The following is a 129,829-nucleotide window of genomic DNA, read 5'->3' on the forward strand; positions in this document are numbered from 1 at the left end:
GGGATGGGGTGACAGAGGGATGGGGTGACAGAGAGATGGGGTGAGAGAGAGATGGGGTGACAATGAGATGGGGTGATAGTGAGATGGGGTGACAGTGAGATGGGGTGACAGTGGGATGGGGTGACAGTGGGATGGGGTGACAGCGATATGGGGTGACAGCGATATGGGGTGACAGTGAGATGGGGTGACAGTGGGATGAGGTGACAGTGGGGGTGACAGTGAGATGGGGTGATAGTGAGATCGGGTGACAGTGAGATGGAGTGACAGTGGGATGGGGTAGCACTGAGATGGGGTGACAGTGAGATGGGGTGACAGAGAGATGGGGTGACAGTGAGATGGGGTGATAGTGAGATGCGGTGACAGAGGGATGGGGTGACAGAGAGATGGGGTGACAATGAGATGGGGTGACAATGAGATGGGGTGACAGTGAGATGGGGTGACAGTGAGATGGGGTGACAGTGGGATGGGGTGACAGTGGGGGTGACAGTGAGATGGGGTGACAGTGGGATGAGGTGACAGTGGGGGTGACAGTGAGATGGGGTGACAGTGGGATGGGGTGACAGTGGGATGGGGTGACAGCGATATGGGGTGACAGCGATATGGGGTGACACTGAGATGGGGTGACAGTGAGATGGGGTGGCACTGAGATGGGGTGACAGTGAGATGGGGTGACAGTGAGATGGGGTGACAGAGAGATGGGGTGACAGTGAGATGGGGTGACAGAGAGATGGGGTGACAATGAGATGGGGTGACAGTGAGATGGGGTGACAGTGGGGGTGACAGAGAGATGGGGTGACAGTGAGATGGGGTGACAGTGGGATGGGGTGACAGTGGGATGGGGTGACAGTGAGATGGGGTGACAGTGGGATGGGGTGACAGTGGGATGGGGTGACAGTGGGATGGGGTGACAGTGAGATGGGGTGACAGCGATATGGGGTGACAGCGAGATGGGGTGGCACTGAGATGGGGTGGCAGTGAGATGGGGTGACAGTGGGATGGGGTGACAGTGAGATGGGGTGACAGTGGGATGGGGTAGCACTGAGATGGGGTGACAGTGAGATGGGGTGACAGTGAGATGGGGTGACAGTGAGATGGGGTGATAGTGAGATGGGGTGACAGAGGGATAGGGTGACAGCGATATGGGGTGACAGAGAGATGGGGTGACAGAGAGATGGGGTGACAGAGAGATGGGGTGACAGTGAGATGGGGTGACAGTGAGATGGGGTGACAGTGGGATGGGGTGACAGTGGGGGTGACAGTGAGATGGGGTGACAGTGGGATGAGGTGACAGTGGGGGTGACAGTGAGATGGGGTGACAGTGGGATGGGGTGACAGTGGGATGGGGTGACAGCGATATGGGGTGACAGCGATATGGGGTGACACTGAGATGGGGTGACAGTGAGATGGGGTGGCACTGAGATGGGGTGACAGTGAGATGGGGTGACAGTGAGATGGGGTGACAGAGAGATGGGGTGACAGTGAGATGGGGTGACAGAGAGATGGGGTGACAATGAGATGGGGTGACAGTGAGATGGGGTGACAGTGGGGGTGACAGAGAGATGGGGTGACAGTGAGATGGGGTGACAGTGGGATGGGGTGACAGCGATATGGGGTGACAGCGATATGGGGTGACACTGAGATGGGGTGACAGTGAGATGGGGTGGCACTGAGATGGGGTGACAGTGAGATGGGGTGACAGAGAGATGGGGTGACAGTGAGATGGGGTGACAGAGAGATGGGGTGACAATGAGATGGGGTGACAGTGAGATGGGGTGACAGTGGGGGTGACAGAGAGATGGGGTGACAGTGGGATGGGGTGACAGTGGGATGGGGTGACAGCGATATGGGGTGACAGCGATATGGGGTGACACTGAGATGGGGTGACAGTGAGATGGGGTGGCACTGAGATGGGGTGACAGTGAGATGGGGTGACAGTGAGATGGGGTGACAGTGAGATGGGGTGACAGTGGGGGTGACAGAGAGATGGGGTGACAGTGAGATGGGGTGACAGTGGGATGGGGTGACAGCGATATGGGGTGACAGCGATATGGGGTGACACTGAGATGGGGTGACAGTGAGATGGGGTGGCACTGAGATGGGGTGACAGTGAGATGGGGTGACAGTGAGATGGGGTGACAGAGAGATGGGGTGACAGTGAGATGGGGTGACAGAGAGATGGGGTGACAATGAGATGGGGTGACAGTGGGATGAGGTGACAGTGGGGGTGACAGTGAGATGGGGTGACAGTGGGATGGGGTGACAGTGGGATGGGGTGACAGCGATATGGGGTGACAGCGATATGGGGTGACACTGAGATGGGGTGACAGTGAGATGGGGTGGCACTGAGATGGGGTGACAGTGAGATGGGGTGACAGTGAGATGGGGTGACAGAGAGATGGGGTGACAGTGAGATGGGGTGACAGAGAGATGGGGTGACAATGAGATGGGGTGACAGTGAGATGGGGTGACAGTGGGGGTGACAGAGAGATGGGGTGACAGTGAGATGGGGTGACAGTGGGATGGGGTGACAGTGGGGGTGACAGTGAGATGGGGTGACAGTGGGATGGGGTGACAGTGGGATGGGGTGACAGTGGGATGGGGTGACAGTGAGATGGGGTGACAGCGATATGGGGTGACAGCGAGATGGGGTGGCACTGAGATGGGGTGGCAGTGAGATGGGGTGACAGTGAGATGGGGTGACAGTGAGATGGGGTGACAGTGGGATGGGGTAGCACTGAGATGGGGTGACAGTGAGATGGGGTGACAGTGAGATGGGGTGACAGTGAGATGGGGTGATAGTGAGATGGGGTGACAGAGGGATAGGGTGACACTGAGATGGGGTGACAGAGAGATGGGGTGACAGAGAGATGGGGTGACAGTGAGATGGGGTGACAGTGGGATGGGGTGACAGTGGGATGGGGTGACAGTGGGGGTGACAGTGAGATGGGGTGACAGTGGGATGGGGTGACAGTGGGATGGGTGACAGTGAGATGGGGTGACAGTGAGATGGGGTGACAGCGATATGGGGTGACAGCGAGATGGGGTGACACTGAGATGGGGTGACAGAGGGATGGGGTGACAGAGAGATGGGTGACAGAGAGATGGGGTGACAGTGAGATGGGGTGACAGAGAGATGGGGTGACAGTGAGATGGGGTGACAGAGAGATGGGGTGGCACTGAGATGGGGTGACAGTGGGATGGGGTGGCACTGAGATGGGGTGACAGAGAGATGGGGTGACAGAGAGAAGGGGTGACAGAGAGATGGGGTGACAGAGAGATGGGGTGGCACTGAGATGGGGTGACCGTGAGATGGGGTGACAGTGAGATGGGGTGACAGTGGGATGGGGTGACAGTGGGATGGCGTGACAGAGAGATGGGGTGACAGTGAGATGGGTGACAGTGAGATGGGGTGACAGCTGAGAGAGATTCAGGAGACCATGCCAGAGTCTAGGGAGATAGCTCAGTGGGCGAAGCTCTTACTGCAAAAACATGAGAGGTAGAATTCAGATTCTAGAACCCATATAAAGGCCAGGTGGTACTGGCAGTACAATCCTAGAGTGTGGGAGATGGAGACAGGGAATCCCATGATAAGCCAGAAGAGCCAAAACAGAGAGTTCCAGGTTCAGCAAGAGGCTCGGATACATACATTGTCAGGAGCAATTTTTGCCTGCTTCTGTGAAAGCCCCCCTGTCAGGCAGAGTCAAGGCAGGCCAGGGTCTGCTGGCAGATGTCCTGGCCTGCTGACGCATGGGACAATAAGGGGAAGCTTGAAGCTTAAGGCAAGGGGATACAAAGTTTTATTAATCTTGGGGGGAAGGAACAGGGAGGAATAGGGAGACCTCCAGATGGGAAAAGATATCCCATGTAAGTCAGCCAGGGCCTCTACTAGCTTGTGACCCTGCTTCCCACGATACTGTAAAGTATATAAAGGCTATGAGAAATTCATTTCAGGCTGGTGTGGTCTAGACCTGCAGGCCTCCCAATTTCTAACTTTTGATCTGAGTCTTCTGTCTTTCTTAAAATCATCCTCACTTCCCCCTCACAGTTCCCCTTGACTGGGGCAATCTATCAGGTACAGGTCCATGAAGAGAGATACTTGACGTCAACCTTGGACCTCAGCAGGCATTTTTACACTTCTGCATGCACACCTGCTCACACACTAGAACCACACATGCAAACATACACACACACACACATGCACACATGCCTAGGCAAAAAAGCACTGTCATATTAGGAAGGCAGGACTTATCGCTTGGTGTACAAGTTCAAGAGAAAGTTCAAGAGAACGATACCGAAAAGCTTTTTAAAAGACCCCCTCATTTCCTCATATAATGGATCCTAGTAGCGGGCAGACCGAGAGCGGTGTCCACTAAGGAGACTTACAACCTTACTTCCAGGTACTCAGGGCAGTCTATCTTTGAGATATTGGTAAGCTTAGAACTCAACCCCAGACCTGAGGGCAGTGATCATGTGTTTGTGGCTGAAGCTATCAACTCTCTTGCACACTTGGAACCCATAAGACTCTTTGAGCTGAACACCAATCAGTACTTTAATAATAACATTGTTGCCAACATTGCCGAGTGCCTACTATCTTCACACCATCAAAAGCCTTGTGGGAATGTCGGGATTTAAAACTCCTGTTACTCGAGGAGGATCTGACCATCATTTTCATAAGATAATAGAGGCTTACAGAATATCTTAGTTGGGGTTTTATTGCTGTGTAGAGACATTATGAGCAAGGCAACTTATAAAGAAAAGCGTTTAACAGAGGCTAGCTTACAGTTTCAGAGGTTCATCCACAATCACTGTGGTGGGAAGCATGGCAATAGCCGGTCTGACGTGGTGCTGGAGAAGGAGCTAAGAGTTCTACATCTTGATCTTCCGGGAGCAGATTACGTACCATACTGAGCTTAATTAGAGCGTAAGAGACTGTGCCCGCCCCCACAGTGACGCACTTCCTCTAACAAGGCCACACCTCCTCCAATAAGGCCGTAGCGCCTGGTAGGGCCACTTCTGGCTCAGTCACTCTAACACTTGAGTCTATGGCGGGAGGTGGGGTAGGTGGCAGGGCACTCCTATTCAAACCACCACAGGGAATGTTGCAGTTTGAATGTGACTTCTCTCGCACTGGCCTAGGTACTGGTTCCCAGATGGTGGCACCATTTGGGAAGACCATAGAACACTTTGGAGGCGGGTCCTTTCTGGAGGAAATACAACGCTAGAGGTGAGCCTTGAAGATTTATATCCCAGCCCCTTTTCCCGTGCTCTCTGGGCTTCCTGACTGTCCAGACAACGTGAACAGCTGACTTCTCACTCCCAAGGCCGTGCCCTTGAGTTGACCTATATCCCCTGAACCTGTGAGCCAGAGGAGACTCTCCCTTTCTTAAGTTGCTTGTGCTTCTCTGTCACAACAATGAGAAGATACAGCGAGATAGTGACTCACAGGAAGTTATATAGCCAGGGAGTAGCTGGAGGAAGTTCTTCCCCAATCTGGAGCCCCATCTCTTCCCTAGGAGCTTCTCTGTGAGTCGTTGCGTGTTGGCCCCAAAGGCTGATGCTCTTTCTCTGGGCCGCTATTTTTAACCCTTCAGAAAGTTTATGATTCGTCACAGCATTCAGCAGAGTGTATCCAAGCTCTGTGCCAACTTGCAGGCATCACGGCCCCTTCTGGGCATCGCCCTTTATACGTTTTCTTGTTCCTTCAAAGAGATTCGATATTTGAATTCAGCACACACTGTCTTGCATGAGTGATTTATGTCATCTCTAAAATACTGTTATGCTCAACAACATCACAATATATTGTGTGACAGCAGGAGTCAAGACAGGGGAAAAAAAAAAGAGTCCATTCATTGCGGTGCCAGCCGAAACATAGATAAAAGAATAAATATTTGCCAACTACGGAGGAGCTCGACTCAATAGGGAGAACGCCATTGTGCTTCTGATCCTGCGGGAATGCTAAACAATGCGAGAATGGGGGAGAAAATAAAACCTAATTGAGTGTTTGACTTCATTACATTAATACATCTCCATGGTGTTCATTTAATCAGACAATTACAAGTGACAAGATAAAGTAGCACTGAATTCCCTCCACATGAATAAAAAGCAAATTTGGATTATCTTGCTGCATTGAAGTCTCATCACACAGAGTTCAGATTCTCTTTCTCCCATTTAGCTGGGGAAAACTGTAATTGCTCTAACTGGTTTTGATTGACTAACTGCCTTCTGAGCACCATAAATACAGACGTCAGCGTGGCGAGCAACGAACGTTTATTTCTATGACCCTTCACTGGATATCGACAATCTGACCCATGAACCCGCCAGCAGGTAATCTCATAGATCATTTTCTCTCTAGGAGATTCCTGTGGCCGGGCGGGTTTGTCAATATTGCTCGCAGAGAGTTTTGATCAAGGGACGCTTTGTAATTGTCTGGAAGACACATTAAACACCCCACTTTCCCTGGGGTTTCAAAGACAGAGCCATCACTTCAAGTACGAATTGCGCACACCAAGATTTTTTTTCCTCCCCTTATCTGGCTATTTTAAAAAGTGTGTCTCATGTTCTTGCCACCTAGAAAATTCACTGTCATATAAATATGATTCTATCACACACTTCTCCTAAGCCTTTCGCTAGCTCATCAAATCAGTATTTGAAAAAGTCCCTACTTGGCAAGTCCTTTTAAATGGGAAGAATACAGCTGCTATGTGATCTACTCAAGTAGCCCTTGCTTTGGAAATGTCTCTCTAAGTTTTCACATTGGTGTGGCTGCACATTAACGACGCTATACTGAGAATGTACACGAGATAATCTACAAAACCATCCTGGCATTTTATACCCAATTTAGTTCATTTTGTGTTGCTTTAAATGTTGCTATAATCTAATTAATAAAGAAAAGGAATTTATTCACAGAATGCGGTAGCATGTGCCTGTAATTAGAGCGTTTGGGATAATGAGGCAGGAGAGACTGAATTTGAGGCCAACCTCTGCTACATTAATGAGTTCCAGACGAGCCTTGACTATAGACCTTGACTAACAATAACAACAAAAAAGGCAGAAAGATGAAGAAACAAATGAAACCCATTCCTAGAGACCATGATTAGACGAAGGCCTCTGGTGATGTCATGCCAAAGCAGAGCGTACCACAAAGTGAGATACATTACCCACCGCCATCTTGGAGCTCTCTTTCTATAAATCAACCTGGGTCCAACTTGGAGTCTTTATCTAATTTTAATTACCCATCTTTAAATGGACCATGAATACATGAGTTCCTATCCAACGCATGGAAACTGAGGCGCTCACCTGAATTATTGATACACATTTTTGATTCTCTGGTTTTATTGTTGTTTTGTTTTTTCTTTTGTCATGTTGTATGTGAGAGGGTGGGTGCATCCCCGTTGAATTGGCCTGAGTGTGACTTGTAGATTCTTTCTGGATCACTCTGCCTTATTCACTGAGACAGAGTCTTGCTGAACCCAGAGCTTGCAATTCAGTTGGTCCAGCAAACCAGCTGGCCCTAGACACCCACTGTCATTGTTCAGTTCCCACGGGCTGGACTGTAGGCCACTATGTCTACCTGGATTCTATGTGGATTTATTTTCTTTCGTGTGTGTGTGTGTGTGTGTGTGTGTGTGTGTGTGTGTGTGCGCGCGCGTGTGTGCGCACGTGCACGTGCCCGTTTGTCCACAGAGGTCAGGGAGAATGTGTCAGGTTCTTTGGAGACCAAGTTACAGATGATTGTGAGTCTGATAGAGGCGTTTGGGACCAAAAACATGTCCTCTGCAAAGAGCAGTTGGTCTTCCTAAGCCTTGGCTCATCTCTCCAGTCCCAAATTCTAGCCTTCATGTTTGTTTTTAGAGCTCATCAAGTGTTTAACCTTATCCTCCTCTCCAGCTTCTGTTCTTTTCTTTTAAAAAAAAAATCAGCAGAAGATGGGAATTTTTGACAGATCAAATACATGGAACCTCAAACGACAGTGTGAGGTTGCTATAAGTATGGGCTAGGTGATACACTGGGGGAATGAATCCTCTGGGGAGTTACAAAGAGGAAGATGAAGGGTATTCCTTGGACCACGCCATCTTGCCTACATCGTTTGCACAAGATATCAAGGCCTAACTGAAACACTTGCTCAGTCTCCTCTATTGCTGAGAAGTTTCTCCTCCTGTACTCTTTGTCAATGCCACAGTTGCCAAGACTGCTCTTCATCAGGTAGATTGGAACACCAAGTGTAGATCATCTGTTTTGGTCCATTTTCCCTGGAATGTGAGTTAGCCCAAGTGGCCTAGTAGGATACTTTCCAGGGAACACGTTGTAAAGATGTGAACCCATTCTTAGAGTCTCCAGCTGGCTAGGAGTGGGGTGAACGTCACGCCACTTGTGCAAGGAGAAGTCTATCCATTGCTCTCTGGGCCTGAGACACTAATAGACCTGGGCTGACCAGCTGTGGGTCTGTCTCGGTTAGGGTTTCTATTTCTGTGAAGCTACACCATGACCCTGGCACCCCTAATGAAATACTTTACTATGGTTAGTTTATATTTCAGAGGTTTAGTCCTCTGTCATTACGATGAGAAGCACCGGGCAAGTAGTCAAATAGTGTGCTAGAAAGTTGGCTGAGATTTCTACATTTGGATTAGAAGTCAGCAGAGAAGGACACACAGGGCCTGGCTCAAGTGCTGGAAACCTCAAAGCCTAACCCCAGTAACACACACTTCCTCCAACAAAGGCCACACCCATTCTAACAAGGCCACACCTCCTAATTGTGCCACTTCCTGTGAGTGACCCTATGGGATCCATTTTTATTCAAACCACCAAGGGTCATAAGGGGAAAAAAAAAACTGGACTAGCACCTGAAGAGTTGAGCAGAGCAGAGCAGGAATCAGAAGATTAATTTACACATGGATGTTACCACCTGGCGACACTAGGATCGAAGGACAGAGCTGTGAATCCTTCCGTCTCCCTCATTGAGTTTTTCTGTGTAGAACATCAGTAGGTCACAGTAGCATTAAGTAGCACAGTGGCCTGTATCAGCATTAAGGTAGAATCATTCACATTACAATGGCCTTGAAATAAGGTCTTGGGTGGAATTCATTGACCAGGAAACGTCAAGAGAATGTAAAGAGGAATAAGATTCTAACAATGCTGGGTGTGCGCGCGCGCGCGTGTGTGTGTGTGTGTGTGTGTGTGTGTGTGTGTGTGTGTGTTTTCGATTCTCGTAAGGTGAATATGGAGCAGACCACACACATGACTGCAGAGAAGAGTAAAGATTTAGTAGGAGGGAGCTGAAGGGCACAGGCTGCTGACCACCCTCCTTAGCTTCCTCCACTGGCATTTACAAATCACCAGCTAGAGAAAAAGGCACGACCCAGATTCTTCATGTATTTTATCCTCTTGCTCCGGGAACTGATAAAACAGCCCCCACACAGGTGTGAGTGTGAATCTGTGGGCTAATGAATCCTGCAAACGTCCTCCCAAATTCACAGCTTGAGAACAAGTTGTCATGAATTAATTTTTTTGTCTGTGTGCCCTGCTCAAATGGATTTTAAAATAGACCCCAAACTCCAAGCTTCCAAAAGGCAATCTTTTCCTTGTCTTCAAGGTCTGGTCTATAATAGGCACTGTAGCATTTGCTAGGGTTAAGGGCAGATGTTTCAGTTCCTGTTAATCTGTAATCAGTCCCTCCTCAGTCTACCTATCCCTGTGTGAATGGTGATGTGAACCACAACAAAATCCTTAGTTGTATCTGCCTGGTGACTGCAAATGTTCCCTGCATCTGCTCTCCCTCCAGAAGGGCAGTGCTACATGTTAGTTAGAAAGTCAGTTTTACAGAAACAGACCTGGGTGGGACTCTCAACGTTTGAACTTTGTGACTGTGACTGAGTGCTACTTCTGACTTATTTTTAAATCTGTTTCCATTTCTCTTCGACTCATGAACAGAGGCTGGGAGATGGTCTAGTAACTGCTTGCTGTGCAAGCATGAGGACCTGAGTTCTGATCCCCAAGACCCATAGGCAGTGTTTCTATGTACCTCTGCTGTGCAGTGTGTCTGTGACCTCAGTGTGCAGTGTGTGTAACCTCAGTGTGCAGTGTGTGTGACCCCAGTGTGCAGTGTGTGTGACCCCAGTGTGCAGTGTGTGTAACCCCAGTGTGCAGTGTGTGTAACCTCAGTGTGCAGTGTGTGTAACCTCAGTGTACAGTGACTGTAACCTCAGTGTGCAGTGTGTGTCTGTAACCCCAGTGTACCCTGTGTATCTGTAATTCCAATGCACAGTGTATATTTAACCTTAGTATACAGTGTGTCTGTACTCCAGTGAGCAGTGTGTTCCTGTAAACCCAGAACTAGAGGAATGGAAACAAATGGACTCATTAGAGCTTGCTGCCTAGCCAGTCTAGTAGAAATGTCACCAAGAGGCCCTGCCTCAAAGACTAAGGTGGGGGATGATTGGGAAGAATGAGGGTGTAGAGCCGTGTGTACACCTACAATCCCCCACACATACACTGCCCTCATCCATTCACATGCAGTAAAAAGAAATACGGAGATCGAAATACATTTTATGCTTGTATGAAAACCTTTGAGGAAACACCTTGTTTAGTGCAGTTAATGCACACTAATAAAAGAATTTCCAAAAGGCATGTCAGCGGTTTTGAATTGGGACAATAGTTCCTTGAGGAGTCTCGAGGACAAAATGCAGCAACAGAGAGTTGTTCCCAGTGTCTGGCACAGAATAAATACTGTGGAAAGTAACGGATGTCATTTTGACCCAGGTTTCACCGCTACCTGTTGGGCTCAAGTGATATGCTGCATGTTTTCTGCTCCCTACTAACTAACCCAACACCGTTACACAACCGCCCATTAGCACATGTCTCCAGTTTGCTAATATTTTACACATGATTAGGCATCTCCAGGGCCCTTAAACATGTTGCCTTCCTTGATCTTCATTAGATATAGACTGTGTGTCAGGTAGGAAAAGGACTTGGCTTCTCATGCTTTCTGCCCTAGCCCCGGGTTAACTTCTGAGGTCTTTGTGCTTCTGTGGACAACAAACAAAGGGAATTTAATAATGTGTTCGACTTTGTAAAAGCAGAGCTGGGCATCCTGGTCAAATGCCTTTGTTTTGCTCAGGTCCTTGTCAGTTTTTATCCTGGACTCAGGTGGCCTTTTGTCTGGAGCCCACGTATACCCTAGAACACAAGCCTTCCTGGGCCTCAGAGGGCCAGTTGAGCCACAGTGTAATGGACGTTCATCTGGAACAAAAAGTAACCCTGCACTTGTCTGTGATCTCACTTATTTAATGAAGAGATGTGATAAAAGATAGAGTGTTATACAGATGTGCCTTTTCCCACACCTAGAATTGATGTCGCCGAACAGCCTTCCAGTCATCAGTATCCTGTTATTTAACTGATTTGTGTTAAAAGCAGAAGTAGTCTTGGGAACTCATGTAAACATGGCAATGTGATAACATGGTCTAGAGAGCTCGTTTCAATGTTCGTTGTTTGAGGCTAGGGGCTGGCTAGGTCCTGAGGAAGAATTAGCAAGCAAAGTTCAACAACTCTCCTCTAACAGGGAAACAGGGCAGACCAGGTTGTATAGGCGACCTCGGATATGACAGAAAGCAAAAACACATAAAGTGCTACCCAAATTTGGGAGTCCCCAGAGTTAGTGTCATTTCTGATCCTAGTTGCATTTAGGGGCTTCCAAATTACCTTGTGCTCAATAATTAGCTCACAAAACCCACTGCAGTGTGTTGTGATCATAATTATGGTTTGTTACAGACAAAGAATAAAGATAAAAGCTGCCAAGGAAAGCAGTCCATGGGATAGAGCCCAGGGGAGATCTACACTCAGGCCATTTGCTCTCCTCTTCTAGGGGAATGGCGGATGGCACACATTTCTTCCAGCAGCCCAAGTGATCAGAAAAACCCACCCAAGCCTTAATATCCAGGGTTTTTAATAGGGTTCGGTAACAAAGTTGACACCCACAGTGAACCTTCCTTCCTAGCATCTGTCAATATCAAGGAGACATCCCAGGGTTCAAAGCCACCCTCACACATCTCCTTGTTGACTTTCACTACTGAGATTGCTCTCAAAAACAAAACAAAACAAAACAAACAAAAAACAAACCAGAAGCACTCTTATCAGGTAGGTCTTCCCAAGGGCTTTAGATTGCTAACAATAGTCAAGGGCAAAGGTCAGATTCTCGAAAACCTAATTCTTCATTATAGGACAAAGGTGATAGACCAGGAGAAGACTTTCTGGAGAGAGAAATGTGTAAGGGGAGGTTTGCCGTATGGGGGGAGTTGTTGTGGAGGTCTTGAGGTCAAAGAGAACCATCCAAAAGTCCGATAGGAAAACAAGTTTAGATTATTCGTTAAGACTTCAGAATGTTGGAGCAGAAGGTGGGAGGCAGCAAGTAGCCAGAGATGAGCCCAGAGAAGACAGCTGGGGACAGAGCTTGTCATACTTCAGAAGTCTCAGGGTTTCAGAACCAACCCGTAGTGGGCTCTGCATGAGCCAACTGGTAAATATTCGGGCATTTGCCAGCGACTGCTCCACACAGTAATTAAGAACTAGATTATGCAAGCTTATGACTAAACAAAGTACATTAAAACATTAGTACTCAGAACTCATCCGTCCCTAATTCTTTTTTTTTTTTCTCTTTTAAATGTGCTTGAGGTTATCCGTTTCTGTTGTGTCTGTATGCTGGACAGTCTTCCTCATACATCTTCAGTGACGTCTTGTTGGTGGCTTGGACCTAGCCACAGTAGGAGTATTTATACCACAGTAACTAACAAAAGTTACCAATCAAGGTCTTGCTTCCTTCTAAGGACTGAGTGCCAAATACTTTACTAGCACAGTTCTTGGAAGCAATACTACCCAGAAGGCACACATGTACCTAGAGATGACAAGCCGAGAATAACATAACATTTGTCCGTTGGGACGTCATTTTGGCTTTGAAGCAGAAGATGGGCTTACCAAGACCCGTTGTAGAATGTCTCTTGGGATGACCGTGACATTGTTTCTTGACAAAGACTCAGGGGAGAAGCCATCTACAGTCACAATGGCAACAACAGCTGTGTCTCACCCAGCATTTGGCTTCTCGTCTAATGCCACGCTATACATTTCACAACCAGTCATTTTTCTGCCTTTCTGCTTGAGGGCATGAAATCACATTTGTGGTCCCTTTCCTACAATTTTTTACTATACGCTTTTATGCCCACACTCTCTCTTCCTTTTGTTTTCTTGACTATGTTTCTCATTTTTATAATGTACCCAACTGCATTTTATGTCTTTATAACCCATGATAGGCGACAATTCGATGGAGTTAAAAGGCGTCATATGTCCTTGCAGAGTTTCCTTCATGAAAAAACAAAGAAAAAGACCAGTCAATCAAACAACAACAACAACAACAACAAGAGTTGTTGAGTGATGTTCATAGATTTTAGCTTTGGATGGAGGTTTACTTTGTATTATCAGGGAAACTGGAGGGTATTTCAGCCTTTCATTTAGTTTGAAATGGCATTGTTGAAAAAGAGAACCATACGCGGGCATCTAGAAGGAAGAGGGGAAAACAGTGTGAGGTAAAGACATTAAGAGGCTTGTTCCTTCACTCTCTGCGGATGCTAAATCTGTCCTGAGTAGTCTGTAATGAGGGCAGATGTCGCTAATCTATACACGTCACTGTACCCTGTAAGGAGCCTTCATCCAAATCAACAGTCACAATCCTCACCTAGGCAGATATCCTCATCGAGGTTATGGAGAGGAAGAAGTTTGTGTAGTCCTTAAAAAGATTGTTTCCAAGCAGCAGATAGGAATCCAGCTTCCCGTCTCACCCATTTTTCTTCCTTGGTAAATCTCCTACCCAAAAGTCAAGCTCAGCTTTCGCCACTTATAACAGGGAGTTGGAAGGAAGACTGTGGCCATCAGCAAAGAACTGAATATTCCAAAGAAGTATATGGGGGACACCCACTTATCTAGTCAGGGAAAAGAAAAAAAGATTTAAAAAGAGATTTATTCTAGTTTTACTCCTGGGTATGCGAGTGGTTGTGAATTTGCCCTAAGGAGTTAGGCTTCAGATCTCCTGGAGGTGAGTTGCTGGCAGCTCCAGTGTAGGTGCTGGGAATCAAACTCTGGTCCTCGGCAAGAGCAGCAAACATCACAATCACTGTGCCATCTCTCCAGCCTCATACCTTGGATTTGCTATAGTCAGAAAACTGAAATTTTGTCTGCACTCTTCCCTGTGCATTGATAGAAAAGATGCCAGGCAAACAAGGTCCCTGAGAATGTCATTATAGTCCCCCATGACTTAAAGGTGAAAGGCAAGCGCCCAGATCTCTACCAATGCATGTATTGGCTGGTCTGAGGAGTTCAGTCAAATTAATAGGTCTGTGCCTCCCATGCTGGAAAGAAACTTTTGATGTCTTTGGTCTATCGTGAGGACTGTTCCTCTTCCTATAGATTTAAATATAGACCTTAATCTTTTATTGACAGACACAAAGAGTCAGATCAGCAACACACCTATACAGTGTGTTTGGAGCAAAAGAAATGACATCAGATGGGTAGATAGAAGATCTGGGTCCTTGTACTGTGTATTAACTGTGAGGCCTGGTTGCTTAATTCCCTATGTTTTGTTTTGTAAATCTGGAGGCAAACACCCATTGTCTTAGTTAGGGTTTTCATTGTTGTGAAAGGATGCCGTGACCAAGGCAACTCTTAAAAAGAAAACATTAACTGAGGTGGCTTACACTTTTAGAGGTTTAGTGTGTTATTGCCGCTGTGGGAAGCACAGTGGTGTGCAGGCAGGGATGGTGTTGGAGGAGCCGAGGGTTCTTCATCCAAAGGCAGCAGGAGACTGTGTTCCACACTGGGCAGAGCTTGAGCATAGGAGACCTCAAAGCTCACCTCACAGTGACACACTTCCTCCAATAAGGCCACACCCACTCCAACAAGGCCACACCTCCTAATAGTACCATTCCCCGTGGGGGCAAACATTTAAATTCAGGAGTCTTTTGGAGCCGTACCTATTCAAACCACCACACCCATATTCCTGGCCGAACTGGGTGATCTGGAGGACATTATGAATCAGGATATTAAGTAATAAGAGTTAAACCACGCTCATTCAAAGCACTTGGAATGAAAAGCAGTTAAAAGACTCATCCTTGGAGAGAAAATTGGCTTTGGGATTTTTCTCAGAACTCTACTGCAGATAGGCTGCCAAACTCACAAAACCAGTGTCTTTCCAAGCACTGCTTCTAAACTTCACATATAGGTATTGACTCTGTGGCTGTGCCTTTGACCCTCTTACAGATGTCATGTGCTCAACATCACCCATGGCTCAGATCATAACTTAACGTTTATCCTCCCATGGAGCTGTGATGCCGTTGTACTCTACTTCTCCTTGGCTACCTGACCTGGGCAGTCACCCCAGTGCCTCTAATTGTTTCTTCTCCACTAATTTCTCTTCTCTTCACCCCACTCCCTGGATACAGGTGTTCTCTAAGTCTTCACCCTTGTTCCCCCATCTCTGTTGCCTGGCGACTTCATTCACATCCTTTTCAGAGGGTCCCAGGAATACACCAAAAAACCCTTATGCCCCTTAGACCTTATTGCTGTCATTTCTCCCCATCTACAAATGGGGAGATGAGCTGTCTCATAGTGTGGAGGTGAAGTACCTCAGGCATTTGGCTTTCTGCTGTGGCCCACAAGTGACCTACCTTGGAGGTGGTGGGACGTACCAAGGTTGGGGAGGTGGAGAAGCTCAGATCCCTGTAGCTCCTGGGGCAGCCATCTTGTCCTACTTGGAGAATCCTAGGCCAATTAGAGATCATGTCTTATAAAACAGAATTAACAATGCCCAGGAAAGCGGGAGAGAGAGAGAGAGAAAGAGAGAGAGAGAGAGAGAGAGAGAGAGAGAGAGAGAGAGAGAGAGAGAGAGAGAGAGAGAGGGCAGAGAGAGATTTAGAGAGTTCTACTGATTTTTGGTGTCTGTACCTCACAGAGATCCTGAAGTCCTCCCATGTGTGGAATCACAGGCATGTTATCCATTCACAGATCTCTGCACCTACCTGTTCAGAGGTGCCTCCCCAGCCCATCCCATCCACACGTGAAGGATTCTAGCCAAATGTCATAATTTTCTCCTCCTAGGTACCCGCCGTTTATCATGGAGATGTACAAAGGAAAGCATGCTAGACTCCTTTCCTTTCTTGTCTCCAGGTCTCTGTCTTCGGTCATGTCACCTCCAGTGACATGACACCACCTTTCCTCTACAGATCCTTCAAGGCTCACTATAAATTTTCTCTCCCGTGTCCACCACCCACATCACATCTCCTCCCAGATTGAAAGGTTATTTGAATACCACATGGTACTTACAATATCACACGATCCCTCGTCTTTCTGAGTGGTCTTCCTTTCCCTCCTCTGCGGCAAGAGGCTCGTTGAAAAGCGAAACCACATCTTCTACATCCTGGTACTATGAGAGAAGACATACCATTGTCTACATAGTTAGACTGCATGCAATACGGAATGCCACCTCTCAAGAAGCTCCAACTGTGGTCAGTTATAAGCTGCATTCTAAAATATTGGTTTCGAAAACACACACCTATAATTGGTACTTCCCCTTGGGCCTGGGTCAGACATTATTGGCCAGGGTTCAACCATCTTTCTCATACGCGTATTAACTTCTTGAGAATTACTGTACCCACCCACCATGACAAATATTTATTAGCAATAGTATTTAACTCTTCTGGAGATTTTTAAAAGGTGCTATACATCTACCTTTGCTTTCCATTATGAGTTATGAAACTCAGTAAGATTAAGCAGAACACAGAAAACACCACTAATCAACGTCCAAGGACAGACTTAAAGTGCTACAGACTTTGCTCTTACCCTTGATTATATAATAAACAATGAGGTCAGGGCTTTTTTCTTCTGCCCTATTTGAATTTTCCTTCTAACTGGCATTGACTTGTTTATCCGTGGATCTTAATTTAGCCTCCCGCAAATGTGTGTCTATTTTTAACAGGTGCTGTCTCTTGTGTTCCTGAGTTGAGTCTTGTTCCAATCTCCTTCAGCTTGGATGTAGCTCCTGGGAAGAGCTGCTATGTCTTAATGTTCTCAGCTGCTCACTGAAGAGGACAAAGCCATCAATGCTTCCAGTAGCAGCTGTCTTCAAGCCCTTGCCATGTTTCAAAACAAACTCAGAAAAATAGGCTCCTGGGACCAGAGAACAGTGCCATTTACTGAACAATGGAAATATCTTAGGAAGCCCAAGAAGAGAAAGAAATCCCCCATCTTCCTTTAGCATCTACAAACAGCCAGTCTTGTATTTTTCCAGTTTCCCCACCCACCTCTAAAACTCATAAGGGCTTTGGTGGCACTGAAGAAATGATACAAAAGCATCCTGATGAACTTAAGGCAGTGCGTGCTGCTTTCTGTATGTTTGATGATAGATGACATTCTACTATGAAATAAGGCCATGGGACAATCAATGACAGCAAACACTCAGTGAGCTGCTACCATGATTCTATTGAGGGTTATGACTGGGGCAAACTTTGTGATTCCTAGAGTCTGTTAAACAGTGGCAAGTGCTCAGGAAACGTGTGCTGAATTGGACTCAGGATGGTGTTTTCTCTGCAATAGCCCATATTTTTTGACACAGTGTGTGCATATGTATCTGTGTGTGTGTGAGAGAGAGAGAGAGAGAGAGAGAGAGAGAGAGAGAGAGAGAGAGAGAGGAGAGAGGGGAGAGAGGACACAGAGAGAGGACAGAGAGAGAGAGGAGAGAGAGGGGAGAGAGAGGGGAGAGAGAGAGGAGAGAGAGAGGAGAGAGAGAGGAGAGAGAGGAGAAAGAGGAGAGAGGAGAGAGAGGAGAAAGAGGAGAGAGGAGAGAGAGAGGAGAGAGAGGAGAAAGAGGAGAGAGAGGAGAGAGGAGAGAGAGGAGAGATGAGAGAGAGAGGAGAAAGAGAGAGGAGAGAGGAGAGAGAGGAGAGAGGGGAGAGAGAGGAGAAAGAGGAGAGAGAGAGGAGAGAGAGGGGAGAGAGAGAGAGAGGAGAGAGAGGGGAGAGAGAGGAGAAAGAGAGAGGAGAGAGAGAAGAGAGAGGAGAGAGAGGAGAAAGAGAGAGAGGAGAAAGAGAGAGAGGAGAGAGAGAGGAGAGAGGAGAAAGAGGAGAGAGAGAGGAGAGAGGAGAGAGAGAGAAGAGAGAGAGGAGAGAGAGAGAAGAGAGAGAGGAGAGAGAGAGGAGAAAGAGAGAGAAGAGAGAGAGGAGAGAGGAGAAAGAGGAGAGAGAGAGGAGAGAGAGAGAGAAAGAGAGAGAGAGGAGAGAGAGTGAGAGGAGGGAGGGAGGAAGAGAGAGAGAGAGAGAGAGAGAGAGAGAGAGAGAGAGAGAGAGAGAGAGACTGACTATAGAGGCCAGAAGAGGGCTTTGAATCCTCTGGAGCTAGAGTTATGTGCAGTTGAATGCCGCCATGTAGGTGTTGGGAACTGAACTTGGTTCTTCTGCAAGAGCAGCCTCTCCAGTCCCCTAAACGTATCTGTGTGCAGCTGAAATATTTAACGCACAGGGCCTTGGTGATTGCAGGGCAAAGGAACTAACAGGGATCAGACCTCCTCTATTAAATGCCTTCCCTGGGAGTGACATGCTGAGAGAGCCCAGGCCCTTCCTCAGTGACAGGAGAATTGAGAGACGGATAGAGTCAGGGGTACTCATTGAGGAGTAAATACCTTCGTTCCCTTGTAGAGTGTAGAAATCATTGTTTTCAAAGGTGCCGTGTGGACAGATTGGTTGATTATCCTGATTCACTGAATAACATTTTCATATAAATGTCAGCGGTAGCCTGCTGTCCGTAACATTATGAGTCCTTACCGGAGCCTGTCAGCAGAGGGTAATTCAGTCCCACTGACTAAATAAGAAATGGAAATTCATGAACAAAAACATCCACCTCTCCTAATTTCTCTGAAAGACGACCGCGCCGAAGTGGTTGCATGTCTATGAGTTGCATGGTGTTTATTATAAGCAGACCTGACAAATTACGGAACGTGTTGTCATTCTTCTGAAACAAAAAGAGGGACAGCTAAATGACGGGGCAGAAATTACAAATCTGTTTGATTTGTCAAGAGCATCGGGTAAATTAGCCACAGGAAGATTCTGAGATGGGAGAGACGTGGGGAAAATGGAGACCGAATAACAGGACTCAGCTCTGTCATGAGCTACGTCAAGTGTTGATGCTAAATGAAAGAGGGAAATATGGCCAAATTGGACGGAAAGCACAAAATCTGAACCATGCGCTATTGGCGTGAGAGGCTAGAGACCGAGACACAGGAGATCTACGCAGGAAGGATGGAACCAGGCACATTAGCCAAGACGTCAACGAGGGCCGTCATCAGAGATGAAGGAAGGCGTCTAACGTCATCGATAGTCTGATTAACTCACGTGAGAGGCTTCATCCTCCAGGTTTATACACCTAGAGGTGTGAACCGGTGAAGTCACACCGGCACAGCTTGTGTGAGGTACGTGCCAGCTTGGGGAAGGTACATGGTTTGGGAATTGGAACCCCCTCTCTCTGGTTGTAGCCCGGTTAAAAAAAATAAATAAGGAAAATGACAATGTGCGTGTGAGCCTTCAAGGATGGCAGAGGAAGCAGGCTTGTTAAGCATATATGGAGTGCTAATAGGGTAGACCATATGCTAGAAATAAAATAAATCACAATGAATTAAAAAATGGGGATAATGCGCTGGAGAGATGGCTCAGCGGTTAAGAGCACTGACTGCTCTTCCAGAGGTCCTGAGTTCAATTCCCAGCAACCACATGGTGGCTCACAACCATCTGTAAAGGGATGCTCTCTTCTGAAGTGTCTGAAGAGAACTACAGTGTACTAATATATAAATAAAATAAATCTTGGTTGGGGATTTAGCTCAGTGGTAGAGCACTTGCCTAGCGAGCGCAAGGCCCTGGGTTCGGTCCCCAGCTCCGAAAAAAAGAAAAAAGAAAAAAAAAATGGGGATAATGCAAGCTATGTCCGCTCATATCAAAATTCAGGAAAACGAGAGTAAAATCAACTAAAAGTAATAACGGTGAAGTAAAAAGCCTTAAATGTTTGCATATTAAACCTCACATTTCTGAATTACCCACAGGGCAAGACAGAAATCATAAGGAAGATAAGAAAATATTTACAAGATTTTTGTCAACTTTGGATAAAATGTATTAATGTGTGTGTGTGTGTGTGTGTGTGTGCGCGCGCGCGCGCGCGTGTGTGTCAGATTCTGGCAACTTGAGTTAACAGACCATTCATAAACTTGATCTTGTGTGTGCTGGGATCTGCACTCCAGACCTCTGACAAAGCACTAAGATTTCTTTATCTCAAAGCCATCTTTCTGGCCCCAAAGCTAAAACATATTGGAATGTGAAATACTCAACATGTCTGCAAGAAGTAGAATGTCTTTGCATTTCTGTATTTAAAAACTTTAAATTTGCCATAAAAAAATCAAAGTATGCCTCTGGCCTACATAGGGTCAGCAGTGAATCCTATGAAATATTTCAAGGGGTGAGCCAAGTAGAGGTAGCACAGGCCTTTAATCCCAGTAGTGGGAGACACAGGCAGGCAGAACTCTGAGTTTGAAGCCAACCTGGTCCACAGAGCAAGGTCCAGGACAGTTAGAACTATGAAGAGAAACACTGTTTCGAAAAATCCTAAATAAGTAAATAAACAAATAAGTGGACAAATTAATGAGTAAATAAAATATTCTAAGAGACGATAATAGTATTCTTATAAAACTTTATTGATTTACAACCCAAATACTGCTCCCCCTCTTAGTCCATCCCTCCCTCATCCCCATTCCCTTGTCCTCTGAGAGTGTGGGTCCCCCCATGGATATGCCCCAACCCTAGCATATCAAGTCTGTCAGATGAGGCAAATCCTCACCCACTCAGGCCAGACAAGGCAGCCATGAAGACTTAGCTGCACGTCTGTGGTCCATGTATGTTCTTTGGTTGGTGCTTCAGTCTCTGAGAGCTCCCAGGGGCCTAGCTTAGTTGACTCTGTTGATCTTCCTGTGGGATTCCTATCCCTGTCAGAGTCTTCAATTCTTCAGCCAACTCTTCCATGAGACTCCTGAGCTCTGTCTGATGTTTGTGGATCTCTGCCTCTGTTTCAGTCAGCTCCTGGGTAGAGCCTCTCAGAGGACAGCCATGGTTTGCAAGCATTACATAGCATCAGTAATACCTTCAGCCCATGGGATGGGTTTCCAGTTGGACTGGTTCTTGGTTGGCCATTCCTTCAGTCTCCGTTCCATTCCCTGTCCCTGGACAAATTTGGGGTTGAAAGTTGGTGTGTGTCCTTATTCCCTCCACTGGGGGTCCTGCCTGCCTATAGGAAGTGGTTTATTCAGGTTCAATGCCCCCACTGTTGGGCATTTTGGCTAAGGCCACCCCCATTGACTCCTGGGAGTCTCCCCTATCCTAAGCCTCTGGGACTTCCTAAAGACACTCCCCAACCCTGCCCCAGCAGCTGCAGATTTCTATTCATTTACCTGGCCCTTTAGGACTCTTTCCTATCCCTCCCTGCACCACACCTGATCCTGCCTCCCCATTCCCCTCCCTCCTCCTCCCACCCATTCCTCCCATCTGTTTCCTACGACTACTTTGTTTCCCCTTCTAAGTGTGATTCAAGCATCTTTGCTTGGGCCTTCCTTCTTGTTTAACCTTTGGGCAGAGAGGAAAAGTAGCATGTCTATGTTTGTTTTTAGAGGCAAGAGGGACTCCCACAGATGAATCTGATGAAGATGAAGGCTTGGGATGAAAGTGCAAGGAAAGACAGTCTTACCGGAGCAGAAAGGAAAATCCCAAACAAAACAGGAACGGATAGAAGATACGAAACTATCTTCAGATTGCAAGACTAGGCTGCCACACAACGAACAAGCAAGCAAGCAAGCAAACAAACAAACAAAACCAAAACAACTATCCAAAAAGCAAACAAAAAATCAACAACTAAAAAGTCTTTCAAACCAAAAAAACAACAAAACAAAAAAATCAAAAACAAAATAACAACAAAACCCTACAAATCAATGTAACTCAATATCTACTGGAAAAGCAGACAGCTGTGGGATAAGTCATTCCATATTCAGATGTCAAAGTTCAACATTCATTTGCATATAAAAATTCTTAATCTAGGAATAGAAGAAAATTAAGTTTGACAAAGAGACTTCAACCAACAAAGCAGTGCTACCTTTAGAGCATTAACAAACCAGGAATCCGAGAAGGACATATACCTGCACTGTCTCCCTTCTAGGTAGAGTTGACCCAGCCTGTACAATGTCTGAGAGCATAAAACAGTTAAATTCTCTAAAACTGGATAGGGAGAATTAGAAAAACATCCTCCTCCTCTTCTTCCTCCTCTTCCTCCTCTCCCTCCTCCCCTCCTCTTCCTCCTCCTCCTCCTCCTCCTCCTCCTGTTCCTCCTCCTCTTCCTCTTCCTTCTCATAATCATCATCATCATCAAACAACAACACTTTACTCACAGGTAATAACACCATCCAAGAATTAAAAAATTAAATTAAGTTAACTTAACTTTAACCAAATTAAAGACAACATTAAAGATTCATGTTACAAAAACAAACAATTTAAAAAAAAAAACCACCAAACCAATAAAAATAATGTAGTAAGGTTCCTGAATTCCAGGAAAGCAAATAATTTAATTTTCACATCACCACAACAAGTCATTGGAAAACCAGTAGGAAAATAAAATTAAGAACAAGTTTCCATTCAGACAGCCACTGCAAATACAGCACTTTTAGGATGTGCAGCAATGGATGGCGGGTCGGGAAGTCCCGACTAAGACTGCAGATCATTTCTGAGGCCAATGAGACTTCATTAATGAGGAAATGTATAGTCTCAAATTTTAAATTTACATAAAAACAAAATTCCATTTTGTTAAGATGTCGATGCTCTTCAAAGAGATCTGCGGACAGTGTAAACCCTGAAACATATTTTGCTTTTTGACAGAAATTATTTAATGTGTAGAGAGGGGCGTGGCTTTCCTAGCGGCTGATACCTACAGTTAAGTGGGTCACAGAGTGGGCGCCAGGGGTTAGGGAGATGGCTCGCTGGTTAAGCACACTGACTACTCTTGCAGAGGACCCGGGTTCGATTCCCAGCACCTTCTCTGTGTCTCACAACCATCTGCAACTCCAGTTACAAGGGAACTGACGCTCTCCTCTGACCTCCACGGACACCAGGCACGCATACAATGTGCAGATGTACATGCATGCAAGCAAAACACAAAAATCCCCACAACATTCAAGATAAATGGATACTTAAATCTGAGTGAGGCTCAGTGTCAAAGGCAGGGGAGAGGAGGAGGAGGAAGACAGAGAAAAGAAGAAGGGAAGCAAAGAGGAGGGGGAAGAAAAAGAAGGAGGGGAAGAGGAAGAGGAGGAAGACAAAGGAGGGAGAGGGAAGACAGGAGGCAAGGATGGAAATCCATTGTGACAGGACCCTGTGGTGCCTCACTTCTCTATATAGTCTTTATATATATATAATATACATTCTGGTATGTAGACATATCCTGTATGTATATGTATGTGTATGTGTATATGTATATGTGTGTATAGATCTCATATATACGTACACGTACATACACACACATATATATAACACATTGGCATAATTTATCATTTATCATATTTTCTTCAGCCATATTGATTAATCTATAATGTATCATAGTATAGATTTATTGCATATGTGGTATATATTTTGGGTTAACAGAAGTAGGGTAATAGATATATTACTATATGTACACATAGAACATACAAATGGGACACAAATATGTATGCATGTAATTACACATGCACACATATTTACACATGCACACACACACACACACACACACACATATATGTCTCAGTTGCTCATATTCTATATCTATGTTCCCCAATGTTGGGCCCTACCTTGGTGTTTCCCTTCCCCCTTGCTGAGCCTTTTAGCCTGCCATAGCAAGAAGTTGTTTACACCCTTGGCAGCTGCTCTTGGCCCCTGATTTGGGGTTGGGACTTTCCATGGCACCCTTCCCCAGCACCGAGCCTTCCAGCTTGTTGTTAAGAAGTTGTTTATGCCCCTGGTTGGGCCCGGGACTTTCAACCACACAGACTTTTCCTGTTTTCCTGGTTGGGGATTTTCACCTGCCTTGTTTTTTCCACGGCTTTTGCCACGGGTATATAAAGAGATCTCAGTAAAGCCTTGGTGGCACTCTCTGAAAATGGGTGACCCGTGTACATGTTTTCTTTTAATCCCGCATATCTACACCCGATATTCACACACTGGCAGCATAGGCGTCGTCACCCCAAGAAATAAATTCAATGTCCTCATTATTATAAAGATGAAACTGATACTGAAAAAAATTAAAATCTCTCTCTGTTTTGTGCAGGAAGCTGGGACAGCAAGGAAAACAGTGAGCCAGCAGGAGATGGGCAAGGGAACCAACCTGCAGGTAGGAGGACGGAGCTTAGATGTCTCTGCACAGCACACTGTAGCTAACGAGAGTGTACCATATACTCAAAACTGCTAAGACAGCAGCAGACAGGTTAATTACCTTGATCTAATCATTACACCTTGTAGATATTTAAATGTTATATTTTATCCCATAAACATAAATAATTATTATGTATTGATAAAAAAACAAAAACAAATCAAAGGCTACAAAACTTTCGCATAGCCAAGTATCTGATGAACGATAAACCTGAAGTTGGAATTTCAATATGTTTGGTACCAGTTTTGACAGTTGGAAGGTTCAGCTGTGAGAAGGACATCATTTTCTGAATATCTGAATCCCACGTCTCTGAACACACTGAACACGATGCTCAAGTGGAGGGCAGTTTGGAAGAAACCCCCTTCCCCCTCCTCTCCCCCTACTCCTTTCTCCCCTCCCTCTCCCTCCCCTCCCCTTCCCTCTCCCTCCCCCTCCTCTCCCCCTCCCCTCCCTCTCCCTCCCCCTCCCCTTCCCCCTCCCCTCCCCTCCCTCCCCCTCCCCTTCCCTCTCCCTCTCCCTCCCCCTCCCTCCCCCTCCCCTTCCCTCTCCCTCTCCCTCCCCCTCCCCTTCCCTCTCCTTCCCCCTCCCCTCCCTCCCCCTGCCTACCCCCTCCCTCCTCCTCCCACTCCCTTTCCCACCTCTTCTTCTCTCTCCTCAACTGTTTGTTGTCTTGTTTGACAGGATCCATGTAGCCCAGGATGGCCTCAGCTTGTAATCCTCCTGCCTCAGCCTCCCTAGTGTTGGTACCACAGTAGTTTATGCTACTGTTCCCACACTACCAAAAAAAACACTTTAGAGGTGGCAGTGGACTCTCGAGAGTGAGCAATCACAGTCATGCTCGTCCCCTGCCTGATTCTGGACACCCAGGCCAGGTTAGACATGCCTGTGTCAGGGGATGATCTGCTTCTCTGGTGAGTGAGGCTCCCCAAACAACTCACTGTGCTCCCCTAAAAGCTGGAGAAGGTAAAACTGAATGAAACTTCAGCTATGAAACCAGTCTGGCGATCTCAAGCTGCCCAGGTGTATGACTTTTCTACTTTTAACACACGGACTCTAACAGCACCTGATAAAGACAGCACTGTCTCCTAAAATGCATGTTCTCATGCCCTCTAAAATCCAGCCTTCATTTTAATTGAGAACAGAAAGTCCCTCTTTTCTCTCAGTGACTTTTCTATTTGAGAGCAGTCAAGAGTGAGTCATTTACTACCCTGGCAGTTCCAGAGTGGTTTTTTTGGAAAAGATCAAAGTCCTTTATTAATTGCTAAATATAAGATATTTAATCATTTCGGTGTGATTTATTGGGTGAAAATAGAATATGACAGGCTTCTCCAAAATTAATAGAATTGTAATAAATGGACAGAATAGCAAAATATAATAAGATTTCCAAATGTCAAATCATCAGAGATTGGGGAGAAATTTGTTAAACTTGGTAAGTTCTTCCTTCGCGTCTTTTGAGAACGTGAAGATTTAGTTGATCCTCAAAAGAAAAAGCTCTCAAACTCATGCCTCATTTTAGACCCAATACAGCAAAACTGAAGAGTGACATTTTCCCTTTCATAGAACCCAGAGTTGCTTTGGTGAACAGAATAAAGCCTTTGGCCAGGAGTTACTCCCTCTGGATTGTGGTCAGAGGAACCTGAGGAGGCCCAGGGTATCTGAGGTGCTCAGGCACTCTGACATCTTAAGGTCCTGATGCTTAAATCTGCCTGTCTGTGAGAGCTCACATTGTAGTGTGCAGAACTACATGTGAATTTCCATTTTCCTTTGCCAGAAGTTTTCGGCGAAGACTCGGAATGACATCTCGAAGACGGGAATTTGATTCTCTCTGCTTGTAATCTGTCAAGCTAATGGCTTAAGTATGGTGTGTGGAAGGATCTTTACACACACCATGGCAGGTTGGGCACTCAGCTGGTCTCCCACTGAGCTGGCCTTAGAGAACTGGGCATCCACAGATAAGAGGGCCTCGCCCATCCCATGCCTTGCCACTGTGGGGGGCTCTCCAGCCTCATCGCCACAAGTAGACGTTTCTCCTAGGATGGTTTTCAGGATTAAATAAAGACAACGTTTCTAAGATACTCAGCTCAATACCTGACAGTTATTAATAAAATACCTGGCAAAGGTTAGGCATTTTCATGACTAATATTTTGAATAACGTCTTTTTTAATCACACCATTATTACAGTTTAGTGGTTACTTTCACATTTATTGTTTAAGGCATTTCAAATTGAGGAAAAAATTGTTCTCTGCTGGGATCGTGTAATTGGCTCAGACTCAAATAGAGAAAAACGCGCTTAATATTGCAAAGCACTAATGAATAGAAATCCAACAATCCAAGCGTATACGTTCCCAGGAATCCACATACTCGACTTATAGGAGAAATAAATTAGATGAGAAAAAGATGCTCATATCGAATGGTCATCTATATAAGCCAGCCTTTAGAAACTTGTCAGGAGTATGTCTGATGGAGTTGACATTGTTTCTTTTCATGTCTTCATTCAAAACATGAGTCAAAGTGAACGATTGTTGCCAACAAAGGTCGGGAGGTTAACTCCTGTGGTCATTAGTATCTCGGGCCCTCACTCTTGAATGCCTATGATCTGTTCAACCCTTGGGGTCGCAAAGAACTGTGGGTGCCAGCAACCAGACTCACTTGATTCACTCTATGCTAAGTGGGAAGGTAGAGGGTAGTTGACGAGCAGTCATTTGTGTGCACATTTAGGACCCTCTCGTTTAATGAGAAATGAGATCACTGGTAAGAATCATCCCATTCCCCGACAGTGCAAATGTAAGTTTTATTAGAATTATGGTATTGACCAAACAACTTTCCTAGCAAGTGAATATAGCCTGGATTTTTCTAGGATCATCTTACTTTTGATGTCACATTTAAAAAAAATGTGGAGTCGTTAAATGAGGCCCTAGTGATAAGTAGTAGCAGCATAGAACTTGTGGGCTTATGGTCAGGGCTTGAACCCAGCACCTCAGAGAGGGCAGGAGATGGCATCAGGTGAGGTCTACTGACCCTCAGCCCCACGGCATCCTTTATACAAGAAACAAAACCTCTGGCAGAAAACTTGTACAATATTTCAGCTTGCTCGTTTTTATACAACTGTTTTATAATTAGCTTTTAAAATACTGTTGCTGGGTGTGATGGTACACACCTTTATTCCCAGTACTCAGGAGGCAGAGGCAGGTGGACCTCTATGAGTTCTGGGCCATCCAAGGCTACATAGTGAAACCCTATGGACACATTTGAATAAAAAAGGCACCCCTTCGAAGAATCCACCTGGGAGGGATAACTTAATTTCAATTGTAAGGATAGAATTTTAAATAGAATTTCAAATTTTCCCAAGACTTTAACTTTGTACATGAGAAGCTCTCATTGGTCATAGATGTTTATTTTTTTACTTTCTAAATTCAACTAATTGGTGATCGAAACATTGATAAAAGACTAGCAAGATGCTGTAGTATTTGAGAATGGTCCAAAAATAGAGATGTGTTTTTCTATCTATCCATGTCTGTTATATTTTAGGATTCTTTTTATACTTAATGTTAATTTTCTTGTCATTTATTTGATGTTTAACAAATCTACACATTTTTTTTTAAAGTTCGTACTCTCTTCCCTCCTACTAGTTTACTGCTGATTGCTGTAACAAATATCCGAGAATAGTAACTTGCGGAGAGAAAAGGTTTACAAGGGTTCAGAATTTTGGAGCTTTCAGGCATTGGTCTGCTAGTCTTGTTGCCTTTTGCTTGTGTAGAAACACAGGCTTTCAAGGTTAATCTTCTACATTGAGGTTTCAGTTCATTATTTAGAAAGTAGCCACCATCTTTTGAATAAAGATGTATTTTCTTCCTGTTGTAATCTCCCCTCCTTCCCTACCCCCACCCCTCTCTCTGTCTCTCTCTGTCTCCCTGTCTCTCTGTCTCTCTGTCTCTCTGTCTCTCTCTGTCTCTCTCTGTCTCTCTCTGTCTCTCTCTGTCTCTCTCTCTGTCTCTCTCTCTCTGTCTCTCTCTCTCACTCTCTCTGTCTCTCTCTCTCGTGCTGAGTGATGGACCCTGGGTCTTGAGCATGATGGGCAAGCCTTCTACCCTGAGCCATATCACAGCCTCACATGTGTGAGATCAGAATGCAGTGGAGAACCAGTAACCCTTGAAATCAGAACAGGGACTCAGTGGTCACCTGTGTGCTACTCAAGTGGATCAAACTGCATCCGCTCACAATTTTAACAATGATGGGTTCCTCCCCACCCCCTGTTTCTACTTTTCCTTTTTTCCCCACTTATGTTCAGTTAAGGTTGTTTTATTTTGAATTGTCTGTCCAATAAACAGTCAAAAAACAGGTTTATTCATTTATTTATTTGTACCTTTATGGGTGTACCTAAGTGTACACATGTGCAGAAGCCATCAGAGGCCCGAAGAAGGCATCTGATCCCCTAGAATTGAAGTGGTTTGGGACCACCATATGGGTGGGTTACCATTTCTACTCTCAACCTTTTATAATTTTCATCTCATGTTATTCCCTACTGAGAAAATGACTATGGGGCCAATAATATTTCCATTCACTTCTTATCCCTAACTCCTCATAAATTTAATGAATAAATATATACATATATATAGCACATAAAATCAAGAATTTTGCTTTCTTTTATATATATACTCACAAATAAGGATTTATATATATATACACATACATGTTATAATCACATAAAAATAAGAATTTGTTTTCATTTTTCAAAATTTCTTTTACATAATTGATATATATACCCATATATACCCAATATATATTATATTCTTATATATTATATATTACATATTACACAATACACATTATATATTACTTATTGCACATATATAATATATAAATATATTATATATTTTATATTATAGATCATGTCATATATCAAATCATGTGATATATATAATACACCACATATTATATATCATGTGGATATATGCATCACATAGTATATATATTATATGGATATATGCATTATATGTGTGGATATATAAAATATGTAAGATGCCACATGCAATATGCAATACATAATATTAAATATGTGGTATGGCATATGGCATATGCCAAACATGATATACTATATACCATATATCATACATCATATATCATGCATCATATTTATCATATATCATACCCCAATGAGTATGAATTTTATTTAATTTTGCCCTAAACTTGACTAAAGTCATTTGGGTCCAATGATCCCTCCTCCTGTCTCTGTATTCAGGGACTTTCCTCCTTTTCTGGTTGTATTTGTGCCCATTTATTCAGTTTTCATTAGTGATGCTGATATTGCTGTTTGGTTCTCTTTTATTTTTTTCTCATTTCTCACTATGTGCAACATTTAATAAATACTAAAAATAATCATCTACTAACTCTCTGCCCTGTAACTTGCGTCTCTGATTGAACTGCTCATTCCTTTGAGATGGAATCTCTCGTGTAGCCCAGGCTGGCCTTGAACTTATCACATAGCCTTGTGTGGAGGACAACCTTGAACTCTTTATCCTTTTGTTCTTGCCTTCCAAGTGCTGGGGTTCACGGGCATGTGCCACATTTCCCAGCCCAAACAACATCATTTAAATGGCTATGCACAGCTTGCAACTATTACTCTGGGAGTCAGATAAAAATAAGAATTTTTTCCTTTTTAAAAATTTCTTTGACATAATTGAGATACTTGTATTTTTTTCCCATGTCTTGAGGTAAGTCTGTGTCTTTAGAGACAAATTGATAATCCATTGCCTAGATTTGTGGTATCTTTATGTCTGCCTGCTATAGAGAGAATCTCTGTGTACTGTATGAAAGCATTACCTGTCAATAAAAAGCTGATTGACCAATGAGCTGAGGCAGGAAATAGGAGGTGGGAGTTCCTGTAAAGAGGAACTCTGGGATAGAGTCAGGCAAGAGATAATTCACCCTGTGCTTTGAGGCAGACGACCTGAGGAAAGGTTGCTAACAAATGGCACTTAGACTAGCTAAACGGGATAACCGAGTTACAAGGTAACGATGGTGTGTGTGGGAGGGTAAATTGTCCCAGGCAAATATTCATAAATAATTCAGTCTCAGGCATCATTATGGGAACTTGAGCACAGGTGGAAAAGCCTGCTGCTTCAGCCTGCTTTTTTTTTTTTTAAACTACTAGATACTTTTAATATGCTTGGAAATTATTCAATCTGTTTATTCAAAAGGGGGAAAGAAAACTCAGAGCTCTTCAAATATTAGAGCTGGTGGTGATTTTCATCAAATGCTCAAGGAATAATCCCTTATTATCCCAGCCCCAGGCTATGACTAAAGGGACAGTAGGCATAGGGTCTTTTAACCCTAGGGAGAGTTAGTGGCCATTATCTGAATAGCACTCTGCTATGTGCTGTCTTTCAACTAACTGGCACTTTCAACTAACTCTAGTTGCTCCAGCTACTAAAACACTCCTGCACGAACCATGGGATCTGGGCCACTTTCTTAGACGTTAAGGTAATATTTGATTTCCTGGATTTGGCCATGGTGCAGTTCAGTCTCTGTTTCTCTGAGAGCTGTCTCACTTGAGGCAACCACACAATCTTTGTAGATGCAGTTCCAGCACAGCCCCTTATTAGGTTTAAGACATGAGTAGTCACAGTGTCTAATGTTCATTCAAAGGATGCTTGCAGCTCACCATCCAACCAAGCACAGGGACCCCAATGGAGGAGTTAGAGAAGAAAGAGCTGAAGGGGTTTGCAACCCCATAGGAAGAACAACAATATCAACCAACCAGACACCCAAAAGCTCCCAGGGACTAAACCACCAACCAAAGAGTACACATGGAGGGACCCATGGCTTCAGCTGCATATGTAGCAGAGGATGGCATCCAAAGGAGGGGAGGCCCTTGGTCCTGTGACGGCTCGATGCCCCAGGGTAGGGGAATGTCAGGGCAGGGAGGTGGGTGGGAGGAGTGGGTAGGTTAGTGGGGGAGCACCCTCATAGAAGCAAAGGGAAGGGAAATGGGAGGGGGAACCAGGAAAGGGGATAAATTTGAAATATAAATACGTAAAATATCCAATTAAAAAAAAGTACAGAAGATGCCTTGTTATTTCCTGCTCACTGTTTTTGTCCCTGCAGAAAACTATCATCTCTATTAGCCACTCTTGTCACATCCTATAGATTCTTTATTTTTATTTTATAGAAGACTTATTTTTATTTTTAATTATACATATGTGTGTATCTGTAAGTGTCTGCAGTTGCCTGTAGAGGTCAGATGAGAGTATCATGGAGGTTTGCTGTGCACCCCCGGCATGGGAGCTGGGAACTGAACTCAGGCCCTCTGCAAGACGAGTTCATGCTCTAAGTGCTAAGTCTTCTTTCCTCAAATAAGTACTTCCCTGACTGGGACTTGAACCCCCAGTATGGCAGCAGGAACACTGAATTCTAACCATTAAACCACTGGGGAAGAGGTCATCCTACTGGATCTTATGTTTCAACCCTCAGCCAAGAATCAGGATAGAAGTAAATACTAGCAAGATAACTTTTCCAGGTATTTCTGAAATGCCATATAAAGTTTCCAGTTGTCTTTTCGCCCAGTAAGTATCCATTGGATGATTATATTTCCAGCGTAAAATGCTAATGTGCCATATGACAGATTCCCTTTCAGCAATCTGGCTGGATGTTAGCTATGAACGAACCCCTCAACCTGATTCTTCATGGCCCAGTGTAGTCAGTCAGAGAATAGAGAGACTCTCTGACACATCTTCAGAAACTGCACATTTAATAGAAGACACTTTGAACAAAACAAAATGGCAGACCCCGGCAATGCTCTGCCTCTTTCTTGAAAGCAAAATTTGGCATGTGAACAACAGCGGCATAAGCGTTCTTTTCATAGACGTGTTCTGGGGAATGATGCTGTGTTTGGAGATGGCCCTGGAGTTAGCACAGTTCACTCTGTTCCCCATAGAGCTGGACAGAAGGATGTAGGAGGGCAAACAGCTGGCTTTGGGTTTCAGATGACCAGGTTCATCACTGTCTGCTATACTCGTGGAGGAGCCTCCTCTCCAGTCTTATCTCCTGCCAGCGCCCTGATGTGGTGACTGAGCGTGGTCTTAGAGGATCTGGTAGAGCATTCTTACCAATGGCAGCTTTCTGGGGACACTTTTCCCAATCTTGCCCTTTGTGTCCTGCCAGAGCAGCAACCTTCTTCCTCCCCCTTCTTCTTCCTCTTCCTCTTCTTCTTCATTTTTTCCTCCTCCTCTTCTTCTTTCTCTCCCGCTGCTTCTTCTCTTCCTCCTTTTCCTCTTCCTCCTCCTTCTCCCTCCCCCTTCTCTTCCTCTTCTTCTTCTTCCTCTTCTTCCTCTTCTTCTTCTTCTTTCTTCTTCTTCTTCTTCTTCTTCTTCTTCTTCTTCTTCTTCTTCTTCTTCTTCTTCTTCTTCTTCTTCTTCTTCTTCTTCTTCTTCTTCTTCTTCTTCTTTTTCCTTTTTACCCATTAAATCTAGTCAGTGCTACCCAGGCGCGCATCGATGCAGGACCATGTACCACTGCACAGGAAGCCTTATGTGTGATCCCATCCCCCCCAGAAGAATGATTTGCTCTCCCAGGTAGCCATCCACTGCTGATCACTCCTCGGTAATAGGTGGTGCCCAGAGAGCACCACCCCCAGTGCATGCATTTCACACTCCTCCCCCCTCTTCAGCTCCTGGATTCTTTCTACCTCTCCTGTGGTATTGCTTGAACCCTGGCACAGGGTGGTGGTGGTCGCGAGTTTGACGTGGCCCTCCCATTTAGTGCTGCGTGCTCAGTCTCCCCACAGCCCCGGGAGCAGTTATACATCTCTCCTCTGACTGCTGTGAACTGCAGATTCAAGTTTCTCCAACCACAGTCGAGAGCATCCCAGGTCAGAGGGTATAAACATAAGTATTTATAAATTGACAATGTGACCATTTAGCAACATAGTGATATCATGTCCTACCCCAGAGCCTATGGCTTCCCCTACCATAAACTTTACCCAGGATTACGATAACAGGTATGAAACTCCTGTCTTTGGAGTAGATATGACACTCTCCACACCACATCAATCAATGCTTAGCACTTCCAGATTTCTCTTCCCTTGGTATATGAGTATGTATATTAGTGCATTTACATGAATGACAACTCTTCACAGAAGCTCATTGTATCGTAATCTAACAATAGAGCACGTCTGTCTGCTATCTGAAGAGGTGGTGGCTTTGCATGACACAAACGTCAGCTGATGTAGGATATCCTTGCCAATCATCCATCACTCCGTACTCCATTGATGTAACACCTCCTTTAACCGCCTTAGTGAACAGAGCTTTCTCGGTTCCTGTAGTGAGATGTTTATCGGGAAGTAGGAAAGATACCCGGAGCTGAGGAGCTGGCATGCATACGTTCTTATTATTTCCGTTTCCTGCTCTCAACGAGCCTTGCTTACCTGACCCCCAAGGCAAGTGCTGCTACATCTTTATCTTCCTTCCCTGGAAACACAGTACCCGTTTACTTTCAAATATAAGAATCGACCTGAGGCTGGAGAGATGGCTCAGCGGTTAAGAGCACTGACTGCTCTTCCAGAGGTCCCGAGTTCAAATCCCAGCAACCACATGGTGACTCACAACCATCTGTAATGGGATCTGATGCCCTCTTCTGGTGTGTCTGAAGACAGCTACAGTGTACTTATAGATGGTAAATAACTCTTTAAAAAAGTAACAACCTGGATTCATTAATCTCAACTTTCAGTTATCAGGAGAAACTGATACAAGTCTTGTAGTCCAGTTAATGTGTGCGAGTGTCTGTGTGTGCACACGTGTGTGTGTGTGTGTGTGCTCGCTCGCACACGCGCAGTGAACTGGCAGAACAGAGCTGAGCTTAAGCCTTTCTGAATGCAATTCAGATGCCCATGTAGAGTATCTGTAGCCAGTCACTTAGATAGAATATGTCATTGCCCTTTGGTCCAGCACCCAAACATTTAGGGTAGCAAAACACAGCAGAGTGTATTGACTAGAGAGGGAGAAGAGGGGAAAATGGAGGACCGTACCCACCGTTGCTTTGATGGAAGAACCAGGCATAAGGTCACTCCAGCTCCTTTTCATCCTGTGTTAATAGTCACGCAGTTGACTTCTAGTAGTCAACTTTTTGGCTTCTCCAAAGCATCCATTTTCTATTGGCAGGCTGAAAATAATAATGTCTACTACAGAGTGTGGAGGGTTCGATGAGAACAGGCATTGTTCTTACTTTATTATTTTAGCATTCTTTATTATCGTTATTATTATTAATCAATTCTTCCTTTAGAGAGTACATCAATGTAAGATGGTTGTTTATCAGCCAACCTTGTGTTTGTTAAACAAAGGAATCACTGGTGGCGGTTGGTGGTACAAGAGTGTTCTCTGGGATTGACACTTCTCTTGTCAGAAACTTCGGTTCAAACATTTCCATTGGACTGGGCATAGGGGCTCATATGTGCAACCCCAAGACTTGTAAGCTGAGGCTGAAGTTTTCCTGTGAGTCTGAGACTAGCCTGGGCTACACAGTGAGTTCCAAGCCATCTTGGATTTGCCTCCAAAGACCCTGCCCCACACCCAACCAAACCAAACCAAACCAAACCAAACCAAACCAAACCAAACCAAACCAAACCAAACCAAACCAAACCAAGACATAAAATACCTTCACTTTAAATGCATTCCACATTCAGAAGGAAGAACGGCATTCTTACTATCCTGGAGACTGCTATTCATACATTTGTGGTCTTTAGAGCGATCCAGTCTGATAAACTCTTTTTAGAATTTAAGGAAGAAAATCATCAAAGGCATGAGATACCCTGGACCGTGTTATTTATCAACATTTAACTTGCAACCACCGCCTATCAGAGACCTTTGGAAGAAGTCACTCCCAGGCTGGAATTCAGAGTTATTCTTTAAACTCCTAACCCTTCCCCTGTTGGCACAGTGGCCACCTTCCGCCAGGGCCTACCCGGCGAGCACAATTTTCTGTGCAAGCCTGATTCGTCTTCTTTTCAACTCTGCTTTCAAGTTATTACAGATGAATCTAGCTGGCATTCAATGCTGATATAGAAATAGAAAAAAAAAAAAAGAAGAAAAGTTCTCCTGGGATAAAGGTGTGGATGAAAACACCTTTCCACAGAGGCTGGTGAAAAATAAGATTATTTTTTTATTGATGTGTCAAAGAAAAGGTCATCTTCAAAATAGCCCCCCTTTTATTTCCCTCTATCTCCTGCCTTCTGCTTGGAATTCACATCAACTTCCATCACCAGATACTTGTTGCTGAAGCCCCAGCATAAGAGAGAGGCTCGGGTTGCCTGCCCTTTCCTTGCTTTGTCTTATTCCTTTGAGGGCTTTAACACCCCTTTCCCCCCTTGAAGCCTGCTTCTGCCATTTGCCCTTTGTCCTTTGTCTTGCACTGACTTAAGGGAGAACACATCAAACTTAATTTGATGGAACAAAAGCTTCCTTTTTATTGAGAGCAAAACAACGTTGAGGGAAGGTCTAACTCAGACAAGCTTCCTTAAATCAGTCCGGGGCTACGACTCCCGTGGAGAAGCTAAGTATTTAGCTGGGCCCAGCTGCTGTTGTCAATGGCAACTGTTGTGCATACACTGTAGTATGTAAGGGCATAAATGTCCTTATTATTTAAGCGTACGCTTGCAGATCAAGGGTGTTCGCCCGTGATACACACCTTGAACATCTTGGAATACAGCTAGACCTTACTATCATATTGTACCAAGATATTATTTTAAGCTTAGTATTTTTACCTTTTAGAATCTTTAAAGATGTGGTTTTGAGCTGGAGAGATTGCCCAGTGGTTAGAGCACCTGTGACTTTGGCAGAGTTTCCCAGCAACTACGTCAGGCAGCATAAAATAATTCATCACTCCAGATCCAGGGGATTTGACACCATCATCTTCTGGCTTCAAAGGACATCTTTATTGGTGTGTGCTCATAGGGATAAATATAAATGAAAAAGAAAAATCTTTTTTAAAAAACCAGATATTCTCATTAGACTACCTTCTGCACTCGGTGCTGGCTGTATTTCCCTTTTCGATGTCTAATTGCTGTGGAACAGGGAGGTCTCTTTTTCAAGCACCCATTCCTCCGGGGTCACATGTCATAGTTCACACCTCACATGCTTCCGTCTGCTCATTTCCTGGTAACTTCTATGTTTGGCAAGGTGAACCTTCAGACTATCCGTTTTCATTTGGGTAGCCATTTTCTTAGTGTGATTTGAGATTTCCTGTGAACTCAGGACACAGGCATTTATTTTATCTGTGTTTTGTTAAGGTTTCCTGCCACCCTGTCACTTGTCACTGTTATTTACAGCATCTTTTCAAAAGCAGATATTTCTAATTCTCATGAACTCCATCCAATCAATTATTTGTGTCTTGGGTTGTGGCTTTAGGGTTGCATCAATATCTAAAGTCACCGTCAGCCTGACATTTTCTAGATTCACTCTAGGGTTATCTCCAGAACTCATACAATTTTAAACTTCCCACCTAACTATGACTAATTTTAGATTCCTTCTTTCCTTCCCTTCTTTTTTTCAGCAGTTTTTGGAATGAAAGACTCTTGACCATGGTAGACAAGAATAACTATGACTTCAGCCCTTTCTAAGAGCTACACACACGATATGGATTACTTTTGTGTGTGTTGTGTGTGAGCATGTCTGTCTATAAGGCGTTTGCCTATGCGGGCTCATGTGGAGGCCAGAGATTGACATCAGCTCTCTTGCTTATTCACATCTCCACCTTTATTTTTTGAGACAAGGTCGTCCACGTCCACTGAGCCTGGAGCTCATCCATTCTGTTTCGCTGGCAAGTCAGCAACCCCTCCCCTTTTTCCTGTCTTCACTCATGAACGCTGCCAGATTTGGCTTTTGTAAGTGCTGGGAATCCTTTCTAAAGTCATCTGTCTTGTGCATCAAATTCTTCATCCATTGGGTCATCTCTGCAGATCATGAATTAATTTTATTTTTACACACGTTTATCCAGTCACTTCCACCATTTTCGAGAGAGGTGAATTCTCTTTTGGTGAATATTTTTTTTTCTGTTGTCACTGTGATCTCTAAAGTAGGGAAATGCCAGTCTCCAATGTTGCAATTCTTCAGCATCCTTTTGGCTACTCTGAATCACTCACCTTTCCATACAGATTTGGAATAAGTCCACTCCTAGTCACAATGACAACATGTTGGCATTCTGATTGAGATTGTGTTGAATTTATAAACCAAGTTGGGAAGACTGACCTTTTAGCAATAGTGAATCACATTAGTCATGAAGATGGAATATCTTTCTTCTTCTTCACACACACACACACACACACACACACACACACACACACACACAGAGAGAGAGAGAGAGAGAGAGAGAGAGAGAGAGAGAGAGACAGAGAGACAGAGAGAGACAGAGAGAGACAGAGAGAGAGAAAGAGAGATGGAGAGAGACAGAGACAGAGAGAGACAGAGAGAGAGAAAGACAGATATAGAAAGACAGACAGAAAGATAAAGATAGAGACAGGCAGACACACACACAGAGACAGACAGACACACATACAGAGACAGACACACACACACACAGAGACTTTTGTACTCCTGAGTTGCACATCCTGTTACCTATGCCTCTGTGGTGGTTTGAATATGACCCATGAAGTGGCACTATTAAAGGAGGTGTGTCCTTGTTGGAGTAGGTGTGGCCTGACCTTGTTGAGTAGGTATGTCATCGTGGGTATGGGCATTGAGACCCTAATCCTCACTGGCTGGAAGCCAGTCTTCTGTCTGCTGTTAGATGAAGATGTAGAACTCTTAGCTCCTCCTGCACCATGCCTGCCTGGATGCTGCCATGTTCCTGCCTTGATGATAATGGATTGAACCTCTGGACCTGTAAGCCAGCCCCAATTAAATGTTGTCCTTGTAAGACTTGCCTTGGTCATGGTGTCTGTTCAGAGCAGTAAAACCCTAACTAAGACAGTCTCCTTCTATTCTTTAGGGGTGGGCCACTGATCAAACCCACACTTAAGGGAGGGATGATATTAAGACTTCATCTTTATGACTTCTGACACAGCCCCACAGTATGGCTTCAGTTTTCTAGAGACAAAGCCATCATTATAGGAGGGATGGGGAGCAGAGCAACCCTCGTGCATCCCCACTTTAATTAGAAGAGCGAAACTGCTAATCATGGAATTGGCGCACAGGCTCACATAATAACATAGTTGGATGTCTTAGAAAGCCTTCACAATGCTCTAATTTTAGAATCAAAGCAACACCGTTCAGTCTATCTGCTGCTTTGTCATATCCAAGCCCTCGCTAGAGGATTTTTCTAAAGGAGTGACTATATGGTAGATTAAAAAACCCGGACATCTCTCCTGTGCTTTTAATACAATGCCTCTCCTAGTCATTAGAACACAGACGTGCAGAGAGTATGTGATATAAAACTCAACCAAATGAAATTAGTAAATCATTAAAATCTAAATCTTATCTTTTCTGGGCCTTTTAAAAAAAAAAAAGGGATTGTGTGATCTTGCAGGAAACCCAGTGAGCTACGTAACAGTGCACTTCTGGACAGGAGAGAGGGACATGTGAGGATTTTTCTCAATATCTTACATGTATGGGGTATCCAAGGACTCAGTTATGTTTTATGTCAGGGAAATGAAATGCAGTTAACCAGATATGTCTATAAACCAAGTCAGATGAAACGGCGAGAAGATGGAAGATGGAAAGATGTCTCCACGCACCGTCATCCCAGAAATGGACTCTCCTTATAGCTCCGGCTTTGGAAAGGTCCTTTCTCCAGACAGCACCCCAGGACTTAGCACCAGGACCCATGAGTCTCTAGAGCTAGAGACATTAAGCTCTAGAATGGTTGTGGTTCAACAATTCAGGGCTTTCTCTATTTCTCTTTTGATATAATAAATGGACATGAATAGGACCCCCATTGAAGGAATCAGAGAAAGAACTGGAAGAGCTTGAAGGGGCTCGAGACCCCATATGTACAACAATGCCAAGCAACCAGAGCTTCCAGGGACTAAGCCACTACCTAAAGACTATACATGGACTGACCCTGGACTCTGACCTCATAGGTAGCAATGAATATCCTAGTAAGAGCACCAGTGGAAGGGGAAGCCCTGGGTCCTGCTAAGACTGAACCCCCAGTGAACTAGACTGGTGGGGGGAGGGCGGCAATGGGGGGAGGGTTGGGATGGGAACACCCATAAGGAAGGGGAGGGGGGGAGGGGGATGTTTGCCCGGATACCGGGAAAGGGAATAACACTCGAAATGTATATAAGAAATACTCAAGTTAATAAAAAATAAATAAATAAATGGACATGAACTCATTGTACAGATGGTCTTCACACTGAAGATATTAAAAATAATGTGGACTCAAGAGCTGAACATCACACACACACACACACACACACACACACACACACACACACACAATCAGTTCTCTTTTGGTTAGCATTTTATCCTAAGTAAAGTCCTAAAATAGATCATTTTCGAGTTTAAGATTCTATTAACCCATCCCTGAAAACAATGCAGATAAAGTATTGCTAAGTTTTATCAATTCCTCACCTATCCTCAAAGCAGAGGTCACATAGAAAGACCCTGGAGCCTGAAGACGTGAAGACACTGGTGTCAGTTGACACTGCTGGAGACCTTGAGGAAGGGTGGCCTTGGCAATGCCGAGTGGACCTCAACCATAACTCTGACTGAAGAATCATGTGCAATGTATCCAAGAATACACAACTCTTTGCAAAGATTTGCTGATATGATAGACCATGCGAATGCTGGTCACGCTAGAGATGTAGATGCTGAGGTCTATGGACTCTGATGCAGGTTTTCCTGAAATAAATGGGCATCACTACTGTGAGTCACTGTGGAAGAAAAGTTACCTCCCAAGGAGGGATGAAAAGGCCTGGAACTTCCCTGTCATTAACAACTAGAAGATTGTTCTCCATACACGACACAGCTGTTGCAGACCTGGCTGTGCATGCCTTGATTTCGATAGAAGGTGCACATTCCAATGTGCTTCCTGGTCACCCTGGCCTTATGCTGGACTGTTGAAGAAAATTTTAATCTCGATCCAGGGTTTCTACTTCACCTTGGACCATTTAGATCCCAGATAAAATGCACATACGTTTTATATTTACAATAATAACTTAAACAGCACAAGAGCTGGGCAGATGTCTACCCTCTATGCTGTTAGAATCTACTCTCCTCATCATAACCCCAAATTATAATTCATTTTTTCATCTTGGCTGCTCTTAACTCCAATTGGCTAGCCCTCAGGGCCAGGTTTTCATGAATTCACCTAACCAATGGTGGCTTCTCCTTTCTCCTTCCTTCTCCCCCTCATGGTTCTCCTCTGACCCCAAGCCTGGAGACCCTAAAGCCCACCTATTCTTCTGCCCAGATATTGGCTATCGGCCTCTTTATTCACTAATCAGAAATAATGCAAGGCAGAGTATCATCACTTGTATCTATGTGGGAACTCCAGAGGGCCTGCACTTAGCATTATAATACACAGGAAGTAGGACTACAAACGGAAGTTGTGCTGAATTAGAGATAGAGAGGTTGTACTTTTTAGGGCCTCAGATGGCTAAAATTAAAAGCGTAAGAATGTACATTTGCAGACATAGCTGTGCTCTTCTGCATTTGACTTTCCCATTGCTTACATGACAGCCTACACTTACAAAAGCAAGCCGAGAGCAGCTTGGGAGACTTGACATCTCTGGAGAAAGAAAGACGTGATGCTTCACATCGATCGTCAACCGGGCAGGGTCCAGGAGCAGACCTCTGGGCATGTCTCATACATAGGAAGCTTCCAGATTAAGAGAACCAAGGTGGTCCAATTGCCTTGAACGTGGGGAATACCACACCATGATCTGGGGGGCCTGGGCATGGTGAAACAGGCAGAAATTGGGCTGAGCACCAGAACTGTTCTCTCTCTGCTTGCTGGTTGTAAATGGAGTGCGGTCACTTCAGTCACTTGCCTCGAGCTCCTACCATCAGCCTTCCCTCCCCCCAGGACTTCAATGTACTGGAAAACTGAGCCCAAATGTACTCTACCTTCTTCAAGTCACCTTGTCAAGAATTTCTTTTTATCACAGCAGACATGAAAGAACGAACACAAAGGACTGTAAGTCAAACCGTCCCCAGAGCTTTTTTCTAAGAATATAGAACTTGGAATCATGCAAATGCTAAAAGAACCTTAAGAATTATGATGGGATATGTATTCCGGACTCCTGCAGAAATAAACTAGTGAGCCAAAAGGTTGAAAATGAGATTCAAACATACAAAACCAAAATGTAAACTATGTACACTATGAATAGAGGACAACAGAAACCCACCATTATTTCAAAAAGTATAGCAAAATTCAGCATTCTATTCAGATCAAACCACAAGTTCAAAGATTTATAGTACTAAATATGTAAAACAAACAAGCAAACAAACAAATGTCACATAAATTTTACACATAGTATAAAAAGTACTCAGAAATTATCCCATGCATGGTCTGGCATGTGTTGCCTCTTAGAACCAGGAAAAGCAAAGTAGAATGAAGCAATACGCCATCAACTTCTCTTAAGTGCTTGGAAACACTTCTAACTGCCTCTTTGCAGTTAGAAGACAGAACCACAGATTGCAATTCCAAGCCTTCCTGGGATCCAGTCGCAAACGTACAAGGAAACTTAAATTACCATTGACTACCCACTTAAAGTGCTCTTTGGGTAGAGTTGAGCATTAAAAATTCCAAAGATGGGGTTGGGGATTTAGCTCAGGGGTAGAGCACTTGCCTAGCAAGAGCAAGGTCCTGGGTTCGGTCCCCAGCTCTGGAAAAAAAAATTCCAAAGACTACACATGGAGGGACCCATGGCTCCAGCTGCATATGCAGCAGAGGATGACATTATGTGGTATCAGGAAGGGGAGGCCCTTGGTCCTTTGGAGACTCGATGACCCAGCGTAGGGGGATGCAAGGGCGATGAGATGGTCGTGGGTCGGTGTGAGGAGAGTACCTTCACTGAGGCAGGTGGGAAGGGACAGGATAGGAGGGTTGTGGAGGGGAAACCAGGAAGGGAAATAACATTTGAAATGTAAATAAAATAACCAATACAAAAATTGAAACCATAGAAAAATTCCACTGTGCGTGCGTGCGTGTGTGCGTGTGTGCGTGTGTGTGTGTGTGCGCGCGCGTGTGTGTGTGTGTGTGTGTGCGTGTGTGTGCGTGCACGCCAACACGTGTACAGATATTTGTTGGTCTGTTTGTCAATCTGTCCATCTGTCTGTCTGTCGGTCCATCTGTGTGATTTAGAGGGAAGATGCTCACCTTTGTGAGTTTTACCTAAGTTCTCCCCAGTGAAGACTGGAGAAAGAGTTCCTTGTGCTTGAAGCAAAGAGAAAAGGTAGCCAGGAAAATATTCTTTTACCGATGAAGACAAAGGGAGCTGTCACCCAGGAAAAACAAAAGCTGTGCACCGTAGGACGTGTGGGAGCTCTGCTGGCGGAGTGACATCACATGAAATGTGTATGTACATAAATCCGTAGAGGACACTCACAGTCATAAATATCCCAGGAGCGTGGAGGACTTTCTTTGCGGGAGGAATGTACCAGTTACGTAGAGTTTGCACTGCACTGCACTGCAGGGCTCTGAGTGTGCATGGAAGTGATGCGGTTGAGAACAGGAATGCAGATGACATGGTGGGTATCCAAAGAAGCCTGGTGCCCAGTGTTTGATTTTATGAAGTGCTGAGGCATTGGAAGTCAAGCCGTGATAAGCCAAGGATGTATTTAGAGACCACAGAACGAGCCTAGCATATAAACAGGCAATTTAGAGCCAGAACCAAGGGACGCTAAAAGCACAAACCACACTCATTCTGAAAGACATGGAGGGTAAAGAGAAAGAACAAGGCACAGGGTGGTAAAACGCAGACTTTAATAGGAACATTGAAAAGTTGGGAGACAGGTTATCAAACTTGGTAAAAGGGAGACCCCATTATAAAGATTTTTTAAATTATTATTTTAAATAGTGTGTTAGATTTACATTAGCCCAGGTGTCCGAGAATCCAGAGGCATCATATTTTCCTGGTGTTAGAGTTACAAAAAGCTTTGAGTTGCCTGACTTGGATGCTGGGCACAGAACTTGGGTTCTCTGGAAGAGCCTTAGGTGCTCATAACCTCCGAGCCATCTGTTCAGCCTTCAAGATCCCATTACATTCATAAGGCGTCTATAAGATAGATACAGAGGGTAAACTATGAAAGACTAGAAAATAACTTACAGCGCAGACACTAAAGGGAGCTAGAGAACACGTTCTCTGAAAGCGAAGAGGATGCATTCACCAAGACGGCTGCTATTCTGGGCCACAACCCCCAACAAGCTGAAAGGAGTTGAAATCTGACCATAAATAGCTGAAAGGATAAATCAATACCAAATCTAGACAATCCTCCAATGTTTGAAAATCAAACCACAAATTGCCAACTACAGTAACACAGAGAAAGGAAGAGATCGCGAGGGAGCTTAGGAAATACGTAATGAAAGCACGACCTATCCAAATTTGTGGGATGCACAGGCAACATGCTGTTTGCAAGGGGAAGTGTACAGCTCTAAATACAATACGGAGGATAAAAATCTAAACCCCTGACGCACTATCCAGCTAAAGGTTAAAAAATAAAATAAGGGGTTGGGGATTTAGCTCAGTGGTAGAGCACTTGCTTAGCAAGCGCAAGGCCCTGGGTTCGGTCCCCAGCTCCGAAAAAAATAAAATAAAATAAAATAAAATAAATTCAAATCAAATCAAAGAGATGGAGAGATGGTTCAGTGGTTAAGAGAATCTACTGTTCTTCCAGCAAAGGAACAGAGTTCAGATCCCAGCGCCAACTTCAGGGGGCTCATAACTGCCTCTACCTCCAGTTTCAGAGAAGCTGGCGCCCTCTTGTGGACTCCGTGATCACTGCACGCATGTGTGCGCACACAAACCTCATCACATATGTATAAACGTATTTAAAAAATAAAAGCAATTCTTTAAAAGCGCGCCTAGTAAGTAAAACGGAGAACATCGAAAAAGGAAAGCAGAAATTAGCCTTGCGAAGGGCTCTCCTGAGAGAGCTGGGTGGGGTGTGGGGGGATGATTTCTGCCCTTGCTTTCAACACGCCAAGTGCAAGTCTTGTCTCCAAAGTCATGGGGAATAGAAACATTTCAACATAGCAAGCAAAGATCTGCGGGGAAGGCTGAGTGCCAAACCACAATTAGGGTAGCTGTGAGACTCATAAACTTCTTGCCAGAGATTCCTGGAAAAAAATGTGACCAAAGAAACCTGGGGAAACGTTGGGCTTTCTACACTCGGGAGAAGCTTGAAGCTCCGAGATTCAGGAGTTAATAAATGTTACTCTATAATCTAATAAAGCGTGGAACATTTGAATCAACATTTTAAAGCTATGCTTATGGCTAAACCCAAACACCATTGTAGATTCTTAATGTGAGGAAGCTCTTCAAATGAAGTAGTGCATATCAGCTGGGGAAGAGAGATGACTGGGTAGACATGAGAACACACGCCAACCTATGCAGGAGGATTGACATCAGTGTTCCAGGACGTGGTCACTCTCAACCTGATTCTGCATCTAGAAAGCTAGGTTTGTAGCCGTAGTCATTTTGAGATACTGTGAAGTCGTATGAGGAGCCTGGGGCTTTTGACTTTGAGTGGGAAGCCTGCACCATGACTTATGGGATTTCTGTCATCGCTCTTGACGATTACTAGCGACTATTAAAGTATCAGGGAGTCAATGATCTGGCAAGTATTTATTGGGTCTATTTAAAATATTTCGAGACAAGCCTTAGATGCTTTGACCATACTGGGCAACTTACTCATTATGTAACTCAGGGCTGACCTGGCATTCATCAGGCTTTTGCCTCAGACTCATTTTTTTTCCAGAGCTGAGGACCGAACCCAGGGCCTTGCGATTGCTAGGCAAGCGCTCTACCACTGAGCTAAATCCCCAACCCTTGCCTCAGACTCATAAGTTCAGGTTACAGGTGTGAACGGCCTCACTTAGATTCAGCGAATACTTCCAATAGTGCTATGCACTATTCTGGGTTTGAGGGCACAGTGAGGGATTAAGAGAACTTGGGTATGGTTTTCATGGAGCATATTGGGTAATGCGATGATGGGTGGAGTGGAAGTGAACACAAGAGGAACTGAGCATGGGACAGTGCTGTCAAACACGAGAGGATGATGTGATGGGGTGGTTCGTAAAGAGGGAGAAGCCAGAGAACTGTGTGCACACATTGGTGTGTGCCCCAGGCCTGTAGATATGTGGCTGGGGACGTCCTTTTTGGGCGAGTGGCCTTTGAAAGTTGAGAACAGATGACAAGAAGACTCCGGCCATGACTCTACCAGGAAGATAAGGACCTTCTAGGCCAAGGAAATGGAAAACCTCCGGGCTGGAATATTTTGTTTGAAGCTGGATGTTGTCTGCAGTAAGGTGCTGGGAGAGACTAGGGCAGAGAAGTGACTTAAGGGACTTACCTGTGGGTCTCACTTCCGCCAGCATTGCACTCTGTTTTCCATTCTTTCTTCTGTTAACGTCACACTGGACGCATCGGCTTCACCTAGGTGATAGCAGAAGGGCTGAGCAAAGCTTCTCTCAGGAAAGGGGAGAGCCTGATGGTGTTCCACAGCCAGAGGGGTTTCTGAGAGTCAGTGGGCTGCCGCAGCCACAGAGAGGCCAAAGGACAGCAGCAAACATCCTTCATCCCTACTTCTCTGTTCACAAGTGTTTGGAAAATAATAAAAATAAAGGTCTCTGCCCCAGGGTCACGGTTAGCTAAGGAAATCAGTTTGGTAATGCCAGAATAGAATAAAACATGTCCCAATGTGTCGTGAGTCCTTAAAACAGCAAGAAGGAAGGGAGTCTCTTGTTTGGAGCGTAGTGTAGCCCCGACCCATTCTGTATACACTGTACCCAAGCCCAGAACCACAGTCAGCTTGAAATGGGCCAAATGCTTTGGGGGTTATGGTCATAATTATTTCCTTCATACACAAGTCAGCAAATGCCCTGGGAATGTTTTTAAGATGCTGTTCCCTTCCTTAGGAGAAAGACGAACAACTCCATTTGAGTCTATGACCCCAGTTTGAGGATGGATTTTAAAGACCAGTTCTGGGTTTGTGAATTTGCAGCGACAGCCAGGGAGCAAATTATGCACCCATTTGAGTGAACACAGACACACACACACACAGACACACACACACACACACAGACACACACACAGTGACATTTTGAGGAAGCCAGCCTATTATTCACCCAAGCTGATACCAGCTAAATTAACAGAACAGGAAGGAAGCAGTTTGCAGAATACACAGGTATAGTAAGTGGAATCAGAATAAAGGTTAGTGAAATCACACAGTCTCCAGCTCTCTCATGAATAATTCACGAGAAAACTAAAAATAGGACCAGCCCTCCCTGATACCAACTATTTATGAGCAGTGGAATCCGCACATAGATGGCTTGTTGGGACCTCTGAGGTCCTCTCAATGGTTATCTCATTAAGGGATGTGCTCAGTATCTGCAGATAAATAGACAAGGAGGCAGCATCCATCACGCGGCGTGATTTATGTTTGACACCTAATGTAATGTAGCATCCTCAGTCAAAATATTTTAGGGACTGCAGTAATTCTATATCATTGCCATCTACGACATGACAGTCCGTGTAGCCACTTAGACCGATGACAGGCACAAACAAGCAACCATTCAACCTTGGCTGTCGAACTCCGTGGTTTACTTCTCAGCTCGTAGATCTTGTGGCTGGCTAAAGCGATGCTGCTTTTCTCTCTTTCAGCCTGAGGTGGTGAGCATCGGTGTAGCTTTGGACCTTCCTGTCCCACAAGATTAAAAGTCATACTAAAACACTTAAGAGTGAAGATGTGGTTCAAGGCCCGGTGAGAATGAAGAAGACCCACCAACCCAGGCCTTTTTGCTTGCCCGAGGTATTAATTACTTTGAGGTTGTGAAAACAGTATCTGATGAAAAGAGTTGAAAAGAGGGTGGATTTATTTTGGCTCACGGTCCTAGGGTTAAGTCCAGCGTGGTAGAGAAGCTACAGAGACAGGAGATTCGTGGACAGCACACATGGCTAGGGTTCTGCATCTCAGCTCCTCACGGAACAGGAAGTAGAAGGATGACAGGAAGTAGGGCAAGGCTATTGGACGTCAAGACCGGCCTTACAAGGGCCTTTTTCCTCCAGCTAAGCTCCACGAACTAAATATTCCTAACGTCCCCAAACATCACCCGCAGCTTAGGACCAACTGTTCAAACACAGGAGTCTCTGGGGGACATTATAACCCGAAAGGTAGCACGTGGCTAAAATTGGTTAGATTTGGATAGCAACTCCCATTTCGAACCGGATGTGTGAGTTTTGTTTCCGTAGATCTGCTCCCAGTCGCCTTCATTTGTATAGTTTAACATTTGAGTCTGTGACTCTTTATTCGGCGACATTATTTGCGTTGATCGCTGTTCCTTCACTCACGTTGCTTTAAGGGGACGTGTGAAAAGATCCGGTGACGTCCACCCAGCATGCCTCTGCCAAGTCCGCTCTAAATCTAACTGTGGATGGATCCTCTGGGACTAAGCATACTCAGACACAGGAAAGGAATTAACTTCACAAACGGCAGTTGAATCCTCATTGTGTACATTTTATTGTCAAAGAAGTAGGAGGGAGGGCGTGTGGAGAAGAAAGAAGGGTCAAGAGCCATGGTTGTGTTCTCAAGAAATCCAAGAGCTGTGTGACTGTTTACTTAACCCACGGTGCACTCATTCGAATATGCCGGTGGACATATAAAGGTACTGCCTACTAGATCAAAAGGGAAAGGTTTCATGCTACTGTACCATCCAAGATGCTGCTTGTGGATTGCCTGAGATCATAACAGGTAACAAGCAAAGAGAGCCCTTATTACAGATGAATCCGAAGTCATTACAGGGAGGAAAATGGCTCTTCCCTTGGGACTCGCTCTTGTTTATCTTGGGTGAGTTTGGCTCTTTTTATTCTTTCTCTTTTCGGGGGAGACATAGCAAGAGGAAAGGGATTTTAAAAAGGAGGGAGATAGATGAGGAGAAAGGAGTGTGGTTGTGAAGAGGGAGCTCCGGGGTGACGGAGACAGAAAAGGGGGAGACAGGAGAGCCACAGTACACATCTGCCATCAACGGAGAGCAGACTTAAGCTTATTAGGGTTAACAACACAACTTTCAAGCTGGGAAATGAAGACTAATCCTCAGTTATGTTGAGCTCTCAGAGGCATTTAGCCGTGTGATATAAATGTCTGCCAAGCATCTCTGGGGCAACTTTGGGTTCGTGGATGCCACACTCCTTTTTGCCTCACTGTCTGCTCTTTTGCTTTAGCTACTCTGGCCAGTCATCTTTCTCTGGGGATTCCTTGTGTCTGTCTCCTAAGTGCTGGGATTCCAGGCTGGCTACCTAGTGCCCATCAGGCTTCGAAAATGTTGTTGCATTATTTTTTAATTACTTCCTTTATTTTCTTGAGATTATAATTTAATTATATAATTTTCCCCTTGACCCTCCTCCCTCAAAGCCCTCCCATGTACTCCTTCTTGCTCTCTTTCAAGTTCATAGCTTTGGTTTTTCTGAATTGTTGTCACATAAGGTACACACACACACACACACACACACACTCTCTCTCTCTCTCTCTCTCTCTCTATATATATATATATATATATATATATACACACACACATATATATTATATACATACATACACACATATGCATATATACACACATACATATATACATATATATACACATACATACATATGCATACATATATACATATACATAAAGCATACATATATACACATATACACATGCACATATATAGATATATAGATATATACACACATACACATGTACACAGAAATGTATACACATATACATATATACACATACACATATACATATATACACATACACATATACATATATACACATACACATATACACACATATACACATACATTCACACATATATACATATACACACATATATATTATACACATATATACATGTACACAATACACATGTATACATACATAGGTATATACATATATGCACATATACATGCATACATATATACATTTAAACATACATACATATATGTATACTTAAATATATAAACTCAACTTGCTCAGTCTGTGCAATGATACTTGTCTATATTTTTAGAGCAGACCTTTTAGTATTGGACAACCAATTGCTATGCTTTCCCCTGGGGCAGACTATTTCTCCCGCTCTCACCATTCCTTAGTTTCTTATCCTTCTTTGTGCAGGGTTGAGGCCTTAGTCTTTTCCCCAGCTACTTTGCGTGCCCATTGTTGCTGTCTTTGTTTAGCTGAGGTCTAGGCAGTTGGGCTGCTGAGACTTTATGAGTGTAGCTTCTGAAGTTATGAGGAGACCGCATCTCACGGCAAACTCCCTGGTTCTCTCGGCTCTTACAAACCTGTCCCGACTTCCTCGATGTTTCCTGAGCCTTGCGTTCAGAAGTTGTGTTTAGGACACAGAAAGAACACAAATGTCCCTCAGCTGACAAGTGGACAATGGAAGTGTATAAACACTACTGAAAACTATTCAGCTATTTAAAAAATGAAAGGACCACGGACTTCACAACTAAATGGTTGGAACTGGAAAATATCATATTGAGTGTCCTAAACCCGATTCAGAAAGACAAACATGGAAGGTTTCCGCTCTTCAGAGGCGCCCAGCTCCAAATCCTCAGATGTGAGTGTGTACTCTGGAGGAACTGCAGAAACTCGGAAAGTAAGAGGGGGTTATTGTCACAGTAGAGGTGGGGCTGGAAGCAGTAGAGAGGTGAGTACCCAGTACAAGTGATCCAATGGGGAAATAGAATAAGGCGCTTTAATTAGGAGATGGATGGAGATAAATTCAGAAGCAGGAGTGGGGAGGTTAAGGATGTCTGAAAACTTGTTAGGAATCATACTATTATTAACTACCTAAAAATATTCCATGATACCTGTAACTTTGTGTATAAATACATATACATACATACATACATACATACACACACATATATATGTATACATACATACATACATACATACATACACACATATATATATGTATATATACATACATACATATATACATACATATATATTAATGAATTTCTCACGTGGGCTTACAATGCTTCCTCCAAGAGCTAGAGAGCATCTACCAAATGAAGCTTGAGAAACCCTCTTTTGAGTTGTTGGCCAAAATTATGCAAGAGATTCCCCAGACACGCAGTCTGTTGATGCTGCTCTTGGTTGTCCCTCCCCAGAAGGTGAGTCCCTATTACTGAAGACACATGCAAAGCCCGGAGGGCCCTGACCTGGAAGCCTCTACCCTGAGGACTAGCATTCAACGCACCAGAAGATGCCATAGAAGCTTCAAACAAGGGAAATATCCAACAGTCCTACCCAGCCATGATATCCATGAACAACAGCAGCCAGCATGTCATGGTTACAACCCAGGAGTGGTATATGGGCACACATATCCCAGCAGTAGCCACCAGCCACCTCATTGGACCCAAGACCCCCTCAATAAGAAGGAAATTATGCCTTGTCCTGGAAAACTACCAGAAACTCAGGGCTAGTGAAGTCATGAATCTTGGAACGGTTCCTACGACCACTGCTTTACTAAGCCAGTATAATCCCTGACTGCATTCTAAACTTTCGCCCTTGTACCCAATGATAACTGCAGTCCTGACCCTTCAACAAGGAAACATCTCTTTTTATTAGACAGACACTATTAAAGAAACCACTACCAACCAAAACTGCAGAATTACAGAGCCCAACTCCATCGGGCTTTTTATATGAGTTCTTCTGACGCCAAGTCTAGAATCCTATTCTCATACTTTCCCAGCAAGGATTTTACATATTGAACAATCCACTCACCCTCTACCTACCACTTTGATGTTGAAAACACCACCATTCTTTCCCCTCAGTTCATGGTCCTCTGTAGGCGCTCCGACTAGCACTCTGACCTTCCCGTTCACGGTGGTAATTTTGTGCCTCTCTGGTCTGTCAGTTAAGTATAGCTGCCTGACTTTTGTTGTCTCGGAATTCTCTCTTGATCACTGTCGTCAAGGAGCTCATCTCTCCAGTGGAATACATTACAGCTCTCATCTATGAAGGATTCTTGTCACTTAGCTTTAGAAGAATCTCTCAGCACTTTGCTCCCCAGTCCTTTGGTAAATGGATTGTTCTCTCGGCTCTTCTATAAATTGCTATTGACTTGTGCATTGTCTGGCCTTATGCAGTCGCGTCTACTCCGTCAGAGCTGTTGATCACTGCCTTTATCCTCTGTACATCTCTCTCTTTTTTAGTTATCTGCTATTGCCTTATCTAAGCTACAAAGAGCTATGCCCACAGCACATCTTCATCACGTCTTGGGGTCTTACATACGGTATGTGCACTCACACGTAGATAAACTCACCCTTTTCCAACTTTATCTTTGAATCCCTTGATACTGTCACATCTTCAGAATGATGGTCTGCATGGATTCTCTGGTCCCTGGTGGACCATGGTGCCTAGATAATGACTCTGCATGCTTCCAGTGTCTACCTTCTGTTCCTGGGCACAGAACTTCCCCAACTGTGTTGTATTGCAACTTTCTCATTATTTAGTATCCATGAGGAAAGATGGGAGGAATCACAGTCTATACATGATTTTCCCCAAACAGGACCTTCTACCCCTTATAGGTAGGGAAACAAGATTCCCCTTTATCAGGGAGGGGTACTCTGTTTGTGAATGCAGAGTTCAAACTAAAGAATGGTACCTGAGGATTCAAGGTTTTTCAATATATACATTAAGATCCTTCCACCACAATGAACAACATCCCAGTTTGTCCTAAGCAGAGTGATTTTGCTACTGTAACAAGCATTCTAATATAGCCAGCCCACCAGTCCTTGAGGTTGGGCCTGGGTATGACATTCTGTTTTTTCTGTTTTCTGGAGGACCCAGGGGATATTCTTACAGAACTAACGAGGCTGTCTGTCATTTTTTCCACACTCTATCACATATTCCATCTCTCTTCTCCTTGAGCAGAACCATAAATAATTGCCTTATGCTTGGGTACCAGTGATGGAATTCTAACCTTAGAACACTAAGGCATTGTGTGCTAAATTCCTTTTTAGGGATGTAGTCTAAAACTCAGCTTTTGGTAGGGGGCCATCCTATATTGGTCTCCTAGGAGACAAACCGTAAGATGTTGAGATTTGCATGGGGGCAGTTGAGTAAGGATGGCTTTGAATGACATTTGTGATGAATGACAAGCACTTGATTGGGTAGAGGAGTTGGCGAAAGATGCAGGAGAAGCCTTGGGTGAGTCTATGATATGACCTAGATCTGAGCAGTGATTCGTAGGTACAGTGGAACCAAGAGTCCTAGGTGCCTGGACACTACCCTTGGCTGAAGGCAAGTGCTCTTAGGTAAGGTCATCATCAGCCAGATCACTTTCTGTCAGCTGGATCAGTTCCTAAAGAAGAAGTCTACTGTGAACTATAGCAGTCTACTCAACGGGCATCTGAGCAGTCCTGTGTTCTGTACTTCTTCAATTGTGTGTGTGTGTGTGTGTGTGTGTGTGTGTGTGTGTGTGTGTGTGTGTGTTTATCACTGTGGGTATTCAAGGAGGCAGGAAGAGGGCATGAGACTGCCTGGAGCTAGCGTTATAGAGCCTTGTCAGCCATCCAGTGTAGGTATTGAGAACTGAACTCTGGTTGTCTGCACAAGCAGTAGGCATTGTACTCTTAGCTACCGAATCTCTTTCTAGGCCACAGTGCCTTGGTCTTAAAGGAATTCCTAGACAGTGGGCTGTGTAATAAAGCATAGTTTCTTATAAAAATTTTGTCAATGGAGTTTAGATAGCATTTCCTTTGGAGTTGGTTACCTCTTGATGGTGGATTCTTTTACTAATTCCTCTTTGATTTCACTATAGCCCGCACAGACACTGAAATAGCACGTTCCATAGAAGCCTTCCTTTTTCAGTATGAAGTCAATGAATAAATGATGCAATGTACTTCTGGACAAACATTTCCCGGTGGACGTACTGGGCCCCAGTCAACACAGTGGTGGCTTCAGTGTCAGCCGTTCCACACTGCAAGATTTCAGTGTTGCCGCTTACACAAGAAACACTATGATTTTCCTATTTGTTTGTAATGATGACCGAAAAGGGCCATTTTGAGATACGCCTGTGTTTGTGGAAAGAAGGTGAATGCGAGGCAATGGCTTTGATGCTTGACCATGAGGTTGGGCTTTTTGGTGCTTGGCTGATGATGGGTGATTGGCACTCAGTTCCATGGATGGGGTTGAAATCTTCCCTGCTATAGAACCGCCTATTAGATTCATTAGGGATGCTTAAGAGAATACCAGAAAGGCTTAAGGATTTGTTCTGGGAAACAGATTGTTTGGGAACTGTTCGATTCCCCATGAGCACACAGTTTACCACAGCGTGCTTTAATTCTTCATTAAACAATGTCAATATTCGACTTGGGAGAAGTAATTGTACCCTTTTCTTAGGAGCAATTACCCTGATGGAAGCAATTAGTCAGCACTGCTACTTAAGAAGGAGCCCTGTGCTTAGGAAAGGCTTCAACTTGTATGTGCCACGTGGTTGGAATTGAGTTTGGCTCTGGATTCAGCTTGGCAGTGTGCATTGTCTTACAAAGGAGTCCTTTGGCTGTCCCTCCCGCCCCATCCCTGAAAAGTTGAGGGAAACTTCTAGTAAAAAACTGAATTTATTAAGGCCTATTGTATACATGTTTTATTGACAGCTATGTGCATCTGTCTGTACATTTTTAAGTAATGGAAACACATGTAAGGTAACAGGTAGCTACCAGCCTACTGGACCTCATCTATAGACACATAACACCCACCCTTTCATCAACACTGAATTTGGAGTTTAGATATCACTGAAAGAGACACAGGGAAGCAAGTCTAAGATAATTTCCCAGAAATCTGAAGGCATTTAAAACTCATTCATTTAGCCCCAGACCAGCATTTTTCTTGAGTGGGGCTATAAATAAATTCATTTGCACACTCTCAAACTCTACTGGTAATGTTCTCTATCTGGGATAGGTTTGGGAGAAACACGGGTGTTTGCAATTGTCAAAATTCAGTGGCTGGTTAATTTCACATCAAAGAAAAATATTTGGAATAAATGCTGAACCCTGACTATACTCTTAGCTGAAGGATTTATGGACATGGTTGTGATGTCTGCAATTTGGCTTGAAATACATAATAAGTAAGATGCTCTGATAAGTGGGGGATGGGCTTACAGAGTAACAAGTGGTAAGAGTATAAAATGTTTATGAAAGAATTTAAGTTGAGGCATGGGAATACTCTTGTGTAAAGTTATTTAACATTTAATATATCTGAATTTTTGCAATAAAATATTGGAGATAATTATTATTAGCACTCTTCCTACAGAGCCATCAAAGCAAACTTCAATCAGAATGGTGTAAGAATTCAGTTTTCAATAATTATTCCTGTGAATACGGCAAATCCTACCACTGCCTGTGAAAGTCCATGGGGATCTCACACTTAGATGTTTTCTTTTTCGTTAGAACAGACTTGTCAGACCAACTCTATCTTATGTAATTCTGATTTCACAAGGAAGTGTAGAACAGGTGTGTCCTGTTACCTTAAGATTCATGACTTGTTCATTTATCCACTCACACAAGCATCTACTCTCCCATCCACCCACCAATCCATGCATCCATCCACCAGTCTATCCATCCATGTATTTATCCATCCATCCATCCATCCATCCATCCATCCATCCATCCATCCATCCATCCATCCATCCATGCATCCATCCACCAGTCTATCCATCCATGTATTTATCCATCCATCCATCCATCCATCCATCCATCCATCCATCCATCCATCCATCCATCCACCCACCCACCCACCCATCCATCCATATCTCCCTCATATATTTCTCTCTTACGTGCATGGGATTTATGATTTATCTTTAACTTTAGTTGTATGTATTCCTGAGTGTATGTGCGTTTTCCCACCTGAGTGCAGTGCCCATGGAGTCCAGAAGTGGGCATCAGATCCCAGGACCTGGAGTCACAGAAGGGTGCAAACTACCTGAATTGGATACTTGGAACAGGATTCAGGTCTTCTGGAAGAACTGGTGCCTGCTTTCCTTTGAAATGGGTTAGAGGAAATCTGATACAGTGTTCCCAACAGGAGGAAATTGTTACTACCCAAAAGCACTTTAATACCATATAAAACTAAACAGTAGTTCTGTGAAAATCACAGGGCCACATCTTGTTCTCCAAGTCCTGCCAAGGGCAATCTTCTCTCCTTCTCTTCTCTTCTCTTCTCTTCTCTTCTCTTCTCTTCTCTTCTCTTCTCTTCTCTTCTCTTCTCTTCTCTTCTCTTCCCTTCCCTTCCCTTCCCTTCCCTTCCCTTCCCTTCCCTTCCCTTCCCTTCCCCCCCCCTCTCTCTCTCAAATTAAGTTTCACAGAGCAAACTAGTTCACCATATTTGGATTACATTAGCACCCACAGACATAAAGTCCCTTTTCTTTCCTAAGGCAGTGTTTTTTGGGGCCGAAACTTCAACATACGTGATTCAATGAGATAGAAATGCCAGACAGTAAGACAAGCCAGTGGACTGAGGGGAACAAGAGAGGGCGAGAGGGTGAGAGAGAGAAAGCAAGGCAGAGGGAGCAAAGAGAGGGAGGAAAGGAGAGGGAAGCGGAGGAGGAAGTGAGAGAAAAACCGAGGGAAGTAGGAGAAGCTGATAGCCTTCAAACAAAGTGCTCCAAGCCCGCTGTGAGATGCTGTGGCAGCCTCTGACCTGCTTCAACCCCTCTATCACCACAGGGCTGCAGGTTGAAGGGTTCATGACCACTCTCAGAAATCCAGGCTGGTTTGCCGTCCTAAAGCTGATTCAGATACTTGATTCTTAACCTTTTTGTGTTTTCTAGAGTAAAAACAAAAAATTCAACTGGTACTTTAAGAATTATTGGTTGAGGGGCTGGGGATTTAGCTCAGTGGTAGAGCGCTTACCTAGGAAGCGCAAGGCCCTGGGTTCGGTCCCCAGCTCCGAAAAAAAGAACCAAAAAAAAAAAAAGAATTATTGGTTGAATATATTCTTTCTTCATTAATTGAATGTATTAATTGTATGTGCATATAATGCATTCTGACTTCTCTCACCCAGGTCCTCTGCTACGACTCCCTACAAGACCCCTCTCCAATACAATTCTCACCCACGTGCCTTTTACTTTGGGTTTGAGAGCAGATGATTTTTCAGTAGAACGTTCTATACAGATATAGATTGGAACTATGAATTAGATGCCAGTGAGTTCACTAGTGGTTACACAACTGAAGTTCATGACTCATCCTCTTGGAATCTATCAGTAGCGACTCATTTAGCAGAGAGGACCAGAACCCCACTTGTCTCTTTCGCACCCAGGCCTGATCAACGCTGCTGCTGTGAGGTTCTGATAGGAATGATTGTGTCCTATCCAGAACGTGGCCTGCTCTTCATCTTCCAACTCTCGTACTCTTTCCACACCCTCTCCTCTGATGTTTCAGGGTGGTATAACTGTCTTGTTTTGGGGGGCGAGCATTCAAGCATCATTTAGTCTCATTAAATCCTGTTGCCTATAAAGAAAGGCTTCTACAATTAAGGCTGAAAGGAGCATTTGGCTTAGGTATAAATGTAAATATTTCGAAGACAGTTTTGCCCTGTCAAGGTATCTAAACAACAGTAGTAAGGATCCCACTAGGGCCCACGACTTCTACGGCCATTGGTTTTTTACTAAATTTTTAGGACCAGGTATGGGTTCCCTTTGTGGGAAAAACCCTCCAATCCAAAGAGAACGCTTGTTTAGCTCTGACAGGTGAGCCACTATGGCACGGTGGGGACTTCTCTCTTGCAGATCGATTGTTCAGAGGGTTCATAGCTGAGTTAGACTGCCTTCTGAACATTTCTGCTTTTCGGATTCTCCCCCCTTTATCTGCCATCATCTTGAAGTAGGTACATAATCACAAAATGAAGGAGAAAACGAGTCAGTGAAAAGCCCGTTTGGCACTTGGAAGCCCAGAGGTGGAGTGTGTCAGGGGGTGCGTTCCGTTGTCTCTGTTTTCTTGCTGCCTCAAAAAGTGAATCAACAGTGATTTGGTTTCCAAATGTTTTGAATGGTTGGTTGCACCTATGCATTTCCAAAGCTTCATAGAAGTTTTTGGGTTTTTTTATGGGAGTAGAAATTTAAGTTATATGGGCACCATGTTAGTTGGGGGATAAAAGGAACCGTTTTTGTGTCCCCGGATGTGAATTTTGAGGTGAGGATTCTCATTTATCAGGGCGTGTGTATGGGATTGGCATGAGGGGGCTGTAGGTAAGGCTGAACTTGGTGAGAAGTCGGGATGGGATGCTGTCCCAGCGTCAGGGTTCTAGAGATGGGACAACTGTGGATGTTGCTTTGTACCACAACACGGGCCAGTCATTGGATATAGCAGCTCCATGGAGGAAGCATGCTGTTTGGTGAGATAGCTACTTAAGAGGGGCACTTACAGAAAGGGATGACTCCAAGCTGTCCCCAGCAGTATTGAAGGCCTGGGAGAAGTGAATTGTGTTTCCTGGGAATTTTCTAGGAAAGTACAGGGATCATTGAAGATGGGATCTTCTCTATCTCTGTTGTCTAATGCTGGTGTGTGCATGCCTCTGTGTGTGTGTGTGTGTGTGTGTGTGTTTGTTTGTTTGTGTGTTTGTGCATGTGTGTGTGTGCATGTGTGTGTTTGTGTATTTATGTGTATGTATGTGCGTGTGTATATGTGCATGTTTGTGTGTATGCATATATGTTTATATGTGTGTGTGTACACATGTGCATGTGTGTATTTGCGTGTGTTTGTGTGTGTGCATGTGTTAATATGTGTGTATGTATATGTGTATGTGTGTATGCATGTATGTGTGTTTGTGTATGTTCATGTATGTATATGTAGTATATGTATGCATATATGTATGTGTGTATGTGTATGTGTGTATTTGAGTGTGTATGTATGTGTATATGTGTGTATGTGTGTTTGTGTTTGCATGTTCATGTGTGTGTGTACATGTGGAAGCTAAAGGTCAATGTCAAGTATCTTCCTAGTCACAGTCTACCTAATTCTTGTGACAGGGTCTCTCACTGAACCTGGAGCTCATCAATTCAGCTGGACTAGCAGGTCAGAAGGCCTCGGGGACCTCCTGTCTAAGCTCCCAGCACTGGGACTATAGGTACACAAACTACAGCATCTGGCTGTCCACATGGGCACTGGGGATCTGACCTCAGGTCTTTGTGCTTTCATCTATGGTCCTGTGTGGTTCTCTTGCTACACACAGCTACTGGAGGAGTCGTGACAGTCCATCTCAGTTTTCATTCGACACCCTTCTCTGGACGGCTGTGTCTCCAGCTCTGACATCCATAGCAGTTCCTTTCACTTTTAGTTTGAAATGGTGCAAGACCAATGCATCTCTGTGGAGAAATTCCATCTATGCTATTTCTTAGAACAGACAGTCAGGAACCGTGAGCCATCAGCAAGTGCTGTACGGACTCCACACCGGTTTCTGCTAATCTTTCTCATCTGTTTACTAGCCAGAAGTGGATGGATGCTGTCTTCTCTGTCCCTTGCTTGTAAAGAACGTTCCTATGAATCATAAGTCAACCTGTTGGTAGTGGATCTATATATTTCCCTCAGAGTTCTTAAGAGGAACTCTCTAAATATATTCTTTTCCACTCATCCATCTATGTTAGGAAGATGCATGATGTATGTCTAAGGCCCTGTCAGTGTGTTCTTTTCCGTGTTCTTCTTGCATGTCAAATATAAAAATAAAGCTTGTTGGAGAGAGCATTGTTGAAGGAGCCGGTGAAAGATCCTGCTCTACTCCCGATTCATCATTGCAACAATGTAATCATTCCGCAGCCCAGTCTAAACAAGGTGGTTAGGGACATCCCTACTTACCACTTAGAGAATCAAGCCTGCCTCAGAAAGGGCTCAAATATGCCAAAGAGGAAAGCCAATTCCAGAGAAAAGAAGAGAATCCTTGCTTTGTTCCCAATTTTCTAGCCTCTAACCTTCCTTCGAAGGGTGTTTATTGGCTAATATTTCTCCCTCGTACCTGGCACCTTGACATTTTGCCCAAGTGGTGGGGAGGCTTCGTTAAGTCAGAATTTCTAATTCAGCTCACCTGTCACGGCTAAAAGCTCCTCCAAACGCCTTGGCATCGATTAATATTTAATGACTGGATGGTAGAAATATTTGCTCAGCACTTTTAAACTTTTTCTTCCTTTAAATTAAAAAATGAAAGCCTTCAGAATGAACTGTTTCATACATGAACAGCTCTAGTTTTCTACACTGAGAAAATTATATGGTGTAGTATTAAATTATTAAAATCCTGGCCTGGGGTTTCTGCCCCGCCTTTGGTAGTTGAGTTCCTGAATAAAAGACACACTCATAGCCTTTATATTTTAATAAGCCTTAAGCAGCACAATTGCTGGGCAGCTGCCTACCCTCCGTGCTGTTAGAATCTATTTTCCTATTGATAACCCTGAGTTATTTACTATTTACTAGGTTCTATCTGGGTTGCTCTTAACTCCAACTGGACAGCCCTCAGGGCCACTCTCTTTTGACCTTTAACCCATGACAGCTTCTCCTTCCTCCTTTCCTGCACCTTCTTCTTCTTCTTGGTCCCAAGCCCGGGAAATCTAGATTCCAGCTATGTCTCTTCTGCCCAGCTATTGGCTGTTGGCATCTTTATTTACCAATCACAATGAACTGGGGGCAGGGTCACTTAGCTAGCATCTAGCCTACGTGTGGACTCTCTGGGGCAAACATTTTGGGGGATGTAAATTAGCCTTAGAATATAAGGAGGGGTTGGGGATTTAGCTCAGTGGTAGAGCGCTTGCCTAGGAAGTGCAAGGCCCTGGGTTCGGTCCCCAGCTCCGAAAAAAAGAAAAGAAAAAAAAAAGAATATAAGCAGCATCAAGGCAACCCACTACAATATGGAATACTTAAGAAAAGAACTACTGTGTGCTTCAGGGAATAAACACAGAACAGCTACCACTCTGTGAATAACGTCTCTGTGCCAGGCACCTACAATGGCACTTTCGTGGTTCATCTCCAGCAGCCACCACTCTTACTGCAAGGTAGGTAAACACCAATTCCATTTGCAAATGGGGAGTCTCAGAGAAATGAGGAAACTCTACCCTAGTTCACATGCCCCAGGGAGAGTCAAGATCTGAACCCTGAGTTGTTTTCATCCACGCTCTCTCTAAGCACATGTGGATCCTTTCCTGAGCAAGGAGACCCACAGTATGGCTCCTTTGGTGCCAGCCATTGGTTTGTATCATTGTACCTCTGTTTCCCCATCTTCCAAATGGTGTGTAAGTGAGGCATTTCATTCTTACTCAGCATCTCTTAGAACACACACTTCTTGAGTTTAAGTTAGGTCACGTGTTAGTAAGCATGAATCATAACCTATGTGTGTCACACATATGGGAAAGAGTGGTTTCTTAGTTAGGGTTTCACTGCTGTGAACAGACACCATGACCAAGACAAGTCTTATAAAGGACTACATTTAATTGAGGCTGGCTTACAGGTCCAGAGGTTCAGTCCATTATCATCAAGGCAGGAACATGGTGCAGGAGGAGCTGAGAGTTCTACATCTTCATCTGAAGGAAGACAGGAACAGACTGGGCATCCTCAGGCAATTAGGAGGACAGTGTTAAGCCCAGCCCCTCAGTGACACACTTCCTCCAACAAAGTCACACACCATCTAATAGTGCCACTCCCTGGGCCGAGCATATGTAAACCATCACAAACAGGCAGAGTTTTCTGTCAGGCAATGGAATAAGGTCTAAGAAATACCAGGACATACTGGTATAAGGATAGTACTCAGGCTTAGACAGCAGTCACCATGGCAGCATTGCTGGGTGGGGGAGGGGTAGAAAAAGTGATGGTCACAACCACAGGTAAAGTCTACTTCTGTTGCCCACTGTTGCTGAGAGCTGGGTTGTAGGTGACAACTTCTCTAAGCCTTTGCCTCTTACCGACAAAGTGAATGTTATAATTCCCATTTGACAAAATGCTGTGATTAAAACAGCTCGTGTGTTTATGGGGCCTAGAGTAGAGTTTGGTGTAATGTGGTTTGTGTCAACAAATAGATTGATGTTATTAATATTCAGTTAAAAAAAAACCTCAGCTATTATCAACGTGCACAAATGTGCCAGGCAAGGCAAATTTCACCTATCGATAATAACGAAAACAGACAGCTTCCCCCAACGTGTATTTAGATGAAAATGAGATGGACTCATTTCAATGACTTAATGCTATACTGAAGAGATAGACTCTTGAGCAGCAGGCTTTGGTGGACAGACCAGATGCCTCTAATTCCATTGTGGGACAGCAGGGTTCTTCTGCAGGGCTTAGCCGTTCTGTGCTGTGAAGCAGGAAGATTCACCAGAAGCTGAGGCCAGCCGCCACAGAGTCTTTTGTATTCCTCTGGGGTCCAGCTCTGCCCATGGATGCACAGTTGGAACCATGACCAAGCCCCCCCCATGAACTGTGTACATGTATTGAGAATTCAGCCTGCATGCACTGTACAGAGGGAATGATGTCTTCATCTGCTTCTTCATGGCAGGGCAGTTACCTGTATGACAAAGCTTCAAGTTGAGAACTCAGGAGACCCAGTTTCTTGCCCTAATATCCACCTCAGTAAAGTAGAAGTAAAATGATGGGGGCGGGGGAAAGATAGCTTGGTGTGCAAGCTTTGTCATTTTCCATTTCTTTGGGATCGTTTGGAGATAGAGAAGCAATTCAGATTTTAGTAGGATGTGCAGGGCTCCATCCCAGGAGATGGCAGAATAACAGGGTAGCAGAAAGGAAGTGGGAACATGATCATATCTTAACGCAGAGATGCCTTGCCTTTGATTGGCAGCTGAGTGGTAAGGCCATGTGGTTCCAGAGTTCAATGGTAGAGCACTGCACCCTGTCCCCTGCCTATAGCATTCTGGGCAGCAATGCACATGTTCTATGTTTCTCAAAGAGTGGAGCCACTATGGTCTTGCTTGTTCTTACCAAGCATGGTAGTGTGAATGAAAATGTCCCCCATGGGCTCAAAATCAAAACAAAACCAAGCCCCAAACCATGTGTGCCTATGCAGTATACTTTGATGCCCCATCTGCTAGATACAATCTAATCTAACCTAGACAGACTTTATCAAATGCTCTGTGAGCAGGTCAGCCTGTGCCATGCCCGTAACTGCTCTGATTTGATTCAGTTGCTTGCTTTCTCCCAGTTTCCTTAGGGATAGACAATGTCCCTTCTACAGACTGACTGGGCAGGACCTCACTGGCTTATTACTCAACTGGCATAAAGACTGGGGAAACTGAGGATTGTCTCTCCTTTTTGCCTCAGGTTGGCAGTATAAGTGAATAGTTTCAAGATGTTATTTGGAGCTGAGGTGGAGAATAACAAGTTAATATGAATCACTCTATATATATATCACCAATACAAATTTCCATAGCCAAAATGATGAATAATCTATCGCTTGTGAAGCCTTTAAGAATACTGCATTCTGACTAAATTCTTGAAAAATTCCTGAATCCATTAGGAAAATGAGGCTGAGAAAATTTAAATAATTTGTTGAAGATCACTATAGTAAGTGCATTGAGCTGGCACATTTTGACTCCTGATTTATCTGATTTAAAAAGTTCTTACCTGCTCAGATGTGAGCTCTCAAAACAAGACCATTAAGCTGATGAACACGTTTAAGGTACATTAACAATGAGCATAATTGGGATGATAAGATAACATGGATAACCTTCAAAGACTCAGACCAATGCTTGCCTGAAGTTGGCGTTCTTAGGATGTTGGGTCCTCATGGTCTGTTAGCCTTTGTCAGTACATTGGTTCCCAGAGAGTTACTCTGCTCTTGGCATGCTGTGTGGTGAGATACTAATCAAGAACTCTGATATCCCAGGCAGATGGGACCCATGTTTCCTCTCTGGAATTTGACTCCTGGACAAACTAACAAGCAGACATTGCCGCATCCGTTGGAGTTTAACCACCCTTTAGGTAGCCACATTGTTCTAGCTGTGGCTTGTTCTGGAAGTCTCTGAAGCCCTTGATTCCAGGTTCCCAGGAGGCCACTTTTTCTTCCATCTCTTTTGAAATTGATCTCCAGGTTGCCTATCAACTCCTGAGCTCCTGGTATTTTTCAATCTACCTTTAGGCTTCAATGAGCCCAAGCCAGTTTCCAAATTGTTGATTGTCACAAAAAGATCCTGATTGAAACACTGGGCCTTCAGAGGGATGGCAAGGGGAGTTTCAGTGACCTAGCTGAGGAATAGAAGTGAGAATATTGTTGCTCATCTGTATTTTCCTCATAATGCTGAAATACAACTGTTAGAATATCTTTGTTTCTTTGTTTTATTTAAAACAAAGATTAGTGAATTTCTCCCAGGGAGCCTATGTACATCTTGAAAGGAGGATTTCAGGTAAAGTCAGGGAGAATGAGATGGGAAACCAAACTCTCTCGTCTCTCATTCAAGGACGAATAGACAAGTTCTAAGACTTGCAAACTACTTATTAGTGTGAGCCCTTTGTTATTTAAATTAGGTGTTTCTATTTATATATTATATAAATATACATTTATTATATATTATATAAATATATTACATTATTATATATTATATATTAATTATATCATATACTGTATATCATATATCATATACCACATTACCATATATCATATGTAATATATCAATCATATATCACACACTATATATCACATATCATATAATCATATCAATTTCCCTGGTGAGAAAAATTTTTATTTGAAAATAAAAATAAACATTAATTTATTAATTAAAATACCATCAAATAAACATTACAATATTCCAGCCATTTATAGATTCATTTGTAAAAACATCCAAGATCTGCTCCGTAGAAAATGGAAGAGTTTCCTTTTTAGACAGGAAGAATAATGCAGAGAAAGTCTAAAAGACACAAAGAGTTACTGCCCTGGGTGTTCTTGCTGGGCCATGTACAGAGAAGTCAAACTATATGCACGAAGAAAAGGAACGAGGGGAATGTTCATGTTTTATAAGTAAAAATCAACAGGCGTCTTTTCTTACTGGTCGCAGAACAAAGATAAATAAATAAAAATAAACAAACAGGAACGAAAGAACATATTGATCGGCAATCCAAGAGAAGACATGATTGGTGTAGACACATAGGAGAACCAGATGGCAGAAGATGATGTGTTCAGGTCTACAGAAAACCCCAGAAATTTGCATCATCAGTAATGGAAATCAAGACCCTAGAACTACATAGATCTGTAACTTAGAGCCACAGTCGATGATAATGAGAGGCATACGATTCTTGGGTGAGGAGAAGACTCAACAGCTGTAGTTCTCGACCCGTGGGTGGGTTTCAATCCCTTTAGGGACTGCATATCAAATACCCTGCATATCAGGCATTTATATTACGGTTCATAACAGTAACAAAATTACAGTTATGAGACAGCAGTAAAATAATTGTATGGTTGTGGGTCACCACAGCGTGAGGGACTATGGAGCAGTCTCAGCATTAGGAAGGTTGAGAACCATGGCTCCAAGGACATTGCCAATGGAACAGCAACGTCAAAACAAATAGTAAGAAACAGAACAAGACACTGAAGAATATCCCATGATGCACCAGGCCAGCGCTGGAACACTTAAAGAGAAAGAGACCGAAACGGAGCCAGATTTCACAGGCCCAGCCTACTGCTGTAGGGCACAGGCTGGGTAGAAGACAGCCAGAGGAGCAAGGATGTGGTGGAGAGACAGGAGAGAGAGAAGGAGAACACTTCATGTGCTTCGAAGAAAGAACTGGAGACTGACCGTGGTGAGGAGCAGCCTGATGTGAGAGGCCTGTGCTGCCACCTGAGTCCATGAGGCCATGCTGCTGCTGAGGGCCATTTCTAGGTCCGTGGCCCTGCCATAGCAGAGGTCTGTGTCCATGTTCATGGACTGTGTTACCACCAAAGGCCGTGGGGACATCTGTTGTCTGGGCTGTTGCCCAAGGCCTTGTTGATGTTCGAGGGCAGCGCTGAGCTGTCTTTACCCCTCACAGGTCATTTCCTGGTAATGCCAGCAGTGACCATGGGCATGAGAGAGCTAGCCCTGAGGATGCTGACCCTCGTGGTGTGGGTGTAGGAGAGCTGGCCCTGATGGCGTGAGCATGAGAGAGCTGCCGAGCTGACCGAAAATGCTCATCAGGTCCAGAACCAGGGATTTGAGCTGGCTCATACCAACATCTTACCTATGAGCTGATGGAGCATGTAAAAGGGCTGGTCCTGCAGACCCAAAGCTGCAGGATCTCTGTGATTCGGGCCAATGGCAGGATGTCCAAGAGGAGTCCAGCATTGGTGGTGAAGGTCTAGTATTGATGGTGTAGCAGAAGTTATTGAGCCAGACCAGTGGCTCACTGCAATGAACATTTTCAAGGAAAGCTGTTTGGGTTAAAAGGAGTACTGTGGGACACAACGCAGCTTCCAAGGCAAGATTGTTTGTTTGTTTGTTTGTTTGTTTTCTTTTGCCAGGAAGTTACAAGGGTGTATGGAAGGACTCGGGATTGAGTGACATTGGGCTGCATGATATGATATTCACAAAGAATCGATAGAAAATTATGAGAAAATGATAAAGACAGAGGAGGAGAGATGCTACTATAAGGGCAGAGGGTGGAGAGGGAACGTGGTGACTCCCATGTTTCAACTAGAGCAGAGACTCCTACTTGTACATGGCTGTTCAACACCCTTGGATTAGAAGAATAAAGTCAAAGCCTGCATTTAACAGTGCAGAAGAAAAATATCGCCTTGTAAAGGTAGATCATCGTAGGGGGATGCTGTAGCGGTGGGGCAAGAGTGGGTGGTAGGTGGGGGAGCATCCTCATAGAGGCAAAGGGGAGGGGGAAAGGGCTGATGGTAAGGGGAGGAGGTTGTGGAGGTGTAACAGGGAAAAGGGATATCATTTGAGATGTAAACAAATGGAATGATCAATTAAAAAAAATAAGAGCTCGATCATCACCCTTCCGTAAGAGCAAATGCAAACATTTGAGGAAAATCTTTATGTGGGAGGAGGAAAATTTGTAACCCAAGATGTAAGAAAAACAAAACAAAACAGTTTATTTAATATATAACAGTATTAGCAAGCTCTTCTGCTTTGTTCCAAGACTTGTAAACTACTTCCTAATGGCCTCTCCTTGTTATTTAAATAGGATGTGAAATGGTCTAGAAACATCCAAAGAAATAAAACACGAGTAACAAAAGGAGGGATCCTAGGCTCTGTACCTAGTAAGTCTCCTTATGTCAATGATCAATTGAATACTGTAATTCAATTGTAGCTGTGTCCAGTTCTCACAGTATCTGCCTTCGTAGTCCTCTGTGTTTTCTGGTAGAAAGAAAACACAAACAAACAAACAAACAAATGGAGATTCAACTAGGGTCTTGCTTTTGTGCTATATAAAAACTAAAAGTTACAATGAACTATATTCTAGCTGTCATTGGCGCCAATGAGTGACAGTTGGTCTGTGTCTCAGATAACCCCAGTTATTGAGATTTAATGTGGAAAGGATACAACCAGCCCACTGGGGAATTCTGTCACTGAGCTTCTCTTCACAGATTCTTCTTACTTTAATTAAATAAAGCAACACTGGATACTGAAACATTATGAAGGGAACACAGTTAAGTGTTAATGATTTTTAACCAGGAAATGATGAGGTTTTAGGTCAACCTTTTCCCTAGAAATGTAATTTAACCAGGAAATGGTGAGGTTTTAGGTCAGCCTTTTTCCTAGAAATGTATTTTTTCCACCCTTGAATACATATTATTTTATTAAGAAGACAATGGGTATCCTAAAATCCCAGCTATCCGGGCAATGCCAATGGACACATCACAAAAGCAAGATTTGACTCTCAAATTAATAAAGATGAAAATGATTTCATTTCCATTTTCATAGATATTCTAAATAACACCACCACGATATCCATTAGAGGCGAGAAGAATTTGAGTTTGTCTCCACCTGTAAGAAATAGGTAGGGTCGTCTGGCATCTTGTGGATGAGGATGTGCAGAATACAGCTTCTTTTGAAATAAGCATGGTGACGTTAAGCAGATGACAGTGGACATACCTATGATCTCCACTTCCACTAACTGCAGTGTCACTAATAATGAAAAAACATTATAGCATCCAGCAACAGTTAGACAATAAGACAACCGCTTACGGCAGATGACAGAATATTATTAACCATATCTGAGTGTGAACTGCATCTAGCGTTATGGGGGGGGAATACTGAAGGGGTAAATGAAAATGAGTGAAGACTGCTTATATAGCAATTCCAATTCTGATGACTTAAACACCAGTCAACCCTTGCTTTTCTTATGGTTTCGAACATCAAGCAGTAGTAAATGTTGGCGGAAACCTTACATTCAGTAGTCATTACGTCTGAGGACTGAAGGAGAGTTGACACTGGAGAAAGGCAGGGGAATGTGTTGGCTTGCCCTTTGGCATTAGCTTCTGCAGACAGCATGGAGCACCTGAGGCCTACGTGAGAACACAGTGATTGCAAAGTTGACGGCATGTACCACATCCCTTGCCTAAACACACCACAATAAAACATTAGCAACATGTTTTATGTATGGTATAAAATTTATAAATTTAAGAATAGGTTTGAACTTGACGTTTGAATTTTTAACATTCCGTGTGACCACAACTAAATAAAATATTTAAAACAGTTCTGAGAGGAAATGAAAAGAAAACAAATATTGGTTATTTCTGGAGAGTATATATAGCTTTAAATCTTTCCTTAACGTTTCTGTATTTTCAACGTTTTCATGATAAAGTTATATGAGTTTTGTATTTAGGAAAACTGTGAAAGACTTCTTAGGCACGGTGATGGATGAAGAACCACATCTGTTTAAAAGCCGATGAAATTCTTTGGAATAAAATAATTATAGGTTTTATTCCTCTAAGAGAACTACAGAAAACAGAAATCAGCCAGAGTAGGAATAGCTCTGCCTAGAGGCAGCCAGGCTGCCGGCATCCAGCCACAGCATTCTCTTCATACACATCCCAAGTCAGGTGATGTGGTCAGGGAAGCATTCCCACCATGCACTGCTGGCCCTTGATTCAAAGAAAGGGTCCAGGCTGTGGAAACGGGAGCGAAGGATGAACCAGTGTGAGGCTGGTTAGCCGAGAAAGGACCAGACTGGCACAGCCTGTGGAGACTGAGGTAGGAGTGTGGACGAGAGCCTGACGCTGGGACCAGGAGGCAGTGAATGGCAGGGAAGGCACCTCCACCCCCTAGACTAGCCCTGGGCTACTGCACAAGAAAATGGAAAGTATGCTGGAAAGAAAGAAGGATGGGCTGTCCATATCCCAGAACCTCACCCACGTAAAACTCTATGCTTAGAAATAATCCCTAAAATAGGAGAGGACCTGCATGTGATTGGCAGGCAATGGAACCAGGTACGCTCAGACCAGGGAGTGCACTTCTGTCCATCTATCCTCACCTAGAAGGAAGCATGGCTTAATTTGTTGGAATTACTGAGGCCATCAGCCTCGCCCAAAGCTGACTGATAGCATAGACAACCCAAGGAGAGGGGAACCACATGGCACCAATGAGGAAAAAATGCCGACTCAAGTCCTTCTACTTCATTACATTTTCAAAGTCTTAATTTTATTTTTCAAAACTTTGCTACACTTTTGTATTTGGGTTGCTGCGTTTTAGCTCGTCTTCCACCAGAAAAAGACTTTATGAATAGCCTGCATTTCTTTGCTACCTCTTGTACTGTGAACCTTTAATGAAATATGTTCTTCCTCATTTCTACCTCCTACCCCAGTCCTCCCGTTTCACATTACCCCTCGTGTCCTTACTGACATCTTTCTTTCCTCGGCCCCATTACAGCCTCAGAACTACATTTTCTACAACTGGTACCCTAGAAAGCCACTACATACTAGTAAAAAGCAAAGTTCACCCAGAAGGTGTCACAACTTCATCTATGCCCTGATGTTGGAGTTCCTAGTTCTATAAAGTAAGCAGTAGAAAGCTTAAGACTGATACAACAAGGAAAGAAGGCTTCAGGACCCGACCGTCATCTTTACGTGAGTCACTTGAACTAAAAAATCAGCAAAGAAACTTTAGAGATGAATGATATCATAAATCAGTCAGCTGTAGCAGGAATTTCCACCAAATGTATGAGGAACATCCATTCTGTTAAGCAATTTGTGAAGACATCCCTAAAATCACTCACAGTATAGGCCATAAAACAACTTTTATGAATTTCAAACTTTGATAGATATGCTTTGGAGATGTGTAGCACTTGGCCCTTACGGTGCTAATTTTTCTTCTTGAAAAAAAAAAGGTTCCTGTCAATATTTTCAACATAAATACTCCAATGTTTCTGTTTGAAGCATGTGAATATTTAAATGTGCACATTAAAGACTTTGAGAAATTTGATATAAACACACATACACATACTTCACAATAGAAATCGATCAAGTATTTATTTTATCTGATATGTGCCAAGCACATACGATTACAGATCTCTTTTTATCAAAGTAGACACATTATCATTTAGGGGATATTCATTGTTAGGTGACCCAGTTTTCAAAGCCTGGCTTTAGTTTCAGAGAACTCAAGAGCGTGACCTAGCAGCGTTTTGAGAAAGCCATGGACTTGTGAGACAGATGTAGAGAAGGGTTTGAGAGAAAGTGATTATTGGCCAAGAAGAGTGTAGCCTGTGACCACATTAGTGTCTGCAAAATGAAGCAAACCCATCTGTGTGCTAGAGAGGAGAAATTTTCATATGCTGATTTTATTAGCATGGTTCTTATTTCCGAAGCATCCCGAGGACTCTGTGGAAAACCTGGGTTAGTTGTGGTAGGAACAAAGACAGTTGTGTGAAGCCTGACTCTGTCTCACCCTGCCTGCTCTCAACCTGGGAGCTTCTGAGAAGAAAATCACTAGCAAGCTAAAGCAGATTTGTAACAACTTACCCCCACACCACTATGCCTGACAGGGATAACGGTGAAGGAGCCCCTGGCTTGCATTTCGAATGGGTTCTCATTAATTCATATTTCATATTCATATGCATGACAATGACTAAATTTCAGAGCTTAATTTCCCAATCCCTTAGGGGACATAGCAGAATGATCATGAATATCTTGAAATAATGTGACTTAAACACTGTAGGTTTAAACAGCCTGTCTGATTATCAGATTCAAAAATGGTCTGGTGCCTGCTGTTCATGTCCTGTGATCAGGGTAGACAGTGCTCACTGAGCTAGAGACAGAGGTACCACAGTATAACCCTGGTGTGGAGGTGGATATAGATTCCTGTTAGAAACATCAGGAGAAGTCAATGATAAGTAGAGAATTCTGGGACAGGAGATGGGAAACACAGCGATGCTCTCCGAGTTCGTGACACACTATCAGGAAGGTGCCAGACACCATCTATCTGTAGAGATAAATGTGTGCCGAGATGAATAGCAGATACTTAACTTATAAAGAACACGTAGTATATAGTACTGGAACAAAACAGAGGTAAGAGAGTCTAGATTTATTTTACAGCCCTTTCACAGAGGACAACAAACCCATCATTTTAAAAAAGAAAATATAAATATAAATAGTTATAATATGCTAGACGTCTGCCGCTCTGAGACATGCTACACCAAACAATTAGCAGTCATATTGTTTTAGTCCTCGAGCCCTTAGATGAGGAGCTAACCTTGTTCTGCATTACAGTGGTTGTGTTATCTGTTTACCGGTTGCTCTCCCTCCAAAACCCAGCCTCAAATTACTAATTATTAGTTACGTAGGTGATGGGGATAGTAATGGTGGTGGTGATGATGCCCTTGATGACGACAGTGGTGACCGCGATTATTTCTCATGAGCTTATGGCCCAGGAGAGTCAATTTCTCTGTTCAACTTGATGCAACCATGTCCTTAGTTGATGAAATACTATTTTGAGTTGTATGTGGAAACTAGAGGAATTTCACTTGATTACCTGATTGGCTGGGAAGGATGACAAATAGCCAATTGCTGGGCGGAAAATAAGGAGGTGGGTTTTCCGGGCAAGACAGGAAGACAAGGCGGGGAGGAGGATTTGGAGGAGATGGTGAATGGCCGATGACAGTGGAGAGTTGTTGAAAGGAAGATGAAGCAGAAGCACACAGCCTGGGGAAACCACAAGCAGCAGGGATTTTGTAGCAGGGGAAGGAAGTATTATAGAGGTGGATCTGTCCCAATATAAAGTGTGGTTTATAAATATACAACTAAGTTGCGTTTTCCTTGCAAGGACTAATGGGAGTTGGAGATTCACTGCAACAAAGTTGCATTTTCCTTGAATGGGCTTTTTGTGGTTGGCAATTTGCAACAGGAAATAGTATTTGAATTAGCAAATTGAATAATGAAAGGCTTCCTCTCCAAGGTGAACCGACATTTGTTAACCTGTTTATGGTTTGAGTAGAGCAAAATCATTGAGAAAGGATTCACTTGCTGTCTTTGAGCTGACACATCCATCTCTACCTGTTCCTGGCTCCTTAGCTGTCAGGATAGTTTAAGAGGAAGCAGAAAGAAAAGGGAGTTTGAGGGTCATGTTTCTAGAGAAGTTATTTTGGAACTCTACTCTCTCCAAAAAGCACAGAAAAAAATCCTATTTAGCCCCCAAAGAGGGAACAATTTGCAGCCTGGTAAAGATAGCAGCATGACACCTTCCCCCCACCCCTCCAGTCTTGTGAAGCCCACCAGAAGGAGGCATGCCTATGTAGCAGTCAAAACCAAAACTCAAAATGAACTACAAGAACCAAGCTGGTGGTAGATGATTTGAGAGTTGATGACCAAAGGAAAGCATAAAGCAGGGTGATTGTGGGTGATTTAAAAAGAAAATATTCATAAAGTAAAATTTCCTACAGACAAAATCATTAAAAACCACGTCCAACTGGAACCGAGCCAAGGAACGCAAAAACAAGAGCACAGGAAAGACAACACGATAAGACAAATGAGATATGAGAGACAAGTTTTAAAAATAATTTTGTGATATGAATAAAGCTTCTCCCCTCCAAAAAGCATCAGAGATGTTAGGAGACCTTAGATAGTTCAACAAATCAAAACCAAAGATGTGTAACCCAGGATTTATGGAATTCAGGATCAGTGGATAAAATTCACACAGACTCATGAGCCCAATTAGCATGTAAGTCAACTTCCATCACTGTAACAAAAAAAACCTGAAGCTGGTCAGTTACAGTGAAAGGGGTTCACTTACCTCATAGCGTTGGAACCTTGAAGCCCAAGATGGGGAGACTGAGCTCAGCCTCTGGTTAGCTCCTCCCCACTCCTGCCCACTGACCCACAATACACACCAGCAATGGAAACAGCACCAGCTGTATTCAAGAGGTAGGGAACACGCCTTATGTTAAGGACAACAGTCTACTCTTGGGACAGTGTATTCCCTGAGAGACACTTAGAGTACATTCCCCGAGAGACCCTTATAGCCAGTGGCCCAGGGAGTTAATTACTTTTACTAAACCCTACCTTTAAAATGATGTATCTATTTCCATTTATGATTTTATGTGTATGAGTGTTTTGTCTGTCTGTCTGTCTGTCTGTCTGTACATATGTACTTATGCATCTATTATTAGTGTCTCTGCAGAGACCAGAGCGCTTCGTAAGATCCCTTGGGACTAGAGTTACAGGTGGCTGTGAGTAGCCCTGTGTGGTTGTTAGGAAATTAACTGGCTCCCCTGCAAGAGCACCAAACCCTCTCAAGGCCTGCACCATCTCCCCAGGGCCAAAGGACCTTAAAAAGCCGCACCTCAACATTGACGCACTGGAGACTAAACTTCTGGCACGTGAATTCCGTCAGGAATGCACTGCAGCCAAAGTTGTACGTCCCACTGACCAGCTGGAATGTGTCAGTTTTCAACAAAACCAACAAGTGCACCAAAGAGTCTTAACAGCACCCCCACCCCCGCGCCCCAAGGTTTTCATACAATCACCATCCGTGTAGGCCTGGGGAGATGGCTCAATCAGAAAATGCTCGCCATGCAAGTGTGAGGGCCAGGGTTCAATCTCCAGGCCACGGTGACTTACACTGTAGTCGCAGAGCCGTGGAAGTAGGAAGAGATGGTTACTGAGTCTCATTGGTCAGTGAGCTGAGTCTGTCTGATGAGGTCCAAGCCAGTAAGGGACACCATCATAACGAACAGTGCTGATGACTTCTGTGGAAGGACACCTTGGGTTGACCTCCAGCCATATTGGGTAGCCATGTACAGGCACACACAAGCACGGGCACATGCATCACACTCCAACAAACTTGCTCACACATCTACATGTGCAATGTGCCCGTATGCACACACACATAGTCACTCTGTATCAAATCAAAGTTCTCAAAAATATATTCAACACAACGGCTTCTTAGGCTTACACGTGACTCTATTTAGATCTTATTATTCTAAACCCGCACCATATTAATGTCTTAATAATGAAGTGTAATGAAAATACACATACAGTGAGGAGAAGTGGATTGCTGTTATATCATACATTTAAATTATTGATATGATTGCTGTATCATTATAACTTGCTTCCTTCGAAATTCCGTGCATTCAATCTTGTGCATCTAAAAGTATTCTGAGATGGGGGCTGGTGGTTTCAACAAATTGTTAAAAGTCTCCAAAGCACAACAAATTACTTATTTCTATTAGTTGCTGGACATAAGTTGCCATTTAAAAATGCTCCTGAAATGGAGATAATTTGATAGTACTGATCAAGAGGTCTAGAATATTAACCTAAAATGGTCAAAGCCATTGTTTCTTAAAAATCATCTGTCTATCTACCTATCTATCATGTCTCTATCTATCCATACATACATATGTTCATACACTTATTTGTCTGTCTGTCTATCCATCCATATATTCATACATATGTCTGTCTGTCTGTCTGTCTATCTATCTATCTATCTATCTATCTATCTATCTATCTATCTATCATCTATCTCTATTCATCTATCTACCTATCCATACATCCATACATACATTTGTCTATCTCTCCATCCATATATTCATACATTTGTCTGTGTTTGTCTAATGTGTATGTGTCTTTGACTTTGTGAGTTTCTGTGTACCACATGTATGGCCAGTGCCCTCAAAAGCCAGAAGAGGATTCTAGATCCCCTGGACCTGGACTCAGAGACAGGTTTGAGCTGTGATGTCCGTACTGAGAAATTAACCTCGGTCTTCAATAGCAATGAATGCTCTTAACTACTGAACCAGTTCTCAAGTCCCAGCTGAATTTTACACACACACACACACACACACACACACACACACACACACACACACACACTCTCACACACATACACTCACACACACACACACTCGCACACATGCATACTCACACACACATATACACACACTCACATGCACACACATATTCACACACACACTCACACACACTTACACACACATTTATACACACACATACACTCACACACATACACACTCACACACGCACACACACAGACACACACTCACACACATGCACACGCACACACTCACATGCACACACACGCAAACATATGCATGAACACACACGTGCACACACACAAGCACACATGCACACACACATATATTTCTTTTAAAGAAAACATCATTCAGGCCGTCTGCTGAAAAGACCCGCAGAGAGGGTGGGGGCAAAAAAAAAAAAGACCCACGGAAGGAAGTGAGACAGCCAGCAGAACTTTTAACAGCAGCACTTGTGTGATCAAAGAATATTTTATCAATGTTTTAGAGTAGCTATGGAAATAAATGTGAGCCCCAAATCTCTTGTTCAGCCAAACTGACTGTTAAGGAAAAACAACCTGTTGTCGACTGATGCCAACATACAAGAACATAGAGAAAGGCACTGGGGAGACGGGTCAGCGATTAAGAGCACTTGCTGTCTGGCAGGAGGAATTTGGTTCCCAGCACCGAGCTTGAGTAGCTGACCACTGTGTGACGCCAGTTCCAGGGACTTTGATGCTTTCTAATGGCTTCTGTGAACACTGAGTGCATGCGCATACACACACACACACACACACACACACACACACACACACACACACATTGAGGGCCCAGACAATATTTTTCTCATTCGTTCTTCTTACCAAACTACAGTGGGAACAAACAGCATGTGAGAGTAAGCATTCTTGAGTCTTACATGGCATCTTGGCATTGCTGGAACATCCAAGCTCATGAATCATCTCGCTAATCATTTCTTTTCTTCATGTTTTACAAAAGTATTAGCCCTTAATAGATTGAAAATAAGAGAAAAATCCCAGAATGTAAAAAAAGGTTTCCAACAGCCACATTTCCCTTAGGCACGAGTGGAATTAAATATCAATTTCCTCGTACAATTGAAGACAAGAAATAACTCTGAGGGACATAGCCTAATGTGTAATGTGTACATGACCTGACAATACAGATAAATAATCATGCTGGAGAGAGAAATCATTCAGGAATGCTTGCCTTATAAGCACCGACACCTGAGTTCACTCCCTGGAACCGAACAAGCCAATCGGAAGAAGGTTGGTGGAGCTTGCTTGTGATTTTAGTGATGGGAAGGATGGGGCTCACGGATCCCTGAGGGTACTGGTCAGCCAGTCTCACTGAATCAGTGACACAGGACACTAAAAGATGCTGCCTTTCAAAGGAATGATGGTGCCCAAGGCATGGCCCCTAATGTTGGCCTTTGGCCTTTATATATAGGCAGACACATATGCACTCACACAAGCAAGCACATACGTCCCCCTACAGAGAGAGAGAGAGAGAGAGAGAGAGAGAGAGAGAGAGAGAGAGAGAGAGAGAGAGAGAGAGAGAATATGAAGGAGGAACTGGACACAATTTGAAAGTTAAATTCAAGTGCTTGAAGGAAATGCTTAAAGCTGTCTGTGGAGTGGTGGGACTTAAAGAGCTGAGGTCTAGCAGAAGGTGGTGATGCGACTGGGGATTCCACCCTCAAAAGGGATTACTGTAGTTCTTGAAGAGCCCTACTAGGTTCTCACAGCAATGAGTTGTCATAAAACGAGGCCACCTTATTGTCTTCTCTGCCTGAGATTTATTCTCATTCTATCTCTCCAAACGCTATGGTCTGCCCAGTGTCTTTATATGGATCTTGTTGCCAAAGTGTTTGTCACCAGCTTTCAGAATCATGACCCAATTGTACATCATTGCTCTTTTGTAGTGATCTATTGCAGTGCATAGTTCTAACTGTCAACTTGGCATAACAGAGCCACCTGAGAAGAGAGGTTGAATGGGGAACAATCAAAATTCAGTTGGCCTGTGGGCCTGCCTCTCTGTAGGGGTCAGACTCAGTATTATTAATTGAGGTGGGAAGAACTCAGCCTATTGTGGGTGGCACCATTCCCTAGGCAGAGGTGGCTGAACAGGATATACCAACCTCACAGTATTTTGTTACCACCACAGAAAATAACACTATTGGCTTCTAGTTTTCCTCAGATCTAGAAAGGCATGGACAAGTGTCCAAGTTACCAGAAATAATCATGTCCAACCAGGAGATTCTAGTCTTGAATACTTGAACAGTCTCTATTTTGAGTCTGCAATGTATCACAGAACAAGGGCACCATCAAAGATGGTGAAGGTTATGTCAAAGTGACACAGACATCTGTCAGTAGCGTCTCTTGATGGGAGATGAGGTACTTAGACAGGACACAGCCATTGATTCAATCATATTAAATAAGTTTAATTCCATGAGTTCATAGATGCATAAACTTATGTACAGAAATATTTAATTTAGAAGGACACAGGGAGGCATGTTAATGGCATTATAAAGCAATATTTAGAAGATTACCAAGAGGCCCTGCCATTCACATAGAACATGCATGTTAGGATAACCACATAGCTGGTGATGGGAAGTATGTCCTCACTGAAGTGCGAGGTTAAGAGCTAAGCAAAGTTGCTCGCCTGTGGAAATGGAGTGACCAGAGCTTGAGGCTGAATACAGTTTGGAGAGCTAAGACCTCTAGACAATAAGAAAACACATCAGAGGTATATTGAGAAGGTTGGCCCTGGAGGACAGCTTGGGGACTTGTCTGCCTGGATAGAAGCCACACAAGAGAAAGGATGAGATCTTAAGGAACTTCGTGTTCAACAGTCAGGATTACAAAGAGACAAAGCAGGCTAAAATGGAGAGCACGTCTTCCTGCATTGGTGATCAGAAGTTTCTGGAAAGAAACTCCAGGATGGTCAATGAGGTTTCATAGAGGCCCTGGAAGAACGCCAGGTGGGGGGATACTGCAGGTAGACCGGAAACAGTAACCATATCTGGGAAAGAGGAGATGACAGAAGAACACCTTTTGTTGTTTTGTTAAAAATAGGATCAAGAACTAAGAGACCCTCAACAGACTACTCTAACAGAAGACTGTAGCCATCTCCGTCCACTTTCTGTAGGTAAGTGACACATTTGCTTCTTCTATGACTCTGTGTGTGTGTGTGTGTGTGTGTGTGTGTGTGTATGTGATGTGACTTGTGACTTGATTGGGTGTAAATGAACTAACAACTTAGTTCTTTCTTTTGTTTATTCATTAGTTAGTTACTTCGTTCATTAGTTAGTTAGTTAGTTAGTTAGTTAGTTACTCTGTTCATTAGTTAGCTCTGGAGCCCCAGAACTACCTCTCAGGACCTGTTATGTCTCTATAATCGCCATCCTCCACACTTCTACCATTTGCAAAAGAAGTTCCCTGGCATCATGAGTGTCAATTCACCTGAAGAGTGGCACACACACACACACACACACACACACACACACATACACACATACATATGCACAGACACACACAGAGACTCACACATACATAAACACATATACGCACAGACACACAAAGACACACACAGACACATACACAAAGATATACATATAGACACAAACACAGTCATATGCACACAGACACATGCACATACACACAAAGACACACATAGACATACACACACAGACACACATACAGATAGACATAAGCACACACACATCTACATACACAGAGACACAGACACAGGCACACATACACACATACACACACAGACACATACACAGACATAGACACACAGAGATGTGCACAGGCATGCACACTCACACGCACACACACACATATACACACACATTATCTGAAAGTAACTTCATATTTTCCATACATATACATACACATGCATGCACACACATGTATATGTGTGTATATTTATATCTATCTCTATCTCTATCTCTAATCTCTAATTTATCATATATAATATTATGATATATACACACACATATATGTATATGTATATAAGTATATATACATATATATGAGATCTAGTCTTCCTGCAATTTTCGACCTCCTAAATTACTACTGGCTTCGGTCCCACATGGGTTTCCTCGTCTGGAGAGCAAAGGCGGCAGTGTTCAGAGCTCTTGAAAGACACAGATTCGCATGTATTGAGTCTTTCTCCTGAGAGTAGAAACATGACTCTTGTTTGATACTATGAAGCTCACAACTGTTCCTCTCTGAGAGAAATGTTAAGGGATATCTAAATACATAATTTGTATTTCATATTGTTAAGTCTTCTGTTTCAGGCACTTTGAATCTTCAACTATTTTCAATCAAGATTACAGCGGGCTTTCAAACAGCTAGGAAGCTTTGCCCTTAAGTAAAAGGACCTTGAGACAAAAAAAAATCATTTCCCATTTGCATAATGCTTTTAATTTTTTCAAAGCCTTTTTCAAATCTATTATTTTACTTGATCCTCACAACAGCTCTGTGAAAACCATTCACTTTAAAGACACAGACTTGAAAGCGGAGAACATTTAAAACAGTTCAAAAAAAAAAAAAAACGGGGTAAAATCACAAAGAAATTCCCACAGCATCCGTATCATGGCTCTAACCTAAACTGTATTTACTGCAAATTGTATTGACTGGAGAGATGGCAGTGTGGAAATAGTTTCTCTTCTGCAAACCACATTCAAACTGCAGTTGTTATGAATACAAAAGAGCTTTCTGAGGAAAGAGGAGGAAAAGAACTAGAATCTCGCTGCATTAAGGGAACAGGCTGGTGTGTACATGAGGAGGCAGCTAGGCGGTGGACGGTTTCTGCACACCAAGCGTCGCCCTGCCTGCTGGCTCTAGGGGATGGATTTACATATATTGACTCAATCCAGTGTATGAATAACGATCAATTTTCTTGATCTAGTCTATTCTGTCAATCTGCACTTTTGCTAGCAAATGAGATGTTGCTGTATGCCAGATAGAGAGTCTCCTTGGCTTATGTGTGCTTTTAAGAGCTCTTTTCTACTTAATTAAAAGATACACGCGGTGATTGACAGAGAACAGCAGGCTAGTCGGAGCTACAAAATTTGCTACATATATATATATATATATATATATATATACATATATATATATATATATATATATATATATATATATATATATATAGGTTCCTGGAAGCAGAATCATGAACGACGACGCCTGAATGCTTGTAAAGGCAGACTTACATTATGGAGCACAGTCAGCTTCAAATGTCAGTGTTATTAATAGCAGAATAAAAGAAATCAAAGGAATAAAGACAATTTGTCTGTCAGAAGTGGCCAGTAAAATCATCCTTTCTCAGGGGCTGCAAATTACTCCAGGTAACAATATGCAACCTGCAAGGGGAAAAAATGAAGAGAAAATGCTATGTTTTTGCTTCCACATATTAATGCAATGCATCATATCAACTCGTGCGTTTGTCGCTTCCATCATCCCTGCCTCTAAGCAGTACCGGAGTGGAGCGTGGGGTCAGAGAGTGCATGGAAGTCGAGTGCTTTCTTATCATGCCTGGCAGGAGAAGCCTAAACATCTGCCAGCTCGTCAAGCCCACCAGATTCCCTTTGCCTCAGATGTGTTGGTGAACAGTGGACTCAGGACGCTCCTAGATTAAAAGAATATATGTATTTTTTTGTAGATCTACAGTAGACAGGTAATTAACTGAATGCAACCACTAGGGGGCGCAGCGGTGCAGTTTTACAGGTCCCTTTTCCTGCTTTTAAGCATTTGTGTGAATAGAGATGGCTGAAACTGTACAAATTGGATGTACTTAACAGTCATCCCGCGGTGCCCATGCAGACTGATTTCAGGGCACAGGCATACCTATATCAGAGGATGTCGTAGTCCTGTATAGGCAGTGCTGTAGGGTTTGTGTACACATTCTTCTTTATACTGCAAGGATATGTGAGTGTGTGTGTGTGTGTGTGTGTGTGTGTGTGTGTGTGTGTGTGTTCATAGGTATCACATATGTGCAGGTATGTGCAAAGTCCAAAAGAGGGTGATGGATTCATTCCCTGGACCTGGAGTTACAGGTGCTTGTGAACTTCCTGATATGGCTTCCAGGAATGAAACTTGGGTCGTCTGAAAGAGCAGCAAGCCCTCTTAGCCACTGAGCCATCTCTGCAGACCTCTTGGTGGCATTTTAGATCGTCTGTAGACGACAAGTAACAGACAAAGTCATGAGGATACTGTTAGGGTTTTACTGCTGTGAACAGACACCATGACCAAGGCAACTCTTATAAAGGACAACATTTCATTAGGGCTGGCTTACAGGTTCAGAGGTTCAGTCCATTATCATCAAGGTGGGAGCACGGCAGCATCCAGGCAGGCATGGTGCAGGAGCTGAGAGTGCTACATCTTCATCTGAAGGCTGCTAGTGGAAGACTGGCTTCCAGGCAACCAAGAGGAGGGTCTTAAAGCCCACACCTACAGTGTCACACCTACTCCAACAAGGTCATACCTACTCCAACAGGGCTATACCTTCTAATAGTGCCATTCCCTGGGCTGTGCACATACAAACCATCACAGAATCTTTGTAAACAATTGTTGAACCATATTATTGAGGGAACAGTGACAAAAATCTGCATAATTAAATCAGTGCAATTAAAAAATATTTCCAACCTCACTCTGGCTGAATTAGCGGACATATGCAGACCCGAGGCTGTAGACTAGAAAGGACATTTTGCTGGAGGCTCACTTGGTGAATAATCCTGTGTTCACAGTACTTCTCATCTAGGACTCGGAGAGAAAGCAATAGAATGATTATCTTCATACTGGACTTTGAGTCTCTTCAACCACAACCATCAGCCCAAGGCTGAGGGTTTCCAAGATCCATCTGTGTGTGTGTGTGTGTGTGTGTGTGTGTGTTTTAGTAGTTTTCTAATAGTCATTGAAAGCTAATCAGGTTTTTGAGAAGAATTTGTTCAAATCAGGGCTGAAAAACATTTAAAAAAAGATGTCACTGGATGATCTTAAATATTCTCTACCAAGCCAACAGTGCAGGGATCAACGTGAGTGCAGCCCAGCCTCCTGTCCTAGGGGTTGGTGATGGAGAATTACGACTCCGCAAGCCCGGGAGTGGATTTTAGCTGAGTCGCCTCAATTCTGCAGCAGGTCTTTCTCATTTGTCTTGTCTGACATCGCTCATCTTTCTTTTGACTTTCTCACAGGCAGTCTGGCACCTAAAGTGGAATGAAATATGTAGCTATCGAATGGTTATGGTGGTTTAAAACTGCTTGGCCCGTGGGAAGTGGTATTATTAGGGCATGTGGCCTTGTTAGAGGAAGTACGTCACTATGTAGGCGGGACTTTCAGGGCTCCTGATGCTCAAGCTCCACCCAGTGCAGACGGGACCCTTCTCCTGGCTGCCTGTGGAAGCCAGTCTCTTCCTGGTTGCCTTTGAATCAAGTTGTAGAACTCTCAGGTCTTCCAGCACTACATCTGGTCTGCCTGCACACTTCGATGCTTCCTTCCATGGTGATAAATGGATTGAATCTCTGAACCTGTAAACCAGCCCCAATTAAATGTTGTCCTTACAAGAGTTGCTTTGGTCATGGTGTCTGTTCACAGCAGTAAAACCCTAACTAAGACAGTGGTGATCAAGTCTACTGCCCGATTCATAGTCTAGACTTTAGCCAACAAACTGGTGAGTATTCCTTCCTCTCCTTCCCCACCCCCATGCACACAAATGAGTGCACATCAGAAAGGGCAAGCATCTGGCCAAGAACTAACCTCACAAGGATAAAAAAATGAAGTCAAAACATCTGGTCCTCAGGACTAGGAAGTCAAAGTTGACACAGACCCTGATTTATTCCCTTCTCATTAGGTTCGGGGTAAAGCATACCGTGGGTGATCTTTGGGAAAGACACATCTCCGTTTGCACCTCTGCCTCAGCTGCCACCACCTGGAGACGTGAAAGATTCCCACTCAAGCATTTGCCCTCTGGAGCCTGGGGTATGGATGTGTAAAAGAGCTCAACTCAATCAAACCGTGAGAGACGGTGACTATGGGAATGGAGACGGTCCAGCGTGGGGCGCATGCGCCCTGGTGAGAAGCTTCATCTGAAAAGGATTCTGTTGTCATTGTGAGATGTGACCACACACCCATGCTTCCTTTGGGCGAGGCTGTCCTCCTCCTGATGCTGTCAAGCCTCTAAGACTCATGTTCACTCCTGAATCTACTACATCAGTGTGTCTCCTTTTCATTTGTGTCCACTTCTCTTAGAATAACAGCTGTAAGAACCAAGGCAAACATAGAGCATACCCAAGGCTGTATATTCCCATTCTATAACTGGGCAAATATCCTTAGCCCCATGAACGCTGCTCCTTGATGAAGAGGTGACATCCAGTTTCTCAGAAGACAGAAAATAGAAGAAACGTAAGTTGTTCTGATCACCTTGATTGAGCACCTGCTTCTTTTCTGATACATGTTCGAGTCAGGAAAATGCACCCAGAGTGACGCCATAATTTCGCCTTTCACGGACACTCTCAACCGAGGTCTTTTGAGTGAAGATGGGAAAGCAGTAGAACGATCAGGAACCCGACATGCAACAGGTACGAAGGGAAGCCCCTGAGTTTTAGTGCAGCAGTTCTCAACCTGTGGGTCCCAACCCTGACAGGGGTCACATATCAGATATCCCGCGTATCAGATGCTTACATTGAGATTCATAATGGTAGCAAAATGACCGTTGTGAAGTAGCAATGAAATAATTTTATGGCTGGGGGTCGCCAAGTCTAATACAGAAACTGTATTAAGTATTATTAAATAAAATATTAGCATTAACACATTAAAATTTAAATTCATTAAAATATGATGTAATATCAATATATTATAGCATATATTAATTATTCTATATAATATATGTCATACATATTATCATATATCAATGCATTAATATATTATTAAATTATAAATTAATATGTAATTGGTACATATTAATATATATAGTATAAGTATATAGTGTTATATGATATAGTATACATTTATAATATAATGTTAAATTTTAATCTTAAATTTTAATTTATTAATATTAACTATATAAATTATATATTTCAGTTATATATCATATGACTATATAAAATTATATATTATGTATTTCTATGGTATATCATATATCAATATTATAGATTGATTAATATTAATATTAAATAAAATTTAATATAGGAATTGTATATATATTAAATATAATAAAATTATATATATATAAATATAATAAAATTTAATATAGGAATTGTATATAAAGGGTCACAGCTTTAGGAAGGCTGAGACCCACTGCTTTGGGAGAATCAAGGGAATCTTGGAGAGAAACTCTGAAGACACTGATACTGGGTAATAAAACAAAGACCCACGGTCACGGGCTTTTCTAAACCTGCGTTGTAAAAATCACCTGGTGACTTGCTAGAATGACCGATTACCAGGCACCTGCACCTTCGCTCAAAGACTTTGGCTCAGTAGGTCCAGAGGTGAAGTGCTGGAAACTTGGAAATAAATGCCCAAATTCCTCTAGTGCCAGAGGAAGTGTGGGGAATCTTGAGCTGACGAATCCCACCACACTGAGTACGGATCCAAAGTAAGGTGTCCTGTCGACAGTAGAGAGAACCCGAGAGAGGCGATATTGAGTGGAGGTTAGCATGCGGTGTGGGCCAGTATCTGACAGCATTTGTCAAAGGCCCATAGAAGCTTGCTGCGTGATGGAAAGCAAAGGCTTAGGTGACGCCTAGGATAGGACGCGAGTGGAGATGTTTTCCAGAAGCGTCTAGCACGCTAATTCCTCAGCGACGCTCCCAGGGGAGGTTTGCTTGCGTTGATTTTTAGATGATATTTTCTTTGAACATCACGTAGAGCTATGGGAAGCCTTCAATCACTGTCTAAAGCACCTCTTTGCTTCATTCTAAGCCAAGCCTGGCTCATTACATAAGTGGACACAACTGCTGTCTATAAAAAGTAGGACACTTTTCAGAAGGAAGAGAGGGACGTGCCCCATGGTCAGGAGTGGAGCGGCTTTCGCGTCTTGGCCCTCTTAGTAACAGAACGTAGCCTCCGAAGCCCAGAAGCTTGGTCATAATGCAACCGAAACAAGCCGATCTACACCCAACCTCTCCCAGTACCCGCTCTCCAAGGGTGGGCGACAGCAGCTGGGAAGACAGGACCAATTGGGTTCTATCCAAAATCCCCTGAGTCGGAACTGCAGAGGAGAGAAAGGGATCAGAAGCCGAGGCGGTGAAGGGTGTCAGCCAGCCAGCCATGCTTGCGATCCTTCTGGTGGCCCTCAAATCTGAGAAACGGTCTGAAGCCCGAGAGAAACTCTATAAACGCAGTAATACTGAAAAGGACTCTCGGTGACCAAGGCCCTGGTGGGTGCTAGGAATGTGTTCATTATACATTCATTAAGGGCTTCCTACCGTTATTGGGTGTCATAAAATCTACTCGCTCACCTAAAGTGAGACTGACATTTGGTCTCCAGTGTTTGGGATTCAACCCAGGGCCTTACACATTGAGGAAGTTCCTTTATCCCTGAGGTATATATTACCAGGTATATATTCCACGATTCTTGTTGATTTATTTTAAAAAAACTCCTAGTGGCTCATGTGCCGAACAAACTACAAAAGGCAGGTCCATCCTTTTATAACGTGCCCTGCCCACCTCTCCTGACTCCTCCACCTTCCCCAGCTGCTCTCCAACATTCTGGCTTTCCAACAGCTGGTTCTATCTTGGCATTCTAGTTACCTCTCAAATGTCACTAGGAAGATAGCTAATTGCCTTGTTAAATTATACATACGCATATGTGCATATGTATGTATTTATGTATGTATATGCATGTGTATATGTATGTGTGTATGTATATACAGTGTGGGTGCACGTAAGTATGTAATTGTAGGTACCTCTGAGAGTAGGCTAGAGGAGGAAGGACCCTGGGCGTCTTGCTCTATTACTTTTCCACATTAGTTCTTTGAGACAGGGTCTCTCACTGAACTAGGAGCTGAGCTGGCACCCAGGAAGCCCGAGCGATCCTCCTGCCTCTGGCCCTTACAGTCCTGGGTTATAGGTGCACATCTGGCCATGGCTGGATTTTCACACAGGGGAAGGGATTTGAACTCAGGTCCTGTGGAAAAGCGGCGGGGTCCTCAGCTACTGGGCCATCTTTCTAGGCCCTTGCGTGCACTTGTATTCATGTTCTGCGCGTTTCTCACTGACTTTCTTCATGGCATATAAACCGATCGTGCCTCCTCACTTGCTTATTGTCACATCCATGCACGGCGCCATTGGCAGTCACGTTTATTGGGTGACTTCCTAGGCTGCAGACGAAATCCAGATGAGCGCGGTAAGATGAGCAGCTCAACTGCAGCTTTGCTAGGCGCACGCCATGCTTCGGTGTTTAAAAACGCAGATTACAATGATTGTTTCAGTTGTGGGAACATGAATGCTTTCTTTAAGGGGTCTTAAAATACACCTGTCAAGAGTTGGCATCAGAGTCAGAGTTGTGTTCATTTATTAGAAGGGAAACGCTGGAGCTCAAAAAAAGAACCATAATGCCTTGTACCACATCAGATAAACAAACAACTGACTCTGATACTTATGATGGCTTGACAGTTGTTCTGCTAGAGATTGTTCTGGAAACAGAAGGATGAACCCAGACTCCGGTGCCATCTAGTGGTCATGTTTAGTTAGTTCCTCTAGAAACAAACTCCAGTGCAGCCCAGTACTGAGTTTTGACTTGGGAGGTTTTGAGCTTTGATGATGTGTATCTTTGCCGTCCCAAATATGAACTTAGTTGTATTAAGAGTGACGCTTGGGGCTGGGGATTTAGCTCAGTGGTAGAGCGCTTACCTAGGAAGCGCAAGGCCCTGGGTTCGGTCCCCAGCTCCGAAAAAAAGAACCAAAAAAAAAAAAAAAAAAAAAAAAAAAGAGTGACGCTTGTTGGTAAACACCCAGAAAAACTCATGAGCAGCAACTCTCTTTGGGGTACGGCATCTAAAGATGAAGATGTTGTATAAATAGTAATTCTCTCAGGGGATCATTTCTATAGCTGTGCGATACCTAAGAACATGGAGCTATTTAATGCCTCTATTTAGAGCAGACACCCAGAGGCAAAGGAACTTCTGCCTCCCGGTCAGCTACGTCACCATTTGAATATGGAACGTGTCCAATGCTTCCTCCTCAATGCTGATTTTGGGAGCTTCTGGGAGGATGAGTCCAGTTGAGTGAAATGGTCACTGGAGGCTTGAAGGCATCTCTTACTACTGGGTTACTCCCTCCCTCGTTTCTGCCTTCTGTACACCATGAGGTGAAACACTCCAGTCTCTACCTCATGCTCATGACAGCTGCCCTGATGCTCGACAGAACCACAGCTGGGGAGAGCAGGGACGGGGCAAGCAGCCATGAATAGAACACTCTGAAACCATGAGCCAAGCGCATCCATCTGCCCCCAACTTGTCTCTAGCAGGTAATTTGGGTCAAGGAGAGGTTCAAAGCAATGGGGGTGTTAGATGTTTCAGGTTCTTGGGCGTCAGCACTAGAGGAGTGGTTACCTGACACGGTTATTATTGATCAGACATCTCATTTCTGCACAGAGTAGCTTGCACACCTTCTGCTGCACAGGTAACCTTAGATTTGTCTCAGCTGCCTAGAATCCCTTCTTGCTCTTGCCATCCACTTGTCATGGAACACTTTGCAGAAGACAGCTAGATCGTCATTTGGAGAAGCCTTGGGGTCACTCTGTGATATTACAGACCATAACCCCCAATATCTAGTGAGAAGAGTTTGCAACGTAGCTGAGACAGTCATGTAGGCATAATCTTAGGCAAATCAGATCCAAATCTCAATAGTGGCACCCCCCCCCCCAACTTCCCTGCTGATGTCAAATTTTCTAAGTTGTGTGTTAGCTTTTTGGAATTTTCTTCCCAAGATTTTCATGAGGGTTAAATGAGATTATGATATATCTACACTGTCCCATCTGAGTGCCTGTTACATGAACACTCCACCACTGATCTCTGATCTCTCAAGGTCTAGGAACACCTCTTATGTCTAGCCTTCCACTGGGGTGCTTCCTGTTTCCCTCTGCTCTCTGTAATCCAGTTGTACTCATATTTAAATATTTAACATTAGAGATATCCAAAAACCAAATGACTTGACAGTACCTATTGATGGCAGGGGACAAGGAACATTTTAAATATTTCATATATTCATTGTCATAAAGCTTCAAGAAACACCCAGGAAATAAACCCAAAAGTCAGCTTACATGAGACCAAGCCGTATTTCGAATGTCATAAAACAACCATCCACGAACGAACTGTAGCAAACCACACCGCAAAACACTCTGTTCTGAGAGCTTGGTGAACCCACATCCTGGCTCCACTCTCTCATTCTGAGAGTAGAGTTTCTCTCTAAAGTTAATGAAAAGCAAGCTCATGGGACTTGGATTCTGTTCTTAAATTTGAAAATGGCCTACAAAAAGGCTTGGGAGACTTCTTGTTGCTAAGTTCCAAATGATATTCTACCTAAGCCGGTAATGAAATGGTGGAAGGCAGACACTGAGCCACAAGCATATTTCCACTTAACTCTCATGAATCTCGGAGTCTTCAACCTTATTTATTTGTTTCCTTCCCAGTAGCACCTCAATTTCAGGCCAAATCCTCACAAAGAAAAACATTGTGGACCGTGTGTCATAATTGCATCTGCCTTTGGAACACAGGGTTCTATTCCCCAGATATTAGACTGAGCTGGGGAAGGTCATTTTATTATTGAAGCTGCTTCTCTGATTCTTTTCTTTCCTTGTAATAAAGCAAACACAGGCAGCTTGGCTGGTCTGTGGCAACCCTGTGTTACCCAAGCCCTTGCAAGTGAAGAGAGCTTTCTTCTCAGCTGTCTGCCTTCTGTTCCCTGGGCGTGCTTATGTGATACCAACTTATGTGATACCCAACTTATGTTATACCCAACTTATGTGATAACCACCTTACGTGATACCCAATTTATGTGCACCCAACTTATGTGTACCCAACTTATGTGCCACTCAACTTATGGGCTACCAAACTTATGTGATACCCAACTTATGTTGTACCCAAATTATGTGCCACCCAACTTTTGCTTACTTGCCTTTAAAACATGTTTGGAGGGCTATAAGGGAAAGGGTGTATAGTAGAGAAGAGTAGATGAAGAAGCAAGGGGAGACAATGTTTGGTGGGTTTATAAGTTTGAATATTAAAATCTATTTGAAATATACCTAAGACACACCAAGGTTCTAAACACACACACACACTCTCTCTCTCTCTCAGTGTGTGTGTGTGTGTGTGTGTGTGTGTGTGTGTGTGTCTGTCTCTGTGTGTGTGTCTGTTTGTGTGTGTGTGTGTCTGTCTGTCTGTCTGTCTGTGTAACTATCTGGTGTCTAGCTGGTACTACAGCAATGTTCAAAGTAAGACAGGAGTCCTTATGTCTCTTTGGCTAAGAGACTGGCCTCATCTGGGAAGCCTCCAAAGGCAATAGGTCATACTCACCACTGATTTCCATGTCCAGCTCGACAGCTAAACAAAAGAATCATGTCATCACTGTGACCTTTTAGGGGCTGACCTAATAGAACACTGTGTTCTTCAGAGATGTTAAAGATTGGAGAGAGTGCAACCAACCCTTTCCCAGTGCCCCTGAAATACAGTGTCTGGTCTGAAATCAGGTGTGTGTGTGTGTGTGTGTGTGTGTGTGTGTGTGTGTGTGTGTGTGTGTGTCTGTGTGTCTGTGAACACTCAAGCGAAAGTAGATGTGTGTATTTAAACCTTCAAAGCCTCTCTACATAGAAAGGATTATATAATGTGACTCTTTATGTATCTCTACCTAGCTGTCAACATTAAAAGAATGTCCCACGTTGGGCCGCATGCCCAAGGGTTCCACATTTGATAAGGGTCTTGAGCTAGATAAACTGCACCGAGAAAGGAATGTATTGTAAGAACAGACCTAGAAACAGTGAGGTAAAACAAGTAGGGATGGTCAGCATGATTGTCCGAGAAGCAGCAAGGATGGAAAAGAAGGGCCACTTTCATATGCTTGAGCAGTGTCACGTGATGTAAGACAACTAGCCAGTTGTCACCCCAAACACAAAGCCGGAAAAGTTAGCAGAAGTAGACACCGGGAGCTGATCCCAACACAGTGTACTTTCCAACACCCTGAGAGTCTGTCACAGATATCAGATCAATAGACTCTGTCACCCCACCAGTGTCCGGGCCAGGAACAAGGAACTGCAGTCCGGCGCATGCTCAGAAGTCCGGACTCAATGTAAGGCGCATGCTCAGACGCCTGGACTCAATCTGACTTCTATGTGCTGTGTCCCCAGCAGAATGACAATCACAGCAAACTGAGCATTCGTACACCTTCACTCGCTGCCTTCATGCCAAGCCCCATGGAGTGATTTTACTTACAGAAGAGAACATCCTGAGGCAGAACTTTAAGTATTTCTGTTGTGAGACAGAAAATAGAAAAACAATTCCACCTTGTGTGTAAGGGTATACATACATGGGTCTCAACATTCTCTCTCTCTCTCTCTCTCTCTCTCTCTCTCTCTCTCTCTCTCTCTCTCTCTCTCTCTCTCTCTCTCTCTCCATCCATCATGTATCTTCGTATCTCTATATCTATTTTTATCTATCTGCCTACCTCTATCTATCTATCTTTCTTTCTTTCTTTCTTTCCTTCCTTCCTTCCTTCCTTCCTTCCTTCCTTCCTTCCTTCCTTCTTTCTTTCTTTCTTTCTTTCTTTCTTTCTTTCTTTCTTTCTTTCTTTCTTTCTTTCTTTCTTTCTTTCTATATATATCTATTTTGAGTCAGGGTCTCTCACTACCAAGGCTGATGAACCAGTGAGTCCCAAGAATTCCCCCCACTTTCCAGAACTGGGATTATATGACCACCACCAGACCCAACTTTAAAATATATATATTTATTTTGTTTCCTTTTACATGCCAACCACAGTTTCACCTCCCTCCTCTCCTTCCAGCACCTCTCCCCTCTACCCCTACAACTCCTTTATTTCTCTTCAGAAAAGGGCAGTACTCCCGGGGATATCAACCAACCATGGCATATCAAGTTGCTGTAAGACTGGTCTCCTTCCCTCGCAATGGGGCTAGAAGAGGACAGGGCCCTTAAAGCAGGTCAAAGAGTCAGAGATAACCCCTGCCCCCACTGTTACAAGTATCACAAGAAGCAAGCTACATAACTGTAAAATATATGAATATATGATGAGCCTAGGTCAAATGTGTGTGTGTGTGTGTGTGTGTGTGTGTGTTGGATTCTGAAAATGGAATTCAAGGTGCTATGTTTTCAAGATGGACAATATACCAGCTGAGCCACCCAAATCCTACCTCTTTGGAGTGAGAAGAGTAGTGGAAAGGCAGAAAATTTGATCAAGCAAAATAAAATGCTACCCTTGTTTGGCTATTTTGAAATGGCTCCTTCCTTAAACCAAATACAATATTCACCCACAGCGGCATATGGTCACAATGAAAGAGGAACTAGATTCTGATACACACTTGGGCATTGACGAAGCATTAAGGCAGGGTGCTAAGTGAAAAAGGCAGATCTAAAATCATAATTATCCCGTGATTCCCCTTATGTGGATTATTTGGACATGGTAGAGTACTGGAGCTAAGGAAGAAATTAAAAGTGAGAGGGGCCAAGGAGGAGGTAGTGACTGCTTAGCAAGCACAGCCATTGTGATGAAAGTTCCTTAAGGAGATAATGCTAGTCTACAACCTTTTGGACATACACAGTACTAGTAAATTGTATGTTGGAAATGGTCCGTTTTATATTATGCACACATTAAAATATCAATTAAGCTCTCTTCCCAAGGCTCAGGGACCACTACAGAAAAGTGGGGGTGGGGTGGGGAGAAAGGATTTAAGGGCCTGAGGTCAGAGGGAGATCAGAGAAGAACAGCATCCCCCGCATGTCAGGACCTCTGCACACAGCAACTCACAGCAACTGTGGTTCCCTGCAGAAGCTCGCAGGATCAACATTTTGTCATGGGCTGGAAAGGGGTTCAGGAGACCCTAGCACTAACTAAGGAGCTAATTACAGTTGATGGCTTTGTGAGGGAAGGAAGGAGGGTTCATTTTTGAGGGTGACTCCTAGTAAGCCAAGAACATTTCATTCACTGGCCCCATACCCAGGAGTATATAGATAGCAGACTGAAGTTGATGTATTGTTAAACGACTTTTTTGAAGTACAAGATACAAAGTTGGAGGTTATAGGGAGGCAAAGGTGAGCCTGGGAGAAGTTAAGGGGAGGAATTTGGGGTAAATATAATAAAAATATTTGGCATGAAATTCTCCAAGAATTAATTAAAATATTTTAAAGGAAACTTGAGGTATTAAACAATTAATTAAAATTAAAAATGAGGTACCCCTCTCTCAAAATACTATCTTCCTATACCTGTACTCACCAGAGATATTTGGATTAAATTTTAAATTTTCTGAAAAGAAAATTAGGGTGTCAAATGGCAGGCTGATGGCATAGAGCTCGGTGGACCAACTGGGAGGTGATGTCTGGGCTTAGAGCCAGTGTATCCCAGGAGCGACTCCAACCCTAGGCGTGCTCAACACTCCCATCCTCCCCAGAGTTCATTACTTGGGAGAGAGCTTTCCAACATGATGGAAACATTCCTTTTCCGTTCCACAGCCATGGTCTATGCTTGCTACTGAGTAACCCAAACAATGATTCAAAGTGTCCATTCAACAGCCATTGTCTATGCACAGTTACTGAGTAACTGAACCATGATTCAGGATGACCCAAGAGCTAAAGCTTAAATTTTACTTCATCTTTATGGAGAGATGAATGTCAAATTGGGCAACAGAATTTTAGGGAGCTCCATGCTGGGCTTTCTCTGGCTATGCCTTGTCCCCAGGGGTGAGGGGTAGCAGAGACCAGAGGACTTCAACGGTCCTTTCCTTTGAAAGGTCACATTCCTCAAGAATGAAAGAGAAGTTCAATGAGGGGCAGATGGGTACCAAGGCCACGAAAACAAGAGGTTTGTGGAAAGTGGCTCAGTGTGTGTTGTGTGTGCTGGATTCCAAAGATTAGGCTCAAGGCCTTGTGATTTCAAGATGGACACTTTACCAATTGAGCACCCCACACCCCACCCCAAAATTCCACCAGTTTTTGTTGAGAAGAGTAGTAGAAAGGAAGGGGATTGAGTGCAGGAGAAACTGTGTGTAATCCCAGCTCTGGGCATGTGGAGACATGGCTTCCTCTGGAATCCATTGGTGAGGGACACTGTGTGAAAAACCATAAGGTGCAGGGTAAGTAAAGAAGATCTCTGAAGTTAACATCTGGCCTCCACATGGATGGACGCACACATATGCACTTGTACCTGTGTGCACATGTGCATTCAACCACATGAACAGATCACATGCATGTGTGTGTGCTCACACAACACACACACACACACACACACACACAGAGAGAGAGAGAGAGAGAGAGAGAGAGAGAGAGAGAGAGAGAGAGAGAGAGAACATCTTAACCAATGCAAGGGAACACACACACACACACACACACACACACACACACACACACACACAGAGCATCTTAGGGACATAATAAGGGAGCCATATATCAGGAATGAACACAAAGACTGGAAGTGTCACCTTTCAACCCAGCAGTTGAAGACATGGCTTTAGGTTCATACTAGGAGGCTACCAATGAGAGGACCAAGAAAAGAAGTGTGAATGGAGCTCATTTTCCTGAAGTCACCTCGTGCATTTCTACTTGAGGTCTTGGGAAGAAGAAAGATTCCTTCTGGAATGGAGAAGGAAGAACCATTCATATTTTGCTGGAAGGCAGGTCCTTCCTGACTCCAGGTCTCGGTGCACCTCATCTGTGATGAGAAAGAAGCCCGTGATTCCCACAGCTCTACCACACTCAACTCTAGATTAGAAGAGAACTGACCATGCTTCACCAGGGCTGTGTGGCTCTGATTTCCCACATGGTGTATGTTTTTTCCTCTGATCCTTAATTTCAGGCATTTCCCTAAGAAGATCACGTCCCAAGGATGATGTTGAAGATACAAATCTGGAAACCTACCTTTGGCTGAATCAAATCCCTACTGAACTTTGGCATCAGGGGTTGGGGTTTGGGGAGAATTGTTATTCTCCTGTGGCTGATTCTTTTCTGTGAAAAAGTGTCTTATTTACTCTGTCCTGTCAATCACTTGATTGATTCAGGAAAATCACACCTTTCGTTTCCTTTTGGAAGTATTTGCAACAAGGAAGAAAAGATGTTGATTTTATTTTTCTTGGATATTTCATGTATTTACATTTCAAATGTTACCCCTTTCTCCCTTTCTCTCATACTTGTTCTCCCCTCCCCCTGCTTTTATGAGCATACCTTCACTCCCACCAATGAAATCCCACCTCAACACCCTGGCATTCCCCTACATTGGGGAAAGGACCAAGGACTTTTCCTCCTATTGATGTTGGACAATGCCATCCTCTGCCTCATATGTGGCTGGAGTCATGGGTCCCTTAATGTGTACTCATTGGTTAGTGGTTTAGTCCCTGGGAGCTCTCCGGTGGGGTCTGGTTGGTTGATATTGTTGTTCTTCCTATGGTGTTGCAAACTCCTTTAGCTCCTTCAGTCCTTTCTCTAACTCATCCATTGGAGTCCAATGGTTAGTTGCAATCATCCTCATCTGTATTGGTAGGGCTCTGGCAGCAACCATATCTGGCTCCTGTCAGCAAGCACTTCTTGGCATCAGCAATAATGGCTGGGTTTGGTGGCTGAATATGGGGTGGATCTCCAGTTTGGGCAGTCTCTGGATGACCTTTTCTTCAGTCCCTGATCCACTCTTTGTCCTTGTATTTCCTCCTGTGAGTATTTTGTTCTCACTTCTAAGAATGAATGAAGCATCCACATTTTGGTCTTCCTTCTTCTTGGACTTCATATGATCTGTGAATTTTTTCTTAGGTATTACAAGCTTTGGGCTAATATCAATTTATCAGTGAGTGCATACCATGTGTGTTCTTTTGTGACTGGTTTGCCTCACTCAGGATGGTATTTTCTAGTTCCATCCATTTCCCTAAGAATTTCATGAAGTCTTTTTTTTTTAATAGCTGAGTAGCATTCCATTGTATAAATATACCACATTTTCTGTATCCATTCTTCTGTTGAAGGACATCTGGGTTCTTTCCAGATTCTAGCTATTATAAATAAGGCTGCTATGAACATAGTGGAGCATGTGTCTTTGTTATATGTTGGGGCGTCTTTTGGGTGTATGCCCAAGAGAGGTATAGCTGGGTCCTCAGGCAGTTCAATGTCCAATTTTCTGAGGAACCTCCAGACTGATTTCCAGAGTGGTTGTACCAGTCTGCAATCCCACCAACAATGGAGGAGTGTTCCTCTTTCTCCACATCCTCACCAGCATCTGCTGTCACCTGAGTTTTTGATCTTAGCCATTCTTACTGGTGTGAGGTGAAATCTCAGGGTCATTTTGATTTGCATTTTCCTGACTAAGGATGTTGAACATTTCTTTAGGTGCTTCTCAGCCATGTGAGATTCCTCAATTGAGAATTCTTTGTTTAACTCTGTACCCCATTTTAAAATAGGATTATTTGATTCTCTGGAGTCTAACTTCTTGAGTTCTTTATTTAGATATTAGATATTAGTGCTCTATCAAATGTAGGAATGGTGAAGACCTTTTCTCAATCTGTTGGTTGCCATTTTGTCCTATTAACAGTGTCCTTTGCCTTACAGAAACTTTTCAATTTTATGAGGTCCCATTTGTTGATTCTTGATCTTAGAGCATAAGCCATTAGTGTTCTGTTCAGGAAATTTTCCCCTGTGCCTATGTGTTTGAAGTTCATCCCCACTTTCTCTTCTATTAGATTCAGCACATCTGGTTTTATGTGGAGGTCCTTGATCCACTTGGACTCAAGCTTTGTACAAGGAGATAAGAATAGGTCAATTTGCATTCTTCTAAATGCTGACAGCCAGTTGAACCAGCACCATTTGTTGAAAATGCTGTTTTTTTCCACAGGATAGTTTTAGCTCCTTTGTCAAAGATCAAGTGACCATAGGAGTGTGGGTTCATTTCTGGGTCTTTAATTCTATTCCATTGATCTACCTGCCTCTCTCTGTACCAATACCATACAGTTTTTATCACCAGTGCTATGTAATACAGCTTGAGTTCAGAGATAATGATTTCCTGAAATGTTCTTTCATTGTTGAGAATACTTTTTGCTGTCTTGGTTTGTTTGTTATTCCAAATGAATTGGAGAGTTTCTCTTTCTAACTCTGTGAAGAATTTAATTGGAATTTTGGTGGGGATGGGGATAGCATTGAATCTGTAGATTGCTTTCGGCAAGATGGCCATTTTTACTATATTAATCCTACCAATCCTGGAGCATAGGAGATCATCCCATTGTACCAAACCTACATCCAATAAAGGGTTAATATTCAATATATACTAAGAACTCAAGAAGTTAGACTCCAGAGAACCAAATAACCTTATTTAAAAGGGGGAACAGAGCTAAACAGAGAATTCTCAACTGAGGAAACGCTAATGGCTGAGAAGTACTTAAAGAAATGTTCAACATCCTTAATCATCATGGAAATGCAGATCAAAATGACCCTGAGATTCCACCTTACATAAGTCAGAATGGCTAAGAACAAAAACTCAGATGCTGGTGAGGATGTGGAGAAAGAGGAAGCTCCTCCATTGGTGGGATTGCAAGCTGGTACAACTACTCTGGAAATCAGTCTGGAGCTTCCTCAGAAAATTGGATATAGTACTACCCGAGGACCCAGCTATACCACTTCTGGGCATACACCCAAAAGATGCTCAACATTTAATAAGGACACGTGCTCCACTATGTTCATAGCAGCCATATTTATAATACTCAGAAGCTGGAAACAACCCAGCTGTCCCCCAACAGAGGAATGGATACAGAAAATGTGGTACATTTACACAATGGAAATTGTCTAATTTCTACTACACAATTAAGACAATTGTGCTCGTAAAAACAATAATTTCATGAAATTTGCAGGCAAATGGATGGATCTAGAAAATATCCTGGGCGAAGTAACTCAGTCACAAAAGAACACACATGGTACGTACTCACGGATATGTGGATATTAGGCAAAGATCTTGGAATAGCCACGATACAACTCACAGATCACATGAAGCTCAAGAGGAAGAAAGACAAAAGAGTGGATGCTTCAGTCCAACTTAGAAGGAGGAACAAAATAAGGGAAGTAGAGGGTGGGAGGGACTTGGGAGGCTTCGAGGAGGGGGAGGGGAAAGCGGGACAGAATCAGGTGTGGGAGGAGATGGAGATCATATACAGAGGGTCAGGAAATTGAACAGAGGTGTGCAGCAATGGGGGATGGAGAACTGGGGGTAGCAACCAGAAAGTCCCAGATGCCAGGGAAGCAAGAGCCTCTCAAGACCTCATGTGGATGACATTAGCTGAAATACCCCCACAAAGGGGAGCGAGAACCACTTGAGACCGTATCCAGAGGTTAGGCATGGCCTTCCGGTTGAGGGATGGGGCCACCCACCCATCTCCAAAATTTTAACCCAGAATTGCTCCTGTCTAAAGGAAATACAGGGGCAAAGAGTGGAGCAGAGACTGAAGGAAAGGCCATCCAGAGACTGCTCTAGCTAGGGATCCATCCCATATACAGACAGCAAACACAGACACTATTGCTGATACCAAGAAGGGCTTGCTGACACTGCTGGATATGGATGTCTCCTGAGAGGCTCTGCCAGATCCTGACTGATACAGATGTGAATGCTCGAAGCCAACCATCAGACTGATCACAGGGATCCCAATGGGAGAGTTAAGGGAAGGACTGAAGGAGCTGAAGGGGCCTTATCTGGTGTCCATGGGAAGGAAGGCCCTTGGTCCTGTGAAGGCTTGATGCCCTAGTGTAGAGGAATGCTAGGGGAGTGAGGCAGGAGTGGGTGAATGGGTGAGGAAGCACCCTCATAGAAGCAGGGTAAGGGCAGATGCAATAGGGGGTTTGCAGAGGCAAAACTGGGAAAGGGGATAACATTTGAAATGTAAATAAATAAAATATCCAATTAAAAAAAGAAATTACCCCAGAGTCAAAAATACAAAACAAAACAAAAACCCCAAAACGCAACAACCAACCAACAAAACAAAAGCCATTCTGCTGGAGAAGTGAGGTGAGCCTATCTGCATGCTCCTAGTCCTCTGTCTGTGGGATGGACAGGGCTGCTGTGGGGGGAAAGCCAGTGACATTTTTCACATGTATCTCGACTACCAATGTTTTCAATCCTCTTCTTCTTCATCCTCTTCATCCTCTTCCTCTTCCTCACTCCTTCCTTCCCTCCTCCTCCCTCCTCCTCCTCCCCTTTACCCTTCCCTCCTCCTCCTACTCCTCCTCCTCTTGCTTTTTGTTCTTGTTCTTCTTGTTCTTCTTCTTGTTCTTCTTCTTGTTCTTCTTGTTTTTGTTCTTCTTGTTCTTGTTCTTCTTGTTCTTCTTTTCTTGTCCTTGTTTTTCTTCTTGTTCTTCTTGTTCTTGTTCTTCTTCTTGTTCTTGTTCTTCTTGTTGTTCTTCTTCCTCTTCCTCTTCCTCCTCCTCCTCCTTCTCCTCCTTCTTCTTCTGACTTCTGTAGCTCAATTATCATGTATTTGGATGTATACCAAACATAACCCTTGATCCATGCACAAAAGAGTGGCTATTAGGGCAGGAGCAGTACCCCAGGAGTTAAGATCCCTTCCTGCTCTAGCACATGCTCTGGATTGGGTTCTCAGCATGTACAGTAGGTGACTCACAACTTCCTGTGACTCCAGCTGCAGGAATTGGTGCATGCCCACACACATATTAAAAACATACATGTGCATGCATCACGTGGTCATAACCAACCCCTTCCCTCACAGCTCTCCCATGGGCATCAGACAGTGAAATGTCCAGAAAATACTTAGGGCAAACCTAGAGGCAAGGGAAACAATACTTATATATGTCTGAGTAAGGTGGATGTAGAAATGATGTTATTTCCACCCCACCAGGAGGAAACAAGATTTTGGGGTGTCTACAGGGAGCCTCTGGGTTGGGGGGGAGTCCATTTTTTAATTACTTAGTTACTTTAGGAAGAAAAGAACACAGGCTAGAAACAAAAAGTGAATTTAAATTAGCATATAATTTTTAAATCATTTTTTTTTTGAAATGGCAAGAATTGAGCTCATTTGTCACCGTGGACAGAAGTCTTACACAAATTGCCCAGAGTGTGTCAATATAATTGTGACCTCCGGAAGTTTTTCACAAGGAGACAGGACAGATTGTGCCCAAGGGTCATTTCAGCCTCCAGACCTTTGGATGGTGGCTTTGAAGAGGACGAAACTCTGTGGGTATTTTGGTCTCTAGTCCGCCCATCGAGTCACCACTTGGGAGATTGCGATTGGCATGCAGAGGCCGCTGGGAGCCAGTGCTGGCAAGCAGAGCCACAGGCCACGAAGGCTCTGAGCCGTGTAAGCCTGCCGCAGAACCAAGAGGAACGAAACAAACGTTGCCTACCGGGAGCGAGCCCTCTACAGAAGCATAAGGCTACATCCTCGAGACTTGAAAAGAGCCTTTTTGAAAGGAGGCATTTGGGACAAGGTCTGAACTGTCACTACATGCTACTCAGATGAGAGGAGCTGATGTGACTCGAGGCACCTCACTTCAGAGAGGACGCTGGTAGATGCAGTCACAGAGGGGATCTTGCCCTGTGATCCTGGAGGTCTGTGGCTGAACTGGCTTCCACTCCCTCCCCTGAGCTCAGTGCCTCTGAGTTTAGTGACCGCACCCTTCCTCAGAGGATGAAGGAAGCACACTGGCTGGTTTTGAGAATCCCGATTAACTCTGCTCCCCCTCCTTTGAGTAATTTTATACTTTGCGTGATTGTTTCCCAGCAGTGGGTTCGGAGAGAAACGGCATGTTCCCGACAAGCCTAATGATTGTTTTGTAAATATTTATAAACCCAATGCTATCTTCTCTCTCCCCATACTCCATCTGCCTATATCTTCTCAGAAGGCCCTGTCTGACGTTCCTAGACTCTCCTCAACAATTTTGGAGGGCTGGGAAGGTATTTGGTGGTAGCTGACGTACTCTTGGTTTTGCTTACCTATTGTTTTGGTGTCTTCATTAGCAGCCTTATTCACAAGCGTTTATAGGCTGCTTCCCAAGGCTGCCTCAACCCGTAGAGTGTACAGGAACCAAGGCACAGCCTCTTCATAGAACCTGTTTTTCAAAAGAGAGAATTTACTCTAGTAAATTCACTTATCAATTGAGGACAGTTCACCCTGAATGCAGTGATGTAATACATACTATAAATGATTTTTTCAGTGTGTGTGTGTGTGTGTGTGTGTGTGTTAAACAAGGAAGAGAGAAGGTAAGACGAAATCTCCATGTAATTTTGATTTAGATGTTCCCGACAATGGAGGATGCTGCTGAATGTGTTTTTACCTGTTTCTCAGCCATTTGAGTTTCTTCTTTTGAGAATTTTCTGTTTAGATGTGTTCTGTATTTTTAACTGGGTTATTTGTTTCTTGATATCTAGTTTTTTTTCAGTTCTTTCTGTATTTTTGGATATTAGCCCTCCTTCTTCATCAGATAGGTAGTTGATAAAAGCCTTTTCCCATTCTATAGGCTGCTGCTTCGCCCAAATGACAGTGTCCTTTGCCATACCAAGGCTTTTTAGTTTCACGAGGTCCCATTTATTAATTGTTGGTATTATCACCAGTGCTAATGGTGTTTCTGTTCAGAGAAATCTTTTCCTGTGCCAATGAGTCCAAGGCTACTCCTCATTTTCTCATCTGTCAGGTTCAGTGTATATGGCATTATGTTGAGGTCCTCTTGAAACTGCGTTTTGTACAGGGTGCTAAGTATGGATCCATTCCTCTCATTTTTCTAACTTTATTTGTATGGGTGTTTCTCCTGCCTGTGGCTATGCCTACCATGTTCATGCCTGGTGACTGCAGAAGCCAAAAGAGAGCATCGAATCCACCACAAACCTGAGTTATAAATGGTAATAAGCCACCTCTTGCTTGTTGAAAGTTGAGCCCAGATCTTCTGGAAGAGTAGCCAGTGCTCTTAACCAGTAAGCCATCTTTCCAGTTCCTCTTTTTTTCTCTTTAAAATACATTCAAATATAATGTAAATAATCCCTCCAAATGCAACAGAGGGGAAGTTGTCAATCCTGGGGGGGGGGGTGTGGAGTTGCCTCAGTGATTCGAGGAGCATATTCAGGTGGGCATCTGTTGCCGAAGTGAGGAGAAACTCCAATTTTAACTCTTTGATTGGCTGGAAATGTATTTTGGAATGTTCTGGAAGAATCCTGCTGTCCCAGACTGTAGATGCGTGGGAACTGCTACCCTGTAATCAGCATGTTGCTCGACGCAGACAGAAGAAGCCCTGGGGCCAATCCAGCAAATCCCTTTCCTGCTTCGAAGAACCCAGATTTCAAAATTTGATTTATTTAAATCCTAGATTCCCATCCCCATGTCTCTCCCCAGACAAGGTGGTGCTCTGTTTGGGGATGTCGGTGGGTTTGTGGGTTGTAGGTTGTGGGTTGGCAGCTTGCAAACATTCTGCTTTCTCCATGCCTGGAACACCGCAGGGCAGAACCTATCTCCGAATCAGAAGCGAACAGGAAGCTTGAAGTCCCGAGGCAGGATTGTCCTTCCGGTTAGCCCTTGAGATATCTGCGCAACACCGTTAGAAACCCAGGACTCCAATCAGGAATCCAGTTCAGATAACCTGAGCGCCCAAGTTTGTCTCTCTATCTCCGAAACATTTTAAGGGCTAATTTTTGCCCAAAGTCGCCACTGAAGGAATCTTCAGAGAATACAATGCCACCCAGAGAGAACAACACAGGATCTGTACAGAGTCAGGCACTCTTTGGGTGTCGGTCTATCTTAAGGGAAACAGAGGGCAGCATAGTGTTCCTCTACCCAACCCGCAGAGCGACTCCTTATTATGGCTGCCCTATCTGTACATTCCAATCTCTTCACGCTCACCCTGGCTGTGGTACTGCTGAACTTGGACCGGTCACTTAGCCTCTCTCCATCCCAGTCCCCTCAGCCCTTGAAGAGCTGTGTATAACATCTTCCACCCCACAGAGCTGCCCCAGACCGGTTGGTCTAATCTAAGCATCTCTCCAGTGCAGAATGTGTGACCAGTGCTTTGTGGGAGGCCAGTCACAGAGTAAGCCCTAGTCTGCCATATTAGCTCTTACTGCTGACACTAGTCTCTTAAAGGGCATAAAAATCACGAAGCCTTGAACACTAGGGGTTCTCCCGGGCAAGCATCCTGAACAAACCTCATCAGGATGAGCTTTATGGTGACCTGAGTGCGGCGACCTAAGCATCGGACTCACTTGGGGGCTGGGAAAGCAAGTGGCACTCAAGGTGGTGATCCGGCTGAAGGATCCATGAGATGCAAGGTGCATCACATTCCTTTGATAACTTCTCATTGCAACCCATGATGATCAGCATCTGTCTCTAGTCATTCATGTTTAGACCCTTCCTTCCAAATGTAGGATTGAGCCATTAGAACACATCCAGCCCAGTTATCCTAATTAGAATGTGGCGCTTTCTGAGAACCACAGCCTGGGGCGCATACTTCCAAGCCCCATGGTTGGGGAGGCTCTCACAATTGGGAGTGGCTGACAGCCATCCCAGGAATAGGATCTAGTTATTCCTTCTGGTTTTTAATTGTTTGCCATGGCTGTTTCCCTCTTCCCCCTCTGCTCTCTGTCTTGCTGGAAATCCACGATCTAGGATTTAATAAATCTGCGAAGTGAGTCTAGGGAGTTGAGGTGTGAATTTTAATGTCTGTTCAACTTCTATCCGGAGGTGTGCATTATAATTTCAAAAAATGATAGGAGGTTTTGATTTCCTCTTCTAAAAAATAAAAAAAGCAAAAGGAAAGCAAAGATTCCTTCTAATTTAATAAAATTAATATGCTGCCTATTTGGTCTTAGAATTTAAGTTGGTATTGGAGAGTTTGAAAATGTGACTGTCAGACTTTCTCTCTAAGTGCAGAACCACCAGATTGTTGAATAAATCCTAGACCTATTAATCTCTAAGTTCACTAATTATCAACCTTTTGTCAATATTTAATGTCTTTCATTTGTTTTGATTTCCGAGAGCATTATAAAGAAAATGCCACTGTTACACCACAAATACTTCAGTACAGATCTCTGAGTAATGGGAGCTTTAGAAAGGGCCACTGTGGTGCCGGGGAGACCACTCAGCCATTAGGAGCACTCAGTGTTCCTCCAAAGGATCCAAGTTTGGTCCCCAGCGTCCATGCCAGGAGACTTACAACCATCGATAACTCCATCTCCAGAGGATTCCACGCCTTTGGCCTCTGCAGACACTTGGACACATGCATATCCACATGCAGACACACTTGCCTACAAGGAATAATAATAATAATAATAATAATAATAATAATAATAATAATAATAAATGCTACTACCTGCCAAAAATGCAGTAATTTCGATTGTAGCCCTTGAACCTTGGAATTTTAACCCAATTAGTGTCTCTCCAGGTATATTTTCAGCATCAGTAGCTTTGATGGATGTCATTGCCTTTAGACCGAGGTGTCTTATGGTCAAATCACGTGGTGGGGAACATCAGGCATTACCAAACTGAACCACCTCTAATGTATACTATTTTTTTTTTATTAACTTGAGTATTTCTTATATACATTTCGAGTGTTATTCCCTTTCCCGGTTTCCGGGCAAACATCCCCCTCCCCCCTCCCCTTCCTTATGGGTGTTCCCCTCCCCATCCTCCCCCCATTGCCGCCCTCCCCCCACCAGTCTAGTTCACTGGGGGTTCAGTCTTGGCAGGACCCAGGGCTTCCCCTTCCACTGGTGCTCTTACTAGGATATTCATTGCTACCTATGAGGTCAGAGTCCAGGGTCAGTCCATGTATAGACTTTAGGTAGTGGCTTAGTCCCTGGAGGCTCTGGTTTAATGTATACTATTTTAACACGTAAGTCTCATATGAACGTCAAAGAGGAAAAGGGTATGTACAGAAGTTTGAAGTAAGTCTAATAACAGCACATCCTCTTCCTCCATGGACAATGGGATTGTCGGATATCACAAAATGGAAGAAGGGTGGTGGTAAGACCGTAAGCTCCTCCCTGAGACCTTTCGGGTAACTGAAAGGGGTGCTAGCTGACCACAGATTCTTATAATGCCAACGAGTGAAGGGGCTGATGGGAGAAAAAAAAGTCAATAGATCAATTAGGAGGACAAGACACATCCTGTTGTAATGGTTTAAGAGTCACACTTGAGGCGCTGCTCCATGGGCTGTAGAGGCTGTAAGAGCAGCACATGTCTGAATAGGGCACGTTCTTGTGTCCCTGGGGAGGACTTCCTTCCTGTAGCCATAGGGTGATGATGAAGCTTGGGCAGGGTCTAGAAAGGTGGGTAGTCAAGAGGAAGGTATCTCAGGTAACCTTAAATATCATGACAGCACATGAAGACATGAATAGCATGTTCAGGGAACAAGGAAGAGCCTCGTGAAGCTAAGGAGAACTCTAATAAGAAGGTTTGGTGTGAAATGTCCCCATACACTCCTGTGTTTGAATGATGGGTTTCCTAGTTGATGGGACTTTTAGTAGGTGGAACCTCTTACTGAAGGAAATGGGTCAGAAGTGAACTTGAAACAAGCCTCTCTTTCTGGTCACTCTACTATTTTCCCCCTTGGATATGAGAAGACAAGGAATCTTAGTGGCAAAAGTTTCCTACCAGCATGCTTTCCCAGTCACCACAGAATGTACTCTCAAACAGTAGACCCAATAAAATATCCAAGACCCAGGGTTGTACCTCTTATAACATCCTCCCAAACAAACACCTTCATTGTAGACGTCTCTGGGCAACAGATGTTTTCATTGAATTCCATTGAACGGAGTGAACTATAAATTCATGTGTCTCAGAGCACACTCTCCGACCAACCGTATATCAGCTTATCAATGGTGAGAGAAAAGACCCAAGGTGGTGGGCTGCAGGAAGGAGGAAAGAAAATGCCAGAAATCCAGAGATACTGTGGTTCAAAGCAGAGGTTCAAAGGTTACCCAAGCAGAGAGCTCCTGAGCCAGGATGAGGGCTATAGAGCACAGAGGAGAGAACGAGGCTGCTAAGAAAAGCCACTGGGCACAACAGGAGCATCCAACATGTATCACGAGTCCTCCACTGAGTAGAAAGGGAAGTCCTAGATTTATTTCATACTTTAAGTTGTCTATAAGTGTTTGTGTATGTGTGCATGTACATACAAGTGCAGGTATCTCCAGATGCCAGAAGAGGGTGTTGGATTCCCAGGATATGGGATTATAGGTGGTTATGTGCTACCTAGTGGGAAACTGAGAGCTAAGCACAGGCAGACACTCTTAATGACTGAGCCATCTCTCGAACTCAGGGAGAGATTCAAAACAGGACTTGGAACTGCCATTGACACTAACTAATGTGTGCTGTATAACTTTTTGTTACCCAGAGTATGGGTCATGGGATGGCATGGATCCAGAGGTTATTGTTAATTATTAATGTTTCTTTGTTTACAAACACATTAGCCTAGAAGACCCCAAAGAAACCATAGCATTTTCCCACAGATGGCTTGGGAAATAGGAGTTAGGTTATTCTTGACAATTCTTTTAGTGATCTATCACCTTTTACAGGTAGACTCTGCATCCAAACCAGTGGCTGTTTCCTTCTCAGGGATCCATGTGGCTTTCAGTGATAGGCATCCATTTCGGAAGATTCCATACCTAATTGCCATCTGCCGCAGCCAGCACGGGGAGATGCTCACATTTGGAGAAACTCAGAGAAGAAGGAAGGACTAAAGAGACCCCCTTCATGGCCACTGAGTAGAATGACAAGAACAGAATGTGGCCAAACTGCTTCCTTACTCTATCTCACACTTCATTTCCATCCTTGCCTTGGTGTGTGTCTTAGGTGATGCTGTATGTTTTTGTGTATACACACATGTGTGGATACGTGTGCCTGTGCATGTGGAGATCAACGTCAGATGTCTTCCTCCATTGCTCTCTGTGTTTTTTTATGAGATGAGCTTTCACTGGAGTAGAACTAGCTTGTCTGGCCAGGAAGCTGCAAGGATCATCCTGTCTTTGCCTCTCAGCACATAAAACATGGCTGTGTCTCTACATGGGTGCTGCTGAGGATGCCCACACACTTTTACCCACCCAGCCTCTTCTGTCTCTCCATTCTTTACTGACCATATGCATCTGACAGTTTAACAACTGCCTGTGAGTTTGTCATCCACATGTATAATCTATTTGAATTTTCCCTTTGGATGCAAGTCACCATGACTGAGACAGACCTAGTCAGCAGTTGAATCATTATTCTACATGACAGAAGACACAGACACAAGACAGGACTGGAGACCCATCCCCTCCACATGATTTCGTACTCCCGCCCCCGGGGATTGTTTTGACTTTGGGCTATGCAGAAACATTCCAAATGGCTTATAAAGCAGTTAAAGAAAGTAGTGCGTGCAGAAAGAAAATCTAGCATTAAATATAACAGGATGTATGCACTTAGTAAATTAAATGTTAGTCTCCATTCCTTAAGATGTCCAAAGCCTGGAGGAAATAACGGCCTTGGACAAGTTGTTAAAGCCACGTAATTTAGAATTTCAGAGTGGAGATTGGACAAATTATTTAAATCGACCTTTCCCGAAGTGTTTTTCAACCTGTGTTAATTAGGTCACAATCTCTGCCACTAACGGGCTGACCCCCTCCGACTGTTTAAACTCTCTGATTCCCCCAGAGCCTTTGCATTTAATAAAAAAAGGCTGATACGATTTACTCAGTGGAGAGGCTGGGAGCTTTAGAGATGAGATACACAACACATAAAGGACAGCTGATAGCGGGTGCTATTGGGTTCTGTCAACATAATTTTGCATTGATTTGATCTCACGTAGAGTAGACAGATCAATCAATATTGAGAGAGAGAGAGAGAGACAGAGAGACAGAGAGAATCAGAGAGAGACACAGAGAGAGACATACACACACAGAGAGACAGAGACAGAGATGGACAGAGTCAGAGAGACAGAGAGACAGAGACAGAGACAGACAGACATACACACACACAGAGACAGAGACAGAGAGAGACAGAGACAGAGATGAGCAGAGTCAGAGAGACAGAGACAGAGAGCGACAGAGAGACAGAGACAGACAGACAGACATACACACACATACAGAGAGAGAGAGGGAGAGAGAGAGAAGGGAGAAAGAGAGAGAGGGGGAGAGAGAGAGAGAGAGAGAGAAACTTCTCTGTATGCATCAGATGTTACCATAACTACCTGTTTTTTGACTTCAAAAGACAGATGATTAAGTCCAATATCAAAAGTACATTCGATAGCATATACAACATGTCCACACGGCATATTCTTCCAGGGTTTCCCTTGTATGGTAGGATATTCCAAGTCTGCAGGAGTGATTTATGAGATTCCAACAGCATGGTTCTATTGGAGCCCAGCATGCTGGAGGAAGATTAAGAATGGAGACAGACACATCTGACAGAATAATTACACTTACAACTTTTAATGGTATCATTGTGCATGTATCAAAGATGTTGCACCCAGATTTAAGGAGATAAATATTTGAAATTTAGAAAATGGAAACACTTTTCCTTTGGAGGCAAAGAAAACAGAGGAGAATTTAATAATATGTCATTCAGAATTTGCTTTAAGTAATTATGTTATTTCAGATCTTCAACATAAATTGGCCACAGCACAGAACAGGGCATGGGCTATAATTTAATAAACACATGTCCCACAAGAATGATGAGGAATATGGCCAAAGGCTAAAGCTGGATGCATACATGATCTAAGGGTGTAACTTTGTTTATAAAACAAATCAGTGTCTAAACTTGGACTCCTATGGACTTGCTGAAATCAAAGTCCTCTGTGACAGTGGCACCTTCTGTAGCCCGTTTTCAATTGGATCAGTTGCACAGAGCACCCCAGTGTGGTGAGGGAGGGAGAATTGAGCGGACGTTTTAAGGAACAGCTTTGTTTTCGCTATTCAATTCTCCTTGATTCAGTTCCAAATTTTCTCCAGCATCCTCAACATTTCTCCAGCTCCCTCACTCCTCTCAAAGTGAATTCTAGAGAGGACCTTGGGAGTTTGCAAACATATGCCAGGGGTTCTATACTCACCTCTCAGACCCGAGCAAGACACCCCTGTAGTGTGATGCCAAGATCCAGGAGGCAGCTGGTGGGGCTCGAACTCATAGACCTGCCTCACCAGAAGGTGTTGTCTTCATTGGTTATCTTCAAGACTTTCATCCCGACAGAGGGGTCTGGAGCAACGTTTGGGGGGTCTTAGTTACACCACTGTGCAATGAAAAGATGCATTGCCTCGTCACTCACAGACACAGCAGGTCCTCATCCAAGTCCACTGCTTGACACAGTACCTGCCAAGAGAAAATATCCAGCAAGTGACACGGATCCATCACTTATCTATTCATGCGCACTTTGATTCGTCTTGACAAGAAGCGATGGATGCTGGAAGTTACTCAGAGCTATTTCCAGCAATCACTTTTCTCGACTGCTTTCTTCCCCTCTTAAGAGAAGCCAGGCAAAACACAATCTATCTCAGCAGAGAGCTACCATGCAGCTGGGACATACCACCTCTCAGGTTCATAGCTTGTGGCTGGTTCATGCTAGGAGCTGAGGGGTGGGAATGTTTTTAGACCTTTCCCAACCCCAGGTGCAAGGGATGGATGTCTTAAAGTATCATCTCAGATTGAATTCTGAAATCAAGCTAGAGTAAATGGGAGGCCACCTGGAAGAATTCTAAGTCCAGGCCCTGGGTTCAATTCTTAACCATTCACATTCATGCCTGTGTGTTGTAGGCAAGCTAGACACTTCATTGTCTTCATCTTTTGTATAATATTGGTTAGGAGAGCACACACGTCACAGTGCAGAATTGGGAAATACTTGATTTTTCTTTCCTTTCCTCTTCTTGGCTTAGGGTAATGCTATAGTAAGTAATACACGTTTCTCAGTTGCGATTTGTAACTATTAATATTTCAACTGGACAGGAAACGTGTGTAAGCACCAAGCTCCAGTTGCGTTTACACCAATGGTCCAAAGTGAACACATTAGTGTCAAAGAATGGATGCCAGATTTATATTGGGTAGGAAAACAGACGTGCACAGGGCAAACGAAGAAGGAGGGGGAATACAATAAGTTACATGCGACTGTGTCCTAGGCATGGTCACAAATCACCGTCCTTCTCAAGTATTTGCAGAGGCCAGAAGAAGGTGTCAGGTCTCTGGAGATGGAGATACAGTTGTGAATAGTGCAACATGGATGCTGGGGACTGAACGGAGGGTGTCTGCAAAATTCATGCTCTTAAGCTCAGACCCACCTCTCCTGCCTTCACCGACCAGGTCTTTTAACCTTCATAACGGGCCCCTCCCTCAGCTATGCCCAGCTGCATCTTCCTGATGAGTCACTGAAAGCCCGAAGAGGTTAGGGAACTTGCCTAAGTTCAACACCCAGGAAATGCCGGAACTGGGGTTTGAACCCACATTTGATCCTCTTTGAATCCTATGTTTTTTAGAATGTCAAGTTGCCTCCCGCCTTGCAGTAAGAACAGAAGAGGACAACCTGACAGATTTATAATCTCTCTCTCTCTCTCTCTCTCTCTCTCTCTCCCTCTCCCTCCCCCCTCTCTCCCCATTCTCTCTCCCTCCATCCCTCTCCTTCTCTCTTTCCCCTTTTCTCCCCTTCTCTCTATCTCTCTCTGCCTCCCCCTCTATCCCTTTATGGCCCCCTCTCTTTTCTTCTCCTTCTCTCTCAAACGTTTACCAAAACATTTTATACCCTGACATACTTCCCACATGAAACCTTAGAATGTGTGCATAGTACCCACAAGGCCCTATATATTACATTTGTCTTTTTAAAAGACATTCCCCTTCCTCATATTAAACAAGATTCTCCTAATTGTAGGAAACTGGCCAGTGTTACATTTTCTTTCAAAGGTAATTATTTTGAGATTAATATTAATTCAAGACGTACCATTTTGCAGACTAGCATGCTAAAGTTACTCAGAGCATCTAGAAATAATAAAAGAGCAAAGGATTAGGCATTTTTTCCTCCCAAGGACTTTCTTATTTATCTTCTTCAAAGCTAAGACCTTAACAAAACCCAACTATTGTTGAAGTGTTTGAGAGATTTTTCTATTTTCTTTTTTTTTGTGTGTCAGAATGATTACTCTTGACAGAAAATGAGTCTTTTAAGAATGAAACTATAAAAATAGTTAAAAGGAAGGGAAAAAGTTATCAGAAAATCTTACTGAAAAAAAAAACCCTAAAAAAAGATCAGAGAGTAGGTTTCTGGGCTGGTCTGAGCAATGTTTTATTATGAGTTTGACATCTGACCCTACTGTCCTCCTTAGCCAAAAATGCCCAGCTTTTTATTGTATTAATTTCAAATTTATATGTGCATAAAGAAATAACCTACTTTCTGGGGTGCATGTTCCATTATAGATTATAAATAACACAGGAAATCAGTTATTTTGGAATACATCTTTGTTCCCTCCTGTCTGTCCAGGTTTTGAATATCAAGCCAAAAAAGAAGAACCCTTAAGTCAACACAAGAACTTTCTATTTTTTAAAATAAAACCACTCTTCTTTTTTATCACGCTTTCATTAAACACTTTATGAATGCAGTAAAAAAAATATCGAAGCCAACTTTAAAAACGTTCTCCTCTCACGGCAGAGTTATGGTCCTCCATTCTCCTCACTCTGCGTGCTGTGGAACCCTCCAGCTAGACTGTGAATGTGGTCTTTATGGACCCCTGAAGGTCTCAGCATGGCCTCGAGTGAGAAATACACGGAAAAGGAATAGGGCCATAAAAGCCAGTGAAATATTACAATAGCCATTCCCTGCGAAACCATGACAAAACTTTAAAGGAACATTCAAGTCATTAATGTGCACACTTCTTTACCCCATCTAACAGATCCTTTGTGACAGGTAGTTATGTGCTGGATACTGTAGTGTGACCAACTGTGATCGAGCAGGTTAAGTATCCTCAACCCAAAAGCTGAAACCCTATTAGGAGGGGACTGTTGTATAAGCCAACTGTATTCTGTGTGGTCGGCCAAGAAGATCTCACAGTGAAAGTGGTTTGAGGGAAGACTAGACATGAGCAGAGGAAGAAGATCCTCGACGGAAAATTTCCCTAAAGGAGGAGACAAACAGTACCAATGCCCCGTAGTTAAAATGTGGTGTGCCCAGGACTCAACACAGGCTTCTGTTTTAACATCATCTGTCAGGTTGTGCAAGTTTGGGTGAAAAGAAAAAGACACATTGATTGGAAAAAAAATGGCCGAGTGTTACTCATCAAACATGATGGCGTTGAGAGAAAGGGGCTCGGTGGTGAGATACAAAGAGAAAATACCTCCAGCATCACCAAATTATGCTATTTTGTATCTGCATGAATAAGATCCAGGAGAGACGGATATTGTTCAATATGTTTGCAATAAGGCTGTCATCTACTCTTTCTTAAAATTCAACCTGTTAAAAGCCCTTAGGAATACCTCTTTGGATTTCTATGTGAAATTTGATCATTTATCTCTCCCCTTCTCTGTTTCTGTCTCTGTCTCTCCTTCCCTTCCTCTATCTCCCTCCTAGATTTCTGACTATGATAATTAGGCATGCACAATTGGGCGCAAGAGAAATGACATGTATCACGTGAGATTTTTAGTTGACAAATCTGCTATTTGTTTAGGTCTCCTACGCCAGCTCGTGTGTTGAAGTTTTGATACAGAGCTCTTAACATTTTTAATAGGTTTCCTCTTCTTTCTTCTAACTGGTCAAAAGATGGTTGATTTCTTCATGTTGACCTTGTATTTGATGACTGTGAAATCACTGGTTTGTCTGAAGATCCTGTGGGATCTCATGTGTGGCCAAATGTGTCTTCAGTAAAGAATAGCAACTTATGGCTTCCTTTGGAGAGGAGTGAAAGGATGGGCCCCTTACAGTGGCGAGTGGAAACAGTAATGGCCGCCTTATTCGCTTACTAATCTCAGGGGAAAATCTCTCAAGATCTCATTGCTCAACATAGAATTTGCAGCAAGTTCCTTTTAGACGCTGCTAGTGGAATCTGCCCTTTCTAAGATACTGCAAACATTCGTCACAACGGCTGTCGGTGTTCTTTTCAGTCACTCTTTCTGCATTTATTAAGTTAATAATCATTTTATTCTGCTAAAATGGTGAATTACACTCATTGATTTTCAAATATTGAATGAATGAATATTATATTCCGGGAGAGATTCCAACTTGGCCCTAATTCACTGGCTAAAAATTTTAAGATGTTTCCATCCACGTTCCTGAGCACGTGGTCTTTCTTCTCACAATGTCTTCATTCAATTCTGTATTCAAGGGACATGAGCCTCAGAAAATGGGTTTATATTTTCTATCCCTGGAAGGCTTTTGGTAAGGCTTGCCTTATTTCTGCTTTAAATGGTTGGGAGATGTGAGATCTGTGCACACATTTTTGTGCAGGGGACTCTGGAATCAGGGCTATTTGTGCAGAAGCACCATGTCCCGGTCTCTCACTTTCTCCTTGCTCCAGTTTTGTCTTTTCATATTTTTCAAGGAATTTGTGCCTTTCATCTAAATCGACAAATTTATCTTATCTTTCTAAATTCTGTGGGACTTATGGTCATAAATCCATGTGGTTTCAGACATTAGCAATATGTGCTGTTCCTCTGTTGCAGATCATTCTTGTATTTAGGAAGTAGTTGTTTTGGATCCTGAGGGTTTTGTTTTGTTTTGTTTTGTTTTGTTTTGAGCTGTTACTGTAATTAGGGTTTCACTGCTGTGAACAGACACCATGACCAAGGCAACTCTCATAAAGGACAACATTTAATTGTGGCTGGCTTTAAGGTTCAGAGGTTCAGTCCATTATCATCATGGGAGGAACATGGCAACATCCAGGCAGGCACGGTGCAGGAGGAGCTGAGAGTTCTACATCTTCATTTGAAGGCTGCTAGGAGAAGACTGGCCCCAACATGTTCAGGAAGAGGGTCTCATTGCCTACCTCCACAGTGACACACTTCCTCCAACAAGGCCACACCTACTCCAACAAGACCACACCTACAAATAGTGCCACTCCCTGGGCCAAGCATATTCAAACCACTGCATTCCACTCCCTGGCCTCAATAGGCTTGTTCAAACATATGAGTCTATGGGGGCCATACTTAAACATAGCATAATGCAAAATAATTTAGTCCAACTTTCAAAGTCCCCATAGTCTATAGCAGTCTCAACAATGTTAAAAGTCCAAAGTTTAAGGTATCTTCCGAGATTCATCCAATCACTTAACTGAAATCCCTAAAGCAAGACAGGGAATAAGCCAAGCAAGCTCCAAACGCTTCATCTCTATATCGGATGTCAAGGTGGTCTTTAGATCTCTGACTTCTTTTTCATTTTTGTTGAGTGCCACAAACTTCTTTCTCCTGGGCTGGTACCACTCCCTGTTAGCAGCTTTCCTCAGCAGATAGCTCAGATCTCTGGCACCTAGAACATCTTGGGGTATCCAAGGCAACTTCAAAGTTACAGCATCTTGTTCCAATGTCTGGGATCCACACATGATCTTCTGGGCTCCTCCAAAGGGCTTGGGCCACATCTCAAACTCTGCCCTCTGTGGCATTCAGATTGATCCATTCCACTGCTGCTGCTGTTCTTGGTGATCATCCCATGGTTCTGGCATCTCCAATACACTGGGGCCTTCTGCTGCAACTGGGCTTCACCAATAACCTTTCATAGGCTCTCTTCATGGTGTCAAGCCTCAACTTCTTTGCGTGATCCCTTCAGTCCTGAGCCATCAACTGCAACTGAGGCTGCACCTTCACCAATGGCTTTCCACAATGCCCAGCCTCAGCTTCATGCTTTCAAAACTAGTCCCACTTTGGTGACTCTTACACATTACCAAGTACAGCTCCTGGACAAGGTACAACCTTGGCTATTTCTGGAACACAACTATTTTTGTGCCCAGGAAACAATTCTAATTTTGACTCTAAAGCTAGAGCCACATGGCTGAAGCTTCAGTTAGGCTGCTTGCTAAAGCTGGATCATGGCACCCTTGTTCTATTATATTATCACCAGATTTCTGTTTCCCATCTCCTTCAATGCCTAAGTTTGGATGTCCTAGAACTTGCTCGGTAGATTGACCTTGAACTCAGAGATATCCATGCCTGTCTCTTGGGATCAAAGTGTGGTCTGCCTGTACTTAAGCTTTTCTCTACTTGGATCTTGTGCTGTCCTGACTGGCCTTGAACACAGAGATCTGCTTGCTTCTGTCTCCTGGAATAAAATAACTATACCACCTTGCCTATGCCCAAGCTTTTCATGGCTACTATGTCTCAAGCTCCAAATCAAAAGCCCGAGTCTTTCATTTCTAGATTATAGTTCATTCCAGATTAATAGTCCAAGTGAAAATAATAACCAAGGAATAATAATAATACCTTATATGATATAACTATTCCTTGTCCAATGGCAAACACATAAACAATAAGCTTAGCTGGGTGGGATATTGTCACAAAGTTACTACTCCCTTAGTCTGTTAATCTCCTAGAACATAGGATTCATCTCCATTTCACTTCCTGGTACCCCTTTATTACTTGAACCGTACGTTTTATATCTTTCCTTTCTCAGCATGCTTCTTTTCATTGAAATGCTATTCATAAGACTAAACCAGAGAACAAAGTCTCTGCTAGGCCTTTTTTTGACACTTCCTTTGTCAATATAATTAATACAATTCTCTTTTCCTTAGTCCTAGGTAGACTCTTCAGACAAGGAAAAAATCAGCCAAAATACCACAAACAATCTCTAGGCCACATACTGAAATTCTCTGCTGAAACCACTTGGGCCAGGTCTGCACTGCATAGTTCACATCACTCTCATGAACAAAGTCTTCCATACTCCTACTAGGATAGCCCATTAAATCTCACTTAAAGCACTCCACCGCTTTCCGAACCCAAAGTCCCCAAATCCACATTCTTCCAAACAAAAGCATGGCTAGGCCTAGGCAGCAATACCCCACTCCTGGTACCAAATTTTGTCTTAGTCAGGCTGCATTTTGTATGTAAGCAAATATAGCTGCAACCAGTAGCTAGGTAATGTCATCACAATGTGCCTGGCCTTGACAGTGTGTATTTACTTTGGATTTTGATTTGATGTATAGGTTTTAAAGTAATCACATTGATTAATCCCCATGCTTGCAAGTTTTCTGATGTCTTTTTTAAATACTGACTTTAGCACTGTTTCTCTATAAGTGAACACCAACCTTTTTAAATAAAAGTTTTAATTCGTATTTAACTTTACATTCAATAAGTACTTGTATGCAGTTCTATGACAATGATGGAAATACATACATCTTAGCTTACTAAAACTCCACCCCAGCCATCTCAGTTCAGGTTAAGGGCAGAGTTACCATGATTTTTTTCCATGTAGAAGTTCCAAGTTTGTTTATTTTTCTAATATCAGTCCTTTGAAATTTATTAAAGTTTACCTGAGGTCTCAGCATCTTGTTAATTTTGCTAAATTTTCTGTATAATCTTGGAAAGATATAATCATTTAATTCACCTCTTTATAGGTCCATGCTGTTCAGATATATTTTGTTATGTTTCTGTTTCATTCTATATAATAGTTACGTGGAGGCTTATGTTAGATATTCAGAGAAGACAGTTGCTTTTTATCCCTTTAATTCTTTTACTTTTTGCTGTTTATTTTGTATATGTTTGGCTAGGTACACACACTTAATGATATTATGCTCCTAATAGTAGGTCATATACTGACAGATATCCCTATCTGTTTTCTACTCCTATTGATACACCTGCCTGAATTCTGAATGGCGTATTCAGCAGTGTGTGTGTGTGGTGTGTGTGTGTGTGTGTGTGTGTGTGTGTGTGTGTGTGTTGTGTGTGTGTGTGTGAACTTTCTTATATCCTTTTGTATAAAGCACATATAGTTATGATGCCTGTCTGATATTTATTTAAAAAGAGGGGCCTTTAGCATATTTACATCTAGTACAACAGTTGCTATCTGTTATCTTATTTGTATTCTGTTTGTCCTTCTTGAACAATCTCCTTCTTTCTGGCTGGTTTCCTTTAAGGTTCCTTGCATTCTTTTTCACTGTAGGCATTCACAATCCCTCCAGTCCTAAGGAAGAGCCCCATTACTCTAAACATGTCCTCTTCCTTCACTGAGACTAAGCTCTGGTCTTTATTGTAATATTTCTTTCTTTTATTACTCTGTATTTCTGCCTCTTCCTCTATTCCTAACAATCTCTTCCTTGATTAAGAATTGGCACACCGAAGTCATCTGAGTGAGTCAAATCTTGATTTCACAACTCACTCGCTGTGTCTCCATGGTCAAGTGGCCTAACCTCTGCCTCACTCTCTCCACCTAAAATATGAAAATTATGTGACTCGGATTATTATGAGCGGTGAACAAGGTCAAGTCTATAAAAATGCCTGACATTAGCCTGGTATAAGGTATGCATTTGGAGAGTGCTAACTGTTGTTATTCTTAGTAAGCACTGCAGGAGAGGTACAGCATTAGGAATTCAAAAATACGGCATCTATCTTTAGTAGGATAGCATCCATTGTCTGCTGGAATTATTTCTATTAACGTATTAGCGTGTCTTGATAACTCCTCAACTGAATACGTCAAAACTGAAGCCTGTGTTTTTCTGACACAGAGTCAATCATTCCTGGTGTTTTTGGTAAAAACTCTATACACTCAGAGCTCTAAGATAACAAACAGGGAGGTTTTAGACCCCTCCCCTCCCTGCCCACCTTCTGTCTGTCACTGACAGTAACCGTTTGTTATTTTTCTCAGATAGTTCTGCTTCCTTCTTCTCTTCCTTCCTCTGGCACCTTTGCTAGAACACTAGTCTTTCCCACTCCAGGCTCAGACCCTGCACTTGCTAATTTTTTTTTTTTTGTTCTTTTTTTTTCGGAGCTGGGGACCGAACCCAGGGCCTTGCGCTTCCTAGGCAAGCGCTCTACCACTGAGCTACATCCCCAGCCCAAAAGGCTGCTTCTTTTTTTTTTTTTTTTTTTTTTTTGGTTCTTTTTTTTCGGAGCTGGGGACCGAACCCAGGGCCTTGCGCTTCCTAGGCAAGCGCTCTACCACTGAGCTAAATCCCCAACCCCGCTAATTTTTGTCTCAAGATTTTGTCCATTCTCCTGTTAAATCTGTGGCATGGGAATTTTCTTATAATATGGCCAGTCACTCCCTTGCTTTGCCTTATGAAACCTCTAATAGTGTTGAGAGCACCCAGCTCCTTTCTTATGCAAGTGGGAGCCTGCCTCAGTCCCATCCACCTGACCCTTTACCCTCATGCCAATAAAACTTCTCACTAATGAGAAGAGGTTTGGGGATTGGTGGCAAAACCCAGCTCTAAGAATACCTGGCATGAAACCACAAGAGTTACTTGGTTCTAGGGCTAGAAAAAGCTACAAAGCAAACTTTGGATGTACCCAAATGTAAGGAGACAAATAATGGACAGATTGTTAAAAATGCACAAATGCGGAAGAGTGGAAACAGCCAATCGAATCGATTTAGAAACAGTAAGAACAGTAGTGGATTTAATCCATGCAACAAATATCCATGAAAATTGCTTATGTACATAATCAAATAAATTAATTTGGGAGAAGAGACAGTTCTTTCCACAGTTGTGTTTTGATTATTAAATGTAGGAGGAGAGAGAAATAGAGTCTATTAAAGCCTTGAGGAATTAATGCTGCTTTGGAGAAGGCAGTGAACACCAAGAGAGTCATTTTCTGATGTGAATCGTGGCGGAGTCTGGTCAGAATGCTCACGAACATCATGAGTCCTGAGCTAGGACAGACTGAGACACACCTGATTTTTTTTTGTGGTAAATTGCCAAAAAATGTGTTTTAGTGTTAAAATATGTAAATTTGTATATATTCCATAAATTAACAGCTAATTTATCAGTTAATTATTAACTGGTGAACAGTCTTTGGTACCAAAGCCACTGAAATGTAAGAACCTCACAAAGCTCTCATAGGCTATTAGCCACCAAGGAGAAGCCACGGGAGCATACAATATGTGGTCCTTGAAAAGGTCTTGGAGTACAAGAATACTGCTGAGAAAACTGAGATGTTAAATCAGATCTAAAGTATAAGTGAAAAGAATGTGTTAAAGTCAATTTCTCATTTAAAGATCTTTTAGATATGTGTCTCAGTGTAAGTATGTACACAGAATGCAAGTCTCTGCAGAAGACCTTCAGAGTTTAAGTGACAGACAATTGTGGAGTGCTGATATGGGTGCTGGGAACCAAACTTCAGTTCTCAAGAGCAACAGTGTTATTAACCTCTGATCTGTATCACCAGCCTCATTTTTCTTTTGTTATTGCAATGTAGTTTCGTGCTATGGTAACATTAAGGAAAGAAAGCTAAAGCAAATAAAAGAAGTATCATTCTTGTATCCTGTAAGTCTAAAGTTAGTTGACATAAGCAAAAAGAAAAGTATTGAAATCCAACATACAGGCCATCTTCTACTCGATTCCTAACATTCATGCACACAGTCCCCCTTGTTAAGTCTACTTCAACTTTGATGCAGTCTCTGGAGATGCTGCCTGTGCCCTGGACCACCTGCTGCCTGACCCTACTTACCCATGGGGGGTTGATAGTGAGGTGGTGTGGAATCAACACAGGCTCCTGGAAACACTGCAGCAAGCTGTCTGAACACTGAGGCAAGCTCGTTTAATACCCTCCACCTGCATCCCGTTGGTCCCAAGAAAGCATCTCTTCTAAATAGTCTTTCCCGATTGGCTGACACCAGCAATCCTTGATGTCTCAGGCAGTCCTCGATTAGGTACCCCTGCAGGAGATCCCTTTGCAGCTGCTCAGCCCTAGCATTTATGCAAGGGTGCTTTGCAGTTTCTCCTATATGGAAATGCAGGCTATATGAGGACTCATGCATGTACTTTGGTGTAAGGTTGAACCATGGTTGGCTTACTGTTGGTGGCAGTGTTTAGGGGAACTATGGAAACTCCAGCAGCAGAGGTCATAGGTCACTTATGGGGCATGTCTTAGGGATCCTGTTGATTTCCAGTATGATCTCTTTGCTTCTTGCCCTCTTGAGGTGTAAGGACTCACAGGTATGGACAAGACCTCTCCTGCCTTTGTGTATGTGGCCACACTTTCACCACCAAGGAACTCTGAGCAAAATATGTTTTTCCTCTATGTCACAGGGATGAGAAAAGTAAGAAATATCCATTTCAAATGTCTGCTGTTCGCTGTGTTGATAGCTGATATTTTGGATAATATTTCTAATTCATCCCTTTTCTCAAAATTAAAGTGGGGCAAAGTTATGTTTTGTAAAAAGAGGTGGTTCTTAACCTTTGGACTGTGACTTTTTTAGGGTGATGAATCCTCTCGTAGGGGTTAAATATTAGATATCCTAATATTAGATATTTATATTACAATTGATGAGAGCAGCAAAATTAAAGCTATGACATAGCAACAAAAATAATTTTATGGTTTGGTCACCAAAACAAAAGGAAATATTTCAAAGGGTAAAAGTATTAGGAAGGTTATCAACCACTGTGTTAAAGAGTTGTCAAGTCAAATAAGACAGGACTTGTAGTGCTAAGCACAGAGACTTGCACACAGTAGGTGTGCACACAACATAATTAAGATGTCAGAGCAAATGTAGTTTCCTTTAGAAGCTCTTGATTGATTAGTAAGATGACCTTGGTCACTCTGGGTCCCTTCAGTATATACCAATTCAATTCATAACACTTAAGTATATATTTGATATTTAATAAGTTTCTCTTAAGTTTAGATAATTTCCTTAATTAAATATAAAATTGCCCAATGCAGAACCATGTTCTTCTATCTTGCAGTAACTGCCTTATTCAGCATTCAGCACACAGCTCGTGATGGATGCTCACTGACTGATTGATTAGAAACTTGGCAACACTATATTCTTTCAGCTTCCTAATGAGTTGAACCTTTCATAAGTTGGCTGATAACTTTGAATGCACCGAGAATGTCGCAACCAGCGAGTGGGCAAAAATACTCAAATACAGGACTGGAGAGATTGCTCAGCAGTTAAGACTATGTACTGTTCTTGCAGAGGACTGAGGTGGGGTTCCCAGGACAAATATAGGGTAGCTTACATCTGCCTTTAACTCCAACTCTTCTTGGGACTCTGACACCCTCTTCTGGTAATTTTTGGGTACTCATATTTGCACAGACACAATTGTAAATAAAAATAAAAACTTTATATATGTGTGTATACATATCTTCATTAATATATATGTATATGTACATATATAGATAGATTAGATGATAGATACAAATATATGAAGATTAAGTGACATCACATTAATGTGGACACCATCAATCCCAAGGCTCATGGACTACTTCCCTTGTGCCTGGCCCCTATTTTGTCTTTGTTACCTCTCAACCAATTAAAGTCTCAGGTCAAGTATTAAAGAGCTAATAACAGGTAATTAACTCATCAAAAGCAAAACCCTTGCTATGTTCTCCATTCCCCATCATATAATGCAACAGACAAAGTTTCAGATCTTCTACTTCAATATCAGTGACTTGACTCTTCCAAGCCCCAGAAGCCCAGACCGAGGGAAGCACATATTTTTTTCATAGCCAAGTAACACTTATTCCAACCATCCATATATTCATTGGTTCATTCAATAATATTCCAGGAAGCTGCCGGTGACACATGCTATTCCCTTTGTCCACCAGGAACAAGTCCCTGACTACTGAACTGACAGACTTGTGGCTAGGAGATATTGCTGCTTCTGGTCGTGGATAGACATCCAAATTCTGTGCATTCTCTCTTGAAGTCCCTCTGCTCTCCCTCTGTCTCTTGAGTTGATGGAGAATTTGTCGACCATATCTTATCCAACCTACTGTTTACAGGAGGTCAGGCTTGAAGGATGACCTTCATATTCAAGACTCAATGCCTCCAAAGCAAACTCCATTATTTGACTCAAACATCAGAAGTGGATAGAAAGACCATTACAGATCTCAACAGGACACTGTTCTTTTGACATACCTTCTGGCTTTCCAAGCCAAGTAGTTATGCTACTATGAGTGGAGTTTAGCAGGATGCAGGTGTGATTCCAGTCTTACTTTCTATGGCTTAGGATGTCTGGACCCCCTTATGCCTTCTGAAAAAAAAGTGTTTTTATTTATTTGTTATTGTGATGGCATCTCTCTGTGAGTATGGTCATGTGGTCAGAAGAGGACCTGGCAGCGTTGATTCTCAACTTCTGCTTTCTCATGGGTTCTGAGGATTGAACTCCAATCTTCAGGGTTGGGCAACAAGCACTTTTATGAGCTCAGCTATCTCTCCTGGCCCAATTACGTGATTTTTATTTGAGGGGGGTGACTTTGCCTGGAGACAGTTTAAAGGGAAATAAGAGAAGACACCTTTGGGCCTCAGAGTTCCTGGATGATTCTAAACTGTGTTCAGGACCCCACAGAATGAAAAAGGTGTGGAGGTTCCAGAATGAAGCTGGCTTCCCCCTCACTCCTAGCCCCAATCCTACCACACTTTTAAATAAATAAATGCCTTCTAAAAAAAAGTGTTTTTATTTACTTGTTATTGTGATGGCATATCTCTGTGAGTTTGGTCATGTGGTCAGATTAAAATGAACCTAAGACTTGAAAGGTGAGATGGATCACTTCTGCATAGGACCTATGACATGCTGACCTTTCAGACATTATTATCACCGTAAAAGAGAACAAGAACACAGCCTGTACTAGTTATCTTTCTCAACCAGCAGATCAACACACATTGTGGATTCCCACAATGACACCAGTTGCTTACAAAGTCCCTTGGGTGGCTCCTGTGTGGAATACAGACAGTCATGCCTATCAGGAGGCCTGACGCATCGTAAGGACCGAAGACTCTGTTTCTCTTTTCCAGGTCAGTTATAGGTTATAGAAACAACAGCTTCTCAATGGACGGAACTCAGTCTTTCAGTTTGACACTGTTAGGGCTTTCCTTGCAAAGATATCTCTGACACGTACTCTTTTCCAACCCATCATGGCTCCTCTCAATAAGCCTGTTGCTTCCTCTTGTGAAGACTGTCCTTCAGCCCTCATCTCTCATTAGAAGCAAATGGGCCTCCAAAAACCCAAGCTTGATGCATGTGCTAACCATGCTGAGGGGGGAGGGTGCTGAGGGATGGGGGGTTGAGGAGCAAGAGGTTTTGGGGGGGATGCGTGTTGAACTCAGGTGTGCAGGAACCAAAGCCCACATTCTTTTTATATTACCCTTCTAAAGGGCTGACTGTAGAGCTTGCCTGATTGAATTACAAATTTCTGCCTGGCTATTACCTTAAATAACTCATTCAAGCTGTCCTCTTAGTAGTATAGAGGCAAAGCTGAGTCCATTAACTGAGCTCCCTCCCCTCCAAGCCATGCCAACCAACCACGAAGCCAGGAAGGCAAATGCCAAATTAAAATGTCTATTCTCTCTCTCTCTCTCTCTCTCTCTCTCTCTCTCTCTCTCTCTCTCTCCTTGAAGAATTGCAGTTTGTTTAGATAAAAAGGAGCTTTCTGGAGATGCTTCCACAGCAAATCTATCAGTCCTTTGCAGTCTCATCAATCACAAAAGCACACAGAAGAAATAAAAAGTGAGCTGGACCCAGTACCCATTCTGGTGGAATTATTTTTTCAGGAAATCCTTCAGTCTTTTTTTTAAAACCAGGAAACAATTGCAGTTTAATGCAGAGGAAGGACCACAGAATTCACATGGAATATATTTCTATTTCTTTTTTGTTGTTGTTTTGGTTTTTTTGTTGTTAACACAAGGAAATGCAATTTTTCAACAAAAGGAAGAAGGGGGAAAAAACAACCAAGGGCAGAGAAATACAAAGACGTCAGACTAATATAGTGGCACCTGTCACTTACAGCTGAGGGATGGTGCCATTTCTCATTGCCTGTCATGACAATACCTTAAATAAAGAGATGTCTTAGTCAATTATGCCCCTCGTAACACTGGCCGTAATGCAAGGGTTCCATTTTAAGTAAGAAAGTGGCTATGCAAAGACCGGAAGCTGGAGGTAAAAAGAGTTAACCAGAGCTTAACCAGTAGCTCATCTTTTTATCTCCTCCTCATAGTATTATATGCAAAAATAAAAAAATAAATAAAACAGAAGTAATTTTCTATTTTATCTGACTCTCTGGAAAGACATGGTCAAATGACCATTGCTTTGTTATTAAATAATTTGCATTTGTACAGTGACCTTTGAATATGCAAATGAAGAGAGGACCTTTGTTTCAAGAAAGTCTATTTGATATCATAGTTGTTCAGATGGATATAGGGTAAGGGGTGATGGTGGGGTGTGGGAGGGGCAGACAAAGAAGCCAACTTCCTGGTTGGCAGGTTTGGTAAGGAGAAAGAAAGTCTTTTGTATTCATGTGCAGGTTTAGAAGAGAGTCTTAGAGCTGTTCAAATCTGTGACTCTGCAACTGTAATCAAACCCAGCAGGGGAGTCTCTAACTTCATATCCCAGGCCAAGAACTCCCAGAATGCTGAATGCAGGTCTGGAACAGTTGGGAGAAATTCAGACATTCTTCAGGTAACAGTTTCCGGGCTTTACTCTGAGGACACCTGAAGAAATGGAAGCCTGTCAACCGAAATCAAGCACTAATTAAACATCTGTCTGTTTTCAAATAGATATTTTAACACCATCGAGCTCTGGAACTGACAATACTCCCCAAAGTGAGCACATCCAGGATATAGAACAATGTTTCAGGGGGTAGATTTACCCCCAGAAATTGACCATTGTAACCTTGAACTAAAGTGTCTTGGATAACTGCCATCTGTGATCGATTCCCACAGAGAAATAAGTAGGGTTAGGACAATCACTCCTTGGTTTTCACTCAAAGCCTGCCATTTTTCAGTGGTGGACCTCACTTCTTGGGCAGATAGAAGTTTCTCAAGGAAATCAGGCTATTGGAGAACCCTGCTATCAAGGTCTTCACCATGTCCAAAGAGCTCTTCTGTCTATGGACAAAATGGAGGACTCTCCTCTTCAGTGGAGTTTCCCTTTCTTTGCCTAACCTTACTTGGAGAGTATCTCCAAGCATAGATGGCTGGTCTCATCTGAAGAATAACCCAGTGTAGGGTTCTCTGTCTCAGTACACAAATCTCGCTCCCACCTTCCACCCATATGATAATTAGGTTGTGTTGTGTTATGACTCATCAGCTCCTTCCACCTAAACCTCTAAGATCCCTAATGTGTCCTACCCCTGGAACACTAAAATAGAATTGTCTCACTGAAGCTGTCTTCCTGGAAGTCCTTTGTCAAACAGACTGACCCATACTCACCTCTTCTGTTCCCTCTGCCCTTGTAGGCTGTTGGCTAACAAACACCCAGAAAAGGGAGACCCCACATCATGTCTTGGAGAAGATGTATTTTCTCTTGGTAAGGCCGATGGCACCGCCAGCTTTCATTCATAATCATTCATATGTATTCTTGGGTATGCTATGTTCAGTTTTGTTATCTGTAGTGATGAGTAACAGGTAGTGATGAGGAACATCCGTTATGGCCTACCTCAAGGGCTTGTTACTTCTTGAGCTATGTATCAAGATTGCTTAGGTGTCCTAGGACCATGGGGGAGTTAACCTGGAGCTCAGAAACATGGAATCCTAAGGCATCCTAAGTAGACTTGGCCATGCAGTGATGGCTTAAGAGAATCCATACCTTTTTTTTTTTTTTTTTTTAGTGAAAGTGGGCTTCAAGCATTCTCCTATATGCCAATACTGCATGGTCATATGGGGACCTAGAGAGTGCTTTAAGCCCCATCTTAGAGATAAGAAAACTGGTGGAGGTTAAAATAGTGTTTCATCAAATCTTATCTTAATTTCTTGGTCATAAACCATTGACTCAGAACTGTTCTGCTCCATCAGCTAGCTCCATAGCTTTGTGGCCTTGAATAAATCATTTCATTTTTATTTACAGGTAAGTTCATTTTTATTATTGATAGATTGACATGATCCTTGGGCCTTTTTCTAGTCTTGACAACCTCGGATGTCCTGTGGAGGATGCAAGGAAGGTCCCAGGATGGGGGCAGAGAGATGAGGAAGGGGATGATCGAGGGGATAGTTAGATGTCTATGCACTATACTCAAACATGTTGGTATCTTTGTAGCTTATTAAAAATCCATTCTTGTACAGCGTGTCTATATATCATGCTACTGCTTTATAAATGAGGAGGCTGTAGTGTGGGAAGTTTGTTAACTTGCCAAGGTCACACAGCTAAGTCAGAGAATCTGGCAGCTTCGTGGACATTATTAAGTGGTATTCTCTACATTATCCTGAAAAGTCAACACATAAAACACTTCTACAAACGTCTGCTTAATAATGCAGAGATGTGTTTCAGGTTGTGCAATCAAAGAGCCATTTGATGGGTATAAATCAAGTTCTATTTGTCATAGGCAACCCTTTAATTTGTTTGAACTTCAGTGGACATGGATGATGCCTCAGTGAGACTCTCCCCCTCCCCTGCCCCTTCTGTACTCAGCCCCTAACCTTGATCCGCCCCCTCAGTGCACAATGACATTTCAGATTTCAATGGACCCTGCGGCGAATCATTCACAATTCTTTGACTGTCTGTTAACAATGAAAGCCATTCATTTCCACAGACCTCTAGATCCCAAGGTTTTGATATCTACCAACGGCGGAGGGGAAAAAATGGCTTCCAATCTAACCTCTTAAACAAAGTTTTAAAAATAAAATATACAGATGACAAAGATTGAACCAGAGGCGCATTCGTGTAAGGCATCATCTGTTTTGTAAATCTGAATTTTACTTTAATTTTTTTCTTTGCTTATTCAGCTGCTGTAAGAGCTTTAGGTAAACTCTTTTCACACACACACACACACACACACACACACACACACACACACACACACACACATTTAAAATCTGAACAGTAAACTCAAATAACTCATCCCCTTTCCTTTCTCTCTCTTAATTTTCCCACTTGAGTGATACTCTCTGTAAAGATTCTTGAAGGCAGATGAATTTGCTTCTCAAATAGAACTCCCATGCCTGAGTTTCTGCTGGAGGCTGCAGGAATCCGAACGCTGCTTCGCTTCACAGATTCCCATAAAATCCAGCTTCTCTTCACCATGCATCTCTCTGATTACTGCTTGGCTATACTCATTTTGACAAGGAGAAAAACAGGCTCCATTGTTAAGGCCAAAAAGACTGAATTGTTTTGTTTCCGTGACAACATATGGATCTATTTAGAGGCTGGACTCCTTCGCACGCTTTGAGCCCGGATTAAAATTTCACTTTCTCAAACAGTACTCATGCCTTTAGACAAGAATGTTGTTACTGGAAGAGGGAGAAAATCCTTAGGTAAGTATCTACATTCATAAATATCCCATTATGTGTGCAGACACAGTATGCAAGAGAATGCACTATGGAGAGAGTTCTCAAATGTTTACCAAAGAGACTGTCTCTGAAATGACTGTTAAAACAATCAGATCTCGCAAATATCAGCCCTTGTATCCTCTGGAGAGTATGGCATTGTGGTTTACTCATGATAACCAGAAACAGGGAGAAGTTAACTGCTTGGCAGTGGATCGTGTTTCTGCAATAATCCAGTACATATCGGACACTGATTTGTTTCAGATTTAGCCCTTGTTCAAGCAGCCAATGTAGGTATTTCTTTAGTTGCTTGAAGGTGGGTTTGACCATGAACTCGCTTCAGTTGACACCTTTCCTTCTTAATTGCTCATCTCCATGGAGGTGGGCATCAGGAGTCCGGGTGCAAAGAATATCAACTTGTAGGTCTGAGATTTTGACCAAGATCCAAGTCTTCTGGCACTTTGGCTCATTTGTCTTTGGCAAAAAGAGACTCTGTTTTCCAAAAGAAACGAGTCATAAGAGGACTTTATTAAAAAGGGCTCAACCAGCTGTTTAAGAGGCTATTTTGATGATGTCAGTGCCCAGGAATAAGAAACACATGGGCTCCAATTCCTTTTAACTATACAAGCCTTTAAAAATTAAAGGAATTGTGTTGAGGAAAAAAATGTGTTGTGGGCTTATTAGCTGAGAATAGGTCTTCCACGGTTTCTTCTTTCTTCTTCCCAGGTTTCTAAAGAGCCCTGAATTGGGGAGACAACCACGACTACCACTGAAAGTGGAGAAATGTGCACGTGTTTCCCTGAGAGCCTTGGGGCTCATGTTTGTGTACCAAATTGAGAGTAGGTCCCTCACAGACAGCAAAAAACACTCACAGAGGCCACTCTCTCCCTCCCTGGCCAACAATAAAGTAGCAAAAGAAGGAGATCGAATGGTCCCCTTCTACAAAACAGCCACACTTTCTGTGGTGAATTATTTCCTACATAAGTGTTCGCTTGCTGTGATGTAGACAACGCAGGGAGTCTAGGGAACCGTTAGATGTTTACTGTCTATGGGAAGACGTGAAGCTCTCTCCATGTCTCCTTAAAATCATGAGCTCATTCTTCTGATACTGAAGGGGATTTTGGTTTCTGTAAACTGAGTAAGGAGGCAGATTATAAACAAGTTCTCTTCTTGATTCTCATGGCAACATGACACCTCTTCGTGGGCAAAGGTGCAGTGGAGTTTTGACAAATGACCACATTCATGCCTGGATACCATAGCAAACACGTTTGAAAAGCATGATTGATGTTCCCCAACGGCCGTTGCTTGCTCCTAATTTTGTGGAAAATAAAAGCATGTGCCCTTACCTGCTGGCTTCTGAGGTCTCCTGAATATTTCTTTCAAGATACTGTAACATGGTGTGGGGTTTATCTGAGCCCAGAGACAGCAATAGAAATAGCCAATTCAGATCTGCCCCAGTGATATTTCCAACATGAGTTCTTTCTAGCATGACCTTAAAGCGCTAGACTATCTCCTTACTTTAATTAGATAGAGCAGCCCAATCTTCTGAAGAAAGTGGCAAGATTATCCCATCACCCCTATTCTACAGGATGCCAGCCATTTAGAAGGCAAGCGAGGGGTTGGCTCTCACGACTCCTGCCCATGCGTACAGTGTGCAGTGCTCCCCATTGTGGGTAAATACTCACCAGCATATGGTAATACTTAAGAGAAAGTTGTGATATTATGTGTATCACATTCATTTGTCATTTGCACACACTTTCCACAAAGACAGACACTTCCATTGCCAACACCCACTTTGTACGAAGGTAACACTTCAGATGCCACTCCGAAGAGGGGGTAGGGATAAGAGCAAGAGAGGAGGTATAACTTGCTTGTGACCAAATACTCTGACAGGAAGAGACCCAAAGGGCGTAAAATCAAATCTCTCTGATTCTAAAGTACATGCTTTTCCGAGTTGGACATAGCCACAGAAGCAGCTAACATGGGGAAGACTGCGTGGTTTGATGGTATGAAAGGACTGGCTCTTGTCCATTCTCCTGGAGGGATCGTAAACCAATACAACCTCTTTGGAAAACCACTTAAAAACCTTGACTTGGAGGAGCATCTTCACTTCTGTACAGCCCTACTGCTCTCCTTTTAGGAATAGAAATGTAAAATGGATTTTAAAGACAGAAGCATGTGCATGAATGTTCATAGAAGGCTCCTTTATTTATAGCGTCCCCAATTGGAAACAACCAAAGTGTCCAACATAGTAGAATCAATACGAAAGCTGCTCTTATTCGTCTGGCCCAATGGAACATATTAAAAATGAGGAGGCTACCATGTCCAAGCAGCCAAACAGAGTGTCATACATGTGAAGTAGAACAAGGGAAGGCATGTATTAAGAAATATGTTCTACTGTGATTCATCTGTATACATTTAAAATGGTGGAAGTCAATTTGATTAGACCCAGCATCTTAGATGGAGAGAAATAAGTATAGACTTACCTATCTTCTGGGAGTACTCAAAATGTTTGTCTCTTATCTGAGTTCTAGTTACATGCTCGCTCAGAGGAACCTTACCGAGTGGTACTTAGCAGTGTTCAATATTGACGCACAAACCTTCCTTATAAGATTTTTTTAAAATATATTTTTATAGTGGGTTTAGACTCACTTTTAGAGAGGAGCCTACTGAGATATTCCATGTACCTCCTTCCCTCCTATGGTTCCCCTCCTATGGGTACAGCCTGCGCTGTTACACAGTTGTTCCCAAGCACAAACGGTACATAGCTGATACCTGATGAAGATGTGTTAATATGGGTTGAGTCTTGGCATTGCCAGTCTATTGGTTTGGAGAAATAGACACTGGATTTATCTACCTCTTTTTTTTTTCTTTTCTTTTTTTCGAAGCTGGGGACTGAACCAGGGCCTTGCGCTTGCTAGGCAAGCGCTCTACCACTGAGCTAAATCCCCAACCCCTATCTACCTCTTTAGGATCATTCAGAAGGGTTTTTTTTTTTTCTGTTTTAAGAATCCTCAAGACTCAGTACACAGAGAGCATTGTAATGTAAGCAGCATAACAGTATGACTCCATGCGGAGACGGGTGAAGTATGTCTCTGCAATCCCAGCATTCCATGCGGAGCTGTGTGAAGTATGTCTCTGCAATCCCAGCATTCCATGCGGAGCGGGGTGAAGTATGTTTCTGCAATCCCAGCATTCCATGCGGAGACGGGTGAAGAATGTCTCTGCAGTCCCAGCATTCCATGCGGAGCGGGGTGAAGTATGTCTCTGCAATCCCAGCATTCCATGCGGAGTCAGGTGAACTATATCTCTGTAATCCCAGCTCTCCTATGGTGAGGCAGAAGGTGAGGACAAAGGCAGCTCTGGAAGCTGGCAGGCCAAAGAGTGTGCTGCACTCAGCAGAGACAAGGGAACTTCTTTCAAACACAATGGAAAACAAAGATCACTGCAGGTTATCCTCCGACCTCCGTAAATGCGTTGATTGTGGTGTGTGCATGCCTGCACG

At 43.3% G+C, this 129,829-nt stretch overlaps 3 long non-coding RNA genes across 10 annotated transcripts; 1 reads left to right on the forward strand and 2 right to left on the reverse strand.

The window, feature by feature from the left end:
- Positions 1–7,586: 7,586 nt before the first annotated feature.
- LOC120098838 (uncharacterized) lies at positions 7,587–52,618 on the reverse strand. Of its 5 annotated transcripts, none has more exons than XR_010060791.1 (8): positions 51,450–52,618; positions 46,008–46,090; positions 41,559–43,711; positions 40,062–40,331; positions 16,357–16,456; positions 15,723–15,795; positions 13,718–13,961; positions 7,587–13,344 (listed from the first exon to the last, which is right to left on the reverse strand). It is a non-coding gene; the product is annotated as an uncharacterized LOC120098838 (long non-coding RNA). The 5 variants fall into 5 exon arrangements; XR_005497445.2 differs by having other exon boundaries at positions 15,702–15,795; XR_010060790.1 differs by lacking the exon at positions 13,718–13,961 and having other exon boundaries at positions 15,702–15,795.
- On the forward strand, positions 47,276–83,729 carry LOC120098840 (uncharacterized). Of its 2 annotated transcripts, XR_010060794.1 has the most exons (4): positions 47,276–48,500; positions 69,488–76,141; positions 77,951–78,023; positions 82,734–83,729. It is a non-coding gene; the product is annotated as an uncharacterized LOC120098840 (long non-coding RNA). The 2 variants fall into 2 exon arrangements; XR_005497453.2 differs by lacking the exon at positions 69,488–76,141.
- Positions 72,937–84,932, reverse strand: LOC120098839 (uncharacterized). Of its 3 annotated transcripts, none has more exons than XR_005497451.2 (4): positions 84,294–84,926; positions 81,530–81,640; positions 80,098–80,247; positions 72,937–73,799 (listed from the first exon to the last, which is right to left on the reverse strand). It is a non-coding gene; the product is annotated as an uncharacterized LOC120098839 (long non-coding RNA). The 3 variants fall into 3 exon arrangements; XR_005497449.2 differs by having other exon boundaries at positions 81,530–83,518; positions 84,294–84,919; XR_010060792.1 differs by having other exon boundaries at positions 80,098–83,518; positions 84,294–84,932.
- Positions 84,933–129,829: the final 44,897 nt, after the last annotated feature.

Source organism: Rattus norvegicus, chromosome 20, assembly GCF_036323735.1.
Source record: "Rattus norvegicus strain BN/NHsdMcwi chromosome 20, GRCr8, whole genome shotgun sequence".
NCBI classification, from domain to species: domain Eukaryota; kingdom Metazoa; phylum Chordata; class Mammalia; order Rodentia; family Muridae; genus Rattus; species Rattus norvegicus.